This window comes from Dermochelys coriacea, chromosome 3 (assembly GCF_009764565.3).
Source record: "Dermochelys coriacea isolate rDerCor1 chromosome 3, rDerCor1.pri.v4, whole genome shotgun sequence".
In the NCBI taxonomy this organism is placed as follows: domain Eukaryota; kingdom Metazoa; phylum Chordata; order Testudines; family Dermochelyidae; genus Dermochelys; species Dermochelys coriacea.
In genome coordinates, this window is record NC_050070.1 from 2850427 (window position 1) to 2985148 (window position 134722).

Below are 134722 nucleotides of genomic sequence, written 5' to 3' on the forward strand. Positions count from 1 at the left end.
AATTTATGAGTACTACAGGTTTGCCTGGGACTGACATTGGAATTATTGACAAGAGCAATACTGCCCAAATGCAATCTTTTCTTCAAATTAGTTGTTTTGAAATTCCAAGTAACATTCCACAAGATGCTGATAATCATGCTTTCCCTACTCGTCTGCTGACAAAAACTCTTCCAAATGGTGAGACCTGCACAAGAGACTGGTTATGCTGGAGTACAGAAAAACAATCTCTGTACTGTGCACCCTGCTTCATTTTGAACAAAAGTGCTGCAAATGAATCAGTTCTCTCTGATCAGTCAGGATGGAGCATCAACAGAGGTTGGAGGAAGTTGAAAGACTGAATACCATCACATGAGAGTTCAACGTCACGCAAAAAAACTATGTTGCATGGAAATCAGCCAGTAGGGCAGCATCAACTGAAAGTTGAGTTGAGAATTTACTCTTGATTGAACTCTCTACAGAAACTACTAACTGGAAAAAACTTCTTGAGCGCATCCTGAATGTCATCCTTTTTCTTTCTGAGCAGGGATTTGCTTTCTTTGGTTCCAGTCAATGCATTGGTGATTGTGCAAATGGAAACTTTCTAGGCATAGCTGAGCTCCTCAGCAAATATGACTCACTTTTACAAGAGCATGTTAAACGTGGTCGAGCATCACAAGAGAGTCAAAAGCGCATGCAAGTCCATTGTCTCTCCACACGCAGACAAAACGAGTTTATTGAGCTATGTGGGTCATTCGTACAAACAACAATTCTTGATGAGATTCGAAATGCTAAGTATTTTTCAATCATTGTTGATGCCACTCCAAATTGTTCTCACAAGGAACAGACTACGGTTATTCGATATGTTAAGATTGTAGACAGCTCAAAATTTTCAGTTGGAGAAAGATTTGTTTTGTTTGATAATGTCATGAGAAAAACTGGAAAAGAAAGTGCTGCTCGAGTACTAGCAACTCTAGAAGATTTTAAGTTAGATTTTCAGGTCTGCATTGGTCAGGCCTATGACAATGGATCTAATATGGCTGGGAAGTACCAAGGTGTACAAGCAGTTCTGCCTGAGCATAATTCAAACTGTATTTTCTCCAGCTGTGGAAACCACACACTAAACCTTGTAGGTGTTGACTGTGCTGAGTCATGCAAGGAGGCAAATACTTATTTTGGAACTGTTCAGCAAATGTGCAATCTCTTCTGTAGCAGTCAACAAAGGTGGGAAATTCTGAAGCAATTCCTTCCTGTTTCACTGCATGGGATGTTCAAAACTAGATCGTCTGCCTGGATTGATGGTGTTCAACCAGTTGCGCAGCATTTGCATTCAGTGAGAAAGGCTTTAAATGAGCTTGAATCTCTCAATCTCGCTGCAGAGGCTTCCTCCCCGGCCTCCGTTCCAGCTGGGGGCCAGGCATGGACCCAGCTCAGGACAATGACCTGCTCCAGTAGCTAGCATCAATACAACTCCCATTTTGGCCATAGGAAGCAGATACAGGCCATGAGATGCAGCATAGGGGACCAGTCACAAAACAGACAGGTGCCCCCACATTCTCAGGCCCGGATTAATGCAGGGCTTTAGGGGCTGTAGCCCAGGGCCTCGGGCTAAGGGGGGCCCTGCAGGCCCATGGGTTGGATGTGGCCCAGTGCTTCTTTTCAACTGGCCTGCGGCAAGTGTCTGTGCCACGGCTCAGACACTGGCCCCGAGTCTCAGTGCCCGCCCCAGGCCTGGAGCTGGCATTATGCAGAGGGCACCCTCCCCACCTTTAAATACCTGGTCTGACCCTTTTGTCTGTGTTTCCAGCTGGCTGAGGAACTCCAGCCCCTCCTCCTCAGCCCAGCCTTGGTGTCAAGAGTTTCTTGTTCCTGTGAACAGGCCAGGAGTGGAGAGACAATCCGAGCTGATAACCCTGCTCTGTGCCGGTGTCTCAGACATAGTCATTCTACTGGGTGCCAGGCCCCTCCTACCCAATGGATTCTCTCCCCCACAATGAAAGATACAATACACAGACAAACCCCTGAAAAGGCGTCCACAAAGTTCACAGAGTGATCCACAGTCTGTCACCCCCAGTTCACGCTCCAACTTGTGTTTCTTCCGACTCTGTTTCTCTGTAAAGTGGCGCTAATTCCATTCAGAGGCTGTGAGGATTTGATTCATGGTGGTAAAGCAAAGCAAGCAGCATCAGCTCCTGTCTGGCCACCTATTGTGCGGGGCATCCCGGACCCCCGGGCTGCAGGTGACTCCCGCACCAGAGACCTCAAAGAAACCAGGGACCACAAAAGTGATTTGGGTGTCCACGTACTGATGGCATCTCACCAGCAGATGTCAGCGCAGCACAAGACGAGGGCCGGCGGGCCAGGGGCCCCGGGTGCTCCCCAGGTACAGGCTTGTGGAAGGAGTCCCCAGCCCTGGCCCATCAGCCTCAGGTTATAAGTCACAGAGGCCCCCGCCCCACACCTGCAACACAAGAACAAGGAGCACGAAAGCTAAAGGTTGCTTGCACGCCATGAGTGCGGGAGTGGAAGCTACGTGAAATGAGCTGGGTTGGGGGCCTCAGGCCAGTGCTTAGCGTACTGGCATCCACACCCCAACGGGCACCTCGACGGCAAAGGACTGGAGGCTGGCGGTGCCGCTGAGCCGAGCCACGGCCTGCAACAGACACTGCTGAGAAGAGGAGCAAACTCCAGCCGTGACCCGGGCAGAGTGGGAAGGGCTGAATGACACTTGCGCCCCAGAAACCTGCATGGGGCAGAGGTGCTCTGTGAATTAGACTCATCTGCCCTCCCTTTTCTCTCGCCTTCACATCACTGCACTTTAACCCAAGCGAGAGTTGCCAGGCATCTGGTCAAAAAGGGACCCTGGCGGCTCTAGTCAGCACCACGGGAACTGCAGCCAATGGGAGCTGCGGAGACGGCGTCTGTAAAAAGGGGCAACACATGGAGCTGTCTGGCTGCACCTCCGCATAGGAGCCACAGGGGAATGAGCCAGCCATTTCCAGGAGCTGCACGAGGTAAGCACTGTCCGGAGCCTGCACCCTAAACCCCCGCCTGCACCCCAACACCCTGCCCCAGTCTGGAGCCCCCTCCCACACTCAAACTCCTTTCCAGAGCCCGCACCCCCTCCCACACTCCAACCCCCTGCCCCAGCCTGGAGCCCCCTCCCACACTCCAAACCCCGCATCCCCAGCCCCACCCCAGAGCCCCCACCCCCAGCCTCCAGGGGAAGAGGAGGGGTGGGGCCAGGGCCTCTGGGGAAAGAGGAGGGGCCTCAGGGGGAGGGGCATGGTGGGGGTGGCGGGTTTGGGGGGAAGATGAGGGCATTGGAGGAAGGGGTGGGGCAGCGTGGGGCCTTGAGGGGAAGAAGAGTGGCCTTGGGAGAAGGGGCAGGATGGGGACACAGCCTTGGGGGGAAGAGGAGGGGTATCAGGGATGGGGCAGGGCGAGGCTCCCCACTTTGGGGAAGGCTCTGCCGCCCCTAATTCCTACCTTTTGTTTCCTATCTTTTAAGCAGTTGCTCATCCACAAGAGGACCTTCCCTCTTATCCCATGACAGCTTCCTTTGCCTAAGAGCCCTTGGTGAGAGACCTTGTCAACGGCTTTCTGAAAGTCCAAGTACCCTATATCCATTGGCTCGCCCTTGCCCACATGCTTGTATAGACAGTGGTGCTCCCTTAGAACCTTGATCCGCCAGTGGCCCCACTGATTGACTGTTTCTGATGTACTTAAAAAAATTGTTGCTGTTTGTTTTTGTGTCTTTTGCTAGTTGGTCCTTACAGTCTTTTTTGGCCATGGTCCTTTCTATTTTCCTCCATAGAATGTGACTACCAATTGTTAAAGGAAGTTTTGCCTGCTTTAAAGCATGTCCTTCTTAAAGGATGCGGTTAGATGGTCATGGCTCGAGAACTTCCCTCTGGGTCCCCCTCATCCTCCCAAAGCAGAACTTTGGTCTCAGCACGGAGTCATGACCACACTTGCCTAAGCTCACCCAGCAAGTCAGAGTCAGGAATAGAATCCAGGAGTCCTGATTATCAGCCCCCCCCCCCCAACCACGACAACCCTTAAAGTGACAGGTGGCTTGCAGAGCAGGTTCCTCTATACACTGGCTACTGACCTCCATTCTTATTACTTAGCTGCGATGGAAGATGGAGGGGAGGGATAGCTCAGTGGTTGAGGATTGGCCTGCTAAACCCAGGGTTGTGAGTTCAATCCTCGAGGGGGCCATTGAGGCATCTGGGGCAAAAATTGGGGATCAGCCCTGCTTTGAGCAGGGGGTTGGACTAGATGACCTCCTGAGGTCCCTTCTAACCCTGATATTCCATGATTCTATGATGTGTCCTGGGGCTCGAAGAGTTAAGTGACTTGCTGGAGGACAAGTTCCAAATGCTGGCTATGCCCCATTTAACACTGATGGAGGAGGGTATGAATGGCAGCAGCCAAGGACAATGGAGTCTGTGTCTGGGGAGAAGCAGAGAGAGGAGACCAGCGCTGGAGGAGAGCCAGGGTAGGAATGTGCAGGGCTGGAGGGGCTGTAGACCACTAGGGAGGAAGCTGGGGCAGGTTTAAATTGGGATCTAGAACATACACAGAAGTGGCTCCCCTCGCGGATCCTGTGTGCACACATCGGGGTGTGTCAGCCTGTCTGAGGGTGTGTTGTGGCATGAACGTGATTGGTGGGAGATATTATTTATTTGAATTGCGCTAGGGGCCCCAGTCAGGGGGTCGGGGCCCCGTCATGCAAGGTGCTGTACACACATCATAAGGACAGTCCCTGTCCCAGAAGGTCACCATGTCAATGTAGGACAAGACACAGCAGGCCAATAAAACAGACGGGAGGAGGGGGATGTCGAAGGTTTGGCTGGAGCTGTCCCATTCGTGCAGTGAGCAGCAGCTGTGTGTCTGTGTCAGTGCTGAGCAAACCGGTTTTTATTGCACCAGAATGGTTATTCCCGCTCTTCCTCCCTCCAAACTGGAGCCAGCCCCATGGAGGTTTGGAGACTCTAGGCTGGGTCACCATGAGGGCTGTTTGGATGGGCTTCCAGCTCTGGCCAGAACCAGACGAGCCCAGAGTTCTCTGGAGAGAGCTAGTCCCTGCAGGATTAGTGGCCCAAATTGCTTGGAGAAGCCTCAGGGTTTGGTTGGGTTTGGCCTGTGAGCAACACTGAAGCATAAAGTGATTGTGATGGTGAAAGAGTCCAGGGAGGATCCTCCCACTGCAGCCTCCAGGATCACCCAGCACCACTCTGGGGGTCTGTGCTGGGAGTCCCTGCCAGCCAGAGCCAGGGCTACACATAAAATGTAGATTGACTGAGCTACATCACTTAGGGGTATGAGAAATGCACCCCCCTGAGTGCTGTGGTTAGGCTGACTACCCGCGCCAGGGGACAGGACTGGGGGCGGTACAGCCCGCCGGGGGACAGGACTGGGGGCAGGTACAGAGGAAAAGCCTCCTTCCATCAATATAGGAAGCGTCTACACCTTGGATACTGCAGCACACCATGGTAATGCTCGTAGTGGAGACAATTGAGTCCGAGGAGAGAGCAGCCCTACAGGGCAGGATCTGCCAGCTGGGATCCTGTCAGCATTGGCTGGTTACAGCAGCAAGTGGTGTAAAGTGACTGTCTCGGCTGCTGCTGCTCCTGGAGTGACAGCCAGGGTTAGCACTCAGGTGGTCGATTATTGCTTTCCCTTGCACAGTGCTTTGTGCCAGGGCTGAGCTCCGGCACCTCCAGGCCTAGCAGTTCGTAGCCCCAGCATCTCCGGGCCTGGACGCTCAGAGCCCACGGCATCTCTGGGCCTGGCAATTCGTAGCCCCGGCACCTCCAGGCCTAGCAGTTCGTAGCCCCAGCATCTCCGGGCCTGGACGCTCAGAGCCCACGGTATCTCTGGGCCTGGCAATTCGTAGCCCCGGCACCTCCGGGCCTGGCAGTTCAGGGCCCGGCATCTCCAGGCCTGGCTTGTGGACCTTGTGGCTCCTGCATTGTGGCCGCCGGGGCAGAGTGGAGCGGGAGGGGCGCAGACTTGGCTGGATGCAGCAGAGACTCTCCGTCCGCCTGTCTCTCCTTGGGGCATGTGTCAGTTCAGCCCATCAGACGCCCAGCACTGGGGATACTTCTCTAGGGATCGGGGCTGAGGTTGCCCACAGGAGGAAGGCTCCAGTACAAACTCAGCCAAGAACTGCAGGACCAGGGCAAAATACCATCATGGCAAGAGTAACTGGGGCCCGTTGTGAGGTGGAGCTGGTGCCGCACACAGCAACAGGGTGGGGATGGGGAGACCCTGGGGACCAACCCAAGGCGTCCCTAGTCTGTCCAATGACACCAGTCAGCAGGGCAAGAGGCAGGAGCAGGTACCTCCCTACATGTCTCTTCTAATGGACAGGTGACTGGCTCCCCATCTTCTTCAGAGCCACATGGGTTTTGCCACATCTGATCAGGCCGCTGCTCCATCCAGGCTGGCATCCTGCCTCTGCAGCCGCCAACCCCTGCTGCATCAGGGAAACGCGGCGCAACCCTGCAGCCCACACACACTTTTAGGGAGCTTCCGGTGCTCCTGCCGAGTGCCCATGCTGGGGGCTCCCTGCTTCAGCCATTTCCCCTGCGGAGTCCGGCACAGAGACCTTTGCTACGGCGTTAATTCCGTGTCAATGCTCCTGCCCGTGTCCTGCCGAGCTCAGGCCAGATGATCCCAACGGTTCCTTCTGGCCTTGAGCTCCAGGAATCTCGCCGTGTGGCAGAGGGGCTCCAAGCAGGGTTCTCACATAGCTGAAAGCAGCACGTGGCGGGCGGGTGTGACCCATGGCTCAGCGGCTCCCTTGGTGCCCGAGCCACAGACCACAAATGTCTGTTACAACACCAACTCCAGCTGCTCGTGCCTTTTGTTCTGGGGGTCCCGGTTCAGCCCGTGGGGTGGGCCGTCCTGCCAGCTTCCCTGTCGGGGTCCTCAGCAGCCCTGCCCCTCCCTGCTTAGCGGCTCTAGTCTCTGACTGTGGCCCCCTCCCCACTTTGCAGGTCACAGCCCCCGTCCCCAGGGCCTGGAGGCAGGCCGGAGTGGCACTGTCTAGCTGGCAGAGCTGAGATCAGACTGCATCTGCCTCCGGCTAAACATTGTCTCTCAGCCGACCCGAGCAGCCCTGGGATTCGGGTGCAGACCTACGCTGGCCCAGGGAGGACCCAGCAGCAATCTGTGCCCCGGAGAACAAGCTCCCTCCTGAGGAGGATGGCTGACGCAACGCTAAGCACGCCCCTCCCCACGCCCTGCACTGCCCTGCACACAAGCTGTCCGAGTCCACGAACTGTGACTATCTAGACAGGCCTCTGAAAAGTCATCCCGGCTTTTGTCTCCTCTGGGCCAGGCCCCTGCAGGGCTCAAGCCTAAAGCCGGGTGCTTCGGTGGATGCAAAGGCAGCTCACAGTCTCCTGGCCATGGCGGCCAGAGGCCTGTTACATTCCTGCTCCGCCCTGGTGCCAGGTGACTCCTGGATGGGATCCAGGTGCTGCAGCTGTACCGACCCCAGCCCTTCCACGCAGGGTCTCCTCCGTCTGTACAGCAGCCAGCTCCACCAAACGACAGGACTGCGGGTGGTACAGCTGCGCCGGAGGACAGGACTGGGGGCGGTGCAGCCCCGCCACAGGACAGGATGGGGGCAGAGCAGCCCCACCGCAGGACAGGATGGGGGTGGTCCAGCCGCGCCGGAGGACAGGACTGGGGACGGTACAGCCCCACCGCAGGACAGGATGGGGGCGGTGCAGCCCCGCCAGAGGACAGGATGGGGATGGTCAAGCCCCGCCAGAGGACAGGATGGGGATGATGCAGCCCCGCCAGAGGACAGGATGGGGGAGGTGCAGCCCCGCCGCAGGACAGGAAGGGGGTGGTCCAGCCCCGCCGCAGGACAGGATGGGGGTGGTGTAGCCCCGCCGGAGCACAGGATGGGGGTGGTGCAGCCCCTCCGGAGGACAGGATGGGGGCGGAGCAGCCCTGCCAGAGGACAGGATGGGGGTGGTCCAGCCCCGCCGCAGGAAAGGATGGGGGCGGAGCAGCTGCACCAGAGGACAGGAAGGGGATGGTCCAGCCCCGCCAGAGGACAGGATGGGGGTGGTGCAGCCCCACCAGAGGACAGGATGGGGATGGTCCAGCCCCGCCAGAGGACAGGATGGGGGTGGTCCAGCCCCGCCGCAGGACAGGATGGGGGAGGTGCAGCCCCGCCGCAGGACAGGATGGGGGTGGTGTAGCCCCGCCGGAGGACAGGATGGGGGCGGAGCAGCCCCGCCGCAGGACAGGATGGGGGCGGAGCAGCCCTGCCAGAGGACAGGATGGGGGTGGTCCAGCCCCACCAGAGGACAGGATGGGGGTGGTGCAGCCCCGCCACAGGACAGGATGGGGGCGGAGCAGCCCTGCCAGAGGACAGGATGGGGGCGGAGCAGCCCCGCCAGAGGACAGGATGGGGATGGTCCAGCCCCGCCAGAGGACAGGATGGGGGTGGTCCAGCCCCGCTGCAGGACAGGATGGGGGTGGTGCAGCCGCACCAGAGGACAGGAAGGGGATGGTCCAGCCCCGCCAGAGGACAGGATGGGGGTGGTCCAGCCCCGCCAGAGGACAGGATGGGGTTGGTGCAGCCCCACCAGAGGACAGGATGGGGATGGTCCAGCCCCGCCAGAGGACAGGATGGGGATGGTCCAGCCCCGCCAGAGGACAGGATGGGGGTGGTCCAGCCCCGCTGCAGGACAGGATGGGGGAGGTGCAGCCCCGCCGCAGGACAGGATGGGGGTGGTGCAGCCCCGCCGGAGGACAGGATGGGGGCGGAGCAGCCCCGCCGCAGGACAGGATGGGGGTGGTGCAGCCCCGCCACAGGACAGGCTGGGGGCGGTGCAGCCCTGCTGCAGGACAGGATGGGGGTGGTCCAGCCCCGCCGCAGGACAGGATGGGCGCGGTGCAGCCCCGCCACAGGACAGGATGGGCGCGGTGCATCCCCGCCGCAGGACAGGATGGGCGCGGTGCAGCCCCGCCGCAGGACAGGATGGGGGTGGTGCAGCCCCACCGCAGGACAGGATGGGGGTGGTGCAGCCCCGCCGCAGGACAGGATGGGCGCGGTGCAGCCCCGCCACAGGACAGGATGGGCGCGGTGCATCCCCGCCGCAGGACAGGATGGGCGCAGTGCAGCCCCGCCGCAGGACAGGATGGGGGTGGTGCAGCCCCGCCGCAGGACAGGATGGGGGTGGTCCAGCCCCGCCGCAGGACAGGATGGGCGCGGTGCATCCCCGCCGCAGGACAGGATGGGGGTGGTGCAGCCCCGCCGCAGGACAGGATGGGGGTGGTGCAGCCCCGCCGCAGGACAGGATGGGGGTGGTGCAGCCCCGCCGCAGGACAGGATGGGGGTGGTGCAGCCCCGCCGCAGGACAGGATGGGGGTGGTGCAGCCCCGCCGCAGGACAGGATGGGGGCGGTGCAGCCCTGCCGCAGGACAGGATGGGCGCGGTGCAGCCCCGCCACAGGACAGGATGGGCGCGGTGCATCCCCGCCGCAGGACAGGATGGGCGCGGTGCAGCCCCGCCGCAGGACAGGATGGGGGTGGTGCAGCCCCGCCGCAGGACAGGATGGGGGTGGTGCAGCCCCGCCGCAGGACAGGATGGGCGCGGTGCAGCCCCGCCACAGGACAGGATGGGCGCGGTGCATCCCCGCCGCAGGACAGGATGGGCGCGGTGCAGCCCCGCCGCAGGACAGGATGGGGGTGGTGCAGCCCTGCTGCAGGACAGGATGGGGGTGGTGCAGCCCCGCCGCAGGACAGGATGGGCGCGGTGCAGCCCCGCCACAGGACAGGATGGGCGCGGTGCATCCCCGCCGCAGGACAGGATGGGGGTGGTGCAGCCCCGCCGCAGGACAGGATGGGCGCGGTGCATCCCCGCCGCAGGACAGGATGGGGGTGGTGCAGCCCCGCCAGAGGACAGGATGGGGGTGGTGCAGCCCTGCTGCAGGACAGGATGCCGGCGTGGGGCCGCCCAGTGGCCTCACAGTCTGCTCCTTTCCCCACTGCAGTTCCGGAAGCGCAGAGGGAGGAGGACAGAACCCTTCGCCCTCTCCAGGTAAGGGGGGGTGGATCATGGGGAGGGACTGGGGAGAGCGTGGGGGTCCTGGGCTGGGGGCGGGGCAGGGAGCAGTCACACGGAGGGTCTGTTGAGGAGGTCACGTTCCCCCTGTGGGCCTCCCCTGTACCCTAAGAAACGGATTCCTCTTGCACCATGGCCGGAGAGGAGTCCAGACCGACCCTGCAGGCTCCTGCCAAAAGAGGCGAGAGACGCCTCCCTGGAGTTCCAGGAGTGCGTGGTGAGCCCGGCTGGGCTGACCGTTTGGTTTCCTTCTCTGGGGCCAGAAGCCGAGGGAAGCAGCGGGAGGAAGTTACCCAGGGAGGGTAACTCAGAGGGTCCTTCTCCCAGAGGTCTAATGCTGCCGACCCTCCTAGGGCCCCAGGTTGGAGCTTGGTGGAGCTGGGCTCCCCTGCCGCTGCCCCATGACTCAGAGGATGCTAACTACTAGGCCATCCAGCCCACCGAGGACCCTGTTACACTCCAATCTTGATTTAAACATTGTCAGTGATGGCGAATAGCAAAAAAAAAAAGGCATCGAATTCACTTGACAAGATTGGGTTTCCAGCAACCCACGTTGATTGACTGAGACGAGCTTTTTCTTTCCCACAGATAGCTTCTGATGGCTCCTTTTTGTGGCATTCGGTGACCCTGCTTGCTGCAGAAGCGCTGCACACGGTCCGTGCACCACTGAGCATCTGGAACAGCGGAAATACGCTATTGCAATAACACCCAGGGATCACCAATGCACCCACCTCCACCAGGGGCATCGTTACCCAGAGAAGGAGCATTGCGTGTCTCCCAAAGTGGCTGTGTTTGGCTTCCGGTTTGCGGCCTTGCATTTCGGAGAGGGTGAGATTGGGCATCCTTGCTGCGTATTGATGTGAGGCTAAACACCACCGCAGCTGCTGCTCCCTGGGCCCTCGAGCCGTAGCTGCTGGGTTCTGCTCTCCAGACTGTGTCAGACCGTGGCTCCGTCCTGGGAACGCGGAGGGCTCTGTCCCTGCTCCTTACCCCTCCACATCTCTGCTTCCAAAGGGCGGGTCCCTCCCAGCTCTCCTGTCCTGCTTGAAGCTCCTCCCGACTCATTTTCTCCTGCAGGCCTCCTGGGTGCCAGCAGCCCCATTGGCCCTATGCCCCCAACCAACCTGCCTGGCAATTCCTGGCCAGTGTGCCGCAGGGTTTGCTCCATGCAGAGCTCTGTCCCATCCTGCATCACAGAACCTTAACGCACCCTTCTCTCCTCCATTCACGCCCCAGCCTCCAGCCGCCTACCGGGTCACCCATGTGTGAAGCAGTCAGGCCTAAATTCCTCGCCACGAGCCTCCTCCAAAGTGCCCTGAAGTCAGTAGGGGGCCCTTTCATTGGGGTTTGGCTCAGGCACCTTGGGAGCAAGGAGTGGCCTGAGCACAGGACTGGGAGCCAGGAACTCTAGACGTCTTTCCCCACCTCTGGTTGTGACTTTGGGTGAGACAGGTTGCCGCTCTGTGCCTCAGTTTCCCCACCTGTCAGCGGGAGACGCTTTGGACCTCTTCATCCCAAGGAGGTACAAACAGAATAATTTATTTGATGGATTTCACCTCTCTTCTGCTTGCCAATCATTCTCCAGCAGATCGCAGCTTTCTCCTCTTCATTCACTCATCGACCTTATTCAGGATTAAGCTTGGTTTCGCCAGATGAGCTATCTGGGACGTCGTAATTGTTGTAAGGGAACAGTTTTGTTCCTGGTTCCCTTGGTGTAATTTTCATTGACTCAGCTCTAAGAATTTAGCCCTGGGGGACTCCTGGACTCACTCCACGGCTTCAGTGGTTAGTTGGAAGGATATCGTCACCCCCAGCCAGGGGTCCAAGCTCAGGGCGGCTGCTTGGCCTCGCCCCATTCTGTAACTGTTAAGTCGTGCACCTCGGGAGCTTGCTGCTGCTGAGCAGGGCATGGTAGGGCTTTGCTCACACCCTTGCCAAAGCAGACTCTGCTGCAGGGAAATGTGCTGGGGCTGCAGAATCTGATGCCTTCAGTCGCTGCAGGTTGCTGGGTTATATAGCCCTGAGTCACAGGGCGGGGTGGGGTCCTGACTCACACAGAGGCTTGGTACTGGGAGGGAGCCAACGGGATTATTTGTGAAACACAAGCCTGGTGGGAAGCGCCAGGTCTGATTTCACTGCTGCGTGGCCCAGTTTGGGGCTTTTGTCCGCCTGCTCTCAGCCCAGGTGTGCATTGCAGAGGGGCATGAGGCTCAGCAATGGGGCAGGAGCACTCGGGGGTCGCTGGAGGGGGGGTGCTAGACAGGGGCAAAGCAGGGTTGTTAAATCAGTCAGTGAGTCTCCATCTACTCCCTGCACAGGTGTCCATGTCCCACAAACACCAGGACAGCTGGGGCCGTTGGCAGAATCAGCAGAGATGTCCAGGGCCCACGGAGCTAGAGACTTGTTCTGGGGAGAGGTAGCCCATGCACCAGGGCAGACCGCGCTGCAGGGGGAGGGGAGCTTGCCTGAACATGCTGTTCCTAGCCCGAGAGCCTTCCAGCTCCTTTGGAGCCACTCTTTACTCCAGCCAAACCAGTCTGGCCAGCTCTAGCCCTTTAACTCTGCATAGGGCTGGTGCTGCTTGCAGAGCTCGGAGATGGCACCACGTGGGCCATGGGACTGGTCCAGTCGAGGGTTAAGCCTGTCCTGAGTGCTGGAGACAGGGGGCCAAGGGGCCATGGACCTCCCCCTTTCTAAAGAGGGGGCCAGGCCCCTCCACTTTTGGGAACCTTAACTTGGCAGGGGCACAACACCCATCCATTGGCCTCTGACTGGAGCCAGGTGGTGTGATGGCCCTTCTCTGCCGGCCTGACGGAGGGGCGAGCACCCTGGTGAGCTGGAGCAGGGGGGAGCAGCGCCACTCTAATATGGGCCGTTTGGGTTGCTCCCCCTCCCCTGCCCCACTTTTGCAATCCTTCCGGCGCCACTGACAGATCCAGATCTTCAGTCCGACCCCCTCAGCCGGGTGGGATGGTTTCAGCTGCGGCTGGTGCTAGGGTTCCACCCGCGGGTTGTTCGTAATGGATGTGAGGCCTTGAAGGTTCATAGAGTCCTAGATCCCAAAGCCAGGAGGGGGCCACATGGATCATCTAGTTCCCCCCCCCCACCTCTGCCCCCCATCCCACAGGCCAGAGAGCGGCCCCACGGTCGTTCCCAGAGCCGAGCTGTCGGAGAACCATTCCGGCTGCTGGCCAGCCGCTCCTGGGGGCGCTGACTCTCTCCTGTCTTGGTCACTGCCCCCCGTTCTAAGAAGCAGCGCAGACCAGGCCCTGGCTCTCCCCCCAGCCCCGCTCCCCGTTGCCGGCTGCTGCCCATTCAGCTGTGCAGCTCTAACCTGGGGGAGTCACAACCAAGGCAGGGATGGGTGCCGTTCCCCCTGACAGGGAGGGGGTGCAGACGGCCTGGCCCAAAGACAGGCCTATGGTGCCAGCACAGGGTTGTGTGACAGGCAGAGCAGAGCTCCGGAGGCCTTCCCATCCTTCCCACCCTTCCCACCAGAGGATGGGGCCGGGCAGAGGATGGATCTGTTGCTTGGAAGGGAGACTAAAGACAAGCACGTACCCTGGCTATGAAAAACGTACATCTTAAAGGGCCTGTGGGCCAAAGGGCCACATGTCTGTGGGACCAGCTCTGTGCTCGCCCCGGTCACTACAGGAGCCAGGGCGTGCCTCAGGGTTAACTGGGGTGCACTGGGGGAGCGAAACGTGCCAGCACAAAGTCCTGATCTAGGCCTGTCTGTCGGGCTGTGGAACAGTCTCTTCTGGGAAGAGGTGCAAGCCCCCAGCATGGACCATCAAACCTAGCCTGGCTGAAGGCCCGGGAGGATAATACGTCAGGGGCGATCCTGCCCCACTGGGTATGGACCAGGCGAGACCCACTCCTGGTGTTTAGGTTTAGAGGGCCTTGTGCACCAAAAATCCCCTGTAATAGCCGAGCTGGGCAGTCTAGTGGCCACAGCAGGAGCTTTGGAGCCGGAGCCAGAGCCTGCTGGGATCTAACCCTGGCTTTGTCTCGCCCCCCTGCGGCCTCGGGCAAACTGCTTTGCCTCTCTGTGCCCGTGTGTGTCCCCGGGAAAATGGGCATTATTTGTGCTGCAGCATTGCCAAGGGACTGGACAGAGAGTGCAAGCCAGTCCGCCACCCCAAAGAGCTTCCATGCAGAGCAAGGCAGGGTCGTTAACCCATGTTACAGCTGGGAGGCTGAGCAGCTGAGAGAGAAAGTGACTCACCCAAGGTCCCACAGGGAGTCTGTGGCGCAGCTGGGAATTGGACCCCGGTCTCCGTCCTATGCTCTAACCACAAGCCCGGCCTGCCTTTCTGCAGAAGCCCTGATCTGTGTCCTTTGGCTATGTGGGAGGGGGAAGGCACAGTGAAGGCTTGCTACGTGCTGAGGAATCTAGGCTGTTATAGTCAGCCTGGGGTAAAAGCCTGGCACACTCACTGGGGCTAGGACATGGGCAGCTTCCCTGCCAGAGACCTGGGACCAGGCCAGGTTAGGGCACGAGCCCCGTCCTAATAGGGGGCTTGTTCCTGTCCCAACCCATGCACGGGCACTGCTGACACTGCCTAGGCAAGGGAGATACAGCCTGGCTGAGCAAAGGGTGTTGTCAGGCGTGCGGTCTGGAAAGCTTTCACAGTGTCTCCACGCCCTGCCAGCCTTATCAGCCCTTCCCTGCCACTGGCACCAAGGTCACCCTGGATTAACAGCAAGAAAAGCAACAAGCCACGCTCCCGGGGTGCCACAAAGCCTCTGGCCGGCCGGCCCACAGAGCTGGAGCGGGGGGCTGCCTGCACGCAGCCTGCAGCTCCGTCCAGGGAGAGAGGATGCATGCCGCATGCAGCTCCTTTGTGCCCAGCGCCGGCGGGCAGGAAGCTGGGAAAAGCTCTGGGCAGAATCTCTGCAGAGAAACAGAGCAGGTTCAGGGCTCCTCCTGCATTCCTTATTCAGACAAAGCTCCTTGTTCAGTGCTGGCAGAAAGCAGCTCTCTGGGCTCACACGACAGGGGAGGGGCTTGCTTCTAAAACCGTCCAGTCCCCTGAGCTCCACGTGAATCGCAGGGATCCCTGGAGACCCAGGCTGCCCACCCAGCAGCTCTGTGCCCGTGGACAGGCTCTCAGCCCCCTGCGTGCCCCCACCCATGACAACGTGGCTCAAAGCGAGCTCAGGCAGCATTGGCTGCGGTGGGAATTTCCTATGGGAGTAGGGGGGGGATGATACATGGACAGGGCTTGCCTCCCCCTCCCATGCCACACACTGGTGCATCCCTGCCCCTCCCTTCCCCCCCATTTGCTGAGCCCCAGGAGGGGCCATTGCACCACCATGGGAAGGGGGAGAGACAGTGCTGCTGAGCCCACTTCCTCTGTAACACCAACAGACCCCGGTCGTCATCAGGTGGGATCAAACCAGGGATCTCTGGAGCTAAATGCATGAACCTTTACCGCATGAGCCGAAAGCTACGTAGCCCTTAGCTAAGGCTGTAGAGCAGACTCAGTGGCACTACATGGGGCAGAGCACCACAGCCAGGAGGTGTGTGAGTCACACCTCCACGGCCCCCAGTAAGGATCTGTAGGCGAAAGGAACAATATCCCGGTCATAGGAGCTCGGTATCTGTTCACTCAGCCAATGGCAGCCCCAGGGCTCAGGTGCTGGAGGGAGCTGCCTGGGGTGAAACATTAAACAGGCAGTGCCAAGAGTGAGACTGGCCCCCATCGCACCCTGGTCCTTTCCCCTGGAAAGAGCAGGGCTGGAGTCAGTGTCCCACGAGCCCCTTTGGTTGCAAAAACTCATATCAAGGAGTGATCTAACTTCTTGGCAGTGTCCTTATCCACTGCCATCGCTCCCTGGGCCGAGCGGATCCAGCCCGACCCCGCTGCTCTCCCAGCCTGCCCGCTCCTGAGATGCTTGTTTGGTTTTTAAACCTCTGACTTTTTTGCTCTTCAAAGTCCTTCTTAGCCCTCGAAACTCCCACTCCCCCTGCAGTTGTTACACTCCTCTCCACTGGCCTCATTCTGACCGGATCTCCGTTTTCTCTGGGAGGCCTCTCTGGCTCAGCCGCTTGACACTTGGCATCGAATTTCTCCCCTCCTGCTTCCTTTTCCCTTTGGGGATGAGCATGCTGCCTGAAACACTGGGTCACTACACAGCCCCCACGTGGAGCCCAAGGATGTTAGTTTCCTCTCTTCCATCGACTTTAGGCTGCATCTGACTAACTTCCTCTTTTTTTAGGGCCCCCGCCCTTACCTAATGTTTGTGTCACTGCTAGTTTTTGGTACAATTCCTCCCTAGAGAATGAAGAAATGAATACATTGTGGTCACTGTTAGTGGCTCAACTGCAGTTTTTACTTGACCCAATTCCTTTGCATTGCACAGGACTACGCTGAGAATAGCTCTCCTCTTGCATCGCCTAGAACTAGTTGTTCCAAGAAGAAATCATTGAAGATGTCAGGAAATTGCTTCACTAACCCTTGTCCTGAGGTGACATTTGTGGGTAGAAGTCTTCAATGATTGCTTTGTTCAACTTAGTTTCCTCTTTGATCTCCCTCAATGTTGTTCATTCAATAGCTGTTTCATGACCTAGAGTTTATTAATATAACCCTACTAGTATCATCAGGATTTGTATCCATCTGGGTTCTGCTGTATGGTCCTCTCTGGTCAGAAAGTGGATCCTATGGAAGCTTTCAGGTGTAGTGCTACTCATCCCTCGTCTATGACCTAATTTGTCCTTCCTGAACAGCTTGTAACCAGGCACCACAGTATCCCATTGATTTATTTTAGACCATCAGTGTTGCCTTGTGTGCTGAACCGTTCCCTGGTCATTCATTGCCATGCAGCTCTTTCTGCTTGGAAGTTCCCTACCTTGGTATCCAGTCTAGTGTAGCTTCTGGTTTTGCTGCAGCCCTGTTCTTGTTTAACTCCCCAGAGCGATACCTTGTTCCCTTTTTGGAATCCACCTCTGTGATCTCATCCTGTCCTTCTTCCAGTCCAGCTGGAATCGCTGTCCTGTCGTCCCTCCTGGAGGCCTGTATTGTCACACCCCTGCCTGATGGCTTTGTCTCATCAGAGTGCTGCTCCCCCAGTTCCTTATTTAAATAATTCCCCCTCGGTCCCCCCAGCCTTGTTAACATTCTGTGCCAAGATCTGGTTGCCATCTGTATAGGCTTCCGCTACCCTCAGATGACCCCAGTTTTAATCAGTGCAACCCCTTTCTCTATGTACCAGCTTCTTACCCACACAGGGAGCCCCGGATGTTCCTCCTCTCCAGCTGGCCCTGTGCACGGAACGAGAAGGACAAAGCTCCCAACCGTGCAGGCCCTTAAACCACTTTCCTCATCGCGTAAGTGTCGCTTCAAGACCTCTGTCCAACCCCTCCCTACGTCATTGGAACTGACATGTCACAATCACAGGCTGCTTCCTTCCCAGCACTCGCTGGACGGATCCCTGGATGACTCATGAGACCCCAGCAGGCAAGTTCCCAACTGGCTCTCACAGTCCCCCTGTGCCCAGCTATGGATACTTCGAACAAGGGACTCCCCATCAGGACAGCCTGTCTGCAACTCACACCTGCAGCCCTGTTCCCTGGAGTGACCGACCTCCTCGGGCCATGAGGAATGAAGGGTCTTCTGCTGCTACACGGAGGTGGGTCCCACCCAGGGCCTCTCCTCCTTACATGGCAAGCATCCCTGGCATATCCCCCGCTGACAGGCACCATGCACCAATGGCTACCAGTCTCAGGGCTCCCTGTGTGCCTCCAGCATGAGGGAGTCTTGCTGGGTGTCCCCAAAACCAGCCTTTCAGCCCCTCGGTCATTCTACTCTGGGCTAGGCCAGCCCTGTCTTCACCTTGCAAGTTAACAGTAGGTGCCCCCCTATTCCCAGTCCCTTTAAATTGGTCCCCTGTGACATCCAGCCCCTGACACTGGCTACTCGCAGAAATCCCAGATCCTGAGCCCCATTTACCAATTTTATCTTAAATCACCCAGCACTTGTGAGCACTAACAATAAATCAAAAGAAGGTTCATTTCAGAAAAGCTAGAGATTCTACTAGCAACAAGAGAGCGTGATGGAAACATGGTTACAAGACAAAATAACAAAATGCAAACCTGGGTCTAGACCGTGGGTCGGCCACCTTTCAGAAGTGATGTGCCGGGTCTTCGTTCATTCACTCTAATTTAAGGTTTCGCGTGCCAGTCATACATTTTAACATTTTTAGAAGGTCTCTTGCTATAAGTCTATAATATATAACTAAACTATTGTTGTATGTAAAGTAAATAAGGCTTTTCAAATGTTTAAGAAGCTTCATTTAAAATTAAATTAAAATGCAGATCTTATCAGTTCAGTGTGATCCCTGCCCTTGCTTTTCCTTGCTGAGTTTTTTCCAGTATCTGGAACATATTTGGATACTTGAAGCTGCACACAGACTTCTGAGTGATCAGTTGTTAACCGGCTCCGAGAGGACAGATTTCATGTGTGAAAATACCTGTTCACACAGGTATGTGGATCCAAATGCTGAAAGCATTGCAAATACAATTTTCTTCAAACAGTTAAATTTCACTGGCAGGGACGTCCAGCAGCTCAGAATAGAGGCCCCATGATCTCTCTCCGTAGCTTCACATGCACTCTGCAGATCTCCAAATTTTGATGCCCACAATTCTAAGCTTTTTAACTGAATGAGCTGCATTTCAAAATCTTCAGCACCCATCCACTGAAATAAAGTCGCTTTTGTTGAACTTTTCAGGTTTAATTAGAAAAGAAAGCGTTGGGCCAAATTGCTGGAAATCTTGAAATCTGTCAGAAAATTCTGTTTCCAGTTCTTGCATGTACATTCTAATCTCAACATTAAGCGCAGTGCGCTGTTCCACGTGATAGTGATGTAAGCAGCAAATCAGGACTTAAAAATATCCCAGCACAGTGGCACTGGAACAATTTTTAAGGTCGGGGTGCTGAGCTGCGCCCCCTCTTGCCCCTGTCTGCACCCCTCACTGCCCCAGCTGGGGCCAGTGGGCCACAGCTGGGGGCAGCTGCAGAGCCCCGGGCTGGCAGCCGGGACCCCAGGCCGGCAGCAGAGCCCCCCCAGACCGGGCCTCCTGGGGCTGGCAGCAGGCTGAGCGGAGCTGGTGGATGAAACCTCCAGCTGGCAGGGGGCCAGCGACCAGTACCCCAGGCCAGCAGTGGAGCCCTCGGGGCCAGCAGCAGGCTGAGCGGGGCCGGCGTACGGAACCCTGGCTGGCAGGGGGCCGGTGGCCAGTACCCCAGGCCAGCAGTGGAGCCCCTGGGACCAGTGGCCAGGACTCAGGCAGTGTGAGAGCCACTGAAAATCAGCTCACGTGCTGCCTTTGGCATGCGTGCGATAGGTTGCCTACCCCGGTCTACACTTATGAACTGTTCCCTCTCCTAGCTAGTAAAGGAGGTTTTCTCCCCAAAGTTCAGTCTGTTGCAGTGCTGGCTGGCTTCACAGGAACCAGGATCCAATTTTTCATGAGAACACCTCGCTCCTCAAGGTGTCTCCTCAGTGTACGGATGCAGCATGCTTCTCCCTCCTCTGTATTCTCCTGAAACAGGCTCTTGTCCTTATCCAGAGACAGGGCAATCCCCTGTCTGCTCTAATGTTTCTTTTCTACCTCCAAGTGGTTTCAATTGTTTGCTGTTGCCTCTGATATTTTCCCACTGAAAGTCTCAGGATTGAGCAAGGCTAAACAATTAAGCCTTCCATCACATTGCCTGCTAAACAGGTTGGGTTGACAGCTCCCTCCTGTCTGAATGGGTGATCACTGGGACACGTTATCCCCTGGTGACTCATTTTTAGTCCAAGTCCATAAAGAGTACTTTTAATATAAATACATTATTCTTTAAATATTACCCATACGTACATCTCACAATGATTATGAATCTTGAAAAGTTAAGAGCTTTCTATAGATACCATACATGCCATGCTTTATGGATAAATATCCTGTCAGATGTGTGTTTGGTGGAGTGAGTTTGTCAGGTCTGAAGTGAGAGTTGTTTGCAAAGAACATGGTGTCAATATGTCCTGCAGTGGCTCAAGAGCAGGGGGACCAACCTCAGGGCAGACTGTTAAGAACCAGGGCACAAACCCCAAATTGGCTGTGAGTTCTACACTTACATTTCCCCAACCAAGTATCAAGTGTAAAGGCCCCAGGCACTATAACAGCCTACCTATGAAGTCATAGACAGTCCCCTTGGGTACACCAGCCTATCTTGTCAATTAAGCAAACTTGCCTTTGTGATAGATGATGCCTTACACCAAAAATCACAGCAATATTCAGGTTACTCCCAGTCCCAAAGGCCCTTACATAATGCTTGTAGCCAATCCTATAAACTATCTAAAGATTTTATTAACTAGGAAAAGGAAATAAAAGAGTTATTTACAAGGCTGAAGAACATACACACACAAATGAGTTACAGACTTAAGTTTCAGAAAGTAATGGAAGCTTCTATAATAAGCAAGCTCTGTATGTCCTTTAGGCTAAGTACTGGGGATCTTTTACTTATGCTTAGGTTTCAGAGTAGCAGCCATGTTAGTCTGTATTCGCAAAAAAAGAAAAGGAGGACTTGTGGCACCTTAGAGACTAACAAATTTATTTGAGCATAAGCTTTCGTGAGCTACAGCTCAGATGAAGTGAGCTGTAGCTCACGAAAGCTTATGCTCAAATAAATTTGTTAGTCTCTAAGGTGCCACAAGTACTCCTTTTCTTTTTACTTATGCTTAGTAATCCTACCTCCTCGGAGTCCAGCAGCATAAAAGATACAGTTCCTCCTTGCCAGGGATTCTCCTTCCTTCCCCCATTCTGCTTCAAGTTGAAAATTCAGCTGTTGGGAGAGGTTCCTGGTGGGGAGGAAGCAATCAGCAAAGTCTTTGGTCCTCTGGCATTCTACAGTGGTTCATCTGGTGTAGATGGACCTTCTTGGTTGGGTGGGAGATAATACCTCCTGTTGGTGACTACTATTTCACGCTAGTTAACGCTTCTCTCCTGTATCCCTGAGATATTCCCTTATCACATGGGACACAGATATTATAAGTGAGATTAACACATGCAGTAATTTATGAACATTTCACAAAGCCTAAACATTAAACCCATTTTTATAATGCTAACACCTCTTTTGACAGCACTAACACACAGGTGAGCCAGACTGAGGCCAGCTAGGGATTTGCCAGTGTTCAGTTGAGACCTAGGGGCCGTGGCACAAGCTGGCACCTGATCTGCCAGCGACACACACGGAACCTTTCACTAACGAACCTCCGGGTCATGCTCCCCCTTCTCCCAGCTGATGATCCAGCTGTGGATGTTCTCCAGAGACTTGATTTGAACCTGCAGTTTATTCCATCACTGCTACAAGCCTGAACCAAGAACTTTGCCATTACTGTATGTCAATGATTCCATTGAACCAATTCTAGCTCTCGTCTATATCTTTTCCTTTTATGAATAAACCTTTCGATTTTAGATTCTAAAGGATTGGCAACAGCGTGATTTGTGGGTAAGATCTGATTTGTTTATTGACGTGTGTCTGGGGCTTGGTCCTTTGGGATTGAGAGAACCGTTTTTCTTTTACTGGGGTATTGGTTTTCATAACCATTTGTCCCCATAACGAATGGCGCTGGTGGTGATACTGGGAAACTGGAGCGTCCAAGGGAATTGCTTGTGTGACTTGTGGTTAGCCAGTGGGGTAAAATCAAAGTCTCTGGCTGGCTGGTTTGGTTTGCCTTGGTGTGCACAGAAATCCCAGCCTTGGGCTGTAACTGCCCTGCTTTAAGCAATTTGTCCTGAATTGACACTCTCAGTTGGGTCCCACCAGAACCAGCATCATCACACCTGTCCATGGGGGGGCCGAGGGGTCCCACCTCGCTCCCTTCCCAGCGTGAGAGCTGTTTCCCCAAGAGGAGGATGGCAGCAGCTGGTTTTGAGACAGGCCTGCTCAGGACTATCCCTTTGAATCAGCCTCCCACTCTGCTCCTGCAGTTTGGGAGCTCTGATGCCAAGATGCTCCGAGGCCCATGGGCGGCTGGCACCAGTGGGCACGTACGCCCCTCGACCACAAGGGAAGGAGCTGCCTGTTTTGTGCCGTGCCACTAACGGAGCAGCATCCTCCCCTCGGAGCCAATCCCAGCTCCCCGGGCCCTTTGCCCTGCTCAGTTCCACAAATGCCCAGTACTGAACCCAAACATGCAGGGAAATGAGCCTTGCTGTGGGCTCAGAAACCTGCTTTTCCCCAAGCACCGGGTCTGCCGCAGAAGGAAAAACCCTCCGGATGATCCTGCCCCAGCCTGCTCTGAACACCGCGGTTGTACTGGTTGAACTAGTTCAGTTAGGAGAGTAATTTTTTTTTGTAACTAATGTTGTGATACTGGTACAAACCCTACTGCAGACACATCTATACTGGTATAAAGGTGTCTCAAACTGGTATCGCTTCCTCCCCTTGCTCGATGGGCATAGCACCTGTCTACCAACATCACTGCTTCTACACGGAGGTTGCGGGGCTCATACAACTTATAGCATATAGTCCATGACCTTGGACATTGCCTGCGTTACTCATGCAGGCTCCAGGAAGTGACCCCAAGGTTGCAGTCGGGACTAGCCATACACATCCAGCCCCAGTTCCTCTTGGACGGCCTCGTTGGAGGGATGGCAGCAGACCAGGGGAGCATCGGTCACATAGTAACTTTGGGGGGGGTGGCGACCCTCAACCTGGGAACATTTCCTGTCCCTATAGATCTGGGGAGGAGTGATCAGAGACTCACCCCAGAGCGTCGGGCTGCCAGAGAGGCCTGCTGCAGAGGCTGTCACCTCTCCCTCCTCCATTCCCTTACTGGCTGGCTTGTGCATGTTAGAGATAAGCCTGACCCACAGAACATGGGTGCTGGAGTCTAGGATCATTACGTGGCGAGGGTTGTCTCAGTTCACGGGACAGTAAACATTTTTTCAATGACCTGGAAAAAAGCATAAAATCATCACTGATGAAGACTGCAGCTGGCCCAAAGATTGGTAGCAAACATCGCAGAGGACAGGCCACAGATGCAGTGCGATCTGGATCACTTAGCAAGCTGGGCATAAGCAAACAATATGTGTTTCACGAGGCCCATAGATCTAGGTACAAAGAATGCAGGTGTAAGGGGGCTGCTGGCCCCTCACTGAAACTTAGTGGGGTTTTTGGTTGGTCCTTTCCCAATACCAGGAGAAAGGAGAGGGGTCAGAGAGAAATCAGGATCCTGAGACTGACAGTCCCAGGGCTAATGGGGAGAGGCCAACACTCCAAGTCAGCCAGATTGACAGGGCAGGCAGGCCAATGAGGGAGCCAGGAGCCTCGTGGCCTGTCCTCCATGTGAGCTGCTGCCTGAGGCAGGAGAAGGGCAGAGCTAAGGGGAGAGCAGCAGCCCAAGCTGGGCTGGAGGCAGAGCTGCAGCACTGAGCCAGGGGAACCAGAGCTGGGCTGGAGCCAGAGGAGTGGGAGCTGGAGCAGCCCAGAGCCGGAGCAGTGCAGACGGGCTTCAATGATGAGGAGCCAGGGCTGAGCTACAGTGGGGAGCCACGGGCCAAAGCCAGGGTAGCAGACACAAGCTGGGCCACAGTAACACCAGAGCCAAGTGCGCTGAGCGGCTGAGGAGAGTGAGGGGGGCCCAGGGCAGGGAGACATCACCAGACAAGTGGCCTTGCAGGCGGGGCTTAGGGTGGGGACACGACCCACATGCGGGGAGCGATTCTGGGGAGAAGGGTCCTGCCACCAGAGCCTGAGGGCGATTAGCCACCATCAGAGCAGAGTCTGACCCATGGCGTCACCACAGCCCAGCCAGAGACTGGGAGGGAGGCCTGGGACATGTGAGAAACAGGCTGAGAACTTCCCTCACGTTCCAGAGACGGCTGTTTGTGGTGTTACCTGCGCCCATGGGGTGGGTCCCTTGTTCTTTTAACCTTTTCCATTTTCCCTTATTTTTCTTACACTTGCTGTTTAATAAGTTGTGTTTGGTTTGAACTTAACGAAGTGATCAGTAGGTCAGAGAAGCAGCTGGTGCGGAGAGAACACCCCAGAGTGGGGCCACCCTAGCCCCTGGCCTAAGTGACCATGACAAGGCTGGGGTTAAGCCGCCCAGGAAATCTGGGCCCCACCTTGTCTGCTGTATGGGAGAGCAGAAGGGGAGTCCTCAAGGTCAGGCAGGCCTCCAGGTAAAGGGAGCTAACTCAGATCCTTTTGCTACCAGATTTCAATGGGGTTATACAGACGCCAGGAAAGTTCCCCACAATAGCGGGACTGTTCCCCACTTGCACAGGCCATATTTACAGGCTGGGGGCCTCTATCCTGGGAAGCAATGACTCTGAAAAAAGATTTGGGAGGTCATGATGGATAATCAGCTGTGTGACGCTGGGTGACCAGGTCATACTAGAGCGTATTCAGGTCAATTCACTTGTATATTAGCATACATCAAAATGAGTGTAAATGTAAGAGTGTATTCAGGTATTTAAACTTCAGGAAAACTGGTGGAATGTTACTTGTATTGTTTTCGCTTATCTGTTCCTATGGTAATGTAATAGCAAACACTGACATTGTGTATATCTTGTGAAATGCTCATGAAGGACTTTAACAGAACATGCTAATTTCAAAGCAAGTGGCCATTATGTATGATGGTCGGAGGTCAAAAGACAAAATGCATTCTTCACTCATTGTCATCAAAGGAAAAGCCGACATGGGTACATGGGTAGAGATGCTGTCAGGTTGTTTTCTCTGTGAAGAAACTATAAATATGGATTTCTAAACAAATAAAGATAGTGTATCTCTGAACTGTTCAGACTCTCGCAGGGAAATGTACCAGATGCAAAGCTGAGATCCCCAGGGTACTCTGAAAAGACTTTTGGGAAACTGGCAGTTTATTACACCACAGCCGCCATTTGGCGTTACAAACTGTGACTCACCTGTGCATATATTTTATTTGCTTTAGCCTCACAATTCATTTTTCTTAGCTAATAAACCTTCAGGTTTCAGAGTAGCAGCCGTGTTAGTCTGTATTCGCAAAAAGAAAAGGAGTATTTGTGGCACCTTAGAGACTAACAAATTTATCTGAGCATAAGCTTTCATGAGCTACAGCTCACTTCATCGATGCATCTTGTTAGTCTCTAAGGTGCCACAAGTACTCCTTTTCTTTTTAATAAACCTTCAGTTACTTTACTATAGAACCGGCTACCGGCGTTGTCTTTGGTGTAAGGTCTGGAGTACCAGTTGATCTGGGGTAAGTGACTGGTCTCTTGGGACTCGGAGAAACCGGATGTGATGTGATTTTTGGTTTAAGTGACCATTATCACAAAGTCCAGTTTGTCTGGGTGGTAAATAAAGAGGGGCTGGAGAGTCTAAGGGGACTGTCTGTGACTCCCTGTTAAGACTGGTCTAGTGATCCAGGAGTTCACATGTTATTGCCTTGGTGAATTCTAGACCACACCACCCACTTGGGATATCTGCCCTGTTTCTGACAGTCTGCCCTGAGGTTGGCACTCACAGTTGTGAGTCACTCCAGCCAGCGTGACAATCTGAACATGAACTCCCAGTGCGACGTTGTGGGCAAAGGAATACAGGCAGGAGTACGGCGGTTACATCACTTCTGTATTTGGCCCAGGTGCGACCACTGCTGGGATCCTGTGTCCAGTTCTGGTGGCCACAATTCAAGAAGAACGTTGATAAATTGGAGACGGGTCAGAGAAGAGGCACGAGACTGATTAAAGGATTAGAAACCTGCCTGATAGTGAGAGACTCATGGACTTCAATCGGTTTAGCTTAACAAAGAGAAGGTTAAGGGATGACTTGATCACAGTCTATCAGTACCAACATGGGGAGCAGAAATCAGATAATAGAGGCTCTTCCATCTAGCAGACCACAGTATAGCACGATCCAATGGCTGGAAGTTGAAGCTAGACAAATACAGAATGGAAACAAGGTGCAAATTTTTGACCGTGAGACTAATTAACCATTGGAATGACTTACCGAGGTCTGTGGTGGATTCTCCATCATGGGCAATTTTAAAAGCAAGACTAGATGTTTGTCTAAAAGCTCAGCTCTCGTTCAGTCATAGCTACTAGACTTGAAGCAGGAATTAATTCAGAGAAGTTCTCTGGCCTGTGTCATCAAACTAGACAAGCACAATGGTCCCTTTCTGGCCTCAAAAATCTCCGAATGTCTGAATAAGAGCAGCAGAGCAGAGTGCTGCTCAGGGTTGCAGGTACATGCAGGCAGTTGCTGTTCCCTGACACCATCATATTTCCTGATGCTCCATTCAAAAAAAAGGGACGTCTTGAAAACTGCTCCCAGGACACAGGCTGCAGTGAGCGGGTCAGGGGAAGGATGGTGAGTGTCTGGCTTGGGGAGGAGAAGGAGGATGCAACAGGAAGGAAGAGGGGAGGGAATGGGCTCCAGAACAAGGCAGCCTCCTCTGGCAGCCCAGAGTCAGAGGGGCAACCAGGTCACTGAGCTGAGGCACAAGCTGGTCTGGATCAAAGAACCCAGGATCCATGAGGAACAGAAACTGCTGTGAAAGTAGGAGAGTTCTGGTCATGATGGGGGGCCAGCCCCACCCCCTTCTCCAAAGCTGCCTAACTCCTAGTAATTCAAATACCAGCTCTTGATCTGAATTTAATGCCTTGAAATCACATCTCTGGGGGTTTGGCACTGACTGCAAATGATACAGGAATAACCCCATCTACCCAAAGGCAAGATATCAGCTGTGCTGAGGCTCTGTTCCCAGCCCGATTATTTCTGTCCAGCCAGCTGATATTTTATCCTGTTAGATGGGAGAATACAATGGAAATGTCTCCACTTTGCTTTGAACAAAGGCTGTTTTTCAGGGCACCTGTCATTTTGCTGCCTGGGAGAAGAAAGGGGAAAAAAAACAACCAAACCACCAACAGGCCAGCTCACGGTCAGGGCATGAAAAGGTGGCTACATTTCCTATTTGAATACGTAGTTCATCCAGTGCAAAGTGGGGTGTGTGTGTGTGTTTGTGTGGTTGCAGGAGCCACAGCTTGGAGGGTGGCAATGTGATAATGCCGTGAGTTCACACTGGCACTCTATGGGGTTTGATTGTGAGTAATGGGTTAGAAGCAGATTGCTGAATTGATGTGGGTTGGGAGAGGGTTAGGCGGGTGGGTGTGGAGACTGAGACTTGGAGCCCTTTGCCTCTAGGTCAGCAGTTTGAATCTGCAGAGAACTGTGTGACTCAGAGCTCCAGTTGCTTACAATGCTAAAAGTCATGGGTCCTGGCGCTGTGAAATGAGCAAGAATCGTGAAGGTGCCCAGCTAGCCCAGTGAATGGTAAGAATCTGGGCAGACAGTGCTGGTAGTCATTGAAAGTCGGTCCTGTCTGAAGGGCTGTGGAGGGGTCTCTTGGAAATGAGTTGAGGGTCACCGTCAGCTTTCCAGTGGACAGACGTCCATTGCAGAACCACCATGACTGCCAGGCAGCCTGGCAGGGATGCCATGGACACTGCGCTGTCTCCCAGCCCTTGCACAGTGGCAGGGCAGAGTTCTGGAAGCTAAGCCAGCTGCTCCTGTTGTACCTCTCATGAGGAATCTGTGTCCCGGACTGCCAAATGGTGCACCGCCACTCGCAATACGCCAGGTTCCAGCCCCTCTCCTGCTTTCTCTCGAACCTCTTGTTGAGGTTCTGGCTGCATTTCTTCCTGCACCTTTTCACTTATGCACTCCCTGCCTGTGGCCCTGCAAAGTCCCAGGATCTCCCTGTCAGGCTCTTCTCCTGGCACTGGCTGAGATGGCCATCACTCAGCCCAGGAGGAGGTTGCTAGATGGGGGCAGTTTCTGTGACTCTGGGGCATATTTCCCATCACTTGTTTGTTCATTTCTCCTTAGAGTTCCTCTGTCCAGCATCCACCGACTCCTTGGATTTCTTCTTGGAGCAGTGGGCATTGTCTGGAGTTCTCCGCTTGGCTTCCCGCTCAGGATCCCTTGTACTGACCTTGTGCTCTCACTCCTGTCTGTTTTTTCATTTAGCGGCTCCTTGTGTTTTTGGGGACCACCTCCCCTCAATGTTTCTTTGGGGTCTCCAACCAACCTCACCAGGATCAAACCAGCTAGCACCTTTCATAAAGTGCGAATTCACTGAAAAGCAATGACACAGCTGAGTGTAAGGAGATGCAGAGTGTGAGTGGCCTCCAGCTGGGAGTGAACATCAAAAGAAGAGTAGCCCCTAGGAGCCAGTCACACAGCAGGATCCCATTGTGCCAGGCGCTGGACAAACAGAGAACACAAAGACAGTCCCTGCACCAAAGAGCTGACAATGGAAATATAAGAAAAGAGACACCAGGTGGAGACAGACAGCTGGGGGGAGCACAAGAAAAGAGTGAGATCATAATGTCTAAATATACTAGCCAGCCCCAGGGGGAGAGAAGGGGAGTAACACACAAGCAGAGTGAACAATGTGGCATCAGGGGCAAAGCACAGGTGGGAGAGATCGGGGTCCTGAGATATGTTCCTCGCTTTTTGTGGGGCGTTGGGCAAGTCCCTTAACTTCTCTGTGACTCATTTTTCCCATCTGTAAAATGGGTCTGATGATACCTACCCCAAGCAGGGGTAGTGAGGCCTTTCCTCCATTCTGCAACTTTCTGGAAGCTGTAAAGGCTGAGTATTACTGTCCAGGGTGCAGTGTGCTCCTCCAGGACAGGGTACACTGAGGTGGGCACAGTGTCAAACAGCAATAGGCATTTTATTTTTCAGTGGTTTGTGAGGGGCATTTCCCCATCCTCTTCTTTCCCTTCCTTTCCTTCCTTATGTTACAGTCACAACAGCATGTTCTGCAGGCCCCAGACAGACACTTCAGCTCCGACTCAGGTCTCTTGTCTTCCCTTGCCAGCTTGCAGCTGTGTCTACACTGAAAGCCGACTGTAGCAAACTTCCACTCGGGCACCCCCAAGGAGTTTCCTGATTCACTGGCCTTCGCATCCTGTCTCAAGCCTCCCCTGCAGTCTCCAACCACAGCAGCCCCCTTCCTCCAGCTAGAGGAGCAGAACAGCCCCTGGGGGTGACTGATGGCCGGCTCCACCCTGCCGTGGGGATTGGGTTTCAGCCCCCTGAGAGTGACATGCTATCCACTCCATTCCAGGGTGTCGTTTAGAGAGCAAGAAACCCAAGGGCTCATCGCTAGGAAAAGGACGAGGTCATCTTTACAGCTTGGAGCACAGAGCTGCACAGACAGTTTGTGATGACACGGGAAAGGCAGGCTGGATTGGGTGTCCCAGCTGCTCAATTATTAAACAGCCTTTTTATTTCCCTCTTACTTCTTCCTGTCCTCTGCACCCCACTGCCCTGTGTCCTTCAGCAGCCAGATTTACCAGCCTCTGCATTCCACCATTGACCTTGGCTTGGCCTCCCTACGCCCAGGCTCCTTGACTGCTACGTCAGAACCAGGCACCCGGCACTGCTGGGAAGACAAGGGCTGCTTTCAAGATTCACCCTGCTTGGCATTTTGCGATTCTTCGAGCAGCTATTTCATTCCTAGATCTCATACTCCTTTGTAAAACCCCACGGGGGAGGGGAAATGGACCTTATCAAATAAAGACCCGTTGCTCAAACTCCATTCAATTCTCTCTTCCCTCCCTTTAATTTTCTTATTCACAGAATCATAGAAGGTAAAAGGGCTTTCCCAGCCCTAGGTCCCATCCACACATTCCCCCCAATCCCTGCAGTGGAAGGCAGTGCAGGATAGTTTCCTACAATCTTCTTCTTCTGTACAGTCCGTTCTCTTTTTGTTCGGTGGAGACTTAAATGACCCAAGCCCTGTGGCCTCCACCAGGTGCCATGAGAAAGGATTCCATAGCTTAGACTGAGCGTCAGGGCCTGTAGTTTATTATTCAGTTTACATTTTCCCTTTGCTCAGAGTCCTCCCATTCCTCCTAATTCTCCCCCAGTGCACTGCAGACGAGACTATTCTCCTTCCTCAAGGGTTACGCCCTGCAGATAGTTAGGCTGGGCATAGTTACCATACCTGCAAAAGTATCTGAAAGTGGCCTGGTTCTTAAAGGCGCTCTTAGCAGGATCCAAAAATGGATTGCTTGCTTGTCTGAGTAACAAGAGTACCCAGAGTTATCAGAGTAAATATTAACTCAATAAACCAGAGCTTTCAAGTGACATAAACTTCATGCTTCAGGGCATAAATCAACCAGGATATCCCAGGACTTCCTGCTGCAGCATCTGGTACTGGCCACTATCAGAGGAAAGAGACTGGACTAGATTGACCAATTGTCTGGTCCAGTCTGGCAATTCCTGTGTTCCCAGGCAAAGGACAGGCAGCTCCCATAGACTGTGGGCTTCAATGGATAGAACCCTAACTACAGTCCTCCTGGGCTGAAACATTGGCCTTTGTCTCCCCTTACCTGTCTCTTAGCAAAACTATACAGGTCTAGCTCTTTTCCTCTCTCCTTGTAGGCAAGTCCCCACCCCACGCCCAACGTGCCAGTATCTTTATGATAACATGATGCCCAGCACTTCTCCTCGCCTGCACTTTCAGAGGAAGCAGAAGTCCTGGAATAGTGGGAAAGGCCCCTCAAGTAGCATTTCCAGCCAACCAGCAGCAGGAAGTCTTGGGCATCTCACAAGAGAACCTCTTTCAGCAGGTATTTTACAAATCCAAGAGGCTGAGAGAATCTGGACCAAGTCCAGAGCATCATTTGGCCCAAAGCTACTCTGAAACCATTCTTTGGATGTTTACTCATTGCTATCTTCATGGCCTCCATAACCATGGTGATACAGTGTAGAGTTGTGCTTCCTCAGATACTAGAGTGGGCATGTTTGGTTAGTCCTACTTCCTGGCAGCTGCACTCACCACAGATGTGGGGGCACAGCTGGGGGAGGGGGGATGACAGAGGGGCCAGAATTGACAGGGAATCAGGGGGACATGCAAATATGATGTTGCTTTCATTTCTGCAGAGAACAATAGACCCCCCCCCCATCATTAACACTGCCTGGGACTGAGGGGGGTTGTTCCCAACGTGGGGTGTGGTTAAATGTCAAGCCGGTTTTGGATTATCTTTCCATCTCCGTCTGCCCAGAAAGGTTGTGTATTTTCTCTTAGATAGGAACCTGCCCCAAGGGGCTCACGGTGCATATTATACATTTATTGATAACTGGCAGAGATCACCCCTCCACTCCCTGTGGAAGAGAAAAGGTTTGTGAGTCTAAGCCCTCTGCCTGGGAGGGGGAAGGGCAGGACGTGCAGCTACATGTCATCAGTGATTGATTCTGTACCGTAGCTCACATGCTTTCTCCTTTCACATCATCGTTGTAAACTAGCTTGTATGGGGGGTGGGATTTCTCCTCTGAAGCTACAAAGGGGCAGACGGTGTTGTATAAACCGTGTCAGGTCCAGGCAGTTTGCAGGATCCTCCCTGTGGGGCGTCAGCAGATCAGTTATGAGATGTTTCCCTCTGAGGGGAAATAGCCCTCATGCCCTTCTCCTCACCTTTGTCCAGCTACTCTATCTGTCTGCAACTATCTTCCTGAACTTCTCCTCCTCCTCCTGACGCCCTCGCCTCAGACTGGACACCGACACCTACTTCCTCCTTCAAACAACCCTCCTTGGGTTTTGCAAAAAAGCACTTAATAAAAATCTACATTTGGGGTCTGAACCAAATTGCCATACTCTCAATATATGCAACCCTTTCCCAGGGATGTCTCACTTTCTTAAAAGGATGACATCAGCCATCTGTGAATGGAAAGAATGCAATTTGGGGAACAAAGGAGATTAATCACGCAGGCTGGAAAGGAAGACAGTTATCTCACTGCTGGTAACAGGCTGATATGTATCATCATGTGACTTGGGCGTTTTTCAGACAAGATTTGATTAATGTAGTGGTTCCCAAACTTGTTCCACCGCTTGTGCAGGAACAAGCTTCCAGCAGCTCCCGTTGGCCTACAGCAGCGAACCGCAGCCACTGGAAGCCGCAATCGGCCAAACCTGCGGACACGGCAGGTAAACAAACCGGCCAGGCCCACCAGGGGCTTTCTCTGCACAAGCGGCAGAACAAGTTTAGGAACCATCAGATTAACGAATAGGATTCCTTATTAGAGTACTAATGGCTGGCATGCTCCTTGACAAAGAAGGGAGAATAAGTTGCTGGATGAATGCATGGCAGCAGATCCAATATAACCCCCATGCTGTGTTAACCTGGTGCAGCCTCAATCTGAACAGAGGTGGGCTGCCAGATTACTCAGCTCCTCTGAAATCAGGCCGCACATGGAGAGAAGAGGCCAGTATTCGGTCAGTGTCTAGGCTCTGATTTCAGCATGAGCAGATGAGAGAAATGTGCGTAAAACAGGCACCTTTAAGGGCACTGTTCCTCTTGGCACTCCACTCCGATATCCTATTCTCACTGCATGGCTGGAATTCCCATAGAACCTGCACCTTGGGCACAGCACTGGGCCACTCATTCAAACTGATCTACAACATGTTTGAATAATTTAGCATTTATTAATTGTTTTTATCTTGATTAGAATTTAAAGGTGCCTTGTTAGCAGGTACTAGCTAGCATGTTCTAACTAATGTTCTAAAACACTAATTTAGGCTTTAATGTGCTAAGAGTGGTTGAGCTGAAGACACGTTAAAAACTACACTCGAGTTTTAGAATGTTAGTTAGAACATACTAGCTAGCACCTTCTACCAACACACATCTCTAAAACCCGCTCAAGATAAACCCTGACTGTTTATTACAAAACATTTTGGGATCTGCTTGCAGAAAAGTCCAAGAAAAGTTTATTCTACGTTGCACTGTTTATGAGACAGCAAGACTCTCCTGTGTTATGAGAGAGTGACTTTAAACTCTTGGAGGATTTACGATTCCCTTTGAAGATGGGACTCGTGTTCTTCACAAATCCTCAGAGACACACTGAGACCACAGAGGGGCAGATAGCTACTAAATACCAACTGTTCAATTCGCCTTTATATGTTTCCCTCTTTGGTTTCTCCTGTGATGGGGTTTTGTGCTGAAACAATGGCCTTTGTTTACATTGAGCTCTTTCTTAATATTTCCTATCAACAGTGAAGCACTAGTATAGACAGTGCACTGGTATATATCAGTCAATTTACCGCTGTGTTGTCTGGAAGTCCTGCTATGTCAAACAGCCACCATGAGCATGGATGGTAACATTAACAAACATTGTTAATAATATGTCAAAGCCTCACTTTGCTATGTGCTGTACAAACATATAGGAAATGACAGTTCCTGCTCCGAAAAACTTACATTCTAAAAGACCAGACATAACAGGTGAATGAGACAAACAAGCAGGCTGAGGTGCGGGGGACACGTGTGTCCAGGTCTTAGCCATTCTGGAGCCCCATCTGGCTACTTAGATCAAGACAGAACATTCCCTGTTGGAATCTGTCCCTGCAAGCCACACCTTCATGTTAAAGAGCAGGACAGCAGCAATCAGTACCATTACCTGCAAATTAGTTATGGCCCTAAAGTTTCTGACAAGTTGTCAATACAATACCCTCGGCTGGACAAAGTTTGGGTGGTTCTGCTCTAGGTGGTCTCTTCTGGGGGCTCCTTTTGTTGTGATGTTCTCAGCATTTATAGATACAGACCTGCCCTGTGTATGCTCACTAACACGAGTCTGACTTCTGCTAAACAAACAGCAAAGCTCTGGAGGGAGAATGTTGTGGTACCAGAACATGATGTACAATGGTGCCCAGAGGAATTTTCTTATCACAGAAACAAAGTTACCCCTACTCAGGATGGAGAGATATCAGAGAGACAAACTCAGCCCTATTTAATAATAATGCAGATTAAACTAAAACCTGGATTTATGATGGATCCGTTTGCAGGCAGTTGATTTCCTATAATTAAATGATGTCTTTCAATAGGAAGCCAACTCTGTTGGAGCACAGAGCTTCAACTTCTTAACCACCCACAGATATGTAATTAGAGGAAACCACCCACTACAAAATGATCTTCAAGGCTTAAAATGGCATGATGAATGACACCGTTTGTGGTGCCTCTTTTTATTGTCAATCCTGTAGATTTTTTGTGCATTATACAGTTTTACCCATATACCCTATAGTGTTTCCTATTCTATAGGTGTCTGGAACAGTTCTTTCACAGGAAGATAAAACTTAAAAAAAAAAATTTGGTCAATCAATTTCAATGTAAAACTGTAAGACAAATTTGCTGGGGAGATAAATGATGGTGTAAATTGTATGGGTCTGTCAATTGTATGTGGGTTTAATTGCTTTGCAGTGTAACTTGCATTGATTTGGTATTCACTGGGCATGCAAAATGAGTGTGACAAAGTGATGTCATGGTATGTCAATTTGGGCATAAAATGGGTACAACTCCCACTGAAATCAATGGAAGCTACTTCTGCTTCTGGCAGGGCTGAATTCGGCCCTCTTGGGATGTGTGTGTGTGACACACATTATATATAGAGAGTCAGCAACTGAGGTTTCTACTTCTGCCTCTATCACAGTCTTCCTCTGTGACCTTGGATAAATTACAATCCCTCTGTGCATCCTTACATGGCTACTTCCTTACCTGCGGAATGAAACCACTGAGGCTTCAGAATATAAAAGCAATCTAATGGTTCTTTCCTACACCATGAACACCAATCCATCACTGGGAGTAAGTGGGTCAGTAGTCAACCTTCCTGCTGATAACCCTCCAGGTTGTTCTATATTCCACAGTCCAGTTAGTCTTGCAAGTGTAACCCTTGGCAAGAGACAATGTGAAGCAACTGCAGCTGGAAGGCACTCTATTGTTTCTCTCCTCACCCTGCTTCTCTCATGGTTGGGGGCTAAAACACAAGGCAGGCTATGTAAAAGCAGATGGGAAGCTCTTGGCTTTCATCTTGGATCTGGATTTCAATGCAGATGTGAGCAATGTCTGCAAGGAAACTAGTCAGCATCGCTGCTAAAAGAGATTACAGGATTTAATTCACTCTACCAGCAAGATGCAATTTAAAGAGGCAGAACCCAATTTTTAAAATAATATAAATGACATAAACAGGGCGCTTAAGATGAATTTCCTCCCCACACCACTTTCCCCCACTCCCCAAGCTGCTTTCATTATTGAATGAAGTTTAGGCCATTGCCAGGACTTGATTCGTTTTGCCATCAGCACCTACCATCCCTTCAATGCTAATTATTCCAGGCACCCTAAGAATCTTTAGTTTTATTACATAGTTCTGGGGTTAAATTTTAGCACCCTATTTTCAAGTAACTATTAATAGTTAATGATAATTATATGCACTTATACTGATCCTTTCATCTAAGGACTTCAAAGTGCTTTACAAACAATAACTAATTAAGCCTCATACTATCTCTGTGAGGTAGGTAAGCACCCATTTTATACAGGCTCAGAGAGGCTGTACTGTAACTTGCCCAGAGGTCAGAGGCAGGGCTAGAAGTAGTGCTTCTCAGTCTCTTGCTCTAATCACTAGTTCACTCTCCCTCCATGATGAAAACAAGGCAGTGACTGGCTCTGCAAAGCACTGATGATAACAATGCTAAGCTTCTTCCTTCATTTGCAGGCAGCTTGTGGTAACATGACCTGATATTACCATAAGTAATGCTGCAACTGGGGCAGAGATTTTCATCTGCAGATAAAGCATCTGAATGTCTTGAATGGGGGTGATCATACAGATACATCTAGTCATCAACATACATGGGAACATGAAGTCCCTGAACTCTCCAATCCAGGGGGAAAAATCCATGTTATTCTTCCAGGCTGCTCTTGTCATCCAACCTAGAGATTTCTGAATTGGCAGATGTGGAGCACAGAAAACTCCTAAAACATGTTCCAACAAGATGCCTGTCACCAGGGAGAGCTTTGCTGAACCATCTGCCTCAGGAACTTCCTCTTCAGAAATCATAGTGAGATGACTGTGCAGAAATATGGTCTTAGGAAACTGAGACTCTTTGTCAAACTCCAGTTGGACACTGTATGACCTTTGTTGGGTCCTTCCTGCCTCTACTTGACTGGCAAATCTTCTTTTACTTCAGTTTAAACTATTTAATCAGCACTTAGCACCTATCACATAAGAACATCACCATGGTATCTACACAGCAAACTAAATTAGATAGTCTCTCTCTATTTCCAAGGAATACAGGCTTTATTGTGTTTGTTGCAAATTCCGGGTCAACATTCAAATACATCAAATGGCCCTTTATTCCCTGTGGATTTCCACCATTGCCAGGCCTGTTCGAAGCTGATGGCATACCGTGGCAAGGTTGCTGCAGAAAGTGTTTTCCAAATAAAAAGAATAAGGCGAAAATCATATTGTAGTTTGCAATGGGTGTTCTTACATCATCCAAGTGCTGGCTTATTTTGTCATTGATAAAATGTCCCTCTAGTAAAACACTGGTAGCATTTGGCAACTTTTAGGGTTGGTTGGAAAGGATGGTGAAGCAATGCCAAAAGCTACACAAATATTTTATGAAGATGGAAAGCCAGTGCAGGCCACCATTCTTGTGTTTTTAAATTGGTCTCCATCCTGTCTTTCATTACTTCCTTCAGTCTCTACCTTCCTCAGAAATTAAAACAAAAACCTTGCATTTATATAGCATCTTTCATTCAAATGGATCTCAAAACATACTACTAAATCTTGGGAATAACTTGATTTTTAAGTTCCAAGCAGAAAAAACTGGAGTACTGCATCTGAGTCTATAGCCATACCCATGGTTTGCATTCTGTAAACTGGTGTGCAGTGTTGCTATGGAGCTGTTCTCCTGGTCGGAAGGTGCAGAAAGACCAGGGTGTTCTAAGAATATCGCAGCATGGGCCAGGTAAGTGGAAATGTAATGAGGATGCATATGCAGTGGCATTAATTTCCTTTCCTCTGCTATTCAGACAACAGGCAGAGTGTTTTGGTGATGTCTCATGAACCGGGTAAGGGCTTGTACATCACAACTGGAAACTGCCAAAAGCTTCTGGAGCATTTGGGAGCAGGGAGCTGCAGGTGATGTTAGGAAGAATTGGACAGAAGGTTCTAGAAGGTTCTGTGGCAGCTCAAAGTGACAGCTGGGGATGAGAGTTGGGAGTGACATTTGGGAGTGACAGTGTGAAATTCCTGCCCTCTCCCCCCACGGCTAGGCTATCCGCATTAGGTAGATAGGTACGGTGGACAGGGGATTTGGCCACTGGGTGTGGCACTAGGAAATGAGCATTTGGGTGAAGCAGTTTGAACTGAGCTGCTTGGTAAGACAATGGGGATGGAGCACACACGTGAAGTGAGCATAATAACCGTGACAGCTGATCTGGCTCCAGACACACAAGAAGGGTCCAGATTCCAAAAGATTATAATTCTGTCATGGGACAGCAATCGGTATGGACTGACTCCAGTAGTTACTGTAATATCTTCCCTTAAAAAATAACAAATGCAAATGAAACATATCAGCAGAGAAAACCACAAATCAATATAGCAAATTAATAAAACACGTAGAGACATTCAGTACGGAGGTCAGAGTAGCTACCTGAACCATCCTGCCAGATGAGGGAATTACTCTGTTTCTTACTTAACATCTATCAATATCTACTATTACTGAACTAACTCCAGGGTTTTCTGATCACACATCCACTTCCTGATTACAAAGCAGTTCCTTCTGCACTGGCCTGTTCAGTTCATGAGGTGGACCTGACACGTGTAGCCTATGGTTGCTGGTCCCGGTGTTTTTTCATTGCAGTGAGTGGGTATGCAAGTGTTGCTTCTGTCAGCACAGGAATACCGTAAACAGCATTCTAGAAACAGCTAGTGATGTCCTTGGTTTTGATCAGATGCCTGTTTTTCCTGTAGGACTGGCCCACTCATGGATGGTTATAACTTATAACCTTGGGGCACATGGCATCTTCTGTTTGAAATCTAACATTCTCTCTCACTTGCAATGGGTTGTTTGGCATTCTTTTCATAGCATTTCTTCCATTCCAATAACCTGGCAGATAAATCTTTAACTACTCTAAAGTTAAAGGTCTTTGGCTTAAGAAGCTTATTGGATGTTGGCACCAAGGTTTTAATCTTCTGCCCATAAACTTCTGAACAGCTGATCCTAATAAAGCATTGTGAGGACTACTGTGATGTACTAACAGTGCGACACATGGATCCCTGGCATCTAACATTTTTTCTATTAAGTTCTTTGTTATTTGTGCTGACTTTTCTGCTAACCCATTTGATTGTGCATAAGGACTTGGCCTGTGGTGCTTGAGCTGATATATCACAGAGAATTGCTAAAACAAACTGTATGTGAGGCTGCCAATTCTCACAATATTTGGTGTTTAGCTTAAAGCACCCAGAAACAAGTGATTTTGTGAAAATCTCAGCTGTTTTTTTTTTTTAAAGTAAGTTTCTAGTCCTTTTAGTTGTGGAGAAAAACTTGAAAATGTGACCTAGAGTGCACCTTCAAAGCTCAAAAATCAGATTGCAAATAAAATAACCAAACAAACAGTCTACTAAGGACTGTTGTGCCAGCCAGAGTGACCATGGTTGATGGCATTGCACCAGGTATTGTTTAGTAAGTTCCCAAATCTGGCTCAGTCCCGTGAATCCACAAATCTCCGAGGTGGCCTCGTGGCAGTAGCAAGTTGGGTCAGGGTGTGCACCCCTTTGAATGTCAATGGAAAATTTGAGAGCATGGTGTGCTAGGGTGTTTTTGTCCATTCTGGCAACATGGCTGAAGAGCATGCAACACTGCTTTTGAATACAATGAGCGACTGAAGGAAGGCCAGAAACGTGCAAGATCGTGACATTTCGCACAAAGTCAAACCACTTTATGCTCAGGATTTGGTGCTGACAGCACATATGGAATGCCTCTAACCACTCCACGTCTCCTGTAAGAGGGTCCAGGTTTCTGACCCGTACTGCAATACACGTAGTACGTAAGTTTGATAAATTCTGAACTTTGTCTTAGCACAAAGACATTTTTGCATCCATAAGCAAGACATGGACTTCATTCAGGAGGTGGCAAGATGTATTCATCAAAGAATGTCCAATTTTCCACAATTGTTTGAACTCTCTTTGCAGCCTAGGTAGACGAATTCATCAGGGCTCTCCGCTGTACTCAGCCCACCTGCACCAGGTGCTTTGGTCATCCAGCTCTGAGGTTCTGGGCCTTGGTCTTCTGGCAGGAGATGTTCAACTCCATGGTGTGGGCAGCGTCTGGGAGACCTTGGATGGTGGGACTGAAATTCTCCACAAGCAAGGCAGCATCGTTGGAGTGATCTTGGTTGGTGGCCACTTCTTGACCAAGCTTGATTCCAACATGTAGAGCAAGAAGTCCTAATATTCAGTAAACAGCTCAACAGAATAGTGTGGGGTGCAAGAATGTATCCCTGCCGCAAACCTGACATTGTGTAGAAATGTGGTGAAAGCTATGAACCAATATGCACTCTTGCACCTGTACTCATGCATGAGAGAGCAGAAAAGTGGAACACAACTCCTTTCAGTACGAGCCAAAGTGCTGACCTGTTGACTGAATCAAAAGCTGTATTGATATCGATACATGGAAACTGTATCGACACATCAACTGGGCAGTTAAATTCTCAGTGCAGCTCAACTAGAAGACAGAGGGTGTGGACAGTGTCCATTGTTTACTGCTCTACAGTGAATCCTGATTACTGTAGACAATGATGTCTGTTAAAGAGCTGCTGCATCCTACCCAGCAGAATGTGACCAAAGACCTTTTCAGGGAGTGTGGTTGGCACACTCACTGTCAGATCCTCTGCCATTGTACAGGGACATTATGATGCCATCTTTCCATTCTGCTAGCAATTTGAAGCCCACACTTTTAAGAACAGTTGATGCAGGCAGGCTGATGCTCACTGGTTCCACAGCACCCTTGAGCAGCTCAAGTGGAATACCATCAGGTCCAGCAGCACACCCATTCCGTTACTTTTAGATGGTCTTTCGTACTTCCTCGAGTGACAAAGGATCAGTGTTCATCCCAAGATCTGCAGCTATGTGGTTTGCCAGGTCACATAGCTCTTGACAGTCGTCAGCAGGTGTGTTGTTCAGCATGCTATTCTGTAATCAGACGGCTCTCCCTGCTTGAGAGACAAGGTCCTGGAGAGATGGAAAACCCATTCTAAAAGCATGAGGATGTTAGAAGGCTGTTTCTGGGTCCAGTCAGGTACATGATAGCTCTGTAGGCAAGATGCAGATTGTTGTTCATTAGGCCATCCTTTCCTTCTTCAGCTAGGGAACTGATGTAGATCTCACAGTTTTGTTTTGCCATGGCCTGGAAAATGCCTTTCAGCTGTTTATGTTCTTAGACATCTGTCAAAAGGAACCCCAAATTTATTATTTTTCAGATATCACAATTTTAAGTCAATCTCATGATTCCAGCCATGGATGGTCAGGTTCTGTATTCTGTATTTATTGTAGATTCCAACTTCAATGGCCAGAATAGGATATTTTGGACTCTGTGTTTATACTTTGCAAAATCCAGATGCACACTGTGGATTATTCTTAGCAATTCTGCCCTTGTAATGGGTATTATTATGAGACAAAGTCCTTTGTACAGAATCTCATCATATGCAGCAGTTTATAACCATAGTCACGGCATGTTTTTATGCTGGAGGAACATGGGCTTTTTCGTTTGGCCATCAATCAAGCTGTTGGGAGGTTGCGTCACTTGTGTTTCTTCTCAGAGCTCGTCAAATTTTGTTTCAGAAATCGGCAGTGCTTGAGTCAGATTTCCTTCAAACTCCTATTCCTGCAGTGCTGACTTTCACTATTTATGGAAACTCTTAAAAACATGTCTGTTGTAATAAGCTCCCTCTCTGAACTAAGTTTCTCATTTAACAAGTACAATAGACCTTCAGAATTACAAACACTTCAGGAATGGAGGCTATTGGTAACTGAAATGTTCGTAACTGAACAAAACATTACGGTGGTTCTATCAAAAGTTTACACCTGAACACTGACTTAATACCGCTTTCAAACTTTACTATGCAGAAGAAAAATGCTGGTTTTAACCATCTTAATTTAAATGAAACAAGCTGAGAAAGTTTCCTTTGCCAATTTTTAACCCCTCCCCTTTTTTTTTTTTAAAAAAAAAAGTAGTTTACATTTAATACAGTACTGTACTGTATTTGCCTTTTTTTGGTCTCTGCTGCTACCTGATTGCATACTTCTGGTTCCAAATAAGATGTGTGGTTGACTGGTCACTTTGTAATTCTGTTCGTAACTCTGAGGTGCTATGGACTTGTGCAATTTCACTATCGGTCCTTGAAGTCATTGGGGTTCTTTGCACAATGGTTTTCTGGAAATAAGACCTACATTTTTAACAGTGAGGACAATTTACCAGGAACAATTTACCAGGGGCTGTGGTGGATTCTCCATCACTGACCATTTTTAAATAAAGATTGGATGTTTTACAAAAAGATCTTGCCTAGGAACTATTTTGGATAAGTTCTATTGAGCTGATCACAACTGGCTCTTCTATGAAACTACTAACAGAGGCTTCCAATCTGTTTCTACCATAACTGATTTCTACTTGTAAATGCATTTATGAAACTGTTCACAATCAGAAACAAGCGCCAGCACCTCTCTTTCAATCTGAGCCCAGTTCAGCAGTTTTCACCAGAGCTTGGGAAGCACATGCCACTGGACAATCATTTTGCAGACGAGCAGCTCCCCTAACCTACATGACCTTGCACTGGTGAGTCCTGATTAGGCTCTCCGTTAATCCCAAAATATTCCAGTTCTGGGACTCTTGTGGTAACTTCCGTTCAAAGTCTTAAGAAGCTTTCCTCTTGCCAGTCACCCCAGCACCCGCCACGTGCCGCAGGGCGAAGGGTTTCTCGCCGTTCTCTGCACTGCCACTTGCTTCGCAGACTCACTGCCCGTCAGGTTCCCTTCTAGACGGCGGGATTCGGGGGCCGTGATCTTGCTGCATTTTTGGTCCCCTCTGGCTGCCCCAGGACACAGGTAACGGGGCCAAGAGCAGGCGCAGGGGTCGGGGGGAGACTTTGTTCCCGAGCCCCAGCCCCAGCCCCAGCCCCAGGGCAGGGATCGGTTCAAAGCCCTCATTCCCCCCCCCCTCGCCCCATGCCACGGGTCACACACAAGGCTTCGTCCCGTCCCATAGGCCCAGCGCGGGCCCAGGGCGCCTCTGAGCGGGGCTCAGGCAGCCCGCCACAGGCCAGGCCCAGGCTACGAGCCACCAGCACCGGGACGGGCCCCCGGGGAAAGGGCGGGCCGCCGCCTCCCTCAGTCTAACGCAGCCCCTCAGGCTGGGGGAGGGGGGCGGGCGCCCTTAGGCCTCCCCGCGCCTGCGCCACGCTGACAACATCTTTTCCCCGGTCGCGCGCCACCCGCACACCGCTACGCTGGATCGCCGACGCGTGCCAATCAGCTCCGACGTCTTTGCTGTGAACGCCAATCAGAGGCCGGGGGCGGGACTTCCTCGCGCCACGCCCGCTGCGCGGCGGCGGTCGGGGGAGGAGAGGCGCGGGGGAGGGAAGAAGGGGGTAGCGCGGCCTCGCCCAAGGCTCCGCCCCCGCCCTCCGCGAACGCGCGCGGCCCCGCTTCCCACGCCGGCACAGAGAGTGCTTGCGTCACCTCGCGCTCTGCGTCCGGCGGCGGCGCGCGCCGCTTTCTTGCCCGGCTCGGGGGAGCACGAGCTTAGGGCCCCGCCCCTCCGCGGCCTGGGCTTTGCGTCGGCCCCGCACAGGGCAGCGGCGCGCACGTCGCCCTGCCCCTCGCCTCGCGGCCTGTGCGTTTAACGAGCGGCGCGCGCAGCCTCAGGAGACCCGCCGCCGCCGCCGCCGCCGCCTTCCTGGGACTGGGAGTCAGCGGGCGCCGGAGCCGGGGCCGGGGCCGGGGCCGGGCGCGGAGGGAATGCGGCCAGGGGCAGCCGTCGGAGCAGCGTCCCCGTGAGCAGCGCGGGAGCCGCCGCCGCCGCCGCCTGCCCGGCCTGAGAGCGCAAGGAGCGTCCGCCCGCCGCCGCGCCGCGCAGGGCAGGGGAGCCCCGCCAGGGAAGCCATTTTGTGCCGCCCCGCTCCCCCGCCGGGCCGCCGCCGCCCTGCCGGGTCGCCCCGGCTCCCTGCTGCGCAGGCCCGCGGGGCCCTAGAGTGAGAGCGGCCCAGGCAGGGACGGGGGAGCCCGCAGCGGGCGGCGGCCGCGCTCCCCATGGCGAAGAAAACGTACGACCTGCTCTTCAAGCTGCTGCTGATCGGGGACTCCGGGGTCGGCAAGACCTGCGTGCTCTTCCGCTTCTCCGACGATGCCTTCAACACCACCTTCATCTCCACCATCGGTGCGTGAGCGGCCCCCCCCACCGTCCCCCCGCCCCCGGGGGGGGGGGTGAGCGGCCCCCCCACCGCCCCTCCGCCCCCGGGGGGGGGGGTGAGCGGCCCCTCCCCTCCCGCCCCGGGGGGGGGGTGAGCGGCCCCCCCCCTCCCGCCCCCCGGGGGGGGGGGGTGAGCGGCCCCTCCCCTCCCGCCCCCGGGGGGGGGGGGTGAGCGGCCCCTCCCCTCCCGCCCCCGGGGGGGGGGGGTGAGCGGCCCCTCCCCCCCCCCCCCCGGGGGGGGGGGTGAGCGGCCCCTCCCCTCCCGCCCCCGGGGGGGGGGGTGAGCGGCCCCCCCCCCCCCGCCCCCGGGGGGGGGGGGGGTGAGCGGCCCCTCCCCTCCCGCCCCCGGGGGGGGGGGTGAGCGGCCCCTCCCCTCCCGCCCCGGGGGGGGGGGGTGCGCGGCCCCCCCTCCGCCCCGGGGGGGGGGGGTGAGCGGGCCCCCCCCACCGTCCCTCCCTCCCTTCCCCCATCACCTAGGCCCTCAGGGAGCCTGATTCTCACCGGGGTGGGGAGAGAGGGAGGCTACATTCTCCCCTTCTTCTTGGCCTTTGGTGTGTGAGTGGGGCCTGCTGCACCGACCCCCACCCTGTCTCGCTTGTTAGGGGTGACTGGGACATCCACCCCCGCATTCATCTCTGCCATCAGTGAGTGACCAGGGGAGCCTTGTGTCCTTAAGCCACCCTGCCCCGTTGACCTGACCATGTCTCCCCTCCACCCAAACCACACACGTCTTGTCACTATTAATTGATTTGCCCGTTATATTTCCTGCCATCATTATTTGGGTAAAAAGAAAGAGTACTTGTGGCACCTTAGAGACTAACAAATTTGAGCATAAGCTTTCGTGAGCTACAGCTGATTTCATCGGATGCATTTGGTGGAAAATACAGTGCAAAGATTTACATACATAGAGAACATGAAACAATGGGTTTTATCATACACACTGTAAGGAGAGTGATCACTTAAGATGAGCCATCACCGGCGGGGGGGGGGAGGAGGAAAACCTTTCATGGTGACAAGCAAGGTGGGCCATTTCCAGCAGTTAACAAGAAGGTCTAGCAACAGTCCGGGGCGGGGTAGGGGGGAGAAATAACATGGGGAAATAGTTTTACTTTGTGTAATGACTCATCCATTCCCAGTCTCTATTCAAGCCTAAGTTAATTGTATCCAGTTTGCAAATTAATTCCAATTCAGCAGTCTCTCGCTGGAATCTGTTTTTGAAGTTTTTTGTTGAAGGATAGTCACTCTCAGGTCTGTAATCGAGTGACCGGAGAGATTGAAGTGTTCTCCAACTGGCTTTTGAATGTTATAATTCTTGATGTCTGATTTGTGTCCATTTATTCTATTACGTTTAGACTGTCCAGTTTGACCAATGTACATGGCAGAGGGGCATTGCTGGCACATGATGGCATATATCCCATTGGTAGATACGCAGGTGAACAAGCCTCTGATAGTGTGGCTGATGTGATTAGGTCCTATGATGATGTCCTCTGAATAGATATGTGGACAGAGTTGGCAAGGGGCTTTGTTGCAAGGATAGGTTCCTGGGTTAGTGGTTCTGTTGTGTGGTGTGTGGTTGCTGGTGAGTATTTGCTTCAGATTGGAGGTCTGTCTGTAAGCAAGGACTGGCCTGTCTTCCAAGATCTGTGAGAGTGATGGGTCGTCCTTCAGGATTAGTTGTAGATCCTTGATGATGCATTGGAGAGGTTTTAGTTGGGGGCTGAAGGTGATGGCTAGTGGTGTTCTGTTCTTTGTTGGGCCTGTGCCTTAGTTAATCTCCACCATTGGAGTGTGCTTCCAGAGAGACTTGGACCACTCCCCTCCCGGGGTGATTTTGCTTCCTTATGTGCATCCCAATACCCAGCTTCATCTCCAGCATGTGTGAATAACCTTTGGAAATCTCCATACCCCCTGGGAACCTAACTGTCTCTTTCTCACCCCCAACATCATCTCCACTAATGGCAGGTAAGACTAGGTGAAGTCTGGGGAGACCCACTGTTTCTCTGTGATGCCACCCTCACTCTTATTAGTAGGTGAGCCCCCTGGAAGTCCTGTCAGCACACGCTATTCCTTTCAGGAGAATTCTGTGCCACTGTGCAATGCAGAATTTGCACAGAATTAATGTTCCCTTCAGAATTCTGTTTTTTTCCTGATGAATTTGTGGTTTCCACTTATATGCTCCTTTGGTGGAAATTACAAATTCCAGTCCCGGGTGAGGTGGGGCAATGTTTCCTCAATCTATTGTTGTCTGTATTGGTACAGACCACGCTTTTGACAGGTATTTTAAAATAAATTACCAAAATAATTGAAGCTGATATGATTTTTATTGTGCTGTTTTGACAGAACATACAGAATTTTGCAGAATTTTTAATTGGGGCAGAATTCCCCCAGGAGTAACCCTATCCCTATATCTGAGTGTGCAAACCCTCCCTCAAAATGGCTTTCATATCCATTGTTAAGGAAAAGAGGTGTGTTCTGAGATCTTCCCTCCCCATCTCGCTGTACTCTTGACCTCAGGACACTTTCCCATTAAATAGGTTGTTTCTCTATAGAATTTTTTTCTTTCCCCTGATTGTCATCTGCATGTACTGTCTTGGGCTGAATGCCTTATCCTCTTTGATCAGCTGTACCAACTTAACAGGACTGCTACTGTATCTGTACATGCTGCCTGCAAGTAAACATTGGCAGATGCATACCACATGCAGCAGAAGTTAGTTGATTCAGAAGTTCAGTCTTGGAAATGAGACTGTTTGGATTGGATTGGATTAAGCTCTGTAGGGCTTAGTGTGCAGACTACAGTGACTGGCAGCACTGCTGCCCTTCTAGGGCAGGGAAGCATATAGTACCAGTCATACAAACATGAACTATCAATAGTGGTAGCTGGAAGTGTAGTTAGGCAACACTGTTCTGTGTTATGTTGTTAAGTCTGCTATATCTCTAATCAATCAAAGCTCAGATGTGGCCCTAAAAGTCCCACAAGAAATGGTGCTTTCTTAATCACTGAAGTTTGTGTAATTTAGGAAGGTATATTTGGTATTTAAGACTCCTAAGTAGTTAGGGATAGTTGAGACGTACACGGCGGTTAGGCAGCAACTCAATTGTCTTGGCCTGAAGCTCTTAGCTGCTTTATTTTTATAGCCCATGTTCCCACTAGAACTTTCATAACATCTCATCCAAGGAAAGTAGAATTGTTCAATGCTGTGCTTTATTTCATTACAAGGGCCATAATTTAATTATTTAACCCGTATTTGTCACTTGATGTGCATTTGTCTATGTTTACGTTGGACTAAGCATTGGTTGCTTTCCCTGGTGGTGGGAAGTGGAGTTTTGTTTAGTCTGTGTTTCAAGTTCAAGCCCTTTAATGTACAATTTAAGGAATTGGTGATATGTAGTGGTGATACTGCCCTAGCCATGCTACAGAGAATATGCATTATTAACACAATGTTCATGCATTTATAAATGAGATACTAAACTAGTTGAAGCCTTATGAGTAGCTTGAGTATAGGCAAAAGTTTATCCTTAGAAGCAAATTTTGTCCGTTTTGAGGTACGGGAGATTAATAGTGTTGAGCTCTCTTGTGCTTCTCTGTTTACACCAGGAGTGGGCAAACTGTGGCCCAGGGGCCACATCTGGCCCTCCGACTTTTTTAATTTGGCCCTCAGGTGCTTGCCAGGAAGCAGGGTCCAGGGCTTGCTCCAGCCGGGGAGCTGGGTCGGGGTCTTGCCCCACTTTGCACAGTTCCCAGAAGCAGCGGCATGTCCCACCCTCCGGCTCCTACGCGTAGGGGCAGCCAGGGGATTCCACACATTGCCCCTGCCCCAAGCACTGCCCCTGCAGCTCCCATTATCTGGGAGCTGCAGGGGTGGCACCTGCAGACAAGGCAGCATGCAGAGCTGCCTGGCCGCACCTCCGTGTAGGAGCCGGACGGGGGACATGCCACTATTTCTGGGAGCTGCCTGAGGTAAGAGCTGCCCAGAGCCTGACTCTCTACCATGCCCCAGCCCTCATCCCCCTCCTGCCCTCTGAACCCCTCTGTCCGAGCCTGGGGCACCCTCCTGCACTCACAACCCCTCAGCCCCACCCCAGAGCATGCATCCCCATCTGGAGCCTGCTTGCACCCCAACCGTCAACTTCATGAGCATTCACGGCCCGCCATACAATTTCCATACCCTTTGGGCCAAAAAGTTTGCCCACCCCGGTCTACACCATAGTTATGTTCTAGAGTCCATGGATGGGATTTTTTTAAGTGTGCCTGGAGTGACTTAGGCACACCTAGAGTCTACGGACAGGATTTTCCAGAACATAGCAATTGTGTAGACTGAGAAGCATAAATCCCATTGGAAGTTAATGGGACATGTGTTCCTATCACTTGAGTGCTTCTGAAAATCCTACACTATGTATCTAATTTGTGCTCCTGGAATGCATAAAACAGTGATTTTTAGAACAAAATCCAACTCCAGTGAATTGATGTGTGGTCTCAAAGCTAATGTGAATTAATAATCCAGGTTTTATTTGGCATTCAGAACTTCCTTTATGACCATGTGAGATTCTCAAATTGGTCTGTAGAATAATTGCTAATGGATTGTGAAAAGTTGTCTTGTTACATAGTGCTGACTTCTGACTGCTAAATTGTGTAAAGATGGCTGAAAATGTTTTCCATCTAAGAAACTGTTTTATTTACTGCTTGGTTGTTATGAAATCATGAAAGGGATGCACTCTGAATGAATGCAAATAGAGTAGGAGTGGACCATGCAACTCCTCTTAAGATGTGGCCCACCCATACAATGGAAAAACCTAAGGTGCTTTAAAACATTGGTCCTCTTGCACTTGCCCAAGCGCTACTCTAAAGTGTGAATTGTGTTGACATATAAAATGGCTGAGTAATCTGTCTGAAAATGGATTATCACGCACTAACGCTTTCAGTTGTAGCTCCTAGGCCCTGCACTAAAGACTCTCTGAAAATCTCCTCCATTGTTATAATTCTGGTGCAGTCACACTGGTGTAGAGCCCACAAGTGTTCGACAGATCTATATGACATGGTGGTTACGATGATGTCAGCCTCATGTGAGAACTTCTGCTGGTAGCACAAGAGGCGCCATAGCAGTTCTGCAGCAATGGTGGGAGACTTTCAGCAAAGCTCAGTGCAGATGTAGCCTTTGACATGGTTCAATAAGGAAGTAACAAGAGCATTCCCAGTTTGTATCGATTTAGTAAGGTGAACTATAGCTTATTTACCTACTTCTGCTTAAATTATATCGGAGCTTTATCATATTTAAGAGTGGATGAAACATGGTTGCCAGTAGCTAGCTAACTGTAATTTGGTATACTTTATTTCTTTTAGCAACCAACTACAAAGCACTCTGTCTAGTTGATTCTTGAAACATTAGTTGAACTTTGTGCATATACGAATGACTTATTACCATGGCTAGAGGTGCTATAAATAAACTCTCCTGCAGAATCCCTAGGTCGTCATAACCTCCCTGAATAGAGCAGGGAATCTATCTTCAAAAAGCTTTGGGACTTATTTAAAGAAGGCTGTGAATACCCTATGGAAGGGGTAAAAATCTGTCATAAAGCGCACTTATTTTTTAACAGTCCTATATCCTTTAGTGCAGAGATCAGTATTTGACTTTAACTATAAGTCTCCTGGTAACTTTGGTTTTATCTCCATTGTTCCCCAAATTCCCCACTATTGCTACTATTGGATCAGTTCTGTGAGGACTATCCATGATTGGTGTACATGAGGTGGGTGGTGATGGTGATCTCTGGTGTGGTAAGCCATCATATAGTGTAGACCTATTCAGAGCAAGATTAAAAAGATGTTTAAAATTTAAATTGCTTTCTAGAGACTTTCGATGTTAGCACTTCCATTATTGCTGCTACTGAACTAATGGCACAATAGTTTTATTCCGCACCCTTCCCCCAAAAAAATAGCCAGTGCAGACAGCTTTGTTCAGTCAGTGTGGAAGTTGAATTAAATTAATATTTGGGAGTATGTTTGTACTGGAGTATATTTGCATACAGTCAAATTGGTGTCAGTGTTGCAAAACAACCTTGGAAAATTCTGCTTCAGTTTGGTGAAAAACTGCTTCGGTTCAGGGAGTGAAACGTGTTTATATCACAAACATGGGCAAATAGATCTTGTCTGGTGGGCGTGCTTTCATGCTAATTTTGGAAGGATGTCAGTGTTTCACAGAACGTAACATACAAAATTTGTGCTTGCATGTCTAAATTGAATTGAGAGTTATTCTGGTGCATGAGAACCTGTCAGTGAAACTGACCAGGTTTTTTATTCTTATTATTTTGCATTAGCAAACTGCACATAAAATAAACTAGGTCTGGGGAAAACCCTTGATTTTAATAATTTAATGCTAATGCAAGCAAACGTAAGTTTCCCCTTCTGAGTGCCTCTCAATTTTATCCAGACTAACAAAATATTTTTATCATGGATCTTAATGAAAATGCTTCCCTTAATGTTCTCTTCTTCCTCTGTGCATTATTTGTAGTGAGGGGAATTTTCTAAAAGGCTCCATTTATCTTAAGAAACCATATCTCCCAGTTTAAGTGATGATAGAAGTACATATGTATTAAACTACACCATGAAAACTAAATCATAGTACTGATTGATCCAAAGCTAAAGCATTAGGCAGTGTACAAAATTGTACTCCACATAACACCATTCTTTAATCTGTACTCCTTGAAGTAGCTGTATTTTATGAGTATGGAGTACTTGTCTTTTCGTCAAAGATACTGAGTGAAAACTAAACAAGTAGATTGCTTCAAGGTCCATTCCAGAATTGTCAAGCATCTTCTTTGGTGTCAAGCTAAGCTTTGGTCAGAATTTGTATCTAGACAAAATGAGTCCTGGATATCAATCAAATCATGAGCATAATGATTCTCTTCCCCCCCCCATCTTAGGTTTCTTATGCCCATCGTGGTTCTAAGCACTTGTGAGGGAAGAGCCCCATGAAGAACTGGGATGAGGGAAGGAACCAGTGGTAACTTCATTTTGATTGTAGTTGAGCAGTTTCATATGGAGCTTGCTATGAATTTTGTGAAACAGCAAATTGTCCCCAGTGTCTGGAAATTTAAGTACCATTGGAACACGTGTCCCCAGTTTGAGGTTTATTGACCTTGTATCTGCCCTTTCATACTAACATGCTCTTTCAGCCTCCACCTCTTAGTTTCAGTCAAACAAATCCACATTTGCTAACCATACTCAAATGACACTGAGCTCATGGGAAGAAGGAGCATCTCTTAAGGCTTGTCCACAAGCAAACTTCAACAGTATGACTGCTAGTAAGTACATCGCTTTGTAGCTATACTGACATAACTCCCAGAGTAAAGACTCTCTTGTTACAAAGTAACTGCACATGTTATGCCATAGTTCCCTGTGTAGACAAACCCCTAAAGCCTGCCGCTCTGAATTCAGTTGCCTTCTGTTGATTGTAGACAGTCTTCTCTCCAGTTGCTAATGACTCTATTAATTTCTCATGCTCTTTAGGTCAGGGGTGTCAAATTCATGCAGAGGAGAGGGCTGTATTCTGTTTTGTTATGGTCCATGGCCCAAGTTACAAATTCAAAACTTGCATACTAGCCACAAGGCACAGTGGAATGCCCACTGATTTCTGTAGGAGGCTTTCGCAGAGATTGATGGTGGAGAATATAGCCTTTATTTAGTAACTGTCTGATTTGTTCAGTGCCTTGTTATGAGGATAACCTGCTTCCCTTTAGACCACTGCTGTTTCCTTCCTCATCCTTTTATCCCCCTTTTTGATATCTTTGAGTATCCCCTGTTCTCTTGATTTCCCTCCCTGCAGCAGTTCCAACCTGCCCTATCTCCATTTCCTCTATTTAAATTATATAGTACACTGCAAAAAGAAAAGGAGTACTTGTGGCACCTTAGAGACTAACAAATTTATTTGAGCATAAGCTTTTGTGAGCTACAGCTGAAACCCATAGTAAACATTGTCATTCAGTTTGACACCCCGCAGGAGAGCTCACAGCTCTGAGGTGTTTCATGCTCTCTGCAGACCTAGTCAGATATCACTGGTTTCAGAGTAGCAGCCGTGTTAGTCTGTATCCACAACAGATATCACTGTTTTATACCCAGTTCACATCTTGAAGGCTCTCAGCAGCCAAGAGGGCTAAGACTCTATTTGAAAAACAAAAAACTCAGATTCTGGATATTCCAAATGTCACGTAGGCTGTAAGTTTGACACCCCTACTCTAGGCTTGAAAACAATTTGTGGTGTTTTGTAATAGGCATAATGAGGAGCTTGGGCTCCTAACCTCAGTGTTTTTTAGAGTAGTTATTACTTGAAATTAGAGCCTAATATTTATGAACTATCCAGCTTTCAGTAAACTTAAGTGGCAAGCTAAAGGAGAATCTAGTAAACCCTATTTAAAAACTGACCGGATGGCTCCTGTTCAGGGTGGGGGAAAAGAGCCTGGTGCTGCAAGAACCCTTCCTTTATGCAGAGAAACTTGGAGTAGAGGTTGCCATTAAGGATGTAAAATAGTAGAGTTAACTGGTAAGCATTAGTCTTACCAGTTAACGACCCACCCTAACAGTTAACCCCAGCTGCATCAGCTGGAGCAGACCTGGCCCCAGTGGTTAACTGGTTAAACGATATAATTTTAATCATTTAAATGGTTATCTTTTAAAAACAATATTTATGTCCCTAGTTGCCAGGGGTCTGTAGTTTCGTATTACATGTTTCCTTTGTGCATGTAGCCACAGATGTAGGGACGTTTTCTTTTCATGCCCGAAGAGCTTACTTATGTTTCTCCCCCAGTATCCTCCCCTGCCCACTTAGTAGTGGGTGAGTTAGATAACAGAAATAATTTAATTACTGTGTAGTTAAACTAGCTTGATCTTTATTGGCACTGGGAGTACTAAGGCTGATCTAGATTTGAAAGACCTGGTCTAAGTGTTTTTGAGCCCCTCTACTTGAAGCTGTCTAACTTGCTTCGGGGGCTTGTTGCTCTGACCAGTGCTCAGACCTAAGCACCAACACCTTGGGATCCATACCATTAGCACATGCTTGTGATGGAGGCCTTACAATCCAGGACCCTTGTTCTGCCTTCGGATTAATAGCCAGTTCTGAAGATATCGAAACAAGTGAACCCAGCACTGGTAGCACGAAAACACATACCAGCCTTTCTGTAGCCCATTCCAGTTCAGAGGAAGGGTCTACTTCTGGAAAGAAGACCTGGGAAAGGGGTGCAGGTTCTGGAACCTCCATATGCCAAAGCATTGATTAGCATGGGGGAAAAATGCTGCTAGGTGGCATCTGATTTTTGCAGTGTAACCATCTGGCACAAGGAGTTTCTTCAATATTAAAATCTGCCTTTTGCCAAGAATATGTGGGAAGTGTGTGCGCCTTGGTATCTAGGACACTCTGAGCCCAAACCTTGAGCTTCAGAAACCTTCTAAAAAAGCTGGGTCTATTGGGACCACACACGCGTCCATTGTGACGGGTCACAGCTGAAGTTAAGGGCTGTGTGGTCCAATAACTTCAGTCCCTATCTATAAATTATGCATGTGGAGGAGGCAGAGACTTTTTGTCTTAAGAATGTTGCTGATATGAGTGAGGGTTGTCTCTGGAATAGAGCTTGGTGCATATTTAAGTTTAAATAGCTGCTGACAACAATGTCAGAACTACTATGATTACACCTCAATTACTGATCTTTTTCTCTGAGTAAAAGGCAAACATCCTTTGTCATGCTTTCATGGTTTTCTTAAATGAATGCAGCAACTTCTGTTTTCTTCTCAGATAGGAATGCATCTTTCTCCGTGATTGTAGCATGCTTGTATCTTTTTCTTGAGATTTTTCTAGTGGATGTATGGCCAATCAGCATACATTGCTGTCATTGGTTTTTTCCTCTTGTTTCTTCACTAGCAGTATCTTGCAGTGGACCTGTTTAGATCTGTCTGAAGGGGTGTAACCAGAGTAAAGTGTTTCTTTCAACTGCTCAGTTTGTGCTACGCTGAAATTGATAGCATAAAATTTTGTAACCTGTGAAGTTCAAATCTTACATCTTTTTAGTGGCAAATTATCAACTAATCTCTGGTATGTCTTTGCATGTCAGATGATCAGAGTGCTTCTGAATGGCATTCTTGCTAAAGTTTTTGGAAGGTCTGGAACAGCAATTTAAATTGTCATTTTTAGTGGTGTTTTGGTGATTGTCATCAAATGTCTTGGATTCTAACTCTTCTGCTTTCCTGCTGCAGTAAACCAACTTTCAATGGTACATATGATAAGGAATCTGAAGAAAACTTTCTGCATTTGGTCAGATGAACACCTGTCACCTGTCCACAATATTGATCAGCAACTTTCACACTTACTATAGTTAGTATGAGAAACAGTGATGACTGAACAATGAGATGAACTAGCCAGTCTTAGATGTTGTTGGATGCACACCTGGCAGAAGATCCTAGATGTAGCAACCAAACCCTCATAGTTCATGATTCCTCCTACTCTATCCAAAACATCACTGCAGTTGACTTTAACCTTTCTGCAATCACTAATTGCTCCTTCAGTTCCTCTTCTCCCCATTCCATCAGGTTTTAGACAAATACATTGTTTGTGCAGATTCCCTAGGGGAACACACTGAAAATCCACTTTTCATTTTTTCCTGAAATAAATGTTTCTGATTTGCAGAATTGTTGACCATTTCCACTGTCAACTGAAGTCAATGGGAGCTGCGCTCCGAACATACAAAAGTGCTATTTTGAAATGTCAAGTCCTTTGGCATCTCAAATTGGTTACCCCAAGTTAGTGAATACTCTTGACCTTAATGACAGGTTCAGAGTAGCAGCCGTGTTAGTCTGTATTCGCAAAAGAAAAGGAGGTACTTGTGGCACCTTACAGAGTAACATGTATTTGAGCATAAGCTTTCATGAGCTACAGCTCACTTCGTCAGATGTATTCAGTGGAAAATACTGTGCGGAAACTTATATACATAGAGAACATGAAACAATGGGTTTTACCATACACACTGTAAGGAGAGTGATCACTTAAGGTGAGCTATTACCACCGGGGGTGGCGGGGGAAACCTTTTGTAGTGATGATCAAGGTGGGCTATTTCCAGCAGTTGACAAGAACGTCTGAGGAACAGTGGGGGGTGCGGGGGGATAACATGGGGAAATAGTTTTACTTTGTGTAATGACCCATCCACTCCCAGTCTCTGTTCAAACCTAAGTTAATTGTATCCAGTTTGCAAATTAATTCCAATTCAGCAGTCTCCATCGTTGGAGTCTGTTTTGAAGGTTTTTTTTGTAGAAGAATAGCCACTCTCAGGTCTGTAATCGTGTGACCGAAGAGATTGAAGTGTTCGACTGGTTTTTGAATGTTATAATTCTTGACGTCTGATTTGTGTCCGTTTATTCTTTTACATGACGGGGCATTGCTGGCACATGATGGCATACATCACATTGGTAGATGCGCAGGTGAACGAGCCTCTGATAGTGTGGCTGATGTGATTAGGCCCTATGATGGTATCCCCTGAATAGATATGTGGACAGAGTTGGCAACGGGCTTTGTTGCAAGGATAGGTTCCTGGGTTAGTGGTTCTGTTGTGTGGTGTGTGGTTGCTGGTGAGTATTTGCTTCAGGTTGGGGGGCTGCCTATAAGAAAGGACTGGTCTGTTTCCCAAGATCTGTGAGAGTGATGGATCGTCCTTCAGGATAGGTTGTAGATGTTCGATGATGCGTTGGAGAGGCTTTAGTTGGGGGCTGAAGGTGATCTGTTTTCTTTGTTGGGCCTATCCGGTAGTAGGTGACTTCTGGGTACTCTTCTGGCTCTGTCAATCTGTTTCTTCTCTTCAGCAGGTGGGTATTGTAGTTGTAAGAATGCTTGATAGAGATCTTGTAGGTGTTTGTCTCTGTTTGAGGGGTTGGAGCAAATGCGGTTATATCGTAGAGCTTGGCTGTAGACAATGGATTGTATGGTGTAGTCTGGATGAAAGCTGGAGGCATGTAGGTAGGCATAGCAGTCAGTAGGTTTCCGGTATAGGGTGGTGGTTGTGACCATCACTTATTAGCACCATAGTGTCCAGGAAGTGGATCTCTTGTGTGGACTGGTCCAGGCTGAGGTTGATGGTGGGATGGCCAGTATAGATGTAGAAGCCCTCTACACCAACATTCCACACAAAGATGGACTACAAGCCGTCGGGAACAGTATCCCCAATAATGTCACGGCAAACCTGGTGGCTGAACTTTGTGACTTTTTGTCCTCACTCATAACTATTTCACATTTAGGGGGACAACGTATACCTTCAAATCAGCAGCTCTGCTATGGGTACCCGCATGGCCCCACAGCATGCCAACATTTTTATGGCTGACTTAGAACAGCGCTTCCTCAGCTCTTGTCCTGTAATGCCCCTACTCTACTTGTGCTACATTGATGACATCTTCATCATCTGGACCCATGGAAAAGAAGCCCTTGAGGAATTCCACCATGATTTCAACAATTTCTATCCCACCATCAACCTCAGCCTGGACCAGTCCACACAAGAGACACTACGATGCTAACTATTAACTATTCAGGTGGCTTCCATCCACATGAAACTATCATCATTGCATGGAACACTTGCTTGTAATGGTCTGTACTTCCAAGTGTTGCATGCTATTAATTGGTATCTGCAATGACAGTTAATGTTACTTTAGAAAACTATTTTGCAGCAAGCCAGTTATGGCTGTGATGCAGTTAAAACAGATTGTTTAAAACTTGTCTTTGTTCGGAAATGCATGTTGGGAAATGTTCATTGTTAATGTCTTTGAGGATTTACCTTTTCAAATGTAAACACTGCATCAGTACATCAAGGAATACTTTTAAAACTTAGCCAGAGTAGCTCTTATTCATGACTCATCTTAACTAGAAGAAACTGAATACTTTCAGCTGTCTTGTGCTTGTGCTTTTACTGGCAGCTCACTTAGCAATATCCTCCAAAGGTAAGTGTCCTTTTATAGTGCTTCCTCAGCAAGTCATAAAGTGTCTTTATAGGACATTCTTCTAATGAAATTGGTTTAAAGCCATGAAGGGCAGGTTTAGTTCCTCTTGTGGAAAGTGTTCCATACTTCATATAAGAAGCAACCTCTAACTTTATTTACTGTTTTGTTTCACAAGCTTGAAACAATTTATATTTTAAAATGACTGTTTAATCATGTGGTATCTTAAAGACTAACAGATTTATTTGGGTATAAGCTTTTGTGGTAAAACATCACATCTGTTAGTCTTTAAGGTGCCACGTGATTAGACTCATTGTTGTTTTTGTGGATACAGACTAACACAGCTATCCCCCTGATACTTGTTTAATCATGTACCCTCAGAAATAAAGCCAGATTGATCATGTATTTAAAATAACTTCATATATCCTCAAAAATGATCCATTCCAGCAGTGTAGTGATCCTTGTGAGTAGTTAGCAGTGTTTGAGCCCATGACCTTTATCTAAAGTAACTACGTTAGCTGGTGTGAGCACTAGGCAGTTTTCTAGGGCGGTGATGGGGGGTCTTCAACCACACAGACATCTGTTGGGAAAATAACACAGCAGGGTACAGATTATCCAATAAGTTTTTGGAATGTACTGGAGATTGTTTTTTATTTCAGAAGGTGGAGAAAGCTACTAGGGGAGAGGGTGTTTGGCAAATAGGGAAGAACAGGTTGAGATTTTGAAAGCTGAAGGCAGCTTGGGTGAAAGTGATCGTGGAAGAGTTTATGATCCTAAGGAATGGTAGGAGGGAAAACACAATAAAAAATGGATTTCAAGAAGGCAGATTTTAGCAAACTCAGGGAATTGGTTGGTAAGATCCCATGGGAAGCAAGTCAAAGGGGAAACAGTTCAAGAGAGTTGGCAGTTTTTTTCAGTGAGACATTTTTAAGGGCACAAGAGCAAACTATCCCACTCTAAGAAAGATAGGAAGCTTGGCAAGAGACCACCCTGACTTAACCAGGAGATCTTCAATGATCTGAAATGCAAAAGAGTCCTATAAAGTGGGAAAAGGTCATATTACAAAGGATGAATATAAACAAATGGTACAAGTATGTAAGGACAAAATTTAGAAAGACCAAGGCACAAAATGAGATTACACAAGATAGAGACAAAGAGTAACAAGAAAACATATTAGAAGCAAGAGGAGACCCAAGGACATGGTAGGCCGGTTAGTCAATGAGGGAAAGAGTAACTAACAGAAAATGTGAAAATGGCAGAAGTGCTAAATGACTTTTTTTGTTTTGTTCTTTTTTTAAATAGTGTAGTAGCTGGCATACAATACACTTTTTTTTTTTTATAAAGCTTGCAGATAGCAAATTGGGAGGGTTTGCAAGTGCTTTGGACGATTGAATTAAAATTCAAAATGATCGGACAGACTGGAGAAATGGTCTGAAGAAAATAAGGACAAATGCAAAGTATGCCCCTTAGGAACAATCAGGTGCACATATACAAAATGGGAAATGACTGCCTGGAAAGGAGTACTGCAGGAAGAGATCTGGGCCTCATAGTGGATTACAAGCTAAATGAGTCAACAGTGTAATATACTGGTTTCAGAGTAGCAGCCGGGTTAGTCTGTATTCGCAAAAAGAAAAGGAGTATTTGTGGCACCTTAGAGACTAACATGCATCCGATGAAGTGAGCTGTAGCTCACGGAAGCTTATGCTCAAATAAATTTGTTAGTCTCTAAGGTGCCACAAGTCCTCCTTTTCTTTTAGTGTAATATACTGTTGCAAAAAAAGCAAATGTCATTCTAGGATGTATTAGTAGCAGTGTTGTAAGCAAGACCCGAAAAGTAATTCTTCTGCTCTACTCCACACTGATTAGGTTTCAGCTGTAGTATTGTGTCCAGTTCTGTGCGTCACATTTCAGGAAAAATATGGACAAATTGGAGAAAGTTCAGAGAGGAGCAATAAAAATGATTAAAGGTCTAGAAAACATGACCTATGAGGGAAGATTGGGAGGGGGAAAAAAAATTGGATTTGTTTAGTCTGGAGAAGAGAAGACTGAGAAAGAACAGAACAGTTTTCAAGTACATAAAAGGTTGTTACAAGGAAAAATTGTTTCCTTGTAACCTCTGAGGATAGGACAGGAAGCAATGGGCTTAAATTGATGCAAGGGTGGTTTAGGTTGGACATTAGGAAAAACTTCCTAACTGTCAGGGTAGTGAAGCACTAGAATAAATTGCTCAGGGAGGTTGTGGAATATCCATCATTGTCTAACCTGTTCTGGTCGAGAACAATGATTCCCCAACTTTTTTTATGTTGTACCTCCCTGTACCCGTAATGTAATCTCTCTGGGACCAGGAGCCAGGGCCTTGACTGGGGGCAGGGCTGAGGCAGAGCTGGGTGGGTAGTGCTCCCACTCCACCCCCCCATGGGGGCTGGCCCAGGGCCTGCCACGCTGTCTGAACTTTCCTCTGCCTCCTGCTGCACCCCCACAAACATTCATCCATGCCCCCCCATGGGGGCATAGAATCATAGAATCATAGAATATCAGGGTTGGAAGGGACCCCAGAAGGTCATCTAGTCCAACCCCCTGCTCAAAGCAGGACCAAGTCCCAGTTAAATCATCCTAGCCAGGGCTTTGTCAAGCCTGACCTTAAAAACCTCTAAGGAAGGAGATTCTACCACCTCCCTAGGTAACGCATTCCAGTGTTTCACCACCCTCTTAGTGAAAAAGTTTTTCCTAATATCCAATCTAAACCTCCCCCATTGCAACTTGAGACCATTACTCCTCGTTCTGTCATCTGCTACCATTGAGAACAGTCTAGAGCCATCCTCTTTGAAACCCCCTTTCAGGTAGTTGAAAGCAGCTATCAAATCCCCCCTCATTCTTCTCTTCTGCAGACTAAACAATCCCAGCTCCCTCAGCCTCTCCTCATAAGTCATGTGCTCTAGACCCCTAATCATTTTTGTTGCCCTTCGCTGTACTCTTTCCAATTTATCCACATCCTTCTTGTAGTGTGGGGCCCAAAACTGGACACAGTACTCCAGATGAGGCCTCACCAGTGTCGAATAGAGGGGAACGATCACGTCCCTCGATCTGCTCGCTATGCCCCTACTTATACATCCCAAAATGCCATTGGCCTTCTTGGCAACAAGGGCACACTGCTGACTCATATCCAGCTTCTCGTCCACTGTCACCCCTAGGTCCTTTTCCGCAGAACTGCTGCCGAGCCATTCGGTCCCTAGTCTGTAGCGGTGCATTGGATTCTTCCATCCTAAGTGCAGGACCCTGCACTTATCCTTATTGAACCTCATTAGATTTCTTTTGGCCCAATCCTCCAATTTGTCTAGGTCCTTCTGTATCCTATCCCTCCCCTCCAGCGTATCTACCACTCCTCCCAGTTTAGTATCATCCGCAAATTTGCTGAGAGTGCAATCCACACCATCCTCCAGATCATTTATGAAGATATTGAACAAAACGGGCCCCAGGACCGACCCCTGGGGCACTCCACTTGACACCGGCTGCCAACTAGACATGGAGCCATTGATCACTACCCGTTGAGCCCGACAATCTAGCCAGCTTTCTACCCACCTTATAGTGCATTCATCCAGCCCATACTTCCTTAACTTGCTGACAAGAATGCTGTGGGAGACCGTGTCAAAAGCTTTGCTAAAGTCAAGAAACAATACATCCACTGCTTTCCCTTCATCCACAGAACCAGTAATCTCATCATAAAAGGCGATTAGATTAGTCAGGCATGACCTTCCCTTGGTGAATCCATGCTGACTGTTCCTGATCACTTTCCTCTCCTCTAAGTGCTTCAGGATTGATTCTTTGAGGACCTGCTCCATGATTTTTCCAGGGACTGAGGTGAGGCTGACCGGCCTGTAGTTCCCAGGATCCTCCTTCCCTTTTTTAAAGATGGGCACTACATTAGCCTTTTTCCAGTCATCCGGGACTTCCCCCGTTCGCCACGAGTTTTCAAAGATAATGGCCAAGGGCTCTGCAATCACAGCCGCCAATTCCCTCAGCACTCTCGGATGCAATTCGTCCGGCCCCATGGACTTGTGCACGTCCAGCTTTTCTAAATAGTCCCTAACCACCTCTATCTCTACAGAGGGCTGGCCATCTCTTCCCCATTTTGTGATGCCCAGCACAGCAGTCTGGGAGCTGACCTTGTTAGTGAAAACAGAGGCAAAAAAAGCATTGAGTACATTAGCTTTTTCCACATCCTCTGTCACTAGCTTGCCTCCCTCATTCAGTAAGGGGCCCACACTTTCCTTGGCTTTCTTCTTGTTGCCAACATACCTGAAGAAACCCTTCTTGTTACTCTTGACATCTCTTGCTAGCTGCAGCTCCAGGTGCGATTTGGCCCTCCTGATATCTTTCCTACATGCCCGAGCAATATTTTTATACTCTTCCCTGGTCATATGTCCAACCTTCCACTTCTTGTAAGCTTCTTTTTTATGTTTAAGATCCGCTAGGATTTCACCATTAAGCCAAGCTGGTCGCCTGCCATATTTACTATTCTTTCGACTCATCGGGATGGTTTGTCCCTGTAACCTCAACAGGGATTCCTTGAAATACAGCCAGCTCTCCTGGACTCCCTTCCCTTTCATGTTAGTCCCCCAGGGGATCCTGGCCATCTGTTCCCTGAGGGAGTCAAAGTCTGCTTTCCTGAAGTCCAGGGTCCGTATCCTGCTGCTTACCTTTCTTCCCTGCGTCAGGATCCTGAACTCAACCAACTCATGGTCACTGCCTCCCAGATTCCCATCCACTTTTGCTTCCCCACATGACCCACAGTTTCAGGACCACTGGTCTAGAAAATACTTTTGTCCTGCCTTGAGTGCAAGAGACCTTTCAAGGTCCCTTCCAGTTCTAAAGAATTCTGTGATCCCAACAGGTGTACAACAGAACTTTGGAAAAGTCAGGTATGAGGGGAAAATTCTCATTTTAATTAGTGTCATCAGAGCCAAATTCCATTTTGTGCTGCTGTTCTTGTGGTGTACATGTGTGAGAAGACATTGCATCAAGCTTCTTATTAAAAGTTTTTTGTTTTAATTTCAGCATGGAGGTAGAGTGTAACCAGAGTGAAGTGTTATTTCTTTCAACTACTCACTTCATGCTACACTGCAAAATTTTATACTATCAATTTCAAATTGTGAAGTTCAAACCTTACACTTTTTTGTTTAATGGCAAATTACCAATTGATTTCTGCTATGTTTTTGCAATGTCAGATGTCATGTGCTCAATATTACAGTAATGGGGGGCATATAAAGGTACTTTCCTGGAGAATGGGATTTTTGTCTCTGCCACCCAGTTCCTGTGTCCATGTTAAGCAAGTTGCTTAAACTTAGCTGCCATGTGTTTTTAAAAAACAAAAACAACAACAAAAAGAAGTTTAACTGTGTCCCTCACTTCCAGGGTGTCTCAAAATGGTTAGTCTGGCAAAGTTGTTTTTATAAGCAACTGCAAACAAGCTTTTATTGAGAAGTATTAGGCATTCTTAGGGCATGTTTTCACTGGCAACAGCACTGTAACGTGGCTTATGTAGTCGCAGCACCTCCACCTCCATGAGGGGGATACCTCCCAGCGCTGGTGCACTGTCTACACTGGCACTTTACAGCGCTGAAACTTTCTTGCTTGGGGTGTGAAAAAACACATCATCTCTCCCCCCCCCCCCCCCTCCCGAGCGCTGCAAGTTGAGGCACTGTAAAGTGTCAGTGTAGGCAAGCCCTTAATCATAGAATCATAGAATATCAGGGTTGGAAGGGACCCCAGAAGGTCATCTAGTCCAACCCCCTGCTCAAAGCAGGACCAAGTCCCAGTTAAATCATCCCAGCCAGGGCTTTGTCAAGCCTGACCTTAAAAACCTCTAAGGAAGGAGATTCTACCACCTCCCTAGGTAACGCATTCCAGTGTTTCACCACCCTCTTAGTGAAAAAGTTTTTCCTAATATCCAATCTAAACCTCCCCCATTGCAACTTGAGACCATTACTCCTCGTTCTGTCATCTGCTACCATTGAGAACAGTCTAGAGCCATCCTCTTTGAAACCCCCTTTCAGGTAGTTGAAAGCAGCTATCAAATCCCCTCTCATTCTTCTCTTCTGCAGACTAAACAATCCCAGCTCCCTCAGCCTCTCCTCATAAGTCATGTGCTCTAGACCCCTAATCATTTTCGTTGCCCTTCGTTGTACTCTTTCCAATTTATCCACATCCTTCCTGTAGTGTGGGGCCCAAAACTGGACACAGTACTCCAGATGAGGCCTCACCAGTGTCGAATAGAGGGAACGATCACGTCCCTCGATCTGCTCGCTATGCCCCTACTTATACATCCCAAATGCCATTGGCCTTCTTGGCAACAAGGGCACACTGCTGACTCATATCCAGCTTCTCGTCCACTGTCACCCCTAGGTCCTTTTCCGCAGAACTGCTGCCGAGCCATTCGGTCCCTAGTCTGTAGCGGTGCATTGGATTCTTCCATCCTAAGTGCAGGACCCTGCACTTATCCTTATTGAACCTCATTAGATTTCTTTTGGCCCAATCCTCCAATTTGTCTAGGTCCTTCTGTATCCTATCCCTCCCCTCCAGCGTATCTACCACTCCTCCCAGTTTAGTATCATCCGCAAATTTGCTGAGAGTACAATCCACACCATCCTCCAGATCATTTATGAAGATATTGAACAAAACGGGCCCCAGGACCGACCCCTGGGGCACTCCACTTGACACCGGCTGCCAACTAGACATGGAGCCATTGATCACTACCCGTTAATCTATAGGGGCCACTGCCAGTTCTGTTTAGAATATCTGCACAGTATCTCTGGGGAGGAACACTTACAGGCCCCATGGAATAAACACATGACTCAAATTGTTACACTACTGCAAATGATACAAATAGTGGAAAGCAAGCAAAATTATTCCAGTATTTCTGAAATGTGTCAAATTAAATCAATTTGATTTAAATCCCTAGTCAGGAAGACTCTATTTAATTAGGGATTTCTAAATAAAAGTGAATTCTTGTTGGTTGTTGTAACCTTAATACATATTCTTCACAACTCAGATGTAGGTTTCATTTTTAGAAGGTGTACACTATACATTTTTAAGTGATTTATTTTGCAAACTCTTCAGATTAGTTTTATAGCTATATCAGAAAATGAATGATTGTTTGGTTATTTCGTTTACCACAGGTAATTGAAGCAGATAGTTCACCTCCCAGTGACTTCATAAATATCTCCAATTCGACAGGTTAATCATTAATATTTGGGGGATTTTCTTGCCTTACAATATTATCCTAGAATGACCTCAGGAGCTCATCTAGTCCAATCCCCTGCTCAAAGCGGGACCAACAGCAACTAAATCATCCCAGCCAAGGCTTTGTCAAGCTGGACCTTAAACCTCTAAGGATGGAGATTCCACCACCTTCTGTATTATGGATTTTTTTTCTTCAACAGCAAACATATTATAATTTAACAAAACAAGCATTTGAATTTAGTTAAACATTCAAGTTTTTAAAATCATGTTTGTTTTTGTTAAAATTGTTAACTAAAATAGTTAAATGAAATTTATTTTAAAAAAAAAACACAAAAATTAGACTGTCAGCCAGGTCAACATGAGAAACTTAAAATATTGGCTTCTGCAGCTAACTCAATCGTCTTCACCTTCATTTTCCTGTTTGTTCATAATCTGGAAAAGAAACAAGCTTTCTTGCTTTTTTTTCAGGTCCCAAACAATTTCTCAACTTAGAATGAATTAGTCCAAATGAAGAAAATATTCTTTCTACCCCGGCAGAAGAAGCTACTGCTGTTAAAAGTGAGATCATCATCACTTCAACAGTCTGTGAATCCAAGCGATTAAATGACTTCCACCAGGTCAATGGTGTGAGTTTCTTTAAAACAATATCCGCAAACACATTTCTTGAATAGTTCACCCTTTGCTCTGAAGTTTATTATAGTTAGTGTTACGGAGGGATGATTCCTGGATGTCCATGTCATAGCCAGCTCCTCTTCTTCAGCAGTTAAAGTTTGACCCTGGTACCAAGTACTGAGAATATTTGCAAGAAAATGAGCAGGAGATAGTGCTTGTTCCATTTGTGGGGTTTTTTTATGCTTGTAATTTAACTCTGTCATTGCATATTTCTCTTTTTAAGATCTCACTCAGTTCCTTCCAAATTTCAGCAGCATCAACAATAAAACAGCTATTTCCTTGCATTGTGTTCAAGGCAAGGCTACAGAAATAGGCTTCAGGGTACTCTGCATGTGTCCGACATTTCTCTTAAGCCCAATGTTGAGAACTTTGGCTCTGACAATGGCATCTATTTTTTTTTTCACTATTTTGTTCACAAACTCGTCAGATTAGGCCAGGTCTTGATATAGTGCTCAAAACAATCCACTACTGAGTTCCATTGCACATCTTGTGGGAGAGTTAGCTTGGTTCCTTCCACTTTTTTCAGAGTAGCTGCTACAAAGTGGTTGTTATGGAAGTATTTTGTAATTTCAACAACATTAGCCTTTATTTCTGGAACACTGAAGTCTTTGGCTAGGAGGTGCATCAAATGAGCACTGCAATCATATGTTGTTAGCTTGGAACTCTCTTCACTCTGTTTTTTTCTAAATTTCTTATCTTGGATACATTTGCAGCATTGTCTGTGACCAAGCTGCGTATTAGACATTTGAATTTTTTTTCACAGTTTTATAGCTTTTACTGCTGCTACTTTTAAGTATTCTGCTGTGTGTGCATTTCCTGATGTATCAATGGTTTCTGTAAGGAAGACATTCTCCTTTTGTTGTCACACAAGCACATACAACAGGATCATTGTGGACATTGCTCCACCCATCAAGACTCAAGTTAATAATTTTATCCTCTAGACCTTTTGCACACTGCTCAGTTTCTCTTTCATACACTTTATCCAGCAATTTGCCTGCAATATTTGCTCTGTTGGATGGACTGTGTACTGGTCTTAATGACTGAACCATGTTAATGAAGTGTGGGCTTTCAATCATACAGGAGAGGAGAGTTTGTTGCATAAACAAACTGGGCAATTTTTTCATCAATTACTTTTTGTAATCTGCTGATTCTTCTCACAAACGTATCTCTGGTTGTTTCTTGATGAAGCTTTTTTGCTATAGGTGATGCACTGTGGCTATGTGACATACATGATGTGATTGAAACGCATTATTGCGTTATTGGTGGATAACTCTGAAACTATAGAAAATGATGGTGACCTTGAAGGTGGATAGTCTTCCGAATCCTGTATGTTGAGGATCCATTCTCCTAATAAAAAAAAAAAAAAAAAGTCAATGCAGATATTTAATTATTCCCATACTGCTCATTTAGTATTACTCATTGCATTCACTGACACTTGGTACTAATTTAAAGGTGAACTTGTAAAAGGAAGATCTGCCTATTTCGGCTATTTATTTTTTTATCACACAGCATCTAAAATGATAATACCATAGAGTAACAACTATATTATTTGCTCAAACATGAGAATTCAAGAATTAGTCTAAAAGGAAGAGGGGCAGTCGTTAAGTATGAAATAAAAGTTTACCAACCTGAAGGTGTTGCATGTTCAGACATATTCCTTTCATCATCTTCAACGCAGCTTCCTCCTGAGAAGGAACGCTTCTCATGATGTTTCATGCAGGCAGTCAGGCCTTGCATTTCTTTGTTGCGTGCAAAATGCAAACAGTGCATGCCTGTGTAACTGACAGGTGGAGGAACTTCATTTAAAATATTCCCAAACTGGGTCTCTTTTATGGCCTGCTGCCATTATAGGTTTTCCCTTCTAGTGAGAGAATGGTATGGTCAATCTCAAATCAATGAAGGCCACACTCAGACCTCAACACTACTGAAATATGCTGCTCAAACAGTTTCACACTTGATTCTATTGCCTGTCCCTCCCTTCTCACATTTATCTTAAGACATCTCCTTGTCCAGATACATTCCGTCCCACCGCCCCCAACAATCCTCTAGTCATTGAACTTTTTGAAACTTTGCACTTTTTGGGGGGGGTAAGGGATTGACTCTACACAAATTTGCAAAGGGACAATAGGGTTGAGGTCTTAGTTTAAAATTTTTTTTGCTGTTAACAAGCATGTTATCTCTGGAGACACAAATCCACAGTTTGAGAACTGCAAAACTAAGCATCTCTGATGGTATCTTCTGGACTAAGCACTGAGTCCCATTTGGTAAATAGGAAGATTAACCTAAATCTATACAGAAGCCCCTGGAACCCGATAAGATTGGGTCCCTAATCCATGAACTATTGGGACTCATTTACAAAGCTTTTCTTAAACATTACATTAATATATTGTCTCATATTATAGAATTTATAATCCCTGTTCCATGATGAGATATCTTTGAGCTATAATGTATCTTAATTAAAACGCTCTTTTGATAGGTTTTTCCCTCAAAGCATTTTATCAAAAAATCCAATTTAATTTAAAAAAAAATCATTGATTTTTATCCACCCTCTAAGAACACTGTATACACTTATGCCAAAAGGGTTTCCTGTGGATGTCAAGATTATAACCAAATTTTGAGGATTCTTATTTTTAGATCATAAATATATCATCCTTTGCAATTGGGGAGAGACTGTTACAAGCTACTTTTTTTTTTTTTTTTTTTTATGGGAGTTATCTTCTCCAAGATGGAGATAACTGAGTGTTCTCAGTCAGTTTCCCAGGAGACCTGATATGTGGCTGAAGATTTTTTGGCTCACTCGTAATTATTTGCCCAGCATGCCCCAGCCTGTAGAGTACAGTTGTCTGACAACATCCAGTACTTCTAGCCCTAAAAGATGAGTGAGACTAGCACTTCTTATCTCTTTCTGGGACTGACTGCACCTTGTTCTGCTTGCAAGGGGTTGAGTTGCTGAGGTGACTTTCACTTAAGGTTCTCATGGACCTTTCCAGCATATGGGAATAGAGGAATTCCACATAAAATGCAGGATTCTTGCCTCCTGCTTTTGGGGCGACACCCACTGTCTGGGATATCTGTAATAGAACTTCTGCTTTGATGCTTCTTGTCAACAGGGTTCTGATCCCTTTTTGAACTAAGGCACAAATACAATATAGCTTTAGTAAAGAGCAGATAATGTATCTCAAAGACTAACACTTGACTGTGTTTTTGGGTTCTGGTCTTGTATCAGGCTTTCAGTGATTTAGAAGCTGTTCAGTCCTTATGCTTCCGGAAGTCAATTGTCAGTGTAGAATTCCATACAAAAAACTACATGAAAATTAATGAAGGTTTCAAAGCGAACCACTTTAACTTAGGAAAATAGATAAATTAAGGTTCCATAGGCAGCTTAATTCTGCCTCTTGTCCAGTCAGTTTTATCTTGCAGAAAAGATCACGTGTTGGGTGGTGAAGGAGTTATGGGACCACACATTACAGTGAGGGTGACAAATATTGATTATCCAGCCTGGAATGAATGAATTGAGTGTTCTGTGGGGGAACAGCATGTGATGGACTACACGTGATCAGTCAGACTGTAGGACAGAATTAAGATAGCATGCTCTGCCTAAATATTGTCACTTCATTTTCAAATTGTTAAACTTTTTAACCTTAATGCTTTGTCTTGTATGATATGTGCTTAAACACTGATATGATAAATTTAAAAAAATGTAACTGAATTCAAACAATATATGAAGTTGTCCTATCCTGGTTTAGTTGCTTTCAGTACTATACCTGCAGGTACTGTTGAATTTAAATAACACATTGCCCAGAGTTCTGTCTAGCAGCTCTGTCAGAAAACCACTGATTTTTCTGACTTGTGCCAGTCTTAGCACAAACAGATTTAGGTTGTAATTCTGTTTTAGCCACTTGCTGTTCTTCCAAGGTGAAATAAAACAAAGTTAATGCCCTTGATGAAGCTGCAGTTCAGAATCCTGGACTACCATTTTTAGATTGGGTTTTTTAGTTAAAAAGTAAATGTTTAAAATATTCTAAACAAAGTTCAGCACAAGATATTCTTGGAAAAGACATTCCCAAGTATGTAACAACTTGGTGACTAGCAGTGGAGTGCTTTCTTAGGGTATGTCTACACTACGAAATTAGGTCAAATTTATAGAAGTCGTTTTTTAGAAATCGTTTTTATATAGTTGATTGTGTCCCCACACAAAATGCTCTGAGTGCATTAACTCAGCAGAGTGCTTCCACAGTACCAAGGCTAGAGTAGACTTCCAGAGTGTTGCACTGTGGGTAGCTATCCCATAGTTCCTGCAGTCTCTGCCACCCATTGGAATTCTGGGTTGAGATCCCAATGCCTGATGGGGCAAAAAACATGGTCGCGGGTGGTTCTGGGTACATGTCAGGCCCTCCCTCCCTCCGTGAAAGCAACAGCAGACAATCGTTTCGTGACTTTTTTCCTGAGTTACCTGTGCAGATGCCATACCACAACAAGCATGGGGCCCACTCGGCTCACTGTCACCGTATGTCTCCTGCATGCTGGCAGACGCGGTACTGCATTGCTACACAGCAGCAGCAACCCATTGTCTTGTGGCAGCAGACAGTGCAATAGGCCTGAAAACCATCATCATCATGTCTGAGGTGCTCCTGGCTGCCTTGGTAAGGTCAGTCAGGAGCGCCTGGGCAGACATGGGTGCAGGGACTAAATTAGGAGCGACTCGACCAGGTCAGTCTCTTTAGTCCTGCAGGTAGTCCTATTGTACCATCTTACGGTGAGCAGGCAGGAGATGAAGATGGCTAGCAGTCCTACTGCACTATCTTCTGCAAGCCAAAGATCTAAAAGATAGATGGAGTGGATCAAAACCAGAAATAGACCAGATTTGTTTTGTGTTCATTTGCTCCCCCGTCCCTCCCTCCGTGAAATCAACGGCCAGCAATCATTTTGGTGAGGTCTGTCGGGCACCTTGAAAACGTTAATGGAGATTCAGTCCTGCCTGAAATACCAGAGGGAGGGATAGCTTAGTGGGTAGAGCATTGGCCTGCTAAACCCAGGGGTTTGAGTTCAATCCTTGAGGGCGCCATTCTGTGTGACAGTTGTTTTTGTTTCTCCTTGATGTAAAGCCACCCTCCTTGTTGATTTTAATTCCCTGTAAGCCAACTCTGTAAGCCATGTCGTCAGTCGCCCCTCCCTCTGTCAGAGCAACGGCAGACAACCGTTCTGCACCTTTTTTCTGTGCAGACACCATACCACGGCAAGCATAGAGCCCGATCAGATCACTTTGGCAATTAGGAGCACAGTAAACACCACGCGCATTATCCAGCGGTATATGCAGCACCAGAACCTGGCAAAGCAAAACCGGGCGAGTAGGTGACGTCAGCACGGTGACGAGAGTGATAAGGACATGGACACAGACTTCTCTCAAAGCACGGGCCCTGCCAATGCAGGCATCATGGTGCTAATGGGGCAGGTTCATGTGGTGGAATACCGATTCTGGGCCCGGGAAACAAGCACAGACTGGTGGGACCGCATAGTGTTGCAGGTCTGGGACGATTCCCAACTTTTGCATGCGTAAGGGCACTTTCATGGAATTTTGTGACTTGCTTTCCCCTGCCCTGAAGCACATGAATACCAAGATGAGCTATCCTCATAGTTGAGAAGCGAGTGGCAATAGCCCTGTGGAAGCTTGCAACGCCAGACAGCTACCGGTCAGTCGGGAGTCAATTTGGAGTGGGCAAATCTACCGTGGGGGCTGCTGTGATGCAAATAGCCAACGCAATCAAAGATCTGCTGATATCAAAGGTAGTGACCCTGGGAAATGTGCAGGTCATAGTGGATGGCTTTGCTGCAATGGGATTCCCTAACTGTGGTGAGGCCATAAACAGAACCCATATCCCTATCTTGGCACCGGAGCACCAAGCTGGCGAGTACATAAACCATAAGGAGTACTTTTCAATAGTACTGCAAGCACTGGTGGATCACAAGGGATGTTTCACCAACATCAACATGGGATGGCCAGGAAAGGTACATGACGCTCGCATCTTCAGGAACTCTGGTCTGTTTCAAAAGCTGCAGGAAGGGACTTTATTCCCAGACCAGAAAATAACCATTGGGGATGTTGAAATGCCTATAGTTATCCTTGGGGACCCAGCCTACCCCTTAATGCCATGGCTCACGAAGCCATACACAGGCAGCCTGGAGAGTAGTCAGGAGCTGTTCAGCTACAGGCTGAGCAAGTGCAGAATGGTGGTAGAATGTGCATTTGGACTTTTTAAAAGCGCGCTGGCGCAGTTTACTGACTCATTTAGACCTCAGCAAAACCAATATTCCAACTGTTACTGCTTGCTGTGCGCTCCATGATACCTGTGAGTAAGGGGGAGACGTTTATGGTGGGGTGAGAGGTTGAGGCAAATCGCCTGGCCGCTGGTTATGTGCAGCCAGACACCAGGGCGGTTAGAGCACAAGAAGGCGCGGTGCGCATCAGAGAAGCTTTGAAAACCAGTTTCATGACTGGCCAGGCTACGGTGTGAAAGTTCTGTTTGTTTCTCCTTGATGAAACCCCTCGCCTCTTGGTTCACTCTACTTCCCTGTAAGCTAACCACCCTCCCCTCCTCCCTTCGATCACCACTTGCAGAGGCAATAAAGTCATTGTTGCTTCACATTCATGCATTTTTTTATTAATTCATCACACAAATAGGGGGATAACTGCCAAGATAGCCCAGGAGGGGTGGTGGAGGAGGGAAGGACAAGGCCACACAGCAATTTAAAAGTTAAACTTATTGAATGCCAGCCTTCTCTTACTTGGGCAATCCTCTGGGGTGGAGTGGCCGGAGACCCACCCCACTGCGTTTTTGGGCATCTGGATGAGGAGGCTATGGAACTTGGGGAGGAGAGTGGTTGGTTACACGGGGCTGTATCGGCGGACTGTGCTCCAGCTGCCTTTCCTGCAGCTCAACCATACGCTGGAGCATATTGGTTTGATCCTCCAGCAGCCTCAGCATTGAATCCTGCCTCCTCTCATCACGCTGCCACCACCTTTCAGTTTCAGCCGTCTCTTCAGCCCACCACCTCTCCTCCCAGTCATTTTGTGCTTTCCTGCGCTCTGACATTGTCTGCCTCCACGCATTCGTCTGTGCTCTGTCAGTGTGGAAGGACAGCATGAGCTCAGAGAACATTTCATTGCAAGTGCATTTTTTTTGCCTTCTAATCTTCACTAGCCTCTGGGAAGGAGAAGATCCTTTGATCCTTGAAACACATGCAGCTGGTGGAGGTAAAAAGAAAGGGACTGTGGTATTTAAAAAAACACATTTTATAGAACAGTGGGTACACTCTTTCATGGTAAACTTTGCTGTTAACATTACATACATAGCGCATATGCTTTCGTTCTAAGGTCATATTTTGCCTCCCCCTTCCCCGTGGCTAACAGTGGGGAACATTTCTGTTCAGCCAAAGGCAGGAACAGACACATCTGAATGTCCCCTTAAGAAAAGCACCCTATTTCAACCAGGTGACCATGAATGATATCACTCTCCTGAGGATAACACAGAGAGATAAAGAACGGATGTTGTTTAACGCCAGCAAACATACACTGCAATGCTTTGTTCTACTATGATTCCTGAGTACGTGCTACTGGCCTGGAGTAGTAAAGTGTCCTACCATGGTGGATGGAATAAGGCTGCCCTCCCCAGAAACCTTTTGCAAAGGCTTTGGGAATATATCCAGGAGAGCCACGAATGCCAGGGCAAATTAATCATTTTAAACATGCTGGCTTTTAAACATGTATATTAATTTAAAAGGTAGACTCACCAGAGGTCCCTTCTCCGCCTGGCGGTCTGGGAGGCAGCCTTGGGTGGATTCGGGGGGTACTGGTGAGAAACAGTTCCTGGCTGTCGGGAAAACCGGTTTCTCAGCTTGCTTGCTGTGAGCTATCTACAACCTCATCATCTTCCTTGTCCCCAAAACCTGCTTCCATGTTGCCTCTATCTCCATTGAAGGAGTCAAACAACACAGCTGGGGTAGTGGGGCTGAACCCCCTAAAATGGCATTCAGCTGCTCATAGAAGCGGCATGTTTGGGGCTCTGACCCGGAGCGGCCATTTGCCTCTCTGGTTTTCTGGTAGGCTTGCCTCAGCTCTTTAAGTTTCATGCGGCACTGCTTTGGGTCCCTGTGTCCTTCATGCCCTGGGAGCTTTTAACACGTTTTGGCATTTTGAAAACGAGAACGTAGTTCTGATAGCACGGATTCCTCTCCCCATACAGCGATCATATCCCGTACCTCCCGTATGGTCCATGCTGGAGCTCTTTTGTGATTCTGGGACTCCATCATGGTCACCTCTGCTGATGAGCTCTGCATGGTCACCTGCAGCTGGCCAAACAGGAAATTGAAATTCAAAAGTTCACGAGCCTTTCCTGTCTACCTGGCCAGTGCATCTGAATTGAGAGTGCTGTCCAGAGCAGTCACAATGGAGCACTCTGGGATAGCTCCCGGAGGCCAATACAGTCTAATTGAGTCCACAGTACCCCAAATTCGACCCAGTGAGGCCGATTTCAGCGCTAATCCCCTTGTCGGGGGTGGAGTAAGGAAATCTATTTTAAGAGCCCTTTAAGTTGAAAAAAGGGCTTTGTCATGTGGATGGGTGCGGGGTTAAATCGATTTAATGCTGCTAAATTCGACCTCAACTCCTAATGTAGACCAGGGCTTAGTGAACTGTCCCATGAGACCTTTCTGAAGCACAATTCCTCTATCAGATGCAGCCTTTTCCAAAGGTAGCAGAATCTTCAAGGGGAAACTGTTGGCATGCTGTTCTCCAGCCACAGGCCATTTTGTGACTTCAGTTTACAACCGAAGGCCAATATATTCAGGTGAATTAAAACTCAAATAGGCCTTGACAGCATCCTGAGGCCCATGTAGTTCTACTTAAACAGTGGAGTTGGTTCCTTTTAATCTGTGGCATCCTGGTGCAGCACAGTGAAATTTAGTGGCAACTTCTAGAAAAATCTAGATGAAGTGTCTGAATTGCGAAATTAATTATAAACATGGTGGTTCATTTGTTTGATATGGTCTCCACTTCCAGTTTTATATACCACAGAGATTGTATTGACAGTGCATAACTGCATCAGAAATTGCTGGATGGAAGGAAAAGCTGGGAGTTTTGATGGATGGATAGGAGACATTTGGCTTCTAGCATGTAGACATGTGGAGGAAGTTTTGGAAGCACTAGTTAGCTGTTTCTGCTAAACTGATACACAGTAGAACTTAAACCTAAATTTAAATATCAGTTAAATAGATCCCACTGCCTCTTGGTATGTCCATAGCTGTCAGTACTAAAACACTAATTTTGTTTTTTCTTCAGTTAGTGTAGATAGCTATGAAACAGACTTAAATTCAGCACATCTATCCCAGTCTTCTGCATGCAACTTGCCCTGTGTTGCATTTTTAAACTGATTTTTACCCCAATTATGACTCTGCAGAAATCTGGAACCTAAAACCTATCGCAGCTTTTCATGAAAGTCTGCCTCAGTCACGTATCCAGCAAATTGTTTGAAATTGCTAAAACTTGAGAAGGTGGTGATTTTGGTGGGGTTTTGATTTTTTTAAAAGAAATCTGTACATTGCACTTCAGATAAGCCAGTATGCTTTCTATAAAGAGTCTAAAGCAAAAATGCGGGGGGTAAAAATGGGATATAGTCACCACAACAGGTCCATTGAGACATGTGTATACACTTTAGCCTTGTACTCTTAACATACTAAGACCTTCCAAAAAAATATGGGTAGCTGAAAGCTACCTCAGACAGGCTTTTTAACTCTAAGGTTTTTATGCTGCACATAGTTTGACTGCTATTTCTACTTTCAAACTATAACAAAGCCAAAACAAATGCGCACACTGTCCATTTCTTGATAAACCTAATCTTTGAAGCTGTAATTGGTGGTAGAAAAATACTTCTGTTGCAGTGTTAGCCCATGATTGCCAGTGGTTCAAGCTTCTTTCTAATGTCTGAGGAAGGGACTAAAATATTAAAAAGTGGGGAGAGGAAATGTCCTCATGAGTGTGCTCTCACCAGATTGCTACTGTCTGGGTCTTATACTGTGCCCTTTTATAAATATCTGAGTTCTTGTTATGGTGCTGTTGTCAGTAATATGGGAACTTCTCCACTACCAAAATTAGTTTTGCTTCTCCTCCATTTTGGAATGGTTTAGTCTTCCTCAGGGAGTCTGTGACTACTTGGCTTTTCCTAGAGGATCTGCTTATGTAGACAAGACTTTAAAATAAGTTACTGGACAGAGTAAATATTGGAACAAATGATAAGTTAAAGACTCTTGCAAATTTTGATCTTTGCAGTGAAAAAGCAGAACACTTAAAATGCAGACATTTGTGTACAGTGTGCAGTATTCCATTTATTTCTAAGAGGCTACATGTCTCAATCTAGAAGCCTTGTCTCTTGTCAAATTCTACTAGTCTTCAGGTTGGAAAACGGGTGACACTGAATTTTTAGACACAAAAGCAGTGTAACAAGATAGGTGGCCCTTTTTGCCTCGGTAATATCTTTTATCTGCTAATGTGTAACACAGCACTCTGGATAACTCATTTCTACATTCCTACCCAGAAACAAACCTAAAATCTATTCCTACTGTGATTTCTGTGGCTATGTAGTGAATATTGTAATACGGTCTTACTGTGTATCCAAAGTGTGGATTGTTCTCATCCTTTTTAAAAACAAACAAACAAAAAACCACACACACACAAGCCACTTCAGTTCTTTTGAAATGGCTGATGCCCAAGATTAGAGTATACTTGATCACTTTTCTACTTCTCCAACATGGTAAAATTTGAGCAGCCAGGTGAAGTTAATCTCAAAGCTGTATTCTTTTTGGAACATGTTTCAGGGATATCAAATTCTAAAACTGATTATTTTTTATAAGGTTTTGATATGCAGTACTAATTTGTAAGGAATCAACAACAAATGTGCTAGTTCAGGGGTGGCCAACCTGAGCCTGAGAAGGAGCCAGAATTTACTGATGTACATTGCCAAAGAGCCACAGTAATACGTCAGCAGCCCACAATCAGCCCCCACTCCCAGCACCTCCCACCCACCAGCAGCCCCACTGATCAGCATGTCCTCCTCCCTCCCCACACCTTCCAATCAGTATGGCATGCAGGAGGCTGGGGGGGGGTGTAGGAGCAAGGGATTGCAGGCTCAGGGGAGGGGGCAAAAAGGGGTGGAGTGGAGGCAGGGCCTGTGGCAGAGCTAGGGGTTGAGCAGTGAGTACTCCCCAGCACATTGGAAAGTTGGCACCTGTAGCTCCAGCCTTGGAGTTGGTGCCTATGAAAGGAGACGCATGCGGCTCCAGAGCCACAGTGGCCACCCCTGTGCTAGCTGCTTAACTCAGCAGATGGTGTATAATGGAGTGCGTGTAACATGCACAGCATATCTGCTAATCTTTTTGGACATTTTGATGATTTTTAGTAGTTTAAATTAACTTGTAATGGCAGCACAGAACATGAACATTCACGGAAAGCCAGGTACAAGGAGTGCTAAGATCCTCTTGTTGGGAATTGGAAGTGGAACTTCTGGTTTCTTGCTGTGGTGTGTGGTTGGGTGTTTTTTTTTTTTTTTTTTTTTTTTGCTCATGAAGAAAGTTTGAATAAATTTATCAAAGTACTGCATGAGAGGTCAGTGTCACGGCTCAAATTTCTGAACACCGGTAGCATGGGATATGTAGGTATTAATGTAAATTAATAGTGAGAGACTGTTGGAGCAAAAACTCGCTTTGTGCATGAAGAAATTCTGAATGTGGCTGCCCTACCATCCATAGGAGATCTAAAAATACTATTGATCCATGTCAGCTTGTGCCAAGATTATTCTGCTCGTGTCCGCCAATATTGATGCTTAAAAGATAAAATCTGTTCTAGCATACCATCTTTGAGAGCAATAGGGAGTGAAAGATAATTTGTAGCAACTAAATATGTACTTCCGTGAAATACATCTGCTTCTTGAACTGCAAGGTTTCTTGTCAAGAGGAGTTTAGATTTCCATAATTGTAAACTGAAATGTGGGGGGAAAAAAAATTGTTACAACATGAATCTTGTATGACTTTTTTGGGCTGCAGTTTTAGTTTAGAAATTTTCTTTTGAACAAAATAGTCTTTTTGGGTGTGGTGTTTTTGTTTGGTTTTTTTTTTTTAAAGATCAGTGTCAGAGGAATTAGCCTCCCGGATCAGACTTCCAGTGCATTTAGTCCTGGAGCTTTCCCACATGAGTATGAAATGTCAAACGGATATCATGAATTTGAATGCACTTAGTTTCCATCTTTTTTTTTTTAAATTTCACTTTTTGCCCCCATTCCTTATTTTCGTTTCAGGGAGAGCCACAAGTATAATCCTAAACTTAAGCAGTCATGTGTTATACTAGAATAATAAGATGCGGGAAGTCTGAGAGCCTTCCACATCAAATACACTAGCAGAGGAAAATCCCTACTGCATTTTGAAGTCTCTGGCTCTTCTCCCTTAAATGTCTGCCTTCATATGCAGACAGGCTGAACCTGATATATCTGAAACTTTCTGGGGAATGTGTGATGTGGTGTGTGTGTGGAGGGGGTGGGTTGTGGTTTTTTTTGTTTGGTTTGGTTTTTGGGGTTTTTTTGCAACCTTGATACTATGCATTTTTTTCAGTAATCCCAATTCAGTGTTTGTGCTGAATAACTTTATTGACCAGTTTTCAGAGTAGCAGCCGTGTTAGTCTGTATTCGCAAAAAGAAAAGGAGTACTTGTGGCACTTTAGAGACTAACAAATTTATTTGAGCATAAGCTAATCGGATGCATTCGGTGGAAAATACAGTGGGGAGATTTATATATATTTATATATATTTTTATATATATATAAAAATAAACACACACACACACACACACACACACACACACACACAAAAAACATGAAACAATGGGTTTTATCATACACACTGAAGGAGAGTGATCACTTAAGATGAGCTATTACCAGCAGGAAGGAGGGGGGGAAAGGAGGAAAACCTTTTGTGGTGGTGATCAAGGTGGGCCATTTCCAGCAGTTAACAAAAATGTCTGAGGAACATAGTAGGGGGTGGGGGGGGGAATAGTTTTACTTTATGTAATGACCCATCCACTCCCAGTCTCTATTCAAGCCTAAGTTAATTGTATCTAGTTTGCAAATTAATTCCAATTCAGCAGTCTCTTGCTGGAGTCTGTTTTTGAAGCTTTTTTGTTGAAGGATAGCCACTCTCAGGTCTGTAATCGAGTGACCAGAGAGATTGAAGTGTTCTCCAACTGGGTTTTGAATGTTATAATTCTTGACATCTGATTTGTGTCCATTTATTCTTTTACGTAGAGACTGTCCAGTTTGGCCAATGTACATGGCAGAGGGGCATTGCTGGCACATGATGGCATATATCACATTGGTAGATGTGCAGGTGAACGAGCCTCTGATAGTGTGGCTGATGTGATTAGGCCCTATGATGGTGTCCCCTGAATAGATATGTGGACAGAGTTGGCAACGGGCTTTGTTGCAAGGATTTTACATTACATAAAGTAAAACTATTTCCCCATGTTATTTCTCCCCCCATCCCACCCCCTACTGTTCCTCAGACATTCTTGTTAACTGCTGGAAATGGCCCACCTTGATCACCACCACAAGGTTTTCCTCCTTTTCCCCCCTCCTTCCTGCTGGTAATAGCTCATCTTAAGTGATCACTCTCCTTCAGTGTGTATGATAAAACCCATTGTTTCATGTTCTCTGTGTGTGTGTGTGTGTGTGTGTGTGTGTGTGTGTGTGTGTGTGTAAATCTCCCCACTGTATTTTCCACCGAATGCATCCGATGAAGTGAGCTGTAGCTCACGAAAGCTTATGCTCAAATAAATTTGTCTCTAAGGTGCCACAAGTACTCCTTTTCTTTATTGACGAGTATCGACTTGGTCTGAATGTTTTCCTCTAATGGTAGAATATGAACATAATCACCAAGCAAGATTGGAGTCTTCAGTGTGACTAGGTTTCTCTGCCAAACATGTCAGTTTTGACAACCAAGTGTAATTCTAAATACTAATGCCTTTGCCATAACTTAATCTCTGTGAATCAGTTTTTAGTTCTAGGTGCTATTTTAAGAAAAACAAAACTACCCCCCCCCCCCCAAAAAAAAAATTCCTTCCGCTTTACTGCTGAAGATGACCTGTGCTATTCCTAACAGAAGTGTTTTACCCAAGGCTCCATTAAATCGTGTCAGGTTTCCAAAGCCATTCCAGAGATCACTTGTATTGGATTGTGACTAGCTGAAAGTCAGAAGTATATGCTTGTCATATAAAATGAATAACTGGAATGTGTACAAAATGATCTAAATGATCATAAATCATAAATGATCTGGAGGATGGTGTGGATTGCACTCTCAGCAAATTTGCGGATGATACTAAACTGGGAGGAGTGGTAGATACGCTGGAGGGGAGGGATAGGATACAGAAGGACCTAGACAAATTGGAAGATTGGGCCAAAAGAAATCTAATGAGGTTCAATAAGGATAAGTGCAGGGTCCTGCACTTAGGATGGAAGAATCCAATGCACCGCTACAGACTAGGGACCGAATGGCTCGGCAGCAGTTCTGCGGAAAAGGACCTAGGGGTGACAGTGGACGAGAAGCTGGATATGAGTCAGCAGTGTGCCCTTGTTGCCAAGAAGGCCAATGGCATTTTGGGATGTATAAGTAGGGGCATAGTGAGCAGATCGAGGGACGTGATCGTTCCCCTCTATTCGACACTGGTGAGGCCTCATCTGGAGTACTGTGTCCAGTTTTGGGCCCCACACTACAAGAAGGATGTGGATAAATTGGAAAGAGTACAGCGAAGGGCAACAAAAATGATTAGGGGTCTAGAGCACATGACTTATGAGGAGAGGCTGAGGGAGCTGGGATTGTTTAGTCTGCAGAAGAGAAGAATGAGGGGGGATTTGATAGCTGCTTTCAACTACCTGAAAGGGGGTTTCAAAGAGGATGGCTCTAGACTGTTCTCAATGGTAGCAGATGACAGAACGAGGAGTAATGGTCTCAAGTTGCAATGGGGGAGGTTTAGATTGGATATTAGGAAAAACTTTTTCACTAAGAGGGTGGTGAAACACTGGAATGCGTTACCTAGGGAGGTGGTAGAATCGCCTTCCTTAGAGGTTCTTAAGGTCAGGCTTGACAAAGCCCTGGCTAGGATGATTTAACTGGGACTTGGTCCTGCTTTGAGCAGGGGGTTGGACAAGATGACCTTCTGGGGTCCCTTCCAACCCTGATATTCTATGATTCTATGATTCTATGACTTTGTGATGTACTTTGTTTTCTGCAAGAACATAAATATCCAGTGCTACAAAATAACTTGTATCAGAGACTACAGTGGAGAAATCTAACTTAAAGGAACAGTGAAAGCAGTAGTCTAGACAAGACAATGCTTTTTAGGCCAACCTTGTAACAAATGTGAAGGCCTTATAATTCTAACAAGAAGTGGATTACTTTGAATATGACCAGCAAAGAAAAATAAGCTTGTCTTTATTCTATAGCTTTGATATTTTATGTAATAATTCTTGGTTTCAAAGTTTCGGATCTGTTTTACTTTAGAAACTCGGGTTCTGACTCAGTTAGATATTAACCTGCAGAACTAGTGAAATGGTGATCTCGCAAGAGTGAAAGTGTGCAATTGACTAAAATTCCCTTCATTGTTTAAAAGCTGTTTAACACCTGCATGACTTGAATTATTAGCCTTTTGAATAAGGAAGCCTTTGTTTAATGCAATACTTCTTGGCTATTTTAGTTAAGGTGTTATAAAACTCCAACATCCCAAGACCTCCCAGAAGTTCTCCAGCAAAATCAGAATATTTCTAATATGAAAACTCAGTCTACCATAAGCACAAGCCAAATCTTTTTAAATCCTTTGCTGATCACCTTCAAAAAATGTTATGCCACCTTCAAGCAGCATTTTAAAATTGATATAGCTAGACCATTCTCTGGTGTCTTGTACATACTAAGAAGCTCCCACCACTGCAGCTACTAATCAAGCAGTACTGGTGGATCTCAAGTGTAGAAAAGCCTCCATTGTCCTCTTATCTTCCCCGCCCCGTTAGTTAAACCTGCTCCCTCTTCCTAGAGCAGTTCTGACAACTCTGTCCAAATGTGGAACTGTTTTTAGAAGTATTGCTAAAGCTTTTTTCCTTTATTATTTTGTAGGCATAGACTTCAAGATCAAAACAGTTGAATTACAAGGAAAGAAGATCAAGCTTCAGATATGGTAAGTGACATTCTAGAACTTGTACTGCCAACATAATTACAATATGGTTCTTAAGATAGTTTAGCTCAGCTAAACTACGTAATGGTTTCTAGTCCTGTCAAGATGAATTGCCTTATGTGACTTTCCATATGCATTGTTGCTTAAACTTTTTTCATAAAGTGGGAGGAGAACATTAAAATTAGTAGAGATTCCCATCTAGGTACTTTCCCGATTATTGAGTTTAATGTCATGAATGCATTGTGTATTTCTGATACAGTGATGGAGGTTCATCAGTAGGTTTTTGGAATTTTCTTAAAGGATACGACAGCAGAGTTAGAAACAGAAAGATGAAGTGATTAAAACTTTGCCCGGGTTAGGACAGTTGCACAGTACTAATTGGTATTACTTCTCTGAAATATTGAAGGAAACTATATCTTAATTTTGTTAAAAGCTTAATGCATTTCAATAGGGACAGTAGCTGCATTTCATTTACAGGTTTTTGGCAACACTTCTCTGAATGTTTGAAAACTGGGACTGCTGATAGTCCATGGTTTTGTGGGAAGTGTTTAAAACTGATTCTTCAACAATGAACTGTTTAGTTTATAGTATGCTGACTTGGCTTGTATTTTGTAACTTAAATTTGTGTAGATCAAATAAGGCCGTGACTCGGGACACTATAAATCAGTAATTCTGGTAATACCCGCAGACTTCTGCGTCACTAAGAATTTGTAAGATGACTGTATAATTTTTGTTTGGCCTCATACGCAATATCTTACCATAAGACATGTAAAGCCTAAATACTTAATTGGCTGGTGAGCTTACTTTTTAATACAAACTCCCATGTAAAGCAAACTATATTTTTTAAATAAAACCACCCCACTTCCTCAGGAAGCGCTTTCCCCTGTCCACTATTATGATCCTAACTGATGGTTCTTTCATATGTAGTAGCTCTCCTAAAAAAAATAGGATGGGAGAAAGATGATAGTTTATGTGGGGTCTAGGGGCAGCCTTCTCTGGTCAGTTTGCTTAGACTCCCTTTTCTCAGCCAGGTGCACTCTTTGCTCCTTTGGTTGTCTAACTTCTGATTAATCTGCCCACTTTCCTGCTCTTTAGTACAGGCTAAAGAAGAATTTGGTAATTCTGCAGAGCAGGGTAATGGCCTTTTACTTTCATATTCTTGTTTAATGTTCCCCTCCATACCTGTATTGCTCCTACGACAAAGGACTTTCTCAGCAAGAGCATAAACATGTGAAACTGATGCAGCCCTAACCAATTCCGGACTGGGTCAAAACAGATGCACTGTGCAGGATTAATGCATGTAAAATGGGTGAGGAGAGGGAGGGAGGCTAAGACTTCAATTCCACTTGTTGCGTTAGCAGAGGCATTTTAATTCGTTCCTGAATTTTTGTCTGTGTACCATTATTTTAAAGCGAACCTTGTTTCCTTTCGCAGCTGCTGTCTGCTACTTCTGTGTAAGCTGTTACAGACTTTGCACCAAAGTATGGAGTATACATTTTTCTTCGCATTTCCTGAGACAAAGTGAAAGCAGTTATTTACCTTATAGGGTTGCTATAAATAATCATATCATTTTGATGACTGAAGTTGGCACATACAGCACTTTTCATTTTCTAGGTATTACCCTGCTGCTTGTGTTCTAGACAGAGGGAAGTGTCTTTGTTGGGAAGAACTTCTAGAAATTCAGTCAATTTAATATTTATTGCACCATATGTAAACCCAACAAACAGATGACCCTGCTAATTAACGTACTTTGTATCCTGAACATTACCACCTCCTTGTACGCACCATGTCTTCTCCAGCATTTGGCTAAAAAGTCTATTTTCTAGGAATACCTGTGAACATGTACAGGATAAAAGGGCCAGTAGCAATAAGCAACAGTTGTTATAAAGAACAGATTATACCAGGCAAAGTTGATTGCCTTTTCAGATAGAAATACAAAGCTAGTGGATGAAGAAACACTAATCTCTGTTGAATTACTTGAGCATCTCTAGTCAAAAGCTAATCTAAATGAATGGTTTCAGTGAGGACATTATCACTTGGATTGGAAAGAGTTGGAAAACAAGCTAATGATAAAAAGAATTATTGTGGGGGAAGGTGTCTAACAAGGTTCAATTTGTAAACCTGCTCACTATAGCAGAATCTAATGAATGCAAAATGTATAAACAGGACTTTAAGTTTGCAGATAATAAAATGGGGAAGAGTTGTGAACTGAAGTATCAAGGTGACTTAATGAGATTAAAAACTGTGGACAGAATATGGAATGCAACTTGGAAGAATGCCAGATAATACATCACGGGGAAATTCAAGACGCTCACTGAGGGGAGAGGAGACTATGAAACAGTAATACTGAAAAAGACCTAGAAATGTTGGCCTACAGACTAGACATGGATTTTCAATATTGTAATGCAATAAAGGCCAAACTTTTTAGGTTGTATGCATTCGCATGTCAACAGGGAGCATTGAGGAGTGGTTCCTCTATGCTAATGAGACTTCATTCATCTTTGGACACTTGACTGTAGATAGGCTGGAGGGAGCTTAGAGTGGAGCAACAAAAAATAAAGGTTCTAGAGGATATTGACTTAAGGAAAAGACTTGTGCATGCTGGTCGTGATTATACCCTGGGGATCTTTGGATCTAAAATCATAAGCTTTTGTTGCCTCAGTTAAAGAAGTAGGTTCTAAAAGCTGTTGCAGAGTCAACCCTCTTGACAATGAAGAGCCTTGAGAAAGGGACAGCTACGCTTTTTAAAAATAGAACGAGGAGATAGAACAAAGTAATGGGATGACTGTTAAAGATTCAGGATGTCTTGGAGGGGAGTTGGGGGGAAGCGTTTTGGCAGATAAGAGGTGAAAGAATGTGGAGTAGTAATTGCAGACATGGAAAGCCTAGATCTAGAGAAATCTAAAAAGACAGGATAAAACTCCAAGCAGTCTGATTTAGTGGCTTAGATTACTGTGCTGGGATTTGGAAGAGCTGGATTCTATTTCCAGCTCTGGCCCTGATTGGTATGTAATTTTGAGCATGTCACTTGAGCTCTTCCCATTTCCCCTACTGCTTATTTTGTCTTGTCTACTTAATCCCTGCCTTGAGGAATTTAGCCTCAGTATTTTTACAGCACCTAGTACAATAAGGCTTCAGTTTCTAGATCTAACAATACAAATATACAAAATAGTTCTTCACTGGCAGGCTTATGGACTAGATAATATCTTGGTGGCTGAAAGGACTTAGGGGAATGGGGAGAACCCATCTGGGTGGCGGAGGATTTTTATCTGTAGTAGGTAGGAGGCTTATAACTTCTCACTTGGTCTCTTTTTCAGTTTGGCAACAATGTTACCTGGTACAACTTTCTATAATAGCCTCCCAAAACCCACAGACACTGGCCAGCCCTGATGAGTATAACTAATTTATAGAATTGTGTGGATTTGATCCCTGTAATACAAATTGTTGATTCTCCCCCTTCCCCCGCGTGCAAGCTGAGTACATTGAGACTGTCTTGCAATAGATTTGTGTGCAGCAGAGTTCCAGGAGCACTTAATTTACTGTGTACCATTTTTCACTAAAAAACAGGCATCCTTTCAGCAGATGTTACTACTTAGTAAGGATAAATTGTAGTTGCTATAGCACCTAAAGGTCCCAATCGGGACTGGACTCTCTGTATTATACATTTTGTGGCGGGTTCAGTCACAGGGACCCTTTGGGACTGTTATCTGATTTGCTGAGACTACCTCTGAGCCCGTTTTCTCTGCCAGTTTGGACCTCCAGAACCCTGCCTCGTTGAGCCAGATATGCTAATCTGCTGCAACCCAGACCCCGGGTCTGACCTACGCCCCCAAAGCTGCAGACTTAACTGAAAATGGTTTAGCAAGTGCTCCTCTCTTGAGAACCCAGACACCCAGCTCCCAATGGGATCCAAACCCCAAATTAATCAGTTTTACTCTATATAAAGCTTATACAGGGTAAACTCAAAAATTGTCCACTCTGTAAAGCAGAGAAATGCACAGCTGTTTGCTCCCCCAGGTGTTAATCACTTACTCTGGGTTAATTAATAAGTGACTTTATTAATTATAAAAAGTAGGATTTAAGTGGTTTCAAGTAATAACACACAGAACAAAGTAAGTTACCAAGCAAAGTAAAACAAAAATACGCAAGTCTAAGCCTAATACATTAGGAAACAGAATACAGGTAAATCTCACCTTCAGAGATGTCCCAATAAGCTTCTTCACAGACTAGACTCCTTCCTAGTCTGGTCCCAATCCTTTTCAGACCAATGTTATGGTTTATGGCCTGGGTCCAGCAATCACTCACACCCCTGTAGTTAGTCCTTTGTTGCAGTTTCTTTCAGGCATTTCTTTGGGATGAAGGGGCCATCTTTTGAGCCAGCTGAAGACAAAATGGAGGGGTTTCCAGAGCCTTTTATATTCTCTCTTGTGGGCGGAAACCCCTTTGTTCTTCTGTGCAAAATCACAGCAACAAGAGGGAGTTTGTAGCTACCTGGGCAAGTCACATGTCCATGAATGATTCAGCTTTTTGCAGGCTGATATTTTTTATATTTGAATTTTCCCAGGAAAGTTCAGATGTGGATTGGCGTCTCCCAAAGTCCATTGTCAGTTAAGTGTTTCTTGATTGGGTACTTACTGAGAATAGTCCTTTCTCAAGAAGCTGACCAAATGTTTCACTGAGGCCACTTAGAATCAAACACATTGAGATACAAGTACATAGCCAATATTCATAATTTCAAATACAAAAATGAAACACACATACAGACAGCATAATCATAACCAGCAAATTACTTTCTATAGACACCTTGTGTGACCTCCTTTGTACAAGATTTGGTGCAACTATAGGACCTTGGTTGCAACAATGATCTATACGGTCACAGTTCATGTCAATAACGTCACAGTATTGTACAAACACACAGTCCCTGCCTCAAAAGGTTTATGATCTAATTTGAAAAGACACAACAAAAAGGATCAAAATCAAAGGATGAGCTATCTTTTTGAATGGATTAGATTCCCATGATATTCCCTGCTTTATTTAGGACTTTGTTTTGATGCTGTCTGTAAAAGTGAGTTTCTTTCCAGGTTAATATATCTCCTACCAGTGAAGACTGCTGCTATAATACGTTTGATTGAGAGAAATCACTTTATATAACACAACTAAGAAAAGGAGTACTTGTGGCACCTTAACGACTAACAAATTTATTTGAGCATAAGCTTTCATGAGCTACAGCTCACGTCATCCGATGAAGTGAGCTGTAGCTCACGAAAGATTATGCTCAAATAAATTTTAGTCGCTAAGGTGCCACAAGTACTCCTTTTCTTTTTTGCAAATAGACTAACACAGCTGCTACTCTGAAACCTATAACACAACTATATTTAATTGCCATATCCTGCGTTTAAACGCCTATCTGTACTTAGTTACATTATTTATTTACAGACTTGTGTCCCACTCCCAACACAACAGCTGCTAAGCAGGGCATGTAGTCTCTGGAATGTGACTTATCTAAACGCAAGTTATACTTTTTAACTATACCACTGCAATCCCTTAATGTGGGGGCAGTTATGCCAGTTTAAGGCACCTTTTTATACCAGTAGCAGTTGCACCAGTATAACTATAGTGATAAAATCACACCCCTAACTGGAATAATTGCATCAGTACAAAAACTATAGACCAGGCCTTAGCTTCCCTTCTCCAGTGGAACACCTCAGGGTCAGAGGCTGATTGGAGGGAGAAATGGGGATCAGTTGCTCGCATGAGCATTTTTATTAAGACATTTAGCATTTGTGTATCTTCCACTCCTACTAGGTTGAAAATTTGTTTCTATTAAGTGCAATCTATGAAATAATGCTGTATTAAGAGTTGAAATAAGATATGACCACTTGCTGTAGGTCTAGGCTTTCATGTCTTCCACTAACAATGACAACCGTTTTGTGATAAGAAAGATGTCTCATCAGGCAGGAAGCAGTTTTTTAAAGAGTGCTACTTAGTGACTCAATTGGCCAGAGTACTTGCTAGTGGCAGCACTAACTCCCAAGTGGAAGCAGATATTCAAATTTTTTATATAACATCACTTATTTTTTAAGAATAAGTTTGTCAAAATAAGTTTGGGAAAATATAGGCTTGTGCTTTCAGCCAGTGGAATGAAATTCCTCAAATCGCCAAAATTGCACATCTACTGTATACTCTGATGGAGAGGAAAAGGGGAATATGGAATCTTAATTTAAAAAGTCAGGAAGGAAAACTACCTTTATTAAAGATAAATACAACCAAAGTGGTTGTGTAGTATCAATATTGTACATTTTTATAAAATAGATGGAAACTACAAAGGGGACTTGATCCAAGTAGTCTGGAAAAGCATTTTCTCCCATCTTGAAAAACCATGCTTTTTTCTGAAAAATCCAGATGAAGAAAAAGCAGATTTTATGAAACAAAGCTAAGCGGCCTATGTAATTTGTAATAAAAAATAATATAAAGTGAGTCTTGGTAAATTATTCCAATGGATAGTTACTTCCACTATTCAAAATGTATGCCTTGTATCCAGCCTGAATTTGTCTAGGCATTAGATTGTTTTACCTTTAGTCTCCTAGATTGAAGAGCCAATTATCAAATATTTGTTCTCTATAAGTACTTAGACTGGTCAAATATCCCTAACTACTTTGTTCAGCTAAATAGATTGAGCTGCTTGAGTCTCTTGCTATATAAGGCATGTTTTTCTAATCTTTTAATCATTCTCATGACTCTTCTTTGAATCCTTTCCAATTATCAGAATCCTTCTTGAATTGTGATCACCAGAAATGGACACAGTATTCCATTAGAGGTCAGACCAGTGCCAAATACAGAGATAATATAACCTCCTTATTCCTATGCACTACTACCATTTATGCATACAAGGAACATGTTAACCCTTTTTGGCCAATGTATAGCACTGGAAGCTCATGTTCAGCTAATTATCCACCACTACCCCCCAAATCTTTCAGAATCACTGCTTCCTAGGATAGAGTCCCTCATCATTAAGTATGGCCTACATTCTTTGTTCCTAGATTTAATAAAGCTAAATGTACAAAATGCATATTGTTTGGTTGGGTCCCATTTATCAAGCGATCCAGATTGCTCTGTATCCGTGATCTGTCCTCCATTATTTAACACTCCCCTAACTTTTGTATCATCTACAAACTTTATCAGTGATTTTGGTTTTCTTCCAGATCACTGATAATGTTAAATAGTGTAGGGCCAAGAACTGATCCCTGCAGAACCCTACTAGAAACATCCCAAATCAATGATTCCTAGTTTACAATTACATTTTGACTCTCCTTTAGCCATCTTTTAATCTGTTTAATGTATGCTATGCTAATTTTATATATTCTGTTTTTTAATCAAAATGTGCAATACCAAGTCAAGTGTCTTACAGAAGTCTGTTACATCACATCAGTGCTATTACCTTTATCATCCAAACTTGTAATCTCATTTAAAAAAAAAATCAGGTTAGTGTTTTGGGATCAATTTTCCATCAACCCAATTTGACCGGCATTAATTATATTCATTAATCAAGTCCCGTTTGAGCCACTCCATTATCTTGCTTGGGACCAATGTCAAACTGATAGGCTTATGATTACCCAGGTCAGCTTGTTTACTCTTTTTAAATATTGGCACAGCTTAGCTTTCTTCCACTCTTCAGGAACTTCCCTGGTATTCAAACACTTATTGAAAATCATCATTAATTGTCCATCTCGGCCATCTTTTTCAAAACTCATGAATGCAGTTTTCTCCTAGACTTGGACATTTTTCTACTTATTTCTATAGCTTCCAGTTAGAATTTTCAGATTTTACTTAAACTTTTTTCTACTAAGCTTCACATATAAAGTGTTCATCTATGCTGAAAGAAAAGTCCAGGTCTTCCATTGTGTTCTCATTGCAAATAGCCCATGCTTTATTTGCAGGAAGTTGCACCTACAGCTATATTGAAATCCCTCCAGGACAAGAAAAGTTAACATGTCTGAGTGGTCAGCACCAAATACTTCATAAGACGCTGTAAGAACCCCATAGTAGGAACATGTGGGGTAATGTGGAGGGCAGATTAGATGGCCTCTGAGGATTTCTTTACTGGATAGTTAACCCTGGGATTTGGTACCCATGTTAGCATAGCTTGTGTGCAAGCATCTTCACAACAAAGCCCTAGCGATGTTACTGTTTCTGCATTCTCACTTGTGCGTCTGGGGGCATATCCAATGTTTTGGTTTTTTGGTTTTTTTTTTTGTTATTGAGACACAGGGATTCTTTCTTTTCCAACCACTTATCTGCCCTCCAGATGAAATTGTGGGAAGCACATTGGAGGAACATCAGCACCTAGGCAACTTTGCAATCAGGATACAAGTAAAAAGTGGGCAGGTTCCAACCTAAGTTAAACCCAAGTCTGAGTTCTAACCTATATCTCCAGTCACATAAGCTAGCCTGAGCTTAAAGCACCTCCAAATCTACATCAGAAGTCTGTCTATTTGGATGGTGAGGGGGAAGGGAGGAGTTGAGCTAAACCCTGGATAAGAGCTGAGATAACAGCTGAGAAGACATGCCTTAAGAGAGGCTAATGCCTTGAAGCATGAGGCTTAATATCCCTTCACAAATTTATATAATTAACTGTAACTTAATAGTTTTATACAAAAGTTAGTGGGGCTTGTGCTCCAAAGTCACTTAAGTGCCCTTGAAAAATCCCACCTCTTAAATGCTTAAGAGTTTTTAGGAGCATAACTTTAAGCTTCTGTTTAAAAAATGTTAACACACGTTTAAGAGTTTGAACTAATAATGTACTGAAAATCTAAACTTTCTGTTAACACTGCAGCATTAGGGACTAAAATTTGGTGTCAGTTTTTGTTGCTTCAAAACAAAAATTCCTCAAATGTGATTTTTAACTTTAAATGCATGAGAAGTCCCATTAAAGTCAATAAGACTATTCATGTAAGTTTGCAAGATAAAGGTCTTAATTGTCAATATTTTACCTATAACAGTTTTGGAGAAGTCAAATAAGACCCTGTTAGTAGTGATGTTGAAACAAACCAGCCCCCTAGAGTTTATAATTTAGTTCATTAGAAATTGAAAGCACAAAATTTCTATTTGGCTTTTACAGAACCTCAACCTGACTTGAATACCACTTTAAAAAAAAATAGACTTAAATCCTTAAATTTAACTCCTTGACTCAGCATGTTGAACCATTACCTGCATGATCATTACCTTGTAACTGCTCAGGAGAAAAGTCTTTTCATTGCAGCTTGGTTGACTGGTTAGTCATTGTCATCAATTGACAGTTATTCCGTCTATGCTGAATGGATCACTTCATCCACAGGTGGTAACTCTCCTTCGTTTCTTGAACTATATTGTCTTGTCAGACTGACTGGTTTTATCAGTATTCAAGTTCTTATCAAGATTTGGAAATCTTTAAGGAACATTGTCTTTCTAGTTCACAGATTCTGTATTTGTATTTGTGATGCTTCCCAGGGGTATCCATGGTTGTGAAGTACCTCGCTACCAGCTGCTCTGAGCATGAGCAAGTCTTGTCTGCGCTTGCCAGGTGTCAGCTCCCTTATTCTCCCAGTCACAGACAACACAAGCACTCCCTTCTCATCTGACCCCCAGCTCCACTATCCCTTATGCAGGTTAGCAATTGGCACTCTCCAACCCCACATCCTTTGCCCCCTGTGGTGCCCAGCCCCATATCCACTAGACGCTCACAGAATTACCAGACCCACTATTCCCAAAGGAACAGTACACCACAGCTTACTAGTTAAATCTCAGAACATAGGTCTTAAATCTATTTATATAGAAAGCAATTAAGTTTATTTTACAGAGTAGTGATGCATATCATAGAAAACAGAAATATTGGAAATAAATGTTTACATATAAAATCATAACACTTGTAGAGCCTAAATGCAACTAACAAGATGCTGTCTTATTGAGTAAGGAACAGCTGACCCCCAAAGTCGCTTATTTTTCAACCAGGATGGCTGAGACCCTTTCATGAATCCCAGCCAGCTGGCAGCTTCCTTTCCCCTTCTCTCCCTCCCCTCTCCCCCTCCCCCCCCCCATGAAGAGTTCCAGGACATCTTTCTGCACTCCTAGATATACCGGACCAATGCGTTGTTCTTCACCTCTAAAATAGTCTGTTCCCCACTTCCCCCACCATACCTCTTCCTGCTAATTTCCCACCTGAAGTCTCCATAGTCTCTTCATTACTGTTTCAGAGTAGCAGCCGTGTTAGTCTGTATTCGCAAAAAGAAAAGGAGTACTTGTGGCACCTTAGAGACTAACAAATTTATTAGAGCATAAGCTTTCGTGAGCTACAGCTCACGATGCATCCGATGAAGTGAGCTGTAGCTCACGAAAGCTTATGCTCTAATAAATTTGTTAGTCTCTAAGGTGCCACAAGTACTCCTTTTCTTTTTTCATTACTGTTTGACTCAGTATGCAAGTAGACTTCCTGGCTGATCATTTTGTCTCTTGCAATGGGAGATAAATGTCTCCCATTTCCTGTCTGGTGGACTCTGACTTAAGGCATCATGCTGAGTGCCTTTAACTACAAGACCTTAGCCCTGGTCTACAGTACGAGTTTCGGTCAAAGTTAGCAGCGTTGGATTGATTTAACCCTGCATCCATCCACACGATGAAGCCACTTTTGTCTACTTAAAGGGCTTTTAAAATTGATTTCTATATTCCTCGCCGACGAGGGGATTAGTGCTAAAATCAACATCGCCGGATTGAATTTGGGGTAGTGTGGATGCAATTCGACGGTATTGGCCTCCGGGAGCTATCCCAGAGTGCTCCATTATGATCGCTCTGGACAGCATTTGAACTCCAATGCACTAGCCAGGTACACAGGAAAAACCCTGGGAGCTTTTGAATTTTATTTCCTGTTTCGTCAGCATGGTGAACTCAGCAGCACAGATGTCCATTCAGTCCCCCCAGAATCGTAGACCATAGAATGTTTCTACGCTCCCCCATCTCCGTCCCTGAGGTTATCGCAGATTAGAAGGCGAAAAAAATGTACTCACGATGACACGTTTTCAGAGCTCATGCAGTCCTCCTGCACTGATAGGGCACAGTTTAATGCATGGAGGCATTCAGTGGCGGAGGGCAGAAAAGAATTGCTGTTTAACAGCAAAAGTATTATGCCTTGCTAGCAATCCTGCCTGAGCCAGGTTGCTGTGTCACATGAACTCTGCGCTGTGTCAGCCTTGGGCGGGGTCATGACCGCTTTGTGAGCAGGAAGGCGATGGATATAGACATTGCATTAGGTAGCTTCTGTAGCTAGAGAAAACATTCCGGTGTATTCAGCAAAGACTGGCAAAAAAAAAAAAAAAAAAAAGCCCCATTCAAGTTGGGTTTCCATAGTGTAGTGGTTAACACGTTTGCCTAACACACGAAAGGTCCCTGGTTCAAAACCAGGCGGAAAGAGGTCACTGTTTCTTTCTCTGACTCCCCTCCTGCATTTTTAGTCTTAGAACAGACCATGCTGTGAAATTTTACTTTGAATTATATCAATTATGAGTTTAATATGGAAGGTCTCTCTAAGTTATAGTCCTGTGTTCCTTACCCTGTCAGCTGCTCTGATAAATTAACATTGTTAGGGGCAAGGGAAAATTTTTATGAAGCCTTTTACAGGGACTAAATTCTATCTAGGACTCTGAAATAATCTTAACATGGCCCATAGAGAGCAATCTTTCGTTTAGGATTTGTCACTTCACAAATTGAACTGCTCCTTACTACTGTCCAGGCTTCATGAGCCATGGGAGCAAGGGGCAGGCTGAGATAGGTGCGACCGTGTGGTGCTGCCGGCTGCGAGAGCAGCCCGAGACAGAAGCCTCCAGCTCGCATGATATTCCAGGCAGGATTGAATCTCCATGAGACAAAGCTTAAAGAGAATGACCTGGAGTCACTCCCATTCAGTGCTCTAAGAGGTGGATAGCCATGTCTGTCTAGGTGCCCCTGATCAACCTCACCAAGGTCTGTCAGGAGCACCCAGGAGATGTAAGACAGCTATCAGTCCTACTGCACCGTCTGCTGTGAAGGCAAGGAGCTGCTGCTGTGTAGCAATGCAGTACTGCATCTGCCAGCAGCACCCAGGAAACATACGGTGACAGTGAGCTGAACGGGCTCCATGCTTGCCGTGGTACGGCAAGCATGGCAGCAGGCTGAGAGGGGCCGGCGGCCGGAACCCTGGCTGGCAGGAGCCAGCGGATGGAGCCCCAGACCGGCAGCGGGACCTCGGGGGGGGGGGGAGGCACAAAATGATTGTCTGCCTTTGCTTTCATGGGGGGGGGGCCTGACAACATGTACCCAAAACCACCCGCAACAAAGTTTTTGCCCCATCATGCACTGAGAACGTAAACCAGGATTCCAGTGGGCAGCAGAGACTGCGGGAACTGTGGGATAGCTACCCACAGTGCACCGCTATGTAAATTGATGCTAGCCATGGTAGTGAGGACACACTCCGCTGACTTAATGCTCAGTGTGGACATACGCGATCAACTGTATAAAATCGCATTCTAAAAATCGACTTCTATAAAATCGACCTAATTTCGTAGTGTAGACATACCCTTACGAACAATTTCCTTCCTGTGTGTAACACCTTCTTACATATTAGCTGTACGTACATTTTGCAAAGATTATAATCAATGTGACAGTGGTTTCCAGTAGAAACCTTACATGTCCCTCTTTGGCAAACTAGAATGTAAATACCAGGTCCAGGGGATCCCTTAGCCCTGTTATGCATTTCTTACACTGCCAGTTGGCTTCAAGAGGTTCTTCGGGTCACAGTATTGTAATCGTAGAGGTCTTTATTGTATTTTTAACTAAATTACTCAACACAGCTTACAAGAATCTCTGCTGCTGCTAATACCTCACTTTACATAATTCAGACCTAACTTTTATGTTGATCAATCATTGTGAAAGCCAACAAGAAATGTAATGTTAGCAGTGGGTTTTTTTGTATGATTTTGAAGATTTGATTATGGTCTGAAATCATAAGCTACAAAAATAAGTGGTGTAATTTACTATTCTGGTCATTAGTAACTTCAGCTACTGCCTTTTAGGTTCTTGGGCTGTTTTAACTGTACCTTCATGTCTTTTTTTTGTTTTTTTGGTTCTTTTAATGAACTTTGTGGCTAGCTTAGTGGCCTGGGAAATTTTTTTTTTTTTTTTTTTTTTTAAATCCATTCTTGCTGTCCCCTTGTGAGCTTCAAGGCATTTCTTCTGTCTTCGTGCCAGACTTTTTTCTGATAAGACTGCTGGACATGTGGCTGCCTCTGAGGAAGGGAGAAGGGGGGGGGGGGTTTGAATCTGCCTAAATGGGTGCTTAAACAGTACCAACCAATGAGTGTCACTGAAAATTCTGCAGGTTTCCATGCTATTTCAGATATGGCAATAAATGTGCTTTAGTTCTTCTGTTTGTCCCCACTCTCATCTAGAATGTGCCTCTAATGTATACACATTTTGGGTTTTAAATACTGACTGTATTGCTTGCTATTCACAGGGACACAGCAGGACAGGAGCGATTTCACACCATCACCACCTCTTACTACAGAGGCGCCATGGGAATTATGCTAGTGTATGACATCACTAATGGCAAAAGCTTTGAAAACATCAGCAAATGGCTCAGAAACATAGATGAGGTGAGCAGTGCCAATGAGATCCTGTCCTCTGCTCTAACTGCACCTGCTATATTAACAGGTCCACCATGCTGCTGAAAGTAGATCCTGCAGAACTGGGTATCTTGAGACTAGCCGTTTATCCCTTGCAGATATGCTACCATAGTAGCCCTTACCATCAAGGAGACAGATGAGGGTAGTGATGATGGAGTGTCAGGCTGGTTTGTGTATACCATACCTCTGCCCCAGGAGGTAGAGAATTTGTTGATGGTCAGAACTTCAACTAGCAATGTTGCTCCCTGAAACACGTGTTAAGAGTTAAAATTCTAATGCTAACAAACTTCTAAAGTTTATTTTAAAAAAAAAAACCCAAAACTTTAGGGCTCTTTTCTCCATTCAAGAGATCAGGTGAGGGTATGTGCCTTTCTCCAATAAATAGGCTCTACTGTTAAGAGCAGTTACCAACACACACATGGCCTGCCATGGTAGCAGCTGTTGCAGTAAGAACCATGATGCAAAAATAACAGTAATTTCTATACTTTAACATTACTTGGTGAAATGTACCTGTCCTAGTGCAGATTACATATTTATGGGTTTCTCCATCATGGAAGCTAAATGTCTTTTGCAAAGAAGGAAAGCTAACTTAAATATCAAGTTCATTTTTGAACCGAGCACATTCTTGACAGTGTTTCATACTACTTCTGGATGGCAAATTCCCTTCAGGGCTTAATGATGCCAGTTATGTAATGCCACTCTGCCCTCATTAGAGCTGGTGGGGAAGAGTTGGATGGGCATAGAGGCAAGAGGAAATGGGCACTAAAGACAGTGTAGGAGAATATGCAACATGATCCATTGTAGGTAAGCCCTCTATACTTTTCAGCCAGCTGAACCTAAAATTTGACACAAGGTCCATTTAATCAGCTGTGGAATTGTATGTGTGAATGACTGCTGCTTCATAGAGGTTGCCGGGAGGCGTTAGCAGCTGAGATGGGAATTCTTGGCACAGATGGGTTTTGGCACCTTAGGAAGCAGAAGGACTTGTGAAAGTCTGTTAACTGAGTTTCTGCTGAAATGATCAGTCTGTAAAGCCTGGTCTACACTACAAAGTTAGGTCAAAATAAACTCTTGCATCGACCTAGTTGTGCGCACAACTACACTTAAATTTCTCTCCCACTGATCTAAGTACAGTGCTATGTCGACATAGTAACACCAGCTCCCTGTGTGGCATTGAGCCATAGTTGACATACACGGATTAGTGCTGTGTGAGTGTAGATGCATTGTTTTTTGTCAACCCTAACAGTCTTCCAGCAGCTGTCCCGCAATGCTTGACAGACCTGGTCACTGTTGTGAACTCCACTGCCCAGGGGTCACGTGAACCAGAAGCCTCCCCCCTTAAAATCCCTTCACATTTTTTAAATGGCTTTTCTTGGTTGTCCATCTTGCTCAGCACACCTCTATCTACTCTCCATTGTTTTATGTAACTGCCTAGCAGACCCAGCCAGCTGCATGCTCCAGACCTGCTCTGGCTTGGAATAGACAGAAATTGGTTCTTCTGGGCCTGTGGGGGGAAAAAAGGCTGTCTAGGGGCAGCGCTGAACCAGCTGTAGAAACGTCAACATCTGTGAGCAGATTGCTCAGAGTATGCAGGAGAAGTATTATGACAGGGACCAGCAGCAGTGCTGTGTGAAAGCCTAGGAGTGTGGCAGATGTACCAGAAGGCCTGGAAGGCCAGTGATCAATCTGGTGTCAAGCTGCAGACTTGCCAGTTGGCAAAGATCCTACCATCACCCCACAGACTACCCTGGATACCTCTGAGGAACCAGGGTCACAGGCCCCTACCATGAACAGCGAAGAGGATGACTGTGTGGGACAGGTGACTGAGGGTGGGGGGATTCAGCTGTGCCAAGAACCGGGACCAATTTTTGATTCCAGTCAGTCCCTGCAATCAAGCACAGGCAAGCCTGAAATGAGAGAGAACCTTGAATAAGCGTACAAGTAACTTCCCATTACAGTGATGGCACCCCCAACTTGGTAGGACACAGCTGTTGACTTTTCATTAATTTATTCAGAGGTACAACAAAGAGGTAGAGTTGCTATCCGCTTTCATTGCTCTCTAGAGTCAGGCTGAGGAAGCTATGCATAGCAGTTTATGTACACAGGGATGTCCATTGAATCCTGAGAGATCTTGATGAAAGTTCCATGGAGGTACCCTGAAATCCTCTCCCAAAGGATCTAGGGATGGTAGCTTTATTTCTTCCTCCACGATAGGATGCTTTCCCATGTCATTCAGCAATAACTTCGGCAGGCACTATTGCCATAAACAGCCAACAGCATATGGGCCTGGGTGGCTTTGAGATGCCAGCAGCAGCTGTGTTCGATCTGCCTCCAGTGTGATATCCGCTAAAGCCACCACAACCTGTGGAAAATGGTGCCAGTGCCCTATACTCAGTTTCATGCAACTGATTAATTCCCTCCTTGTTTGCCTCGCCCCTGGTGGGCCATGCTCACCATGGCTGGTGCTGAGTGGCACTGTGAACAAGCATTCCAAAGCAGAAAGCCAGTAAGCATGTCTTGTTTGACACTTTAAGGAAGCGAGGTAGTGGGAAGTTCTGAATCTTAAGTTTCACTTTTTTTCTTCCTTTTTTTTAACAGTGGTACCTCAGTTTTGTCTGTAGATATGACCATTGTAGTCTTGAGGGGTATTCCCTACACACCAGTAAAACGACTAACCCAGTAAAGAGGAGGGGGAAAAAAGAGCATGTGGGAGGACATGATCTGCAAGATCCTGCAAGCCAGTGCTGCATCAGATGTTGGAGAGGGTGAATATTGCAGATCGTATGGAGAAGGAAAGGGCAGACAGGAGAGAGGCACAGGAAAAGGAGAGAGAGATGCACCAGGACATAATGGAGCTTCTATGTCAACAAGCGCAGAAGTTGCAAACTCTTGTGGACCTCCAGGTTCAATAATCCCAGGCTCGACTGCCATTGCAGTCAGTGTAGAACTGCAGCATAGCTCTTCTCTCCCCCACACCCACCCCAGCATTCCACATGGCCTCAGTGCCTACATGCCTGCTCCTACCATCCCAAACCAGGGGAAAGAATGGACAACCACAGCTTCACCTATATGGATCTGAGAGTCACAGTTGATGCATATGCAGCTGCAATGGATATCCATGTGCCTTCCTCCCGTTTGTTTAGGTTCCTAAATTTTAAGTTAAAATGTGTTTTACATTTATGTCCAGATTGTTGGGAACTGTTTCATAAGTGAATGAATAACTTTTGTTTTTAAAGTTATTAATCTTTATTGGTTTAAAACACCTGCCCGCTGGCAATGAAAGTGATGGTCTTGTACACACTCAACCCATAGGATCAGCGTCAAACAGTGTAGTAATCATAAATGTACAGCAAGCACCTTACAGTTCCTAACAGACCCCATACTGCTGCACCAGGTTGAGCACAGTACATCACAGCACATTACTGTGACTTGCTGTTAGTGCTCTTTCAAAGCCTCCCTAACCCATATAGCTCCTCGTTGAGCTCGTCTGATAGCTCTTGTGTCTGGCTGTTCAAACTTGAAAGACAACTGCTCGACCTCTACCCTATGGCAACTTCCCCCTTTGCTTCACAAATATTATGCAGGACACAACAGGCAGCTATAACCATTGGGAGATCTTTCACCCTGAGATTGTCTGATGACTAAACAATGCCAGCACCCTTTCAATCTCCCAAAAATACATCCATCTGTCATTCTTCACCTGCTGAGCTTGTAGTTGAATCATTCCTTAGTAGTGCTGTTGAGGTGGCTGGTGTACAGTTTTGTGAGCCAGAGGAGTTATGGGGTTGGCTGGATTCCCCAGGATCGCTACTAGCATTTCAACATCACTATTGGTAATCCACTACTTGGAAAAGAAGGTCTCTGCTTGTAGCTTTCTGAACAGTCTTGGGTTCTTAAAGATGTCATGCACCTTCCCTGACCAGACAACATTGATGTGAGTGAAGCATTCACAGTGATCCACCAGCACTTGCATAACCATGGAGAAGTAGTCCTTTCTGTTGATGTGCTCTGGGGCCAAAATAGGCATGTGTGTTGCACCACCGCAGTTTGGGAACACCATAGCTGCAAAGCCATCCACTGTGTCCTGCACATTGCAGGGAGTCACAGTCCTGCATAGCAAGAGGAGATGATGGCCCCTACAGTGGATTTTCCCATTGACCAGTAGCAGTCCAGCGTTGCCAGTTTCCACAGCATGATCACCACTTGCTTCTCCACTGTCGGTGCAGCTCTGTTTGGTGCCCCAGAGGTTGAATGGCTGGGGCGAGCTCGGAACACAGATGCACAAGGTCTCATTCATGGATATGGAAGTTCTGCAGCAACCGCTTGTCATCCTAAATGTGTGTTATGATGCAATCTCACCAGTCAGTGCTCATTTCTCAGGCCCAGAAGCAGCACTCTGCTGTCGGCAGCTGTTCCATGAATGCCACCAACAGCCTTGAATTGGTTCTCATTATGTCCCATAGCAAACTGATATGGAAATAATCATATTCTCTGCAGTGGTTCTTGTGGCTCTGCAAACACCATGTGTCCAGTGCTTGCAATGCTCATGACAATAGTGCTGCGCTGGGCAGGCTGTTTGTCAGAGATGGCGAACAATGACAAGTCCTGCTTGGATTCATGGGAAATTTGAAAATAGGCACAAAAATCATGGGATAGAGATATGGGAAGTTGTTCCCAGTCACCACTGCGTGACTCTATTCTGCTGCACCGTGCATTGCCAAAACTACCCAAAAGACATCCACGCTGAATGGTGGCAGGTTGTACACATGGATACCTAACCATGATGCATTGCACTGCATCAACACACACGCTTCTGGTGAGTACATGTAGCACCACTGCAAGGAGCCAAGTATGCATGCCCACAAGCAATAAACTACCTGTAGCGGCTGTGTGCCAGTGTAATTTGCAGTGGCAAAACTTTGTGTAGACATGGCCTTTATATGGTTTAACTACTTCATTCCTGTCTTCAGTTTCATAGTTAATATCCAGATGAAACAAATGAGGCAGTTGACGCTTCAGATGGTCTGCCGACTCAAGAAGATAACAATACTTTGGTTTAAACAGTTAATGCTTTCAAGGTTTTCCTCTTAATGAGCACTAGAAAAGTAAATTTTTAAACTAGTGCTACAGAATGTAAGCTCATTTGTGGCAAGAGTGCACTTCTGTAGCAAATTTCATAGTCATGGAATTGTGGGATACATAAGCCCTGATTATAAGAGGAAAGTGATGGAGAAACTGGGGAAACGAAAAAGTGTAAGGAAAAAAGTGAGATCTAATCAATTAACTTAAATTACTAAATTTAAGGTCCCATATGAGGAGAGATTAGAGGCTAGGACTTTTCAGCTTAGAAAAGAGGAGACTAAAGGGGGATATGATAGAGGTCTATAAAATGAGTGATGTGGAGAAAGTGAATAAGGAAATGTTGTTTACTTGTTCCCATAATATAAGAACCAGGGGCCACCAAATGAAATTAATGGGCAGCAGGGTTTAAAACAAATAAAAGGAAGTCTTCACACAGCGCACAGTCATCCTGTGGAATTCATTGCCTGAGGGGGTTGTGAAGGCTAGGATTATAGCAGGGTTTAAAAGAAAACCTCCATGAATTCATCCAGTTAAGTCCAGTTAATGGCTATTAGCCAGGATGGGTAAGGAATGGTGTCCCTAGCCTCTGTTTGTCAGAGGGTGGAGATGGGTGGCAGGAGAGAGATCACTGATCATTACCTGTTAGGTTCACTCCCTCTAGGGCACCTGGCATTGGCCACTCTCGGCAGACAGGATACTGGGCTGGATGGACCTTTGGTCTGACCCATATGGTTGTTAAGTTAGCACATAAAGTACATGACAGACTAACTTGTGCCTTCCAAAAAGCAAGGTGGCCTGGTGCACATACTTTTCACCTTGGCTAGTAGAAGTTAGTTTATCTAAGTCTCTGGTATTGTACAGTGGAGTCTGGTTGTACTTCAAAGATGTCTGTTGTTGTATAAGCACTGTATGACAAATAACATTCTCTCAACGGTCAATATTTTCAGTGCATGTTTCTTTGATCTTTCCTTCTTGCCATCTAAGAACTCTTTCAAAAATTCCAAAACTGAGTTGATCCTGGTCAGGCAGGCCTCCTTGTGAAACAACTTGTTTGGGCCACTGCTTTAGGCAGGAAAACCAGATTATGTAGACTTTTGGTTTGTTAGTTATTTATGGTAATAAATATCTACTAATCCTACTTACCATCCATTCTAAGGGAGTATTCCTTAAGACTGTTGAAACAGAAGTAAATTCAGATTACAGATTCTCCACTAACTGATGCTTTGTTTTATTGGTCCATGAGGACTTCCAGAGATATCAGTTTCTCACAATTACTGGTTACTGCAGTATAAGTAGGGAGGGCTTCCTTGTAAGCAGATGTTAAGGAACAAATGTTTTTTAAGGCTCTCTTCTGTTCCAGATGAACAGAAAATTGTCTTGTCAGACTGACCAGAAAAGTACTCTCGTATTAGATATTGTAGGCTTTGAAATTGCTCCCTAGACATCCAATAAAGCAGTCAGTTTAATTAAAATGTTGTGCTTATAAAACTCCTTTTCTGCACATCCCTTTCTATATTTTTATATGCAGTTTGAGCAATGGTATAACACTCCATTTTTCTTTTCTTGCTACCCTTTGTGCCACATTACAGGGGTGCAGTGAAACCAGCACCTGCCCTATAAAGCAGGATTCAGATGAGCAGCTTGTGTGCATGTCAGCACACGCAGACCAGTATGAGATACAAAGCTGACACCTAGAATAACATTAACATATTCATTGTGCTCTTCAGATTCAGTGATGCTAGAAATTCTCATTTCCTTTTCTCAGACAATGCTAAAGAACAAGATCCATCCACTGTACACAATCTCCAGTGCCAGATTTCCCATTTTAGTGTGTTCATTTTGTCAAAAGTATCCCAAGATCACCATGTAAATGGGTTTCTAGCTGCTGAATGGAAACTAAATGCTTTTTTACAGATTGGGTTTGGATAATTGAACTGTTCACCCAGCCCTATATCTACATGATCACCCCATCAAATAACTCAAGAAGAGCTGTTAGAACTTAGCTGGAGGCATTTCCTGCTAACCACTCAGCTATTTAGCTTTGCAGTGGTTGACCTTTTTAAACACAGTTCTTAAACAAGGTACTGTTTGCACTATAACACTGTGCAAAGGAGTCTAGAAATGCTTAGGCCTGATCTACACTTGGGGTATTGTTGGCATAGGTGTGTCAGTCAGGAGTTGGGGGGGGGGGGAGGGGAAATGCCCCTGACCAATATAGCTATGCCAACAGGAGAGGGCTAACTTCATTCAGGGAGATAGTATTTCTACAGTGACAGAAAAACGCCTTCTCTCAGTGTAGGCTGCATCTATACCATGGGACTAGGCAGGCATAGCCAGTATTTTCTCCATAGTGCAGACATATCCTGAGAAAATTGCATCAAAATCAGTGACTCCAGTGCGTGAAAGTTTGGTTATCTGTGTTGGCAACCCTAGAGTCTCTTTTATCTGTCCTTAGTGTTTTGGCCTTTATGAAAACAGGACTAAATGTTCTAATCCAGCAGACATTAAATCTTCTTAGTAGGGCAGGAAGTTGATTGGTTCCTTGGGTAACTGAGCGTAACTTAAGCATTCAGTAGGTTAATGTCTTTAACTAGAAGAATGCAGACTGCCAAACACCATTTGGTCCTTTTTATGAAAGGAGGCTTTTCTAATCACAGACTACAGGCATAGAAAGACCAGGGAAAAATTGACTTCTGCTGGAGGTGGATCGATTGCCTTAAAGCTGTAGGCTTTTTCTGCCATATCCCACTTTCAGAATATGGGTTCTTTTGTGCAGAGCTTCCCCTTAGGGAACATGCTGCTTAGCACAGTCCTGCCAAGCTCCACCAAAGATGATGGGCCATCCACTTCTATATAAATTGAACCAGAATGCCAAAAAGACAAGTTAATACAAAAGTGAACAAGATATGTGCATGTTATCTTTTAGCAGATGTGAAAACGTATATAACAAGCTATTGCTTGTTCCTGTTTTAGCATGCCAATGAAGATGTGGAGAGGATGCTGTTAGGAAACAAGTGTGACATGGAAGATAAGAGAGTTGTACTTAAAGCAAAAGGAGAACAGGTGAGTGTCAAGAACTGGTTCGCAAAGAAAAGCGTGTCACTGAGACCTTCCCCAGTGTGCAAAGGTGAAAACTATGGAATCATCCAAACAGCCATTATAAAACCTGAAGCTGTTGTTCAGGGGTTATATTACTAGAGAATTTAAACTCCATTGTAAGACCTGCCAAGAGTAATATGACTAATATTGGACTTGCTAATGACTTGTAAACCCAGGAAAATCTTTTCTGGAGTTGTATTGTGAACATCTACCGTTTAGGCTAGTCTGCCAGTAATGTGACCTCAGTTGGTCAATCTGTTTCCTCTGTTTAGTTTCTAACATTCTTCTGCAAATCTTTTGCTTCAATCATTTATACGATATGATGTAGGTTGGTGGCATGTATTAGATTTTGTAACTGTTTATAATTCATCATGTCTGAATACCTACTTCTGTGTACCTCAGTAAAACTGTTTTGTTCTCACCGAGCATTAGACTATTTTACCTGTATCATCTCAGTTTGACTAATTAGTAATCCTTGCACTCCTGTCTGCTGTACTGAAAACAAATGTTATGCCTGCTACAGCAAGCTGGTTACTAACCATAGTTGTCATTGAGCACCAATGTATAAACTGTGCACGTAAGGCTTTCTAATGCTCATCTTCTTGCCTCTTTTGGTTTAGATTGCGAGGGAGCATGGTATTAGGTTTTTCGAAACTAGTGCAAAAGCAAATATAAACATTGAGAAGGCATTCCTCACATTAGCAGAAGACATTCTTCGAAAGGTAAGTGCCCACGGAATTTTTCTCAATTGCTTATTGAAAAAGCCAAAATCACTTAAAATATCAAATACAAATCAAAACTAGCAAGACCTGAGAATTTAGCTGAAGTGGTGTAGATTCCAATTGTAAAACGAGAATCTAAGTTTTGTAGACGCGCTATACAACCAGGGGAAACTTTGGATGCTTCGTCTTAGATTGCACCTTTATTGCAATAAATCGGGCATTGCTCGGAAATAGGAACCGTTAAATGCTAACATTGTTTTGGGGAAGACACTTAGCCATTCTAGGTTTGTGTCAGAGTAGCAGCCGTGTTAGTCTCTAAGGTGCCACAAGTACTCCTTTTCTTTTTGCAAGTAGAGACTAACAAATTTATTTGAGCATAAGCTTTCATGAGCTACAGCTGCATCCGATGAAGTGAGCTGTAGCTCACGAAAGCTTATGCTCAAATTAAATTTGTTAGTCTCTAAGGTGCCACAATACTCCTTTTCTTTTTTCTAGATTTATGTCTGTCTCAGTCTGAAGCTAGGGATATTTTTGTAGCTCTGGAGGGGTATTGTGGTAAATCAGAAAAATAGAAAGAAACATAGCTGCTATCCTGCAGTACAGCAGCATGCTAATGGATCACTTAGATCAGGTTCTAAGCAGCTGAAAATAGAAGTTAGCATCTGAGCAAAACCACTTGAGCTTAAGGTTTCAGTGAGGTCTAACCAAGTTTGCATCTCGTGATGCAAGCAAACACATGGGTGTCTTACTGTCTCAGAATTTGGCTTACAAAGCAACTTAAAGCAAACTCCTCACTAGACATGCAAGTACTTCACAGAAAATATGTTCCAGTCACCAGACTTGATACTGAAAACTGGAAAGCAAGCCAAATGTGTAAGATGGTGGGTTTTTTTGTTTTTTAAAAGCGCACGTGATTTGGGGGGTGGAACCCTGTGGTAGATAACTGCCCAAGAAGGAATTGAAAACATAGAGCAGATATGTTTCTGTTGTAAGTGGTTTTGTGTGATCTGAGCAAACTGCTTATGCTAAAAATATTAAGTCTTAGCTGCTGGGGAGACTGACTTGCCTAAATGGTAGCCAAACAAGAGGCAACTTGTCTAAGCTGCCTACCAAAACACACTAAAAGAGCCCTTCTCTGTACGTAGATTATTCTGAGACCAAAGAATTTTTAGAACAGCCCACATAGGTGATACTCAACCCCCCAGCTAAATCTGTTCTAAGATAATTGCCTGAATGGCTCCTTAGTGTATTATGTGACTTGTTGGTAGGATAAGCAAAGCCCCAGTATAAGTCCCAAAAGCAATGTCTAGAAGCGAAGTTAGGTTTATTTTAGTGATGGGCCCAAACTGCAAAGTTTGTTCCAAATTCCAGAAATGATGGGTTTCAGATATGGTAGGACTGGTTCAGCTCAGCTATAAAATTTAACTCCAAATCTCCAGAGTTTTGTGCGGGTTTAGAACCACATCTAATTTATGAGCATGTTATCACCAAAATAAACATTGTCCTTTTGCATGCTTCTCTCTCTTCAGTGCTGAAAGTTTTCATCTCTTCAGAATGTAATTAGTGTGTCTTTTTGGCTTGTTTCATTGCAGACCCCTGTAAAAGAGCCCAACAGTGAAAATGTAGATATCAGCAGTGGAGGAGGGGTGACAGGCTGGAAGAACAAGTGTTGCTGAACGTTCTCCTAGATCACCAATCGCCATCCACCACCCCCTTTTTGTTTTTCTCGCTGCAAAATAAACCACTCTGCCCACTTTTAACCTTAAATGAATGTTTTTGTTCCTCATCTTAACAATGCTCCAGCCTCCCTTTGTTCTTCCATTTAGGACAGCTTGCTGACTATAATTTTCTCAACAAAATGTATAGAAAAATCATGTCTGTGACCTTTTTTTAATGTATCTGCTCAACTCACCACTACATTTTGGTTGTATTATAGTCCCATTCTTGACATTAAAACTTATAGCAATCATTTCAACTCTATTCTGCAAATTGTATAAGAATAAAAGTTAGAATTAACACTTTAATTTGTACAACAGTGGAATTTTCTGTTATGGATAATGTGCTTGAGTCACCATATTCTGTAGACTTGCATCAGCAAAAAAAGCCAGGAAAAAAACTCATTTTCGCCTTGAGTATGTAAATGGGGTTTATTTTGTCCTGTGCCTTATGTGGAAAGGAACTTTTTTTTTCCTTTTTTCTTTTCTTTTTTTTTTTTTTTTTTTTTCCTGGTGGAAGCATATGCAGGAGACGTACCATCCACACGTGACCATTTTAAAATATTAAACTCTTTTGTGGTTGCTTTACTGTGATTGTTGGTGTAGTGAATAGAGGACGAAGGATGGTGGAAATACCTTAAATTTATCTGCTGAGTCTCCTTTATGGTGACCTGGCCATTCAGAACTGTTCCTGCTGCCATTTTTTCTCACTGGCGACTTTTCCTTTTTCCTGCATGCTGCTTTTATTTGCTTTTCTTCATGGTGTGATGTGTTAATTAAAAGATGGCAACCTGGTATGTTTGCCAAAGTTAATACAAAGCACTAATTTAGCTTTCAAGGTAAAATGTTATGCCTACTAATTTCCCTCTAGCCAATGTCCATTCACTAGTATCTCCCCCTCTCTCCTCCTGCATAGCCTATGGGTTTTATGATATGGATCAGGTATTTGCATGCACTAGTTTTTGATGGAGGGTGATGTCGTTGGTTGTCTTTCTGTGTGTGTGAATATAACATGCAGTTCCCAAACTGACAACAGTTAATATGAACTTAAAGTCTCTATTAGCTGCTCGAACAGGGCATTTGGTAGCCTAGCAAAAGGTTAAGTAAACTAGTCTTTTAAAAACAAAAAACAAAAGTTGGCAGTTGTGTTGAATTATTGCTTCCCCTACAATTTCCACTTTTTCCGGTGTTAATTTGTTGTCATAAAGAATTTTTAATTTGTTCTTCATCGTGGTCATTCTTGAGTTCATCATTTAATCCTGTTGGAAAACAGCAGGTGAATCATGCAGGGAGGTAGAATTGGTATCCCTGTGTTTTTGTACCCCCCATGGGTATTTAACTTGCTTTTCTGCTTTGCTTTCATGCTTCATCTGTAGATCAGGGTATGCTAGCTTGTCTATTTTCCCAAAAAGACACCTGTGCTGAAATATTGAATGGCTTCATCCATTTCTAATGGAGAAGAGAGTTGAAGGACCCCAGGCTAATTTAGACTGCTCAGGTACAATTGGGTGCCTTGTTAAGGAGAGCATTTTAACATCCAGCTGGCTTGCATATAAACAGTGAAGGAGGATTCTCCAGCAGAGCACATGAAAGTTTCTAGTAGAAACCCCCCAAATCTGCTTTTCTGAATCTGACTGGCTTGGCCTGACCTTTGTGCACTTGGTTGCTTGATCTTCCTCCACTAAATAGTGAAATCAGCAGATGACCCTGACTTGACTTTAACAAAATGAGTCTTTTAACGTTCAGATTCTTGTTTTGACCTGCTATCAGTTTAGTAACTTTACTGATGTCTCGCTCGTCCTCTCTGTTTTGGCAGTTTCTCTCCTCTGTACTCATTAACTCTGCCCAGTTGAGTGGCTGCTGGGGAAAAGGTAAGAAACTGGGGCTCTAGGTGATAAATTGACACTGTTTTGTTTCTCGCGTATTAAGCATATTGATCAGCATTGTAAATAGACAGAATATGGCTACCTTTTTGTTAAATTTGCACTTTCTAACGTTGTCAAAAAAGGGAAAATGGAGTATACATCAATTTTTGTATGGTCTGTTTAAAACATGGGGTCTTTATTTGCTTAATGGGGCTTAACCCCACCTCTGTAAGTCTGTTGGGATCCTTTGTAGAAGCTGTGTTCATTAAACACCAAGCAGTTAGAGAACAGTCCACTCTCTCTGATACAACTAGCTACAAATTCAGTTTCATATTCTACTTAACAAGTTAAATAAACTGAAATATTTCTAGATGGTCTATTTCTGTTCATATAAAAACATGATTTCCAACTGTGCGGCTTGGCTTTCATTTACTTGTGGAGTACAAGACACTCGGTGTTGGTTTGAAAAGAGGGGGAAAGCATCCACTGTAAATGCATCTGCCAAAGAAACAATTCCACTGAAGTATTTGCAGTAATTTTATATTACTGCTTTCTAGCAATTCTCGTACTGATACTTAGAAGAAACATCTTTCCCCTTGTGTTGAATGACTCCTAAGGCCTGTGTAGAAAACAAACAGCCTAAAAAGAGCTTCCATGTGCTTTTTTTCATGTGGTGATAGTCATCTGGATTCTGAAATGTGCTGTGGCCTGAACTAGCCCTGTCCATGCCAAGATTTAATTAACCGGATGTGTATTTAGGTCAGCTGCATGCTATGAACTAATGCCAGTGAAGGTGTCTTGAATGTAATCGGCTATTGGAGAAATAGTGACTGCTACCTTTTTGCCAGGGCAAAAATGGCAAGAGTTGTAATTTTCAGTTTCCATTACCAATTAAACTTGTATCTATTTTACAATTGTTTAAAAACATCTTAATGTTTTTAAAACAAAATAACCTGTACTCTGAGTAGCAGGATGGCCGCTGCAACAAAGACCTCAAAGTCTGATAATACTAAAAGCCAAGCTTCTTGCTCTGGAAGTCATGGCTGTGAAGAAACATCCAGCCTTGATTATAAGGTCTAGACTATCTAAAAGATTAAACAAAAATAAATGGTAGGCATAGGAAAAAATACATTGGCTTTTTATTTAAAACACATTACTTTATACCCTGTACTGCGTCAAATTGTATAACAAACCATCGTTCTCTATCCCATTCTTGCTTTTACCAAGGACAAATAAAATCAGCTTTTCTAAACTTGTATTTGTTATGTGGTAGGTCCTAGTAAAGGTTTCTTAAGACTTTTTGTTTGCTTACTCCATGGGTGAGTAGGCTGTGATGCAAGGTTTTTTTTAGCAGATAGTGGGGTGCATACTGACTGCACACTAGTCCCTTGTTGCAGGAAGAAGTAATGTTACCCAATTCGATATTCACAGGAAGGAATCCACATAGCTATCTGTAAAAAAGAAAAGGCGTACTTGTGGCACCTTAGAGACTAACAAATTTATTTGAGCATAAGCTTTCGTGAGCTACAGCTCACTTCAGAAAGCATCCGATGAAGTGAGCTGTAGCCCACGAAAGCTTATGCTCAAATAAATTTGTTAGTCTCTAAGGTGCCACAAATACGCCTTTTCGTTTTTGCGAATACAGCCTAACACAGCTGCTACTCTGAAACCTACAACTATCTGTAGTAACAAAAGTACCATCCATGCAGTTTTGTCCTACTCAGTATCCTTTAGCGATGAGCTGACAGGCCATGGTTATCGACTGGCACACTTCATCTGGTCAAGAAATTTGGGCATCTGAAGAAATGCAATCACCATCCTGACATTCACTGCTGATGTCTTATTGCTGCTATTATAAATAGATTTGGTACATAAGGGACCACTTGCCGTTCTGTGCCTGCACAGCACAAGTTAAGTGCTTATAGCTATCCGATCTATAACTTTAAGAAATAGTTGAGTTTACAATGGCATAACTATTAATGGATGTTTTAACCTTTCAGTACAGGAAAGGTGATGGAGGTAAAAGTTGAGACCACTTGCTCTTTTTTTTTTTTTTTTTTAAAGCATAGATTCAGACTGCCCCTTAAGCGCTTGAGTTCACATTTTACAAGCCTCAATCTTGTGAATGCACACGTGGTAAGTACCAGAACAGCCAGTGGATAAGGACAGCGAAGGGTCACATCATTCACCACTCCTTGAAGCTCCATGATTAGAATTACTATTAAAATCCTAATACCACACAATTAATACCAAGAAAATTCTCAATCCCTTAATCTCTGAATGGGACTGACCTTGGGCAGTGAGAGACTAGCAAGAAGTCCTGTTTTCTGCCAGGGTTGTGCAAAGGAAGTGCTACATTGAACATGGGAAGCACTGCATGTGTTGAATGTGAGACAACTGTGTGCTGCAGCTGCAGAAAAGGCTAATAGGCGGGGGTGCATTAACAGGAGTGTTGCATAAGCCAGGATTGGTAATTGTTCAGCTCTACTCAGCTGGGGTATTCTGTCCAGTGTTAGGCACCACCTTTTAAAAGAGTCCCGAGGAGCAGCAAAAACCATAGGTTTAGAAAACCTGACCTATGAAGAAAAGTTCAAAACAAAAAACCCTGGGTGTTTCTTCTTGAGAAAAGAAGACTAAGGGCTTGTCTATGCTACGTGCTGGCTCGGTGCGCAGCCATCGATCCAGTGCGCGTCGATTATCATGCCTAGTATAGAAACGTTAAATCGACTGCCGAGTGCTCACCCGTCGAAGGGGGAGCATCAGCAGTCAACTCACCGCAGTGAAAACACCGCGGTAAGTAGATCTAAGTACATCAACTTCAGCTACGTTATTCACGTAGCTGAAGTCACATAACTTGGATCGGTTTTCTCCCCACCCCATAGTGTAGACCATGCCTAATGGGGGACTGGAAGTCTTCAAATAGGTTAAGGGCTATTATAAGGAAGACAGCAATCAATTGTTCTCAGTAGGATAAGAAGTAATCTGCAGCAAGAGATTCAAGTTAGGTACAAGGAAACACTTTCTGACTATGAGGATAGTTAAGTACTGGAACAGGTCACCAGTGGAAGTTGTGGGATCCCCATCATTGGAGGCTTTTAAGAACCGGTTAGACAAACACATGTCGGGGATGGTCTAGGTACACTTTGTCCTATCTCAGCATGTGGGGGGGTGGGGAGACTAGATGACCTCAAGGATCTTCCAGGCCTACATTTCTGTGATTCTGTGTTCCTAAATCTCTTAAAAGCACTTATCTGCTGCACACATTTCTACTAAAGTATTCTACTAATGCAAGGTTTCTAATAGTTTCTTTCTGTTCTGCCTTCAGTTACTAAAGAACACATGCAGATTGCAAAGGGTGATTTTTTTCCCCTTCAACTACTTGAAGACATTTTTAAGTGACAGCCCAGCTCAGCACAGGATATGGTTTAGGTTTCGCACTGCATTTAGCCGTATGAAGTGGAAATCCATCAACTTCATGAAAAAATCTGGTTTTGGGTTCCCATATATGAAATAACTTATCATCTGTGGCCCAGTATGTGCTTTATGGGAAGGATGATAAAATATGCTGTGGAACATGAGAACTGGGGAAGGAAATCCCTATGCTTACCACAAAGTTCATGAACCAGTCCTGTGGGCGGTTTTACAGGTAGAACAGTCCTGATCCAAACCTAGCATTGATAAAAGGCAAACGGGGTGTCCTTGGCTCCTTTTGGTGTGTGCTGTGTACACTGCTCTGATAAGAGACCTGCCTTCAGTCATAATGAAGGGCCATATATTACATGTGAAGGGTTCAGAGGGCACCAATAGCCCGCGATGCTATGCCTGAAGGTGAAGGTGACTGCTGCTGCTTATTGATCACAGCCACCACTGTGACTAATGACCCTTTCGTCTCCTGTGTGAACAGGCAGGACCAGGGTAAGCTGACTGGTAACAGACAGGCTTATTTGTGGAAAATGTCTGAAATGCTTCTCCAAAAAGAAAACTGACACATGCTTGCAGGTCAGTTCTTCTGTACTAAGAGTTCTTCAGCTCCACTTCTGATCAGGCTTTGTGTCTATAGCACACTCTTACTTTAGCTGTGGTGCTTGAAGTCTTCCTCTTGAGCTGTTAAAGCCTTACGCTATCTTGCCAGATCTAGAGAGTCAGAGGAAAGTAGGGCTGAAAGGGATCTTGATAGGGTCTCCTAGTCCAGTCTCCTGCACTGAAGGCCGTGGGCTGTCTATGTTTAAAATGCTACACGCTGGACTCTTGTACCGCTTCAGTGTCGACAATGCCTGTGGGGAAGGGTTCTGCTCTCCATCTCCCCGAGAAGCGGTAGCTAGGTCAACGGAAGAGACGTTGCTAAGCTGATGTAAAGTTTCAGTGTAGACCAAGGTTGGTCTGCTGAATGCTAGGGAAAGCTCCATGAGTGGACTGAAGGCTGGTCTGCACTGAAAAGTTACTTCCATATAGCTACATCTCTCAGGAGTGTGAAAATCCTCCCCCCACCCCCCTGCTTCCCGAGAGATCTAACCCCCAGTGCACACAGTACTAGGTTGATGGGAGAATTCTTCCATTAACCTAGCTGCTTCTCGGGCCGCTTCTCGGGCAGGTGGATTAGGTACAGCGATGGATTACGTACCCTCGCTGTAGCGTCGACACTGAAGTGGCACAGGAGTGCACCTGCAGCTGAGCTGCTGTAGTGTCGTAAGTGTAGACATAGCCTTGGTGCTGTGATGCCAGGGCAGTGAACACAAGCCATGCCTGGAAGAAAGGAAGCGAGTGGAAGCAAGGCTAAGGTGCACTCCGCACTGCAGCCCTGTTTTGTGGCAGGTTCAGAACACAGGGCATCCTGAATCCCAACCACGTGCTCGTTCTCTTCGACTAAGAATGTCAAACTCCGTTGGGGGAGAGGGCTGAGTTCTGTTCTGAATTGTGTCAATAGGGCTTCGGGCTTCAGGGTCCCTGAGGCCACAGCTGCTCACTCATGGATGTCAATGGGGGATTTGCCCAGGAATCAAACCTAGCAGATAGCCTGACTGTCACGTCCAGCATTGCTCACTGGGAAAACATGCTCCACCACAGGACCAGCACTGTTTCGCCCTCTGTTTCTCTTCCTCCTCACTCCTTGCTGCATCTCCTCCCTACCTCCCCCTCCTCAGACCGTCAGCAAGAAGACAGTTGATGCTGCTGTTTCAAGTGTTTTATCCACGCAGTGAGAGTGGGGGTAGAGGAGGTTTCAGAGTAGCAGCCGTGTTAGTCTGTATTCGCAAAAAGAAAAGGAGGACGTGTGGCACCTTAGAGACTAACAAATTTATTAGAGCATAAGCTTTCGTGAGCTACAGCTCACTTCATCGGAAGTGAGCTGTAGCTCACGAAAGCTTATGCTCTAATAAATTTGTTAAGTGAGCTGTAGCTCACGAAAGCTTATGCTCTAATAAATTTGTTAGTCTCTAAGGTGCCACAAATCCTCCTTTTCTTTTTGGGGTAGAGGAGGACTCACACCTGGGTCTCCAGGAAGGCCATGCACTATCACTGTGCACCAGATTTACATTTTCCGGGTATTCATAGCACCAGGGAAGGCTGGAAACGTCCGTGCTGGAAGTGAGGGCGTGGACTCAGAGGTTGTGCAGTCCAGGAGGACACATCGACCAGCCTGGGTTTTGGCACCCCTGCGCTAGCCTGTACTGCGGCCATGAGGAGCTGTGTAGGGAGGTGGGAGCGCACTCAGGAGCCCAGAGGAACAGTATTGCTCCTCATTTTATTTACATTCGTTAATTATTCCTGTCTCATCTGGAAGCTGGGGGCCAAGCTGCATTTTGAAATGTGTGTAAGACTGGAGTGGGAAGTACATTGAATGCCAGGAAGGCCTTAGAAATAAGGGGCAGGCTTTAATTTGAAAAGCAGACAGAATACAATTAGATTAACCAGGGTTTCTCAAACTTCATTTCACCGTGCCCGCCTTCTGACAAAAAAAATTACTATATTTCCCCAGGAAGGGGGACCGAAGGTCAAGCCCCTCCACCTCAGACAGGGGGACCCAAACCCAAGCCCTGCCCCCCCAGGGCGGGGCAAAGCTAACGCTTAGGGCTTCAGCCCTGGATCGTGGGGCTCAGACTTTTGGTTTCAGCCCCAGGCCCCAGCAAGTCTAATACCAGCCCTGGTGACCCCATTAAAACAGGGTCACAACCCACTTGGGCATCCCGACCCACAGTTTGAGACCCGCTGGATTAAGCTTAAGATCAGTGGGATCTGACACATTGAGGAAAAATGACGACACTGCTATTCAACAGGTGTGAGAGCCAGGCAAGCCAGAGTGCGTTAGATAAATGGACTGGCGGGAGCACACAGTAGCTCAGGCATCAGTAGGATGGTATGACAGCAGTACAGGCCAATGCATTTGTTTGGCAGTCGAGGCTGGTGTTGCTCACCTAAGTGACGACTGAAGGGCTGGGATACAAAATAGTTTGCAAACCTGTGGCAGGTGTAAATGTAACGCACCTTTAAACAAGCCAGCAAGTCTTACACTGACCAGCCTCTTTAATTTGCAGGACAGTGAGCTAGTTCAGTCCTGATTTGACAACAGTCTGCCTGTGGTACTGAGGCATCAATACAACGCAACATAAAGCCTTTCCGGTAATAGGTGGGTAGCATGTGGTTCTTCTTCGAATGATGTCTCTATGGGTGGTCCACTGTAGGTGTGGCAGTGCCCCCTGCGTCGGAGATCAGAGATCTCCATCAGCAGTGCCCGTTGGACCGCACGTGTGCACCTCCCCTCTCTCGCACTGTGAGTGGGACATGTACGTAGTGCTGTGCAGTCCAAGCACCCCACAGTTCCTTCTCTACCGCCTTTGGTCTGCGACAGAATCCACAGCAGAGCCCACTTCTCCTTTTCCCTTTCCCTCAGTAGATGGTGCCTTACCTGTCAGTTTTAGTGTAGTTGGGATTTCTTTCCTCTGTCAAAAAAAAAGATTTTTGTTTTCGTTTTATCTTTACTGTTATTTCATAGCTTAGATTTCTGTTTCCTCACTTCCCACCCTTCCCACACAGGAATCATAGAATATCAGGGTTGGAAGGGACCTCAGGAGGTATCTAGTCCAACCCCCTGCTCAAAGCAGGACCAACCCCAACTAAATCATCCCAGCCAGGGCGTTGTCAAGCCTGACCTTAAAAACCTCTAAGGAAGGAGATTCCACCATCTCCCTAGGTAACCCATTCCAGTGCTTCACCACCCTCCTAGTGAAAAAGTTTTTCGTAATATCCAACCTAAACCTCCCCCACTGCAACTTGAGACCATTGCTCCTTGTTCTGTCATCTGCTACCACTGAGAACAGTCTAGATCCAACCTCTTTGGAAACCCCTTTCAGGTAGTTGAAAGCAGCTATCAAATCCCCCCTCATTCTTCTCTTCCATAGACTAAACAATCCCAGTTCCCTCAGCCTCTCCTAATAAGTCACGTGTTCCAGTCCCCTAATCACCAGTATGCCTGGATCTCCGAGGTTTAAGAGGTGCATCTAATGCCAGACTGCCATCCCTGTAATGGACGGCCACCTGCAGTGCACTTGCTGTCTGAGAGAGGGACATGTCCCACAAAAGTATTCCCACTGCCACGACTTGACTGCCAGGGCCAGAAAAGACCAGGACATTCGGCTAAGACTTCCCCTCATGGAGAAATCACTGTGTCTAGCATCAGACGCAGGCCTGGACTCTCCTCCGTGCGGTCTTCACACTCTGCCAGGCCGTCTGCCGATTCTCGTTCCCTGCGTCCCTCTAAGAGAAAGTCTCACGCTGATGAGAAGAAACAGGCTTCCTCCACACACTCCAAGGCACAGCCCGCCAAACACCATCCCCTGTGAGGTCAATCACCTCTACATCCCTCCAACAAGGTATATGGCTCCACGGCCCGTCCGAATACCTCTGGCACAAAAACCACGGTCCAAAGACTCTAACTAGGCAGACCTACAGCTCTCAGCACTGTCTCTCAGCTCTGGAGACAGAGACAGACTGACTTCGGAGCTACGGCACCCACAAAAACACTGGCATTAGCGTCCTTTATGGCACCACCAAAGCTGTCAACACAGGGCAAGTCCTCGGCCCCAATCAAGTCCTCATCAGAGGGCAAGTCCTGGGTGCTACTCCAGTCGTCAGCTCCACCTGCTGGCTGCTCAGGGGAATGCATCCCTCCTTCGACATCGGTCGTGCACTGGTACCGATCATCTCCTTCTTCCTCCACATACCCAGATACCCGAAAAACTGTTGGTATATGACATGCCAGAGTCACCTCTCCTCAGACATGACCTCCCCACACTTCCACCCTCCTCTCTGGTTTCAGAGTAGCAGCCGTGTTAGTCTGTATTCGCAAAAAGAAAAGGAGTACTTGTGGCACGTTAGAGACTAACAAATTTATTAGAGCATAAGCTTTCGTGAGCTACAGCTCACTTCATCGGATGCATTTGGTGGAAAAAACAGAGGGGAGATTGATATACACACACAGAGAACATGAAACAATGGGTTTATCATACACACTGTAAGGAGAGTGATCACTTAAGATAAGCCATCACCATGAAAGGTTTTCCTCCTTTCCCCCCCCTGCTGCTGGTGATGGCTTATCTTAAGTGATCACTCTCCTTACAGTGTGTATGATAAACCCATTGTTTCATGTTCTCTGTGTGTGTATATCAATCTCCCCTCTGTTTTTTCCACCAAATGCATCCGATGAAGTGAGCTGTAGCTCACGAAAGCTTATGCTCTAATAAATTTGTTAGTCTCTAACGTGCCACAAGTACTCCTTTTCTTTTTACCCTCCTCTCTGGACTCACAACGATATTCCTCCCTTTCTCTTCCGAGGATGGCACCTTCCTTCCTCAGCGACGAGGAGGAAGATGGGGAGGGCTCCATCACACCCTCTTATTCGAGACAGGCTCCAACAACTTCATCTACACTTCCTCACTATTCACAATCCACATCTGCATCACAATCCTGGTGCGAACCACCATGGATGCAACCACACGTTCCACTCCCACCATATTGGGATCCTTGGGCCAGGTACAGGGCACAATGTGGGAAACTGCCATAGTGCAAAGCCAGAGACCTACTCCTCTCCCTTCTCCATTGGGTTCTCGCCCACCAGACACTGAACCTCCCCTGGTACCGAGGGAGGAGGAAGAACAGGAAGAGGAAGCTCCTCCAATACCACATTTCTCTTCTTCTTCCCCTGATGATGCTGGCCTAACTTCAGTACTAGGCAAATTGGTTGAAACTATAGTACAGAACAGAATTATCAGACACATGGATGAACACAATTAGTTAGGGAAGAGTCAGCGCAGCTTTTGTAAAGGGAAATCATGCCTCACCAATCTATTAGAATTCTTTGAGGGAGTCAACAAGCATGTGGACAAGAGTGATCCAGTGTATCTAGTGAACCTGGACTTTTAGAAAACCTTTGACAAGGTCCCTCACCAAAGTCTCTTAAGCAAATAAGCAGCAACAGGGTAAGAGGAAAGGTCCTCTCATGGATCAGTAACTGGTTCAAAGACAGGAAACAAAGGGTAGAAAAAAACATTCAGTTTTCACAGTGGAGATATGTAAGTTGTGGGGTCCTCTGAGGATCTGTGCTGGGCCCAGTGCTGTTCAACACATTCAAAAATGATCTGGAAAAAGGGACAAACAGTGAGGTGGCAAAATTTGCAGATGATACAAAATTACTTAAGATAGTTAAGTCCAAAGCAGACTGCGAAGGGTTACAAAGGGATCTCACAGAACTGAGTGACTGGGCAACAAAATGGTAGCCGAAATTCAGGGTTGACAAGTGCAAAGTAATGCACATTGGAACATAATCCCAAGTATACTACAAAATGATGGGCTCTAAATTAGCTATTACAGCTCAGGAGAGAGATCTTGCAGTCTCTGTGGACAGCACATTGATTGCTGTCGCAGTCAAAAAAGCTAACAGAACATAAGGAACCATTAGGAAAAGGATAATGCCACTATATAAATCCATGGTACGCCCACACCTAGAATACTGCGTGCAGTTCTGGTCGCCCCATCTCAAAAAAGAGATACTGGAATTGGAAAAGGTTCATAAAAGGGCAACAAAAATGATGAGGGGTCTGGAACGGCTTCCGTATGAGGAGAGATGAATAAGACTGGGACTTTTTAGCTTGGAAAAGAGACGACTAAGCTCTAGATAATAGAGGTCTATAAAATCATGACTCGTGTGGAGAAAGTGAATAGGGAAGTGTTATTTACTCCCTCTCATAACACAAGAACTGGGGGTCACCACCTGAAATTAATAGGCAGCAGGTTTAAAACAAACAAAAGGAAGTATTTCTTCACACACAACACAGTCAACCTGTGGAACTCCTTGCCAGAGGATGTTGTGAAGGCCAAAACCTTAACAGCGTTCAAAAAAAGAACTAGATAAATTCATGGAGGGCAGGTCCATCAATGGCTATCAGCCAGGATGGACAGGGATGGTCTGTTTGCCAGGAGCTGGGAATGGGCAACAGGGATGGCTCACTGGATAATTCCCTGTTCTGTTCATTCCCTGTGGAGCACCTGGCATTGGCCACTGTCAGAGGACAGGCCATTTCAAAGGCTTTGGTGCAAGGCTTCTAAAATCTCCCTTATTCAAACAGTCTTGAGTCCTGCAGGTGTTTAGACTCGGGGTTGTAGTTTTGAAACATGTCGGCGCCCTCTCGTGGTACATGTTATTATTGCGCTAAGTTAAAACTACATGTAGGCATGACCATTCAATTTAATTTTTTTTAATATAGTTTTGATAATTTCGAGGGATAATGTCAAATGTTTTAAGCATTTTTCCCAATTTTTATTGGTTTCCATTTTCACAGTAGTGCAAAATTATGGATTTGAAGTATGTTGTAGAAAGATCAAGTTACATTTTCACAGTTGTAGGAAATTATTGAGCTGGTCAGACAATAATGATTTAATGAGAGAGGCTGAGATTCAAACAGGTAATGCTTTCTAACCGCTCAAACACATTGCCTATCTTTAAATTTCAGTTATTATCAATGGAAAATATTTTGTCATCAGTCTGTGTTTGTGTATCGTGAGATCAACATTTACCAACTTTCATGGATAAAAATCCAAACCTTCCAAGCCCAGCCATAGGGTGCTGATGTGTCGCGTGAGTGTGTTGGGTGCATTAGCTACTGTCTGGTGCTGGGCGAGGATTATACCGCAGGCACAAAAACTGTCTGCAGGCTGTGACTCATTGAAGGCCTTTTCTACACATACCCGTCTGAGCCAAGAGCTTTTCTATTCTGAGTGTGCAAACTCTGGCTGGGCCTTGTTGAGAACAGTGAGGACTGGCTGCTCCCTCAGCCACGTTCTGAGTTCTACCTTTTAATCCTTTACATTCTCCTCAAGTGTTTTTCATTTCAAGGGGCCCTGCCCTTAAAATCCACACACTGAAAATTAGAACTCCTCACTTTGTGACAGCCCCCAGGGACTTTTAGGCTCTGATCCCGCAGTTGGATCCTCCTGGGTGGATCGTGGAGTCCTCATGAAGCCCAGTGATTCTATATGGCTTCCCATGGAGATGCAACTGCAGGATCGGGGCCTTTTGTTGTACTGTCTACCCATGTGGCTTTATGCCCTTTCTGAGTCTATTTGCTAGTGCTGGTCAAAAAACTTCTGCAGAAACTGGTTTTCAACAGTAAATTGAGTTTTCAACGCAACAAAATGTTTCCCAGAAAGTGTTTTTCATTACAAATTTTGATTTTTTTTTACTTAAAAAACCAAACAGCTGAAAAAAAACCATTTCCATTCAGCTATCCTGCTATAGGTCCTCGTGGGAATTGTAGTTTGGTTTCCTCATGTCCCCATTCTCCTCTATAGGCTGGGCTCCCCCTCCAGACTGCATCTCCCAGGATGCTTCATGGCCAGGGACTCACCCTGAGGGGAAGTGGTGCTGCATCATGGGAGATGTAGTCTAACCAGGGTGCCCCACTTAGGGAGAAGAACGGGTGCATGAGTCATCATGGCAGCATTTTTGAACTGTAGCATTTTGGTTTTAAAGGTTTTGCCAAAAAATGGGAATTTTCCTCCCGTCCCCAAAAGAAGCCATTTTTCAACCAGCTTCGGTAGCAGGTTATTCAAAATTCAACCATTAATCCACATCTGGGAGAAGCTGCCCCACTGGCTTCTCAGAGAGGGTCTCCAGGTTCCCTCTGTTAACCCCTGGGATCAGGGAGCCGCCCTTCCATCCCCATCCAAAGCCAGCCAAGCCTGGTTTCCGGGATCCACTCATGTTCCCAGTTGCGGCCAACCCCCAGTGTTCAAAAATCACAAGACAGGCTTGAAAATCATGAGAATTTGATTCTTTTTCTTTAACCGTTGGATTCTGAGCCTTTTGGGTCACATAGGGTCATGTTTCCAGCCTAGTGGGTCACACGGGGTCACATTTCTGTCTGTTTGGGTTACTTGGGGTCACATTTTCATCTTTTCCGGTCAGATTTTCAGCCTTTCAGGGAACGCAGACATCACAGTCTCCCTTTTTATCTACAACCTATCCTGAAGGACGAGCCATCGCTCTCTCAGATCTTGGGAGACAGACCAGTCCTTGCTTACAGACAGCCCCCCAATCTGAAGCAAATACTCACCAGCAACCACACACCACACAACAGAACCACTAACCCAGGAACCTATCCTTGCAACAAAGCCCGTTGCCAACTCTGTCCACATATCTATTCAGGGGATACCATCATAGGGCCTAATCACATCAGCCACACTATCAGAGGCTCGTTCACCTGCGCATCTACCAATGTGATATATGCCATCATGTGCCAGCAATGCCCCTCTGCCATGTACATTGGCCAAATTGGACAGTCTCTACGTAAAAGAATGAATGGACACAAATCAGACGTCAAGAATTATAACATTCAAAAACCAGTTGGAGAACACTTCAATCTCTCTGGTCACTCGATCACAGACCTAAGAGTGGCTATACTTCAACAAAAAAGCTTCAAAAACAGACTCCAACGAGAGACTGCTGAATTGGAATTAATTTGCAAACTGGATACAATTAATTTAGGCTTGAATAGAGACTGGGAATGGATGAGTCATTACACAAAGTAAAACTATTTCCCCATGGTATTTCTCCCTCCCACCCCACCCCCCACTGTTCCTCTGATATTCTTGTTAACTGCTGGAATTAGCCTACCTGCTTGTCACCATGAAAGGTTTTCCTCCTTTCCTCCCCCTGCTGTGGGTGATGGCTTATCTTAAGTGATCACTCTCCTTACAGTGTGTATGATAAACCCATTGTTTCATGTTCTCTGTGTGTGTGTATATAAATCTCTCCTCTGTTTTTTCCACCAAATGCATCCGATGAAGTGAGCTGTAGCTCACGAAAGCTTATGCTCAAATAAATTTGTTAGTCTCTAAGGTGCCACAAGTACTCCTTTTCTTTTTGCGAATACAGACTAACACGGCTGCTACTCTCATTCCTTTTTATGGTCATGCTCCCAGTCTTTTGGGTCAAGGGGGGGTGGTGGTGGTCATGTTTTCACCTTTTTGGGTCACACGAGTGTCATGTTTCTGGCCTTTGAGGTCACACAAGGGGTTATGTTTTCACTTTTAGGGTTACATGAGAGGTTACATTTCCAGGCTTTCATGGTACGCAGGGGTTATGTTTTCAGATTTTTCTCTACAACGCTCAGGGATAGAAACAACTCTTTACTGAGAGCCGTGAGTCTCAGGTAACAACCTGATTCCAGGCTCTGGAGCTTTAAGAAAAACACCAAATATCCTGAGAATGGCAATAAAACGGGAACACTGACTTCTCCCACCACTCCCCATGTCCTCACAGCTTCCTACCCCTCACATGCTCCCTCTCCGCTCCTCGCTCCCTGCTCCCCTTGTCTCTGCCCCCAGGCTCCCATGCTCCCTGGGGCCCCCTCCACTTTCCCGCTCCCTACATTTTCTACCAGTCCCGGCCTTCTCCCCCGTCTCTCCTCAGGCCCCATCCCGCATCCTGGTTTCCTATCTGCTTTCCTAACCACAGAGCCCCCCCTTGCTTGAGGGCAGGCTGGCGGGAGATGGCAGCCATCTTTACCCGGGCCAGCCTCACTTCTGCATGCTGCACGGCCTGCGGGAAAGCGCACCCATCTTCACTGAGGGCAGCCTGTGGCTTTAGTTCCACTGAAAGTCCTGGGCAGCGGTGGCCATCTTCAATGAGGGCAAAAATTTGCCCGCTAGCGGCAGGAGAGCGTGAGCGGCTAAACAGCGCCGCAGAGAGCGGGCGAGTCGGCAGCTGCTGTCTGCTGAGCTGGAGCCGGGACGGCGTCCTGGGTCTCCTCGTGCCGCCCACTCCTGCGGGCTAGTCCTGGCCACACCCGGGCTACTGGCGATCCCCCCAGGACTTGGCCCGTTCCCTGGTGGGGGCAGGTGGGGAGATTAGTCTCCCAATGCAACAGCAAGGGGCGCTGCCAGGGACCGCAGGCAAAGCTGTAACACCCACGGTTGGGAAAAGCCCAAAGGCCCCTGTCCCACCGGCTCTCAGCGCAGCTGCGGGAGCCACTAACCGAGCGACGGGCGCGGGGAGATACGACGGCTCTCTGTGAAGCCGTCAGAGGGAGACACACCCGGGATGGGAGGAGTTACGTTAAGCGCCAGTGTGGACACAAGAACACATGGTTATAAACTGGCCATCAGCAATTTAGGGGTTTCTAACCATCAGTGGAGTGGAGCTCTGGAACAGCCTCCCAAGGGGAGCCGGGGGGGGGGGGACCCCGAACTGGCTTCCAGACGGAGCGTGATGAGTTCATGGAGGGGATGGTAGGAGGGGACTGCCTACTATGGCATGTAGCTGCTCTGCAACTGCTACCAGCAAATCTCCCCCATGGCCGGTGATGGGACACTAGGTGGGGAGGGCTCTGATATCATTACCACAATACATTCCTTCCTAGGTGTCTGGCTGGTAGGTCTTGCCCACATACGCCGGGTCTAACTGATCGCCAGGTTTGGGATTGGGAAGGAATCCTCCCACAGGTCAGACTGGCAGAGACCCTGGGGTTTCTCACCTTCCTGTGCCACATGGGCGGCGGGTATCGTAGGCAGGGGCAGGCTGTGCCTTGCCAAACAGCCTAGCGTGGCCCTGCCCACGCTCCGCCCCCAGGCCTGGCCCCCTCCGCGGTTCCCAGAGCTCTGCCCTGGCTGGCGGGGGCTGGCTGGCCTGCCTCCTGCAGGGCTGGCTGGGGCCGTGCTGCCCGGCGCACAGGGGTTGGGGGCACTGCAGCTACACCGCCTGACACTCTGGGGCTGGGCCGCCTGGCGCACGGGGGCTGGGTGCACTGCAGCCCCACTGCCTGGGGCTGGGGGCCACGGTCGGGGTGCTCTGGGTTCCTGCGGGGGACGTGGGCGGAGGGGGACGGGAGGGCAGAAGGGGAGGAGTGGGGCTTGGGCACAAGGGGAAGGGCCGGGGCCTAGCCTCCCACAATGGCCGGGTCACTGGTCACCCTTGCTCTGCAGCATGGGGCACGGGTCACTTGCAGGTTTGAACTCGTGTCAATGGTGGATTTTCTGTAACTTGAAGTCTTTAAGCCATGATCTGAGGACATCAGTGACTCAGCCAGAGGTTGTGGGTCTATCACAGGGGTGGGGGGGGTGAGGTTCTGCGGCCTGCCATGTGCAGGAGGTCAGTCTAGATGATCATGATGGTCCCTTCTGGCCTTAAAGTCTCTGAGTCTAACTCAGGGGTAGACGTACCAGCCCGCCGTGCCCATCTCACATCCCCTAATGGTGGGCAGGGGGACCCCACCCAGCAACAGGCGCACCCTGCCCCTCATCCCAGGACTCTCGCCAGGGCACCCGAAACAGCCTCCCGCGCTCTGAACCCAGGAGCAGCCAAGTCCCACAGCCTCGGGGAGCTCTGGGGTGAGGGGCAGGGTGGAGAGGAGTGTGGGGAGACCCTGGAGGGCAGGCAGAGGGGATGCTGGTGTGAGACCCGGTGTGTAGAGGGACGGGAGGGTGTGGGGCCCAGGCCAGGGATGCTGGGGGAAGGGTCAGGGAGGAGAGCAGGGGAACTGAAGGAAAAGAGGATGACGTGACTGCGGGAGGGGGAAGAGAGCCGAAGAAAGGGAGAGGACGATAGAAATGCGAGCAAAGAAGGGTGAAAAAGGGAGCAGCGCCCAGCTCCAGAAGACGCGTCTGTCACCGCGCTGCCCTGCCAGCTCCCTTGAGGGCATTTCCCTAGCGGCAAAGAGGGTGCACATGGGGGGAGGGTGTCATTGCCTGGAAGCTGCACCCCCCTCCCCCCGTTTTCCCCAGTGATCTGCATTCTCGCCAGAGCATCGGCTGGCGGTGTTCGGGGTCGCCTGGACTCGGACACAGCGCTGCGGGGTGCGGGGCAGACCCACAGGCCACAGAGCCATGCTTGGGTGGGCTGAGCACAAGGCTCCCGGCCCTGCCACCCAGCCCCCTCCACTTGCCAGTCTCTGTTCCTCAGCCTCTGTCCTTGTCCCCTCTACGCCCCGGATCGAGCCATCCCGCTGGCTTCCTGCTCCTGAGGCCGCCCGAGAATTTCTCACGCTGCCCCCTTGTTTCTTTAGCTCTTTGTTCTCCCTGGTCCGTGTCTCCTGCTCACCCTGCCTTGGGCACCTGCCCCACCAGTCTGGGCTGAGTTTCTGCTCCCCCCGGGTCAGCGATGGGCATGATGCCCGTCCACCAGCGGAGGGCTCTGCACTCCAACATATGGTCAGCTAAGCCCTAGGCCGCCGACCGGCAAGAGCCCCAAGGGTCTGCTCCCCTTGTGGGCCAGTCCCCCCTTGTCAAACGTGGCTGCTGCTTTGCCTGGCGTCCCTACGGGTGCGGCCCTTCAGGGGCACACGCGCCTCTCGCGGAGATTTTCCATTCGCGGCCTCCATGGGGCCTGCCCACGTGCTCTGTGTAGCACACCGAGGGTACATAGAGCTGTGTGGGCGAACCGCCCTCCGTTCCTTCGCTACCGCCCCGGCCTGCGACAGTGCCCTGGCGTGGCTGCCTCGCGTGTGCCTCAGGTGTCCCACAGCTGGTTGTAGTCAGGGCGGGGTGTCTAGTTCTTGTTAGGGTAGAATTCGTTAGATGGCCGTGAGAGGTTTGAGTTTTTCCCCTCTCCTTTCCCCCACCCCTTTTCCAGGGAGCTTCTCTGGCCTGGCTGGGCAAGGCCGGGTCTCGCACGCTGCCTCTCTTGTGGGGTGGCTATCCCGGCCAGCGACAGCCACTCAAAGCGTATCCGTCACTTGGGAGAGTCCCGTATCTCCCTGGAGTGTGACTTTTGCCTAGCTCTGAAATCTAGAGTTTGGAAGAATCGGGAAGCCAAACTGAGGCTTCTGATGAAGATGTGCTCTCTTTGACCTGCTTCCAAGTCACGCCTGGAGACCCCTTCCTGTACATCTGACAGACCCCGCACCCCTTCGCCCTCGGACAAGGTCTCCCCTAAAAGGGAGCAGTCTTTGGAGGACTCAGGGAAAGTGACAAAGAAGAGGAGCTCAGGCTCCCACAAGGAACTGGCTCCCAAAATGCCCCAGTTTCCCACTAAGTCCATGGTGTTGGAGGCCTTGACCTCTTGGCTCAGTACCATGGATGCGAGGACTTTTCCTCTGGTACCCACAGGGCCAGAGATCCGACAGCACTTCGGAGAGGCACGGCTCCAGCTGGCCCCCAGTACCATCTATGAAGGCCAGAGTGGGTCAGGACATGTATGCCGCTAGACTGGCACCATCTGCATCAGATTGACCATTGGTGCCTTCTCACTTGGCACCGTAGGTACCAACAAACCAGAACACCAGACTCCTTCAGCTCTGGCGCCTACGCACGCCAGATCAATGGTTTCGTCCCCCTCAGTGGCTGCGTTGGCACCAACCCACCAACAGGCATTCTGCAGCTCCAGGGACTTGTCAGTGTTAATCAAACCAGAGTCCCCACGGCTTACGGGATCCAAACAATGCTTTGGGCTGGGACCCTGGTCTCTGAATTACCATGGTTTCTCAGTCCCACAGGATTATCCATCTCTTTCTACTGCCTCCTGCCCCTCTTTGGAGGACATTGAGGCAGATGAAGGAGAGATTCAATCAGTCTCTTTGTCAGTGCGGAGTTCCCCTTCACACCTGTACAGGAATCTGTACTCAACAAGGATCCTCACCCACAACAGGAGTGGTGGGATCAGTCCTAGATGCCACCTCCTCTCCCATATGGGCCCGCCCCCGGCCATACTGGGATCCTGTGGCAGCTTATCGGCAGCAATTTGCCAGACCTTCGGCTCCATTGTACCGAAAGTCTTGGGTTACGCTGTCTCCTCCATCAAGCCCCCAACATGGAGAGACCTTTGAAGAACAGGAGACTAGGGCAGAGAAGGAGGCCACCCCTCCAGCTCCTATTTGATCCTGGACTCTGGATGAAGCAGAAAAATCAACTCAATGTCTGCGTGGGCCTCCCTTTCATCTGCCCAGCTCCCACAGTATCTGTGATAAAGGACACATCACTGTTCGGCTGATAGCACACCTCGGTACCCTCACAACTCAGGACAGATGGTCACCTCAGGAAACCTGTCTCTGTAACAACCTGTTGGAACTCAGGGTAGCCAGGGACGCCTGTCTTCCATTCCTCTCTCTCACCACTGGCAAATCCATCAGGATGATGACAGTCAACATGGCTTGCCTGGGCCCCTCCCCGGGCACCAATGCTGTAAAGTTATAGAACTGGTGTATAGCCCATCAGATTCAGATCTCAGCCGTTCACCCTTCTGGAGTCCAGAATGTCACTGCTGATCTGCCTCGCAGGCATGTCTCCCAGGAACATGAATGGGAGTGGGGCTCTCAACTTCTTTGCGGGATAGTCCAAAGGTGGGGACTTCCACAGGTGGATCTATTTGCCACATTCAGCAACAAGAAGTGCCCCTTATCCTGCGCAAGAAGAGGCCTTGGTCACCACTCTTTGAGGGGCGTTTTTCTCCTTCCCTGGACGAGGATCCTGTTCTATGCATGCCCTCCAACACCGCTAATACGAAGAGTGACGAACAAGCTCAGACAGGACAAGGCCAGGGTTTAGTACCGACCTGTCTAGGACAGGCTTGGTACCCTTAGCTGCTTCACCTGTGCATCCAACCAGAGTTCAAGCTTCCAACCGCCCCTCTTCTCCTCTCCCAGGACGCAGGTTGCTTGCTTCACCTTAAGCTAGGGGTCCTCCACCTCCACGCATGGCTTCTAGGTTAGAATCCACCTGCCCAACAGGAGTACAACAGGTGTAGAAGGGAGTCAACTCGAATTACTTACCTTAAGACATGGAAACGGTTCAACCACTGGTGTCACCGTATTGTACCTGACTCCTCTTCACTCTCAACCTTCTTGGATTAGCTGCTGGACTCAAAGAAATCAGGGTTATTAATTAGCTCTGTTCAGGTTCATCGTGCTGCGATATCTGCATTTCATCCCTCACCAGAAGGGTTTTCCATATTTGCTCACCCTATGACCTCAACATTTTTTAAGGGTTTAGGGAACTTCTACCCCAGGTTAAGGATCCTACTCCTTCTTAGGATTTCAACCTGGAATTTAGGGACCTCTGTTTGAACCTATCACAACTTGCTCCTTTCTTCACCTATCTATGAAGATGGTCTTTCTAGTAGCTATCACATCAGCCCACAGGGTTGGGGAGACTGGGGCCTGGGTGGCCGACCAACCCCACATTTGAGGTATTTTTCAAGGATAAAGTCTCTTTCTGGCTGCACCCTAAATTCTTACCTCAAGAAATTCTTATCTGTTGGATTTTTCTCTTAACCATCTATTCATCGACCATTATTTTCCTCTACACCAGATATGTCTCAGGGTGAGACCTCCTTCCCTATATTAGCTGTGAGACGGGCAGTGGCTAAAATAGCCAAGCAAGTTCGGAGATCACCTAGACTGTCTCCCTTGCAGAGAGATCTGAGGGGGCCACACCCAGACTTTCGAGGTGGCTCTCCGGGTGTATCGTCGCTCGCTACAACACAGCTGGTGCTGTACCTCGTCCAGGAGGATAGCGCACTCTGCCAGATCACAGGCAACGGCCACAGCTTTCCTCAGGTACGTTGCAGTGTCTGAGACGTGCGGAGCTGCTCTGTGGGCCGCATGCTCGTTTTAAATACTGCGCCTTGCTCCGCGCCGTCACAGCTGGTGTGGCACCGGGTGCTGCTGTAGTCTCTTCAGTCTTGGACTCCATTCCAAAGCTACCTTTTCCCTGGAGAGGGGAGAGTGTCTGGGGACGGAGCACCTGCAAGGGCGCTACTCAGAGAAAAAGTGTTACTCGCCTTGTGCATAACTGGGGTTCATCAAGACGTGGCCGCCTATGGTTGCTCCATGACCCGTTCCCTCCCCCTGTTTCACACTGTTCTTTGCTGGCCATTTGGATGGAGAAGCAACTGAGGGTGGTTCACCTGTGTGGGCCTGTCTCCCCTTGGTGTGCAGGCCGGACACTGAAAACCTCCGATTGAGAGCTCGAGAGGCACCTGCACCCTGGCAGTGGAGCACCCGCAGGGACGCGCATCTCGAAGAGCCGCCATCACTACACACGATGAGAAACCTCTCGGGCAGGTCAGGCTCCTAGCTCTGCGTGTAGGCACCTCGGTCACACTGGCTGACCTTTCGGGCAGGCTGAGAACCTGCTGCTCCCGCTGACTTAGGGGCAGCCATGATTGCTCAGGGCCTCTGAAAACCAGGCCCCATGTTTAAAGGTCTAAATCTGGACTGTGGCAGCATTCAGCCCCCAGGTTTGACAATGCTGCCTTCACTATTCTCCTCCCTCTGCAGTCGGCATGCGGTTGTGCCCAGATCCCGGACCTGAACCCTCCCCATCTTCACTTGAGGGGCTGCAGAACCTGGATTTAATGCTATTTCTTGAATTCCATGAGAGCAACTTTGGAAGTTGGCCAGTGGTGAGCTCTGCTGCTCCACTGCTATGCCGTCTGCTAGGATGGCCGCGGCCATATTGAGTACCTTCTGCTCGTGAGTCAAAATACGAGGGGTCTAACTGCCACCCGCAGCACTGCAAACTGCACCGTGTGTCTGGACATTCAGCTGGGCTCTGTGCTTGGATGGCTTCACCCGCAAGAGAGGTCAGAGCAGCCGCATTTCATGGAAGCCTGCTGGAAACATGCAAAGCAGGACAGAAAATAGCTTGTCCATGCACAGATGTATGGGCCTGCTGTTGTCCCACCTTGGGCCGTGATCTTCTCAGTGCTCCCAGAGTTGGGTCTGGGTAATGTTTCGAGACCTTCCAGGAAACCTGGGTGCTGCAGGACGTGATGATGGATCTTTTCCTTCCAAGTCAGTAGTGAACCAACACCCCTAGGAGGCGCTGTGCCGCTGGAGGTGCCTCTTTTGCATGAGATGTCAAACCAAGATTCTTCCATTCGTCCACCTCTGGTCATTGCATCCTGCATTACAGTTGCATCCTGCCTTTTTGATTCTTCTCACTTCCTGCCTAGCCATGGCACCTGGAGCTGCTGGGTGCCACTGCACAGCCTGGCCAGAGTTCCAAGGACCTGCTGGCTGGAAGACACCGAGCAGGGCCAAGCTTTTGTCCATCTGTATTTGTTCTCAGCAGCTTGGACATGGGGCACAACCCAGGAGTAACGGTAGCGTCCCAGAGCCCATTACCAGTGACTGCCAGGGCCTGGCTCAGCATGTTCCTAGCTTGGAAGGGTGAGTCACAGACCGGTGCCAAGATGCCATCCTCCCCTGAGCTTATGGGCAGCACCAGGCCTCCATCTGTCGCACAGAATGGTGTCGTTCTCTGGGGGAAAGCTAATCTCTTCCTCGACCTTAGAAGCCGAGAGCGGGGGAAGTGTCCATTATGGTCCGGAAATCCAATCCGGCTCTAATGGAGGGGGAGGGGGATGCCACAGACGGCTAAGCTCCTCTGGGCTGCCAGCCAAGGGGAAATACACCCAGGGGAACCAGGGTTTCAGGGATGGCAGAGAGCTACTCAGCCAGCTGCCTTGCAGGATCGCAGTGAGAGCCAAGGCTCTGCCTTTATCCTTATCTCTGTGCCTGCTCCTGGGGAGGATCATAGGATCATAGGGCTGGAAGGGACTTCGAGAGGTCAGCTAGTCCAGTCCCCTGCCTCCTTGGAGAGGGGTGAGCGATTCATTGATCAATTACTTTTGATTTCTTAAAATCAGTCCAATAAAACCATTCACAAATCTTCCCATGGAATCACACACCAACGAGCCCCCCCCCAACACCCCTCGCCAGCCCACTCCCTTCCCCAGAAGCCTGGGAGAGGGAGAGTCCATGCCCTGAAGTTAGGCAGACTCATGCCCTGGGCGGCTGGTTGGGCCCAGAGGTCTGGTGTTGTGCAACCAAACCTCATCTCTGCTCGGTTACCATTGTGAATCCAGCCTGGGTTGACAGGAACCAAAAGTTATTCCCACTGCTGGCTTCTCAGGAGCCTGCGTGAAGTGCTCGGATGGTCTCTGCTCAGTGCCCAGGGGCAAGGTTATGCACCACAAAACCACCATCCCGCGAGGCACTAACTGTGCCCTGTAATGGGCTGCGGCAGCAGAGGGTCACTCAGGTCCTCAATGGCAGCCCTGCGGCAGGGAATGACTCCCAGTGACTACTGGGCTAGATCTGAAGTGGGAAGCGGGAAGGAAAAGACTCCAACACCCTGTAGTGTTCAGGGCCTGAGGGGTGGGATTTCCACACAGCATCAGGACTCAGACATCTGTCCGTCTGCAAACTCCCCTACGCTTAGCCGTCCCACAGAGTGGCTGAAACAGCCCAGTCTGTGTCTTACAACAGGCATTCAAGGAAAGCTGGGGATTGAACCAGGGGCCTCCAGAGCTGGAAGCATGAGCTGCCGTAGCTTGGGCTCCAGATGAGAGGCTCCTCACCTGCTCGCTGTAGCAATTCTAAACCTCTGTGGATGGGCCCAGAAAGAGACCTTAACATACACTCACCGGCGGGGGGAGGGTGACAGGTGCAGTGTCAGAGCCCCTGCATGCAGCTGGTTCTCTGCGGCTGATGTTGCCAGTAATTCTCCTCTACGTGCCACGGTACAGAGGACATCAAGTCCTGCCCTGCTTACATCAGAAAAATCCACTGATGTTTGTGCCACATTAGCCAGAACAAAATTTGTCCCAGTCATACAGCTATGAAGCCTGCCAAGAGCCCTGGGAGGCAGGTAGGTATTCTCCTCATCTGACCCTGCAGACGAGCACTGTAACTTGACCAGGGCCCTGGCACGAGTCAGACTGGGGTGGAATTGGCGTTCTGGAGTTCTTGCCTCACTTGGGCCACTTATAACTCTGCTGCCAGGTGTTATGAGCAGCCCCAAGGGCTGGGTTCAATGTCTAGGGGTTGCTTTAACATTACAATACAGAACCGGCTTGAGTCCCATCCCGGGCCCCTCTGAGGAGCAATACTCCCCCCAGTCAGCAATGCATCTGGGACTACCAATAAAAAATAGTTAATAACAGGGAAAGGGGACCCAGCCTTGATTTGGGTGAACACCGCAGCAATGATTCCAAAGCACGTAACAATAAATCAACTCCCGCCCCACAGAAGGGTGGGCAGTGTCCTTTGACTCAATTTCCCACCTTGTGGTGTGAAATTCTGACAGAGGAATGTCCTTTTAACACGCCGCTCCCCTTTTCTTCTGCTACATCCCACTCACAGCTGGCTGTGTGAAATCAGCAAAGGCCCAGAAGCCGGGGTGCCTTCATGTGGGTTCACCTCCCACCCGGGGCAGGGGTAGAGCAAGGCTTCTGCTGCTACCCACTGTCTCTGCGGCCATTGCTGCCACGGATGCAATGCAATGCCCTGAGCTTCTGCCACTTATCCCAGTTCTTTGTGAGTTCAGCACTTGGTAATGTCACCGAGAAGTGGGGAACCTCACTGCTACTGAGCGTTGTCTTCCATTGCAATGCTGTCCCCACAGATAAATGCTGATCAATGTAAAGTGATGCACATTAGAAACACAATCCCCACTAGACACAGAAAATGATGGGGTCTGAATTAACTGTTACCAGTCAAGAAAGAGATCTTGGAGTCACTGAGGATAGTTCTCTGAAAACATCCACTCAATGTGCAGTGGCTGTCAAAAAAGCAAACACAGTGTTGGGAACCATCAGGAAAGGGATAGATAATAAGACAGAAAATATCACATTGACTGTATATAAATCCATGGTACACCCACATCTTGAATACTGCGTGCAGATGTGGTCGCACCATGTCAAAAAAGAGATATTTGAATTGGAAAAGGTTCAGAGAAGGACAACAAAAATGATGAGGGGTCTGGAATGGCTTCCGTATGAGGAGAGATGAATAAGACTGGGACTTTTCAGCTTGGAAAAGAGACGACTAAGGGGGGATATGATTGAGGTCTATAAAATCATGACTGTTGTGGAGAAAGTAACTAAGGAAGTGTTATTTACTCCTTCTCATAACACAAAAACTAGGGTCACCCAATAAAATTAATAGGCAGCAGGTTTAAAACAAATAAAAGGAAGTATTTCTTCACACAATGCAGAGTCAATCTGTGGAACACCTTGCCAGAGGATGTTGTGAAGGCCAAGACTTATAACAGGGTTCAAAAAAGAACTAGATACGTTCATGGAGGATACATCCATTAATAGCTCTTAGCCAGGATGGGCAGGAATGGTGTCCCTAGCCTTTGTTTGCCAGAAGCTGGGAATGAGCGACAGGGGATGGATCACTTGATGATTCCCTGTTTTGTTCATTCCCTCTGGGGCACCTGGCATTGGCCACTGTCAGAAGACAAGATACTGGGCTATATGGACCTTTGGTCTGTCCCAGTATGGCCGATCTTACACCACCATTAATGACTGCTTCTTGGAGCAGCTAGTCCTGGAACCCACAAGAGGAGAGGCAATTCTTGATTTAGTCCTAAGAGGAGAACAGGATGTAGTCCAAGAAGTGAATATGGCTGAACTGCTCAGTAACAGAAACCATAATATAATTAAATTTAACATCCCTGCGGGGGCGGAGGGGAGGAATACTAAAGAGACCCATCACAGTAGCATTTAACTTCAAAAAGGGGAACTACACAAGAAGGAGGAGGCTAGTTAAATGGAAATTAAAGGGAACAGTCACAGAGTGAAATGCTTACAAGCTGCATGGAAACTTTTTTAAAAAGTAGGATGTTTTTAAACCAGGCATAGTGACAGATGATGTGGAAAAAGCTGAAGTACTCAATGCTTCTTTTGCCTCAGTCTTCACAGACTAGGTCAGCTCCCAAACTGCTGCACTGGGCAGCACAGTGTGGGGAGGAGGTGAGCAGCCCTCAGTGGTGAAAGAATAGGTTAAGGACTATTTAGAAAAGCTGGACATGCACAAGTCCATGGGCCCAGATCTAATTCATCCGAGAGTGCTGAGGGAATTGGCTGATGTGATTGCAGAGTCATTGGCTATTATCTTTGAAAATTTGTGGCGATCAGGGGAAGTCCAGGACAATTTGAAAAAGGAAAATATTGCACCCATATTTAAAAAAGGGAAGAAAGAACCCAGGGAACTACAGACCGGTCAGCCTCACTTCAGTCCCTGGCAAAATCATGGAGCAGGTCCTCAAGGAATCGATTTTGGAGAGGAAGGTGATCAGGAACAGTCAGCATGGATTCACCCAGGGCAAGTCATGCCTGACCAACCTGATTGCCTTCTACAATGAGATAACTGTCTCTGTGGATATGGGGAAAGCAGTGGATGTGATATATCTTGACTTTAGCAAAGCTTTTGACACGGTCTCCCACAGTATTCTTGCCAGCAAGTTAAAGAAGTGGATGAATGGACTATAAGGTGGATAGAAAGCTGGCCAGATTGTCAGGCTCAACAGGTAGTGATCAACATCTCGATGTCTAGTTGGCAGCCGGTATCAAGCGGAGTGCCCCAGGGGTCACTTCTGGGGCCGGTTTTGTTCAACATCTTCATTAATGATCTGGATGATGGGATGGATTGCATCCTCAGCAAGTTCACAGATGATACTAAGCTGCAGGGAGAGGTAGATATGCTGGAAGGTATGGATAGGGTCCAGAGTGACTTAGACAAATTGGAGGATTGGGCCAAAAGAAATCTGATGAGGTTCGACAAGGACAAGTGCAGAGTCCTGCACTTAGGAAAGAAGAAGCTCATGCACTGCTACAGGCTGGGGATTGACGGGCTAAGCAGCAGTTCTGCAGAAAAGGACCTGGGGATAACAGTGGACGAGAAGCTGGAGATGAGTCAACAGTGTGCCCTTGTTGCCAAGAAAGCCAATGGCATAATGGGCTGTATAAGTAGGACCATTGCCAGCAGATCGAGGGAAGTGATTATTCCCCTCTATTCAGCACAGGTGAGGCCACACCTGGAGTATTGAGTCCAGTTTTGGGCCCCCCCCCCCCACAGAAAGGATGTGGACAAATTGGAGAGAGTCCAGAGGAGGGCAACAAAAATTATTAGGGGGCTGGGGCACATGACTTACGAGGAGAGGCTGAGGGAACTGGGGTTATTTAGTCTTCAGAAGAGAAGAATGAGGGGGGATTTGATAGCAGCCTTCAACTACCTGAAGGGGGGGTTCCAAATAGGATGGAGCTCGGTTGGTCTCAGTAGTGGCAGATGACAGAATGAGGAGCAATGGTCTCAAGTTGCAGTGGGGGAGGTCCAGGTTGGATATTAGGAAACACTATTTCACTAGCAGGGTGGTGAAGCACTGGAATGGGTTACCTAGGGAGGGGGTGGAATCTCCATCCTCAGAGGTTTTTAAGGCCCGGCTTGACAAAGCCCTGGCTGGGATGATCTAGTTGGGGGTTGGTCCTGCTTAGAGCAGGGGGTTGGACTAGGTGACCTCCTGAGGTCCCTTCCTACCCTGAGATTTTATGATTCTATGATGACCAAAAAAATGCTATCGCAGCTAAACAGAATAAAAGAGGCAGTTAGAGATAAAAAGGCATCTTTTAAAAATTGAAACTCCAATCCTGCTGAGGAACACAGAAAGGATAAACTCTGGCAAACCTAGTGTAAAAGTGTAACTAAGGAGGCCAAAAAAGAATTTGAAGAGCAAGTAGCAAAAGACAGAAAAACTAACAGCAATTTTTTAAAGTCCATCAGAAGCTGGAAGCGGTGAAACAACCCGTGGGGCCTCTGGGTGATGGAGGTGCTAAAGGCGCACCCAGAGAGCCATTGTGGAGAATGCGCTGTGCCTCCATCCCTGGTTGCCAGGCCAGTGGCAGAGGCTGCTCCGGCTCCTGCACCAAGCCAGGGAGTGTGCCCTGGGCTGGCGGGTGCCCCCAACCCCCTCTCTTCCCCCGGCTAGGGCTCAGTCCCGCGGGCCAGCGGGTCCCCGGTTTGTGACCCCTCAGCCAGCAGGGGCCAGGGTGGGTGTCCCAGTTTGGGTGCCAGGCTGGGCTGGCCCAGAGGGCAGAGCTGAGCCTGCAGCAGAGCAAGGAGAGGATTGGAGAGTGCTCAGGCGTGTAGGGGGGGAGACAGGGGCTGGGTTCGGGGGGAGAATCCCCAGACAGGGTGGACAGGGGTGGGTTGGGAAGAGGAGATGGGCGGAGCTGGGGGCTGTGGGGGGGAAGGGGAATCTTTGGGCGGGGACTGGAGGGGTGCGGGGGGATACTCTCTGGGGGGGCAGGGGCAGGGTTGGGGGGGAGAATCCCCAGACGGGGTGGACAGGGGTGGGTTGGGAAGAGGAGATGGGCAGGGCTAGGGGCTGTGGGGGAGGGAGGGGGAAGGGGAGCCCTTGGGTGGGGGCTGGAGGCTGGAGGGGCACGGGGCGAAATACTCTCCAGGTGCGGGGGGAGGAGAGGGACACGGGCTGGGTTCGGGGGGAGAATCCCCAGACGGGGTGGATAGGGGTGGGTTGGGAAGAGGAGATGGGCAGAGCTGGGGGCTGTGGGGGGGAAGGGGAATCTTTGGGCGGGGACTGGAGGAGTGCGGGGGGATACTCTCTGGGGGGGCAGGGGCAGGGTTGGGGGGGAGAATCCCCAGACAGGGTGGACAGGGGTGAGTTGGGAAGAGGAGATGGGCAGAGCTGGGGGCTGTGGGGGGGAAGGGGAATCTTTGGGCGGGGACTGGAGGGGTGCGGGGGGATACTCTCTGGGGGGGCAGGGGCAGGGTTGGGGGGGGAGAATCCCCAGAC

The 134722-nt window shown here is 47.2% G+C and overlaps 1 protein-coding gene across 1 annotated transcript; it reads left to right on the plus strand.

The window, feature by feature from the left end:
• Positions 1–37359: 37359 nt before the first annotated feature.
• RAB10 (RAB10, member RAS oncogene family) lies at positions 37360–105080 on the plus strand. The gene is made up of 6 exons (XM_038394185.2): positions 37360–43318; positions 80411–80471; positions 93985–94123; positions 102209–102298; positions 102955–103056; positions 104649–105080. Exons 1-6 carry the CDS (start codon positions 43192–43194, stop codon positions 104730–104732), a joined length of 603 nt encoding a protein of 200 aa, XP_038250113.1. The 5' UTR covers positions 37360–43191; the 3' UTR covers positions 104733–105080.
• The last annotated feature ends 29642 nt before the right edge of the window (positions 105081–134722 follow it).

Bases quoted from the DNA above. Each gene is read 5' to 3' on its own strand.
- RAB10 (XM_038394185.2), top strand. From the start codon at position 43,192: ATGGCGAAGAAAACGTACGACCTGCTCTTCAAGCTGCTGCTGATCGGG. The intron at 80,472-93,984 runs GTAAGTGACATT...TGCTATTCACAG, and splicing joins AAGATCAAGCTTCAGATATG to GGACACAGCAGGACAGGAGC. The intron at 102,299-102,954 runs GTGAGTGTCAAG...CTTTTGGTTTAG, and splicing joins TTAAAGCAAAAGGAGAACAG to ATTGCGAGGGAGCATGGTAT.